This window comes from Mesoplodon bidens, assembly GCF_964165515.1.
Source record: "Mesoplodon bidens genome assembly, chromosome: 4".
Taxonomy (NCBI): Eukaryota; Metazoa; Chordata; class Mammalia; order Artiodactyla; family Ziphiidae; genus Mesoplodon; species Mesoplodon bidens.
The window spans coordinates 96,543,107-96,644,722 of NC_138160.1; the positions used below are offsets into that span (position 1 = coordinate 96,543,107).

Consider the following 101,616-nt stretch of genomic DNA (forward strand, 5'->3'; position numbering starts at 1 on the left):
AAGCTGTGACTTTGTTCTGACAGCTAACTTACTTGTCAAATCAGCTTGGAGCTTCTGAGGCTTGTTTTCAGGCTTAGGTGGGCCAGACCTCAGATAGCTTTTTCTTCTAGGACTAGTTTGGCCCTGAAACTAAGGAGTTTCCTTTCTGGAGTTTCTGATTAAATGCTCCGAAGTTCAGCAAGGACTCTCCACTCTGGCTGGCTGGAACATGAATATCCCCCAGCCTTTTGTGAACTGTGGAATTATTCATCTTATAGCTTCCTGTTTTTTGTTTTGTTTTCTGGCTAACTTTGTGACATTTTATCCTATGCATGTGCAGCTAAGTATGCAGTAACTGAGTCAAGGGACTCCTGTGCAAGTTTCTCTGTACAACTACCTCTCTGATACTCTGCCATATTCATACTAGACACCTCAGTCTCTTCAAACTCCAGGCTAGACAGCCGGGATAATTATAGGTGTTATGTCATTCATGTCCCTTCTCTCATAGAGGAATCACAAGCCTATACTGATTTTTGTTTAATATCTGAAAACAGTTGCTTCATAAACCTTACTCAGTTTTCTAGTTGATTACCATAAGAGGGCAGTTACCACAGGAGGGCAAGGCTGGTTCCGGTTGCTTTATCATTTTTGGAAGTGGAATCCCAGCACCAGCAACACCCTTAGACCTGGGCAAATAGAGCTCCCTCTCTGGCTTGTTCCTTAGAGGGTCCTGTGCTTTAGAAGACCTTTTTAGAAGTTTTCAAGTCCTGTCTGCCCCTGCTGCCTGAGACCAGCTGAGGCCACTAGCGCCATCCTGTGGGAGTGTCCCAAACCCAGACCAGGACCTTTGTGGGCTCTGGACCCTATTTCTCCCCTTCTGGATGCTCTCTAACCCTTACCTTGAGCATGGGCTTGACCGGCGCCCTGAGGAGCTCCAATGCAGGCGTGTGGCTTGACTGGTGCATTGTTTCCTGTGCCTGATGTGGTATTTCTTTTGCAAGATTACATGATATTGGGCTGCCAGAAAGTGCCGATATGCTGATTTTGGATGACTCTAACCCACACGAGACACAGTATAAGTTCAGTTCTCTGGTTTACCACTGCCCCACCAGTGACCCTTAGGCTTTATCCATGTATGTGGGCCGATGCATCGGTTCTCACATTTATATTCCAACTAGTCTACAACACCAAAGCGGACAGCAGGGGAAGAGCACATGTCCTTTATCCTTTGTGCCCGTGTTATGGGCACCCAGGGCAGTCTCCTCACCCCATCCCCAAGCTCTGTGCCATGTGCCAGGTAGTTTTCCATTGGTGGCTGCATCTATTTCCTCCAAGCACTTTTGAGACTATTGTTCTGCAGTGCCAATGGGCACTTTTCTGGATATGTTCAGGAGGTGGAAAAGTAAGTCATGCATAATAGATCCATTCCAATATTTCTATAAGCAGGAGCTTTTTGATTCCTTCCACTACAGCAGCAGTTCTCAACATTAAAATCACTTGGGAAATTTCAAAAAATACCAATGCTTTGGTCTGTCATACAGAGTGAAGTAAGTCAGAAAGAGAAAAACAAATACTGTATGCTAACGCATATATATGGAACCTAGAAAAAATGGTACTGATGAACCTAGTGGCAGGGCAGGAATAAAGACACAGATGTAGAGAATGGACTTGAGGACACAGGGAAGGAAGGAGAGTCTGGGATGAAGTGAGAGAGTGGCATGGACATATATACACTACCAAATGTAAAATAGATAGCTAGTGGGAAGATGCTGCGTAGCACAGGGAGATCAGCTTGGTGCTTTGTGACCACCTAGAGGGGTGGGATAGGGATTGTGGGAGGGAGGCTCAAGAGGGAGGGGATATGGGGATGTATGTATACATATAGCTGATTCACTTTGTTATACAGCAGAAACTAACACAACATTGTAAAGCAACTATACTCCAGTAAAGGTGTAAAAAAAACCCCAATGCTTTGGCCCCACCCCAGACTAATTACAACAAAACTTCTGGGCATGGGGCTTCAGCATGTTTGTTTGGAAAACTGAGGTGATTCTAATGTACAGCCAGGGCTGAATCTGCTGCTCTCATTCTGGCATATCAGGCTCATTGGCTCTAGGCTACTGCTGAGTTTAAGTTTCAATTAATTCTAATCCAGATCTTCAAGTAACATATTAAATATGAAGTTTTCGATGAGAGCATCAGTATCAATAAATTTAACCTGATTCAATCTTATATTTGATCTAACACCCTTAGAATCCATTCCCATATATGCTCCCCAGACTTTGGCTGATACAAAATAGAAAGATCCTACGTGTGTAAGCCCTCTTCCTGGAGAAGACCTGGCATCTCTTTGTCTGGGCTATTTTAGGATCTCATTTTGAGCCTGGAGGCAATGAGAAGTGGTTGGGTGAGGTCTGCAAATAAGTATCCCTTTTTAAGGCAAATGCTCCAGATGAGGCAGAAAGGTTTTTCTGAAGGAGAGATGGTTTCCTCAGAGTAGAGAGCTGCTTCTACTGGTAAAGGAGGTTCTACGAGAACTGTTGATTTGAAGTTCTCAGCTTTGTCTCTCCAAATAGCCCCATCCTATCTCAGCATCTCACTCCTTCCCAGTGTCTTTACCTTAGCATTAGAGACCTGGTAGGGTTACATATTTAACTGGCATTGCAACTCTGGGCCTAATCAAATCTATGTTGGTCTTGCAGCTAGATGAGATAAGGGCCTTCTTTAAGGTAGCCATAAGATTTTCTTACTGTCCACTTATACTTTGAGATGGGAGTTTAGATCCTTAATCTTTTTTTTTTTGAGGCATGGGGAAGGAGCTCTCTTTAGGACAGTCAGAAGAAGCCATAATAATCCACAATCCTCATAATCACCATTGTCACCATAATAGCTAACTCCTATAGCCACTCCATCTCCCAGTGCCTTGCTTCCTACCTGTAATTCATCCTATGCCACCTTCGATGAGAATTTGAGTAAGCATTGTCCCCTCAAGGAGGATATTCATGTGCTCTTCAAATATGTGAGCTGCCCAATCCCATAGTCACATCTTGAGAATCTATTTCCTGGAAAAATTCCTGAGAAGTATTGTATCAGGTCCCAAAACAAAACAGATCACACAATCCATGGATTTAACTGGCATTTAACAAAGGGGCTGTTTCTGGAGGTGTGGACAAGATTAAGGGAAGCAATAACGAATTATCACACATCCAAGAACTAGCAACGATGAGAAATCATTACCACACTTAGACCTGAAAGGACAAGAGGAAATGGTTTAGCCAGAGCCTAGGAAAGCTAGAGCTGTGGAAGAGAGCCACTCAACAGGAGCTGGGCTGTAGTGGAGCCCTTGCCAGACTCATAATGCTGAAGTACAGAAGGGGGAAGAAGAAATACTTCAACTTCTCTCTCTTTTTGCCTTTTGATCTCCTGATGAAGCCTCCCATTGGTCAAACCCAATTGTACTCAAAGGTCAAGAGAGGCTGGCTGATGCTATTAGTAGAGATCAGCTTCCCAGGGCAAAGATTGGATTAGATGATGAAGAACTGAGAATAATTAGCCCAAGATACCAATCTCTTGCCAAAAATCTGCTACAGGAGCAGACCTTTATGAAATCTCTGTTGATCTTAGCCTTTGCTACTTACGAATTTATCTTTGGCTACTGAGGGGATGCTCCCAGGATATGGAGATTAAAAAAAAACAACAACGTAGTATTCCTGATCTTATTTTGATATTGTCAGTCCATGGGAAAGCTTCTCAGTGAGGTAGTAATAGAACCAGGAAGGGAAGTGAAATTATCCAGCTCCTAGCCTGCTGTTCAGTTCTCTACCTGAATTCCAGAACTTGCCCTGTTTTTCTTTTGTATGGTTTTCCTGGTTTACACAAATGGTGAAGCTTCACCTAATGCCAATAAGGGTCTTCTGGCTGAGTGAGATGCCAGTTGTAGGTCAGTGCTCAGTAAAACTCCTGCCTCCTCAAGGCATAGGAAATGGGGTGGAGTGGTAATTTTAGAGAGGACGCTGGAAAATTGAAGGTGCAATTGGCAGGTCTGAGATCCTTTTTTTTTTTTTTTTTTTTTTAACATCTTTATTGGAGTATAATTGCTTTACAATGGTGTGTTAGTTTCTGCTTTATGACAAAGTGAATCAGCTATACGTATACATATATCCCCATATCTCTTCCCTCTTGTGTCTCCCTCCCTCCCACCCTCCCTATCCCACCCCTCTAGGTGGTCACAAAGCACCAAGCTGACTGAGATCCATTTTTGGGTGAACTTCATTTCTTTCCTACGGCTCATAAACTGTGTGACAAATAATAACCACTCTGGAGTGCTTTCTGTGCATCCTTAGATAAAAATAATGTTTGGCAATATGTAACATTTTCCCTGAGGTTTAGCTTTGTGATAGCTTCCTCCTTATAAGTATTTTATTTAAATCTTGAGGCAAGAATGACTATACTAAACTTTTTTTTTCAAGTATGGAAAAGACTGGTAATTGTCTTCCAATGTCCATTCTTTCTTTCTTCCTTTTAGTATTAGAAAGCATCCCATAGAATGTTAGAGACAAATCTAGTTTTCCTTAGAGCCAGATATGGCCATGTGATTTCCTTATCATTGGAATATGGACAAAAAAAGACATGTACAACACATCTGCATACATTTCCTAAATAAAAACACTTGCCCTCCACTTTCTGCCTTTTCTCTAACTGGGGCCAGGGTGCAGTTGAAGTGCTGGTGAGGCAGTTTTGAACATGTGGACAAAGACCATCTCCCTGGGGGATGGATGATGTCACAGAAGAGAACCACCTGCCCATCTTGGAACCTCCACTTACCACTGGGCTATCATGTGAAGAAATAAATTTCTGTTTTGCTGCAGCCACTGCTTTTTTGGATCCGTTTGTTACAGCAGCTTAGCCTAAACCTTAACTAATAATGCATCAAGGCTTATTTCAAAGTCACACATGACAATTGACTGTTTTGTGCAAATTTGTCTGAGAAGCTCTCCTGTAATCCCTAACTTCCCATCTAGATAAACAGGTGACCAAACAAAATATTTTATTGAAAATCAGGTTTTGTATTAATTTTATGTGCTTAAATGGATACTGAAAACATAAATGAACGTATATTTTAATATGTGTTTTTTGGTATTATTTCTAGGATGATTTTCTCATTCATGTGTTTTGCTTCCTCTTCTTTTTTTAAATCACTATTTTCCATACTTATGGTTCCCACACTGGTTGCACACCAGATTGTGTGCAAGATCCGACAGAGAAAACACTCATGACTTTATCCTCCTCTTCTTTACAGTTGTTCTCAATTATTCTATGTGAATTGTCAAAGTCAGGAAGTATATTTTCTAATTTAGGAAAGAGGGTCGGTTTATACACTGTTGATCTTCATTTTAAACACATTAACTTAGTGAATGTGATTAAAATATAATATGCAATATGACAGAGTAGGAGCAATAAAATTCTTGGAAACTAATCATTTGAACCCCATTACCCATTGTTCAAACACTTATTGAACATATAATGCTGTGAGGGTGTGGACTCAGTGTTTCATTAACACTCAAGCCATGGTTTCTAGGAGAAATGCCTTTAATGAATAGAAGGGAAGAGAGTGATTTGCACATTTCTTGTATAAAACGATAAGTGATGGAGTAAAGGCTTCTGTAAAACAGCATCTCAAGAGAGCTCCTGATGCATTCTCCCCCAGCCTGTCACTAAAATACCTAGTCGGCTTTGAAAAGGATTTTTAAAAACCACCAGAAATTAGGAGTAACAACTATTGATAGCATTGGAGGAGTTTCTAGTTACTACTAGTTCCATGCAGTCAGAAACAGGGCAAACCTGCCTGACTGGAAATACATAGGAAGCCCTCTGCCCTGCCCCTGCATGAATATCCCTGCAAAAAGAATGAAATTGGAATCTTGCACCATAAAAAAATAAAAGAACCCTCAAAATGAATCAAAGACCTAAACAGAAGAGCTAAAAACGTAAAACTCATTGAAGAAAACATTGGAGAAAGTCTTTATGACGTTGGATTTACCAGTGAGTTGAGGAGAGTATCCAGGGAATGACATGCTGCATCAGAGGTGGTATTATTGCCACAGATAAAGCATTTTAAGTGGGGATAGAGACATGAGGCAGCAAAGCCCTTGGGCATTAGAGTTTCCTGAATCGATATTCAGTGTCAGAGAACTGGATCATGGGGCTGGTGGTAGTAGGGGCAGGGAGTGGAGACTTCACTTCAGCCAGGTGGTTCCCTGTATTAGACCCACTCTCACCATCTACGGGTGTATAGGACTCTTGATTTCCCTCTCTATCTACTTGGACAAATTTCTTTCTCAGTACTAAGCCTGGATACTGTCCTTGTCCAAGTCCCAAGACTGGATAGATTTTTCCTTTTGTGCAGCTATATTGTGGGGGGAAACACTTGATAAATTCTCCAAGAACTAAAGAGAAAAATGACTTAAGATAAAAATGAAGAGAAAGAGCACAATAGATAAAGAAGAAAAAATGACAGTGATTCAAGCTAAGAATTATGGATGTTTCTGATGAAGGGAAAAAAAAAACAATTGAAACAAAAGAAACAAGAATTAAAAACGTAAGTCTATAAAACTTTCTTAAAGAGAAAAAACTGATTACAAATCTCAAAAGAATCACAATATTCTAAATTTTAAAAAACCTGTGAAAGAGGTTTGCTCTTAAGTATATCCTAGCAATAATTTTTGAATTATGAAGATAAAAAAATCCTGTATGTATCCTGACAGAAGCATAATAGAATTTCAAACAGGACATTTTCTATAGTGTGTTAGTTTGGGTCTTCCAAGAAGCAGACTCCAAGATGGAATTAGATATGGAAAGGATTTACTGGGGGAAATGACTGTAAGAAGAAAAGGGCAGGGAGCCAGAGGAGGTAGGGAGAGCCTTCAGACTGTGATGCTGGTCTGACCTCTTTGTAGGAGGGAGGAAAGAGAAGAGGGCTGGAGAAGAAGAGTCCCAGACTGCAGTGCCATGTTAAGAAAACTTCTGGCAGGCCGATGAGAAGCCCTCCAGCCAAAATTGCCTATCAGCAGAGTCCTTCACAAGACTCATTAACGTCCCTGCCATGCTTGTCATTCATTGGCTGGGAACAGCCTACAGGGTGCATGGCCTCAGTGTTAACCCTGTGGTAGACTCAGAGCAGCACCTGAGGCTGTCAGTCACTTGCACTCACTGAAGAGGGAGATGGAACTGATGCACATTTTCAGGGCCACCGAATGCAATCAGCCACAACCCTACACCTGAGGACCATAGATGATAAGTATCAATAATCTAAAAGTTTATTAGGCACATATAAGCAGGATTTAGTAAAGACAACAAAAGGAGTCTAGAGACTTCTACCCCAACCAGGCTCTAGAAGAGAAGGGTACAATTTGAAATTGAAAGTTGAAGTCACTTATTGATCCATGGGTTGCCTAATGGATGTTACATTAGCAGGCATGAAAACAACATGAATCGCGTCGTACACCTCCACCAAAGCTCTTGGTGTGACCAGGTGCATTGTCAATGAGCAGTCATACTTTGAAAGGAAACTTTTTTTCTGAGAAGTAGGTCTTTATTATAGTGGGCTTAAAATATTCAGTAAACCCTGGCTTTGTTGTTCCTGTGTTGCTGAGCACAAGCAGAGTAGACTCAGCATAATTCTTAAGGGCCCTAGGATTTTTGAAGTGGTTAATAAACATTAGCTTCAACTTCAAGTCACCAGCTGCAAGGGAGTCAGACTGTCCTTTGAAGCCAGGCATTGACTTCTCCTCTCTAGCTATGAAAGTCCTAGATGACAACTTCTTCCAACAGAAGCCTGTTTCATGTACATTGAAAATCTGTTGATAATGTGTAGCCACCTTCATTCATTATCTTATAGCTAGGTCTTCTGGATAACTTGCTTCAGCTTCTACATCAGCACATGCTGCTTAACCTTGCACTTTGATGTTATGGAGACAGCTTCTGTCCTTAAACCTCATGAACCAAACTCTGCTAGCTTCAAACTTTTCTTCCACAGCTGCCTCACCTCTGTCAGTTTTCATAGAATTAAAGAGAGTTAGAACCTTGCCCTGGATTGGGCTGTGGCTTGAGGGAATGTTGTGATCCTCTTTCCAGACCACTAAAACTTTCTCCATGTCAGCAATCAGGCTATTTCGCTTTCTAATCATTCATGTGTTCACTGGATTAGTACTTTTAATTTCCTTCAAGAACTTTTTCTTTGCATTCAGAGCTGGCTGTTTGGTGCAAGAGGTCTGGCTTTTGGCCTATCTTGGCTTTTGACATGCTTTCTTCACTAGGCTTAATCATTTCTAGCTTTTGATTTAAAGTGAGAGATGTGCAATTCTTCCTTTCACTTGAACACTTAGAGGCCATTGTAGGGTTATTAATTGGCCTAATTTCAATATTGTTGTGTCTCAGGGAACAGGGATTCCTGAGGGGCGGGAGAGAGATAGGGGAACGGCTAGTCAGTGGGGTGGTCAGAAGACACACAACATTTATTGGTTAAGTTCACCTTCTTATGTGTATGTGGTTCTTGGTGCCCCCAAACAATTAACAACCGTAACATCAAAGACAACTGATCACAGATCACCATAGCAAATATAATAATAATGTAAAAGTTTGAAATATTGAGAGAATTACCAAAATGTGACATAGAGACACAAAGTGAGCAAATACTGTTGGGAAAATGGCACCAATAGATTTGCTTGATGCAAGGTTGCCACAAAAATTCAATCTGTAAAAAATACAGTATCTGTGAAGTGTAATAAAGCAAAGTGCAATAAAACAAGGTATGCTTGTAGTCTTTTACTCCAGCATAATATTCATTTTTCAAAAGGATTCACATTTTTTCCCCAGCAGTTCATTTGTTAAATTTGCAAAGTAACAGGTATAATTACAAACACTCATGGACTAAAACACCCAGAGAGTGACAATAAGTTTTAAGCTAATGTTGCCTGCATAGTCTTGGATTTTAATAAGTAATAGCTCTTGATCACTATCAATAATAAAATCTTACTATTACGCTTAGCTTTATAGTACTATGTGTTTTTATTGTGGTGAGATATACAAAATGTTATCTTTATCTTTTTAACCATTTGTAAGTGGCATTAAATATATTCACAGTGTTATGTAACCATAACCATTATCTACACTTAAAACTTTTCATCATCCCTAGCAGAAGCTTTGTACCCAGTAAACAATGCCTCTTTTCCCCCTCACCCCAACCCCTGGTAACCTCTAATCTATTTTCTGTCTCTGTGTATTTGCCTCTTCCAGGTACCTCATATAACTTCATACCATCATACAACATTTATCCTTTTGTGTCTGACTTATTTCACTAAGCATGATGTTTTCCAAGTCCATTCATGTTGTAGCATACATCAAAATTTCAATCCTTTCTATGACAATAATATTCCATTGTATGTATATACCATGTTTTGTTTATATATTCATCTGTTGATGGACATTTGGGTTTTTTCCACCTTTTGGCTATTGTGAATATGTTGCTACAAACATTGGTATATGAGTGTCTTTTTGATTCCCTGTTTTCTCTTTTTATGGATATATACTTAGGAGTGGAATTTACTTGGTCATATGGTAGTTCTATGTCTATTCTTTTGAGAAACCACCAAAATGTTTTCTACAGAGCATCATTTTACATTCCCTCCAGCAATGCATGAGGGTTCCAATTTCTCCACATCCTTGTCCACACTTCTTGTTTTTCATTTTTGTTTTTGATTTTTATTATAGTTATCCTAGCAGGTATGAAGTAGTGTCTTATTTTGGTTTTGATTTGCATTTCCCTAATGACTAATGATGTTAAGCATCTTTTTAAGCTTATTGGCCTTTGTCTATCTTCTTTGGAGAAATGTCTATTCACGTCATTTGACTATTTTTTTTTCTTTTTATAAATAAACCTTTTAATATATATATATTTTTTGCTTTATAACAAATTTAATCAGTTATACATATACATATGTTTCCATATCCCCTCCCTTTTCCGTCTCCCTCCCACCCTCCCTATCCCACCCCTCCAGGCGGTCACAAAGCACCGAGCTGATCTCCCTGTGCTATGCGGCTGCTTCCCACTATCTATCTACCTTACGTTTGGTAGTGTATATATGTCCATGCTGCTCTTTCACTTTGTCACAGCTTACCCTTCCCCCTCCCCATATCCTCAGGCCCATTCTCTAGTAGGTCTGTGTCTTTATTCCTGTCTTACCCCTATGTTCTTCATGACATTTTTTTTTCTTAAATTCCATATATATGTGTTAGCATACAGTATTTGTCTTTCTCTTTCTGACTTACTTCACTCTGTATGACAGACTCTAGGTCTATCCACCTCATTACAAATAGCTCAATTTCATTTCTTTTTATGGCTGAGTAATATTCCATTGTATATATGTGCCACATCTTCTTTATCCATTCATCCGATGATGGACACTTAGGTTGTTTCCATCTCCGGGCTATTGTAAATAGGGCTGCTATGAACATTTTGGTACATGTCTCTTTTTGAATTATGGTTTTCTCAGGGTATATGCCCAGTAGTGGGATTGCTGGGTCATATGGTAGTTCTATTTGTAGTTTTTTAAGGAACCTCCATACCGTTCTCCATAGTGGCTGTACCAATTCACATTCCCACCAGCAGTGCAAGAGTGTTCCCTTTTTTCCACACCCTCTCCAGCATTTATTGTTTCTAGATTTTTTGATGATGGCCATTCTGACTGGTGTGAGATGATATCTCATTGTAGTTTTGATTTGCATTTCTCTAATGAGTAAAGATGTTGAGCATCCTTTCATGTGTTTGTTGGCAGTCTGTATATCTTCTGTGGAGAAATGTCTATTTAGGTCTTCTGCCCATTTTTGGATTGGGTTGTTTGTTTTTTTGTTATTGAGCTGCATGAGCTGCTTATAAATTTTGGAGATTAATCCTTTGTCAGTTGCTTCATTTGCAAATATTTTCTCCCACTCTGAGGGTTGTCTTTTGGTCTTGTTTATGGTTTCCTTTGCTGTGCAAAAGCTTTTAAGTTTCATTAGGTCCCATGTGTTTATTTTTGTCTTTATTTCCATTTCTCTAGGAGGTGGGTCAAAAAGGATCTTGCTGTGATTTATGCCCTAGAGTGTTCTGCCTATGTTTTCCTCTAAGAGTTTGATAGTTTCTGGCCTTACATTTAGGTCTTTAATCCATTTTGAGCTTATTTTTGTGTATGGTGTTAGGGAGTGATCTAATCTCATACTTTTACATGTCCCTGTCCAGTTTTCCCAGCACCACTTATTGAAGAGGCTGTCCTTTCTCCACTGTACATTCCTGCCTCCTTTATCAAAGATAAGGTGACCATATGTCCGTGGGTTTAACTCTGGGCTTTCTATCCTGTTCCATTGATCTATCTTTCTGTTTTTGTGCCAGTACCATACTGTCTTGATTACTGTAGCTTTGTAGTGGAGTCTGAAGTCAGGGAGCCTGATTCCTCCAGCTCCATTTTTCGTTCTCAAGATTGCTTTGGCTATTCGGGGTCTCTTGTGTTTCCATACAAATTGTGAAATTTTTTGTTCTAGTTCTGTGAAAAATGCCAGTGGTAGTTTGATAGGGATTGCATTGAATCTGTAGATTGCTTTGGGTAGTAGAGTCATTTTCACAATGTTGATTCTTCCAATCCAAGAACATGGTACATCTCTCCATCTATTTGTATCATCTTTAATTTCTTTCATCAGTGTCTTATAATTTTCTGCATACAGGTCTTTTGTCTCCTTAGGTAGGTTTATTCCTAGATATTTTATTCTTTTTGTTGCAATGGTAAATGGGAGTGTTTCCTTGATTTCACTTTCAGATTTTTCATCATTAGTATATAGGAATGCCAGAGATTTCTGTGCATTAATTTTGTATCCTGCAACTTTACCAAATTCATTGATTAACTCTAGTAGTTTTCTGGTAGCATCTTTAGGATTCTCTATGTATAGTATCATGTCATCTGCAAACAGTGACAGCTTTACTTCTTCTTTTCCAATTTGGATTCCTTTTATTTCCTTTTCTTCTCTGATTGCTGTGGCTAAAACTTCCAAAACTAGGTTGAATAAGAGTGGTGAGAGTGGGCAACCTTGTCTTGTTCCTGATCTTAGTGGAAATGGTTTCAGTTTTTCACCATTGAGGACGATGCTGGCTGTGGGTTTGTCATATATGGCCTTTATTATGTTGAGGAAAGTTCCCTCTATGCCTACTTTCTGCAGGGTTTTTATCAGAAATGGGTGTTGAATTTTGTCGAAAGCTTTCTCTGCATCTATTGAGATGATCATATGGTTTTTCTCCTTCAATTTGTTAATATGGTGTATCACGTTGATTGATTTGCGTATATTGAAGAATCCTTGCATTCCTGGAATAAACCCCACTTGATCATGCTGTATGATCCTTTTAATGTGCTGTTGGATTCTGTTTGCTAGTATTTTGTTGAGGATTTTTGCATCTATGTTCATCAGTGATATTGGCCTGTAGTTTTCTTTCTTTGTGACATCCTTGTCTGGTTTTGGTATCAAGGTGATGGTGGCCTCATAGAATGAGTTTGGGAGTGATCCTCCCTCTGCTATATTTTGGAAGAGTTTCAGAAGGATAGGTGTTAGCTCTTCTCTAAATGCTTGATAGAATTCGCCTGTGAAGCCATCTGGTCCTGGGCTTTTGTTTGTTGGAAGATTTTTTATCACAGTTTCAATTTCAGTGCTTGTGATTGGTCTGTTCATATTTTCTATTTCTTCCTGATTCAGTCTTGGCAGGTTGTGCATTTCTACATTTGACTATTTTTTTTTTTTTTTTTTTTTTTTTTTTTTTTTCCTTTTTGCGGTATGCGGGCCTCTCACTGTTGTGGCCTCTCCCGTTGCGGAGCACAGGCTCCGGATGCGCAGGCCCAGCGGCCATGGCTCACGGGCCCAGCCGCTCCGCGGCATATGGGATCCTCCCAGACCGGGGCACGAACCCGTATCCCCTGCATCGGCAGGCGGACTCTCAACCACTGCGCCACCAGGGAGGCCCTACATTTGACTATTTTTGAATTGGGTTGTTTGTTTCTCGTTGTTGAGTTCTTTATATATTCTTATATATATATATTTATATTTATTTAGATAATCCTTAATCAGATATATAATTTTCAAATAGCCTCATTCTGCAGGGTTTTTTTTTTACTATCTTGACAGTATCCTTTGATGTACAAAAATACTTAGTTTGTTGAAGTTCATTTTATTTTTCTTTTGTTGCCTGTGCTTTTGTTGTCATATCCATAAAGTCATTGCTAAACCCAACATTATAAAGACTTTCTCCAATGCTTTCTTCTATAAGTTTTATATTTTTAGCTCTTATGTCTACATCTTTGATCCATTTTGAGTTTTTTTTTTGTATGTGGTATAAGGTAAGGTTCCAATTTCATTCTTTTGCATGTGGATATCCAGTTTTCCCAGCACCATTTGTTGAAAGGCTGTTCTTTCCTATTGAATAGTCTTGGCACTCTTGTTGATGTGATGGTTCAACCATTATGGTGGTTTATTTCTGGGCTCTCTATTCTATTCTATTGGTCTATATGTCTATTGTTATGCAACTACCACACTGTTCTAATCACTTTAGCTTTGTAGTAAGTTTCAAAAGTGAGAAGTGTGAGTCCACCAGCTTTTTCTTTTTCAAAATTAGTTTGGGTATTTGGGGCCATTTGCAATTTAATATAAATTTGAGGACTGGCTTTTCCATTTCTGTGAAATAGGCTGTTGGAAGCTTAATAGGGATTGTGTTGTATGTATATCACTTTGGGTGACCTTGACATTTTAACAATTTTAAATCTTCCTATTCATGAACATGGAATGTCTTTCCATTTATGTAGATCTTCTTTAATTTCTTTCATCGGTGTTTTGTAATTTTCAGCATACAAGTCTTTCACCTCCTTGGTTAGATTTATTCCTAAGTATTGAATTCTTTCAGGTGCTATTGTAAATAGAATTACTTTCCTAATTTCATTTTCTGATTATTCATTGCTAGTGTACAGAAACACAACTGATTTTTGTGAGTTGATCTTATATCCTGCAATTTTGCTTTATTTATTTATTTATTTATTTATTTAACTCTAATAACTTTCTTGTAAATTCTTTGGGATTTTCTATATATAGGATTATGTCTCCTGCAAAAAGAGATAGGTTTATCTCTTCCTTTCCAATTTGCATTTCTCTTCTTTCTTTTTCTTGTCTAATAGCTCTGACTAGAGTTTCCAGTACAGTGTTGAAGAGCTGCAATGAAAGCAGGCATCCTTGTCTTGCTTCTGATCTCAGAGAGGAAAGCTTTCAGGTTTTCACCATTGAATATGATATTAGCTGTGGGTTTTTCATAAATACTCTTTATCATGTTGAGGATTTTTCCCCTTTATTCCTAGTTTTCTGAGAGCTTTTATCAATTAAAGGGTATCGAATTCTATCAAATGCCTTTTCTGCATTGTTTGAGTTGATCATGTAGTTTTTTTCTTTGTTCTATTCATGTTCCTCTGTTCTATTACATCAACAGATTTTCTTATGTTGAACTAGCCCTGCATTCTTGGGATAAATCCCACTTGGTCATGGTGAATAATCCTTTTAATACTCTGTTGGATTTTGTTTGCTAATATTTTGTTGACTATTTTGCATCTATATTCATAAAGATAGTGGTCTGTCATTTCCTTTTCTTGTGATGTCTTTATCTGGCTTTGTTATCAAAATAATGCTTTTATAAAGTGTTTCCTCCTTTTCAATTTGTTAGAAGGGTTAAGAAAGATTGGTTTCAATTCCTCTTTAAATATTTGGTAGAATTCACTGGTGAAGCCATCTGGTTCAGCACTTTTGTTTGGGGGGAGGTTTCTGATTATTTATTCAATCTCTATTTTCTATTTCTTTTTGACTCAGTTTAGGTAATTTGAGCATTTTGAAGAATTTGTCATTTCTTTTGGTTTAACTACCTTTGTATTATTCTGTTATAATACTTTTTTCCTCTGTAAGATGGATAGTAATGTCCCCACTTTCGTTTCTGATTTTAGTTATTTGCATCTTCTCTTTTTTCCTTGTAATTCTAGCTAAATGGTTGTAAATTTTGTCAATCTTTTCTAAGAACCAATTTTTGGTTCCATTGATTTTCTTTATTGTTTTCCTATTCTCTCTTTTGTTTACCTCCACTCTGATCTTTATTATTTCCTATCTTCAGGTTTAGTTTGCTCTTATTTTTGTAATCCCTTAAGGTATAAAGTTAGGTTATGGATTTGAGATTTTTCTTCTTTTTAAATATAGACATTTGTAGCTATAAATTTCCCTCTGAGCATTGTCTCATTGGTTGCCATAAGTTTTGGTATGTTGTATTTCTGTTTTCACTTAACTCTAAGTATTTTCTAATTTCCCTTTTCATTTATTTTTTGACTCATTAGTTGTTTGAGAGTGTGTTATTAATTTCCACATATTTGTGAATTTTTTAGTATTCCTTCTGTTATTGATTTCTAACTTCACCCCACTGTGTTCAGAAATGATGCTTTATATAATATCTATCTTTTAAAGCAATTGAAACTTCTTTTCTGGCCTAACATATGGTCTGTCCATGGAGCAGTCTCAGGTGTGCTTGAGACTGATGTTGTTTGGATGGAGTATTGTGTATATGTCTGTTAAGCCTAGTTGGTTTATTGTGTTGTCCAAGTCTTCTGTTTCCTTACTTATCATCTGTCTGGTTGATCTATCCATTATTGAAAGTAGGGTACTGAAGTCTTCAACTATTATTGTAGAACTGTCTAGTTCTCCCTTCAATTCTGTCAATTTTTGCTTTATGTATTTTGAGAATATGTTATAGATGTGTGAATGTTTATAATTATTGTATCTTCTTGCTGTAGAAAACCTTTTACTAATATAAAATCCATTTTTGTCTCTTGTAAACTTTTTTGATTTAAGTCTATTTGTCTGGTATTGGTATAGCTGCTTCAGCTCTTTTTTGGTTACTATTGGCATGGAATATCTTTTTTCCTCCTTTCACTTTCAACCTGTATCTTTAGATCTAAAGTGAGTCTCTTGTAGATAGCATATAGATAAATCATGTTTAAAAAAATGCATTCTGCTAATCTCTGTCTTTTGGTTGGAGAGTTTACTTCTTTTACATTTAAAGTAATTACTTATAAGAAGGGATTTTCTTTTGCCATTTTGCTATTTGTTTTCTATATGCCTTAATTTTTTTTCATTTCCCCCATTACTGCCTTCTTTTGTGTTTAATTGAGTTTTTTAAGTTAATTAATTTATTCATTTATTTATTTATTTATTTTTGGCTGTTTGGGTCTTTGTTGCTGCATGAGGGCTTCCTCTAGTTGCAGTGAGTGGGGGCTACTCTTTGTTGAGGTAGGCAGGCTTCTCCTTGCAGTGGCTTCCCTTGTTACGGAGCACAGGCTCTAGGTGCACAGGCTTCATTAGTTGTGACACACAGGCTCTAGAGCACAGGCTCAGTAGTTGTGGAGCATGGGCTTAGTTGCTCTGTGGCATGTAGGATCTTTCTGGACCAGGGCTCAAACCCGTGTCCCCTGCATTGGCAGGCAGATTCTTAACCACTGTGTCACCAGGGAAGCCTTTTAAATTGATTTTTGTATGAAACATTTTATTCCTTTCTCATGTATTTATGTATATGTTATAGATATTATCTTTGTGGTTTCCATAGGGATTACACTTAACATTCGAAAGTTATAGCAATCCAATTTGAATTCATACCCACTTAACTTCAATAACATATGAAGACTCTGTTCCTATACAGCTTGATTCTCCTCCCCCCACATTTCTATTATTGATGTCACGTCTTTATACATTGTGTGTTCAATAATGTAAATTAAGTTTTTTATGTATTTATTTTTTGAATCACATAGTAAATAAAAAGTGGAGTTACAAACCAAAATTACAATAATACCTGCTTTTGTAATTACCCATGTATTTACTTTTACCAGAGATCTTTATTTCTTCAAATGACCTTGAGTTACTGCCTGGTGTCCTTTCATCTTAACCTGGGCTCCTGTTAGCATTTCTTACAGGGCAGATGTAATGGTAACATACTCCTTCAGCTTTTGTTTATCTGGGAATGTCTTATTTCTTCCTCACTTTTGATGGACAGTTTTGCTTGATATAGAATTATAGGCTGACAGTTTTTTTTCTTTCAATACTTTGAATATGTCAACCTACTGCTTTCTAGTCTCCAAGCTTTCTGATGAGAAGTCAGCTGATAGTCCTATTGGAAATCTCTTGGATGTGACAAATCACTTTCTTCTCTTGCAGGATTCTCTCTTTGTCCTTGGCTGTTGTCAGTTTGATTATAATATGCCTTGGTGTGGATTTCTCTGAGTTTATCCTGGAATCTGTTGAGCTTGTTAGATTTGTAGATTTATATCTTGCAAAAGATTGGGGGAGTTTTTGTACATTATCTCTTCAAATAATCTCTATGCCCCTTTCCCTCTCTTCTCTTTTTGAGACTCTCACAATAAGTATGTTGGTCTTCTTTTTTTTCTTTTTTTTTTAAACATCTTTATTGGAGTATAATTGCTTTACAATGGCATGTTAGTTTCTGTTTTATAACAAAGTAAATCAGCTATACATATACATATATCCCCAAATCTCTTCCCTCCCACCCTCCCTATCCCACCCCTTTAGGTGGTCACAAAGCACCAAGCTGATCTCCCTGTGCTATGTGGCTGCTTCCCACTAGCTATCGATTTCACATTTAGTAGTGTACACATGTCCATGCGACTCTCACTTCATCCCAGCTTACCCTTCCCCCTCCCCATGTCCTCAAGTCCATTCTCTAGTAGGTCTGCATCTTTATTCCTGTCCTGCCCCTAGGTTCTTCATAAGCTTTTTTTTTTTTAGATTCCATATATATGGAATCTAAATACCATTTATATATGGAATATATATGGAATTCCATGTATATGGAATAAAATACCGTTAGCATACGGTATTTGTTTTTTCTCTTTCTGACTTACTTCGCTCTGTATGACAGACTCTAGGTCCATCCACCTCACTACAAATAACTCAATTTTGTTTCTTGTTATGTCTGAGTAATATTCCATTGTATATATGTGCCACATCTTCTTTATCCATTCATCTGTTGATGGACACTTAGGTTGCTTCCATGTCATGGCTATTGTAAATAGAGCTGCAATGAACATTGTGGTACATGACTCATTTTGAATTATGGTCTTCTCAGGGTATATGCCCAATAGTGGAATTGCTGGGTCATATGGTAGTTCTATTTTTAGTTTTTTAAGGAACCTCCATACTGTTCTCCATAGTGGCTGTATCAATTTACATTCCCATATATTGGTCTTCTTGATGGTATCCCACAGGGCTCTTAGGCCCTGTTCATTTTTCTTCTTCTTCTTTTTTGTTATTCAGACTGGATAATCTCATTTGACCTATCTTCAATTTCATTGATTCTTTCTTCTTCTTGGTTAAAAACTGCTCTTGAGCTCCTCCAGTGAAGTTTTTATCTTAGATATTGTACTGTCAACTTCAAAATTTCTATTTGGTGCTTTTTTTAGAATTTCTATCTCTTTATTGATATTCTCTATTTGATGACATATCATCCCCATACTTTCCTTTAGGTCTTCAGACATGCTTTCCTTTGGTTCTTTTAACATATTTAAAATAGCTAATTTTAAGTCTTTGTCTCATAAGGCCAAAGTTTAAAAGTCCTTAGGAACATTTTCTAAGGACTGTTTTTCCTGCTGTGTATGGGCATACTTTCTTGTTTCTTTTCATTTCTCATAATTTTCTTTCATTAGAAACATTTAAAATAATGTGACAACTCTGAAAAAAAATATTTTCTTGCTTCTTCAGGGTTTGTTGTTGTTGTCATTTGTTTGCTTAAAGACTTTTCTGGGGCTTCCCTGGTGGCGCAGTGGTTGAGAGTCCACCTGCCGATGCAGGGGACACAGGTTCGTGCCCCTGTCTGGGAAGATCCCACGTGCCACGGAGCGGCTAGGCCCGTGAGCCATGGCCGATGAGCCTGCGTGTCCGGAGCCTGTGCTCCACAACGGGAGAGGCCACAACAGTGAGAGGCCCACATACCGCAAAAAAAAAAAAAAAAAGACTTTTCTGAACTAATTCAGTAAGGTCTGTATTCTTTGCTATAGTAGCCACTGATGTCTATGTTCAGTTAGCTTATTGGTCAGCTAATGGTTAGACAGAGGTTTCCTTAAATACCTAGAATCAGTAAGTTTCCCAGTTTTTGCCAAGGGGTTCTCTGTGTGTGATGAGGCACCCCTTCAACACATCCAGGCAGTTGACGATTCTGCCATAGTCTTCACATCTGCCTTGAGCAGTGCCTCAAGATTAGCTAGATGTGAGAGTTTCGGGCCTTCTCAGTTCTTTTCTGAGCATGTGTACAGCCTTAGTCGTGTGCATAGCTGTATACATGAATGTGGCCTTCTAGATTTTTGGAATATGTCAGAGCTTTTTAAAGCCCCCTATAGATATCTAATTCCTGAATTTTTCCTTTTAAACTTTCTGTTGAGCTTAATGTTTGCCTCAATTGTTTGCCCACTCCAGGCAGTTGCAATGTTAAACAATTGCCTATGATTGTTTTCAACCAGTACCCCTGGGGAAAGACTGTTTGCACTGAGTCAACTCTGAATCTGGTCAATAAAGACAGCCATGAGAGTAGCATCTTCCAGGGAATCACCAGATAGTTCAAATAATGACAGTTCTCTCAGAATGAGGCTTTAAAGGAATTTAACACTTTTATGCTTCATTTAGTGCCTGCCAGACTGCTGGTTTTCACCACAGTACCAGGCTGTTGATTTTTAAGTCTACTGCAGAACTGAGGAGAGGAAAATGAGAATAAAGCAAGTTAAAATGCCATAAAGCTCACTGATTTTTTACAGAGATTTGGCTATTTTTCTTAAACAAACACTCTATTAATTGCTGCAAGATTTTGGTTACTTTCTTGAGTTCTGAAATAGTTAATTCCGACAATGTTTCCAGTGTTCACATTGGTTTCATTGAGGAGAAGATTTTCAGTGATCCTGGCTCTGCCTTCCTTCTGGATATCTGGTTTTTGACTCTTGATCAATTTATGATGTGCTGATTAAGGTCTGAAATTTCCCCTGGAGACCCCTAGGGTTAGTTTCTTTACTGATGGTTTACAACTGGATTTATGTGTCTGACTAACCTGGCTTGATTATTTAAAGAGCCTCCCTAAGAGTTTCTCCTTTGAGCTTTCTGTAAACAAGATTCCTTTCACAGACCTTGGTGGTTCAAGCTGGTGACATAGCATGGCTCACTCATGCAAATAAGGGCCCTTGGGGAGCTCGCACTTGGGATGTCTCTCTGACTTCCAATGCTTGCCTGTATTCTCTTTCTCTTGCTGCACCGTACTATTTTCCTTTAAATAAAAGCTTAAATGAAAATACTCTGTGAAAGCTGGTGAATCCTTTCAAATAACCAAACTGGGGAAATCTTTGCAATGGTATGTACATAAACAATATAATAGCATGCAGCTGCAGAAAAGAATGTGAAAGATATCTGTGGACTGATATGGAAAGACATCCAGGATATATTGTTAAATGAAAATGCAAGGGGCAGAATTGCATATTTAGTATACTATTTTTTTAAGTAGGAAAGAGATACATTATATACACAAAGGTATATAATTGTATTTGCTTGATTTGCATAAGGAAATACTGAAAGAATACAAAAAACTATGAAAATTATTAACTTTGGAAGTAGTGGAAGCAAGATATAATTTTTCATATTGTTTCAGTTTTTGAAACTTATGAATATGTTACCCATTCAAAAAAATTAAAATTTCAAAGTAAATGAAGAAAAAAGGAAAATAAAAATTAGGTCATGTGGCCCAAGGGCGATAATAAAGTGTTACAGAGGTTTATAATAAATACCAAGAAAATAAAAGATGGAAAAATAATAGACATGCCAAAGAATAAGCATAAATAACAAAAGTAAATAGCGACACAAGATACCAAGGAGAAGTTTCCCTTGGGTAGCATATAAAAGGCTTGGATTATTGTTTAGCTTAGGATTTCTGAAAGGCAGCACTGATGACATTTTGGGTGGGGTACTTCTTTGTTGGAGGAGGCTGTCCTGTGCATTGTAGGACATCTAGCAATACCCTGGCCTCCACTCACTAGGTACCAGTAGCACCACCCCTGCAACATTGTGACAACAAAATATGTCTCTAAACATTGCCAAATATCCAGAGAAGGGGGCACCAAAAGTGATTCTCCCCCGTTGAGCATCACTGCTTTAGCTGATCTGAAGAGTGAGTAGATTTTCTGAGCAGCTCATTAAAACTTTTTTTTCTTTTTAATTTTCTAGAGACGTTTTCCCGGCAACTGATCTGTGTCCCAGAACTACTCTTTCACTGAGATGTCAAATATTTCATATAAGAGTATTTTCTAGCTCTTTAAAAATTATTAACATAAGCATGACTCAACCAGTATGTTATTCTGCAACTTCTTTTGAGTGACATTAATGATCTATCAGAAATATTTTCCCTTTAATAAGTTATTTAAATCGTTCAACCATTTGATGTGGTTTTATTACTTTGAAACTTTTTGTGTGGTAGCCAATCTCTATTTCTTTAATGATATTGGAGAAATGGAATTAAATAATCAGATCCACGTATACACTTTTCAGTAGAGTTTTTAATTTAAAATTGAGGGGAGGGACACCTCTAGTAGTTTTGTTACCGAGTCCTTTTCTTTTCCTTCCTTTTCTTTCCATTTCCTTTCTTCTCTTTCCTTTGTTTTTTAACCTTTCCTTGGAAGTCTGGAATCCATCAAAATCCTTCAAGAAATTGTCCAGGGAGTGGTAAGGCCAATAATTAATTAGCTCCATATCTGTGGCAATCCCCATCTGGCAATGACCTACACCCAGAGGGCCCTGCTAGCTCAGTAGCTCACAATTCTGACAGTCTGACTGGTGGTAGGTCTCCCTCAGCTCTACCCAGAATCTTCTGAGAGTGATGCATGTGGTCATAATTGTTTTAAAATATGATTGTTCCATTTCTGAAGAAAGCAAACCAAACCTGTAATCAAAAGACTGGTCCACAGATTACAGCACAACCATCTGCATGAGCCTGATGTTAAGTCTCCTTTCTCCTCCCTGTCTTGTTCCAGAAGTCTTTTTGTTAATGTGATTAATTTCAGTTCGAAGAACTGGGAAGATCACATTTCCCAGGAGAATCACTTTCGTTTACCCTGTCTCTGACCTCAGGTGGAAGGCTTTCCTCATTGGAATGGAGATAACAGTTCCAAGCAGAAAAGCGAAGACCATTTTATGGCTGCGACGGAAAAATTCTCTTCATTCTGAAAAAAACTGAAAAAACTGAGTCTAAAGACAGGATACCCTCAAATAAATCATCGGCCAGCAGCAGGATCTTTAATCACCTCTCCTCCCTCTTCCCCAGCACCTCCTGAGTATTTGCAACGCCATTCTCAATTCACGCGAGTGCATGCTTGCAGACTGGGAACTCGGCTCACAGGACGCGGAACTCTCCCAGAAGTATCCGATAAATAGCAAACAGATGCCGAGGATGCCAAAGACCTCGCCGACTAGGGCACCGCCTGGGAGATGAATTCCAGCCGGCGGTTTCCTAGTGGAAAAGGCTGGCCACCGGACTGTATTATTCTCTATGCTTGAAACCAGTAGGTTTCGAAAGCAGGGCGTCCTCTTTCCCCGGGCAGGGGTGCGGAGAGCCAGACACTGCCCCGGGACTGGAAACCCCATCCCCGGCAGTTGCGGATCTAACAGACGGCTTCCCGCCGTGCCACTTCCCAAGGTAAAGTGGCCCTCCACTCTCCTTCATCTAGAGACGCAGACGCCACGCTCTCCGGTTTTTTATCGTCCCGTCTTCCAGCTCCACTTCTCAAGCTCAGAAAAGGCTCCGGGACACCCCTGACCCTGTTGCCAGCCTCGCACTTATTGCCTGGGCCGCGTGAGGCCCGAGCTTATGCAGGAGGCGAATTTAGGGCCAAAAATTTGGCTCCGGAAGTTAGTTAAGACAGCGCGGCTGTCCCTAGCAGGTTCATTTCAAAGCATGTGCCCCAAAGTCCCGGTTCGTAAGCCCTCACCCCAGCCCCTAGCGCACGAATCCCTAGGTAGTGGCCGGCAAGTGTGCAGCCCGCAGTTCATCACTACAGTCAAGGAGTTGAGGGTGCTCTGTACCTGTCTCTTTTCCGACAACACCCGAAACCGCACCGGGTCACGCCCAACAAATCCCGTGAATCGAAATACCCCCCGGTCGGAGGTGCCCAAATTCGAGTTTGGTCCGACCGTCCCCTCCCTGCGCCTACTCTGGAAGCTCCTCTGCGAGGTCTTTCCCTTCAGACCCAAAGGGGCGCGCGCTCAGTTGCGCCAGGTCCGCCTCTTCCCCAGGCCCTGGCAGGGGCGGGGGTGGGTAGGCAGGGACCTGGATCTGATTAGCTGGGAGGGGAAGCCGAGGTCCCAACAGCTCTCTCCTGTCTCCCAGGCTCCTCGAGGAGGAGGGAGGGACGGTACAAGAGAGGAGGGGCGGGGGTCCCATCACTGAGCACCCAGGCCGGGGGTCTGAGCCGCCGCCGCCGCCGCCGCCGCCGGGATCTCACCTCACCCCCAGCCCCGGGCTGCGGCCATGGGACCCCCTTCCAGCCCCGGCTTCTACGTGAGCCGCGTGGTAGCCCTGCTGTTGGCCGGGCTGGCTGCCTTGCTCCTGCTGGCGCTGGCCGTACTCGCCGCCCTGTACGGCCACTGCGCGCGCGTCCCGCCGTCGGAGCTTCGCGACCGCGGGGGCCCGCACGCCGCGCCCTCCCCGCCAGGCAGGCAGGAGCAGGCGCGGACCCCGAAGCCCGGTCCCACTCTGGAGACGGAGGTGGCGCCCACCCCGCGCAACTGGCGACCCCCGGGGCCCTGGGACCAGCTGCGCCTGCCGCCCTGGCTCGTGCCGCTGCACTATGAGCTGGAGCTGTGGCCCCGTCTGAGGCCAGAAGAGCTCTCGGCGCCGGCGTTGCGCTTCACTGGCCGCGTGAACATCACCGTGCGCTGCCTCGCGGTCACGGCGCGGCTGCTGCTTCACAGCCTCTTCCTGGACTGTGAAAGCGCCGAGGTGCGGGGACCACTGTCCCCGGACGCCGGAGACGCCACCGTGGGCCGCGTGCCGGTGGACGAGGTGTGGTTCGCGTTGGACATGCAGTACATGGTGCTAGAGCTCGGCGAAGCCCTGCAGCCCGGGAGCCGCTATGAGCTGCAGCTCAGCTTCTCCGGCCCGGTGTACCAGGACACCAGGGAGGGACTCTTCCTCAATCTCTACACGGACCAGGGTGAGCGCAGGTAAGGGCAGGCCGGCCCTGGCCTCCTCGGCCCCCGCCCCTCATTCCCCGCGCGCAGGCTGCGGGTTCAGGTGCTTAGGTGCGCGTCTCCTGCCCTTGGCAAAGAAACCCACCCCATCCTTCGCAACGTTTTCTTCTAGAGTCAGAGGGTGAGCGCCTCCTTCCTCCCTTTCCCTCTTCCTTTGGCCAGGTTTCAGCCCCATCCCTGCCCATCCAGTTCGTTTCTATCGTTGCCCCTTTTAAGATCGCTGCTACCCCAAAAGTTTATTGTCCTCTACAGAGAACCCCTTTGTCCTCTAACCCAGAATTTACTCAGGGCAACGAGCAAACCCCTCGCTACTCAAAGTTTGGTCAAAAACTTCGAGTTGCTGGTCTGCGGTCCCAACGTAACATCTGGGAGGTTGTTAGAAATGCAGACTCTTAAGCCCCGCCCTCGACCAAGGGGATCCGAATATGTGTTTACCGGAGCTCCTCGGGTGATTCACCCGCGTTAGGGTTGGATAAGCACGGGCTAGAGCACCGTTGCTGCTCTGCGGTTCCTCCCTCTGCGCTTTTCCTGCTCTGACTCTTTTGCCTGGGCGCTCCGTAACTGCTGCTCTTGCAACAAATAGACCCACGTCGCGGCTGTTCGTTTCCATAGTTTTTTTCTTTTTGCTAAGGTTCTCCAAAACTTCAGAATCCCCTTTCATTCCTGCCCTCCCCCCCACTGCCCGGGCCCCGCGTGTCGTTTTGCGGGTGAGCAGCGGCATCCCCTCCCCTCCCCGCTCTTTGACCGGCTATGTGCCAGAGTTTCGGGATTCAAAAAAAAAAAAGTAAAAGCGGTGACAAGGGACCTCCCCTCTGAGTCTGCAGGCTCACATAGTGTACATGTGTTCTCTTTACGCTCGTTTGCGATAGTGTCTCCCACACGGAATGTTTCCAGCCCAAGAATTGCCTCTTTCCACGCTCTGGGACCACATTACTGACCCCCGGCAAGCGCCAGGGAAATGGTCTTTTTTCAAACTGCTGAGCTCCTGCTTCGCTCATGCAGTGGTGGAGCCTTTGCGGTTTACACAACTGCATGTACTTTGCCCTTTATTATTAGAGAAAATGTTCTCAGATGTTCTCTGAGGGAAAGAAACCCACTAAATTACCCCCTAAATCTTCTCCTGCACTATTTTCAAAACTTCAGGGGTTTAAAATAAGTTTAATAAACTGGCCTAAGTGAAAGCGTAATCTGTAACTTTTGTTTTTAAGGACAGTATGCTTGATTTTTCTCTCAAAAATGCATCAATATCTGAGAAACAGTTTTGAAAAGTTTCTCATGAGGATAATGTGTTATGGACTTATGGGCTCTGGAAACCTTTTGAAATAACTGTGTATTGTTAAGGTGCAGGATTTTTCAGAGGGGGAGAAAGGATGCTTTTTTGCACACCTACCTGAAAGTGTTTTCTGCTGTCAGTTAGCAAATCTTCATCTCTTCACCATCTCTTCCTTCTTCCTGTCTTAATGGGGCTGTGGCCTGGACAAACTGCCCTAGCAAACACGGGAAAGGAAAGTCCCGTTCCATTTTTCTATTGTGCTGCCAACTCTAGTAGTAACTAGAAACCATATTTTGAGAGCTTTCAAATTCAAATAAGCAGAAAATTTAATAAAGTCCTACAGATGTTCATAGACCTAGGTGGAGCTCCAGAACTGTGGCATCTTGAGAGGAGCTGTCGCCTGGAAGTTGTTCTTCTGAGTCTCTGCTTCTGAAACCAGGAAGAAGAGAAACCTGCAGCTGAGCTTGAAGCCAAGGTCACAAAGAACCTGAACAAAATGATGACTTGTGATGAGGCAGATTTTGGAAGCCCAAAATTGAGCTGTGTGACTTGAGTCTCTTCACCTCTCTGAGTTTGTTGCCTCATTCATGGAATAGACATAATAACTGTCAACCTTTAGAATGTTGTGAGAATTAAGTGGGAAAGGGGGCACCGTGACTGGCATATAATCTGTGCAGTGATGGCTACTATCATTAGCTTGGGGTAAAATTATCCTGTTATCTAAACACGGAAGCTGCCACGTTCCTGGTAGATACGATTCTAAGAAGATTTCTATATGCAGAGAAATTGCCCACTGTTTTCACATTTTTCTTGGGGTGTCTGTAATTCCAGCTGCAGTGGTTGGAAGATGTTTACTTCTGTTCTTTGATGGTCTCTAATCACAGTCCAGACAGGCTAATGTTTTTAAATAATTGTACTCAACTCTAACGAAAGAGAGAAAGAAGGTCTATCCAGAAAATACAAAGAGCATCACTATTTGACACTTCTAAGGTCTAGGTTACGATTTGCTAGCTTCAGAGGTTGCTGTGGATGCTTTCTACCTGTGCTCAGCCTTTCTCTACCTGACAGGTGACTTCACATTTCTGCCCTATAGGAGCCATCTACTGGATACCTTGGACATGTGCATCTTCCATGTGTGAAAAGTTGAGAGCAAGATCCAAACGTTAATGTCCCTTTAAGCAGTATTTTCCAAACTTCATTCGCTGGCATATGACTATTTTCAGATTTTGCCGTATTCAATATCTCTGGCCATATTATTTGCTAAAAAAAGTTACTTGATTTAAACAAAAATGTTAAGTAGATGTACTGAAAAGCAACTCTATACCATTATTATAGATGGAAAACCATTTGAAATTTATAGAAAGGAATGGCACAGACTAATACAATGAAAACAAAGCATTGTTAATAAGTTCTAGCTATCATTATTGTCTGCTGAAGGCTTTGGATCTGAAGGCTGCTCTCTCTTTCTTAAAAAAGGGAAATTAGAATTAGATGTTCAAGATAAATAACACCAAAGCAATGCTTTCTCTTGACCTAATCAGAATGATTCATAAAACTGAAAGGACTGACTTTATCATGTGTGAGTCTAATCTATGTAATAGTCTGTCTGAGGACTACCAAAAATCCTTCTCCATCTATACTTTGGAAAATCCTGCATTAGAGTAGTGGTTCACACTTTAATGTGCATCAGAAACACCAAAGGAGCTTAGTAAACATGTAGATTCCAGGGGCACACCCTCAGAAATTCCAGATAAGTACACCGATATTCATAGCAACACTATTCACAATAGCTACAAGGTAGAAGCAACCCAAATGTCCACTGATGGATGAAGGGAAGACACAAAATGTGGTCTATACATACAATGGAATATTATTCAGCCTTAAAAAGGAAGGAAATTCTGACATATGCTACTACACAGATGAATCTCGGGGACATTATATAAGGGACCTAAAGTAGTCAAATTTATAGAGACATAAAGTAGAATTGTGGTTGCTAGGGGCTGGGGGAGTGAGGAGTTTTTTTGGCTGTATTGGGTCTTTATGTGTGCGGGCTTTAGTTGCGGCGAGCAGGGGCAACTCTTTGTTGCAGTGCGTGGGCTTCTCATTGTGCTGGCTTCTCTTGTTGTGGAACATGGGCTCTAGGCGCACAGGCTTCAGTAGTTGTGGCACATGGGCTCAGTAGTTGTGGCTTGCAGGCTCTAGAGTGCAGGCTCAGTAGTTGTGGCACACGGACTTAGTTGCTCCGTGGCATGTGGGATCCTCCCGGACCAGGGATCGAACCCATATCTCCCGCATTGGCAGGTGGATTCTCAACCACTGCGCCACCAGGGAAGTCCCAAGTGGGGAGTTTTTGTTTAATGAGTACAGAGTTTTAGTTTTGCAAGATAAAAAGAGTTCTGGAGACTGGTTGTACAACAATGTGAATGTACTTAACACCACTCAACGTTACTTAAAAATGGTTAAGATGATGAATTTTATGTTTTGTGTATTGGGTTGGTCAAAATTTTTGTTCAGGTTTTTCCATAAGATGTTACGGAAAAACCCAAAGGAACTCTTTGGCCAACCCAATATTTTCCACAATTAAAAAAATTTTTAAAGCTAAAACTTTCTAGAGCAGTGAGTTTTGAGTGGGGTTTGGAAACTTACGTATTTTAACAATTGCTGCGATAAACATCTTTTCATGCTTATTTGCCATCTGTATATCACTTCAATGAAATGTCTCTTCATGTCTTTTGTCCATTTTCTAATTGAATTGTTTTTTTATTTTATATTTATTTATTTGGCTGCATTGGGTTTTCATTGCTGTGAGCAGGCTTTCTCTAGTTGCGGCGAGTGGGGGCTACTCTTCGTTGTGGTGCTCAGGCTTCTCATTGCGGTGGCTTCTCTTTGCAGAGCATGGGCTCTAGGTGTGCAGGCTTCAGTAGCTGTGGCATGTGGGCTTCAGTAGTTGTGGCTTGCGGGCTCTAGAGCGCAGGCTCAGTAGTTGTGGCACACGGGCTTTAGCTGCTCTGTGGTGTGTGGGATCTTCCCAGACCAGGGCTCGAACCTGTGTCCCCTGCATTGGCAGGCGTATTCTTAACCACTGTGCCACCAGGGAAGCCCACTGAATTGTTTTTTTACTGTTGAGTCCTGGGACTTTTTTAGTATAATCTACATCTGAGTCCATTGTGAAATATACACAAATATCATTCTGCCAGTCTGTAACTTGTCTTTTAATCTTCTTAATAAGGTTTTCAGAGAGCAAAAGTTTTAATATTAAAGAAGTCCAATTTATTGGTATTTTTTATAGAACATACCTTTGGTGTAGTGTCTAAGAATTCTTTTTTTAAAGACTTTGTTGGGTTTTTTTTTGGAGACATTTTAGGTTTACAACAAAATTTAAGGGGAAGTAGAGAGATTCCTCATATATCCCCTGCCTCCACACATGCATAGCCTCCCCCATTATCAATATCACTCACTAGAATGGCACTTTTTTTTTTTTTAACTGAGGATGAATCTGTATCGGCACATCATAATCACCCCAAATTCATAGTTTACCTTAGGGTTTACTTTTGGTGGTGTACGTTCTGTCTGTTTGGACAAATATATACTGACTTATAGCCATCATTATAATACCATACAGAGTATTTTCACTGCTCTAAAAATCCTCTGCTATCTGCCTATTCATCTTCCCACCCACCCACTCTGCCCAGCAACCACTGATCTTTTTATTGTCTGCATAGTTTTGCCTTTTCCATATGTCGTATAGTTGGAATCATACAGTATATCACCTTTTCAGTGTGGCTTCTTTCACTTAGCAATATGCATTTAAGGTTCCTCCATGTCTTTTCATGTTGCAATAGCTCATTTCTTTTTAGTGCTGAATAATATTCTATTGTCTGGATGTACCACAGTTTATTTATCTAGTCACCTACAGAAGGACATCTTGTCTGCTTCCAAGTTTTGGCAATTATGAAAAAAGCTGTTATAAACTCTGTGCACAGGTTTTTGTGTAGACATACATTTTCAACTACTTTAGGTAAATACCAAGAAACATAATTGCTGGATCATATGGTAAGCTTATGTTTAGTTTTGTAAGATACTGCCAGACTGTCTTCCAGAGTGGATATACCATTTTGTATTCCCACCGGGAGTGAATGAGTGTTCCTTTTGCTCCATATTCTTGTCAGCATTTGATGTTGTCAGTGTTCTGGATTTTGGCCTATATTCTAATAAGTATCTCATTGTTTTAATTTTCATTTCCCTGATGACATACGATGTGAAGCATCCTTTCATATGCTTTTCTGTATAATTTCTTTGGTGAGGTATCTGTTGAGGTCTTTGGCCCATTTTTTAATTGAGTTGTTTTTTTTTTTAATTTATTTTATTCAAGTCTAGTTGATTTACAATGTTGTTAATTTCTGCTGTACAGCAAAGTGATTCAGTTAACATACATAGAATGGAGTTGTTTGTTTTCTTTTTTTAAAAGATTTATTATTTATTTATTTAATTTGTTTTTGGCTGCATCGGGTCTTAGTTACAGCATGCGGGCTCTTTGTTGTGGTGCGTGGGCTTCTCTCTAGTTGTGGCATGAGGGTTTTCTCTTCTCTAGTTGTGGCACACAGGCTCCAGAGTGCATGGGCTCTGTAGTTGGTGGCACACAGGCTCTAGCTGAGGCACGCAAGCTCAGTAGTTGTGGCATGCAGGCTTAGTTGCCCCTCAGCATGTGAGATCTTAGTTCCCTGACCAGGGATCGAACCCACGTCCCCTGCATTGTCACGTGGATTCTTTACCACTGGACCACCAGGGAAGTCCGTGTTTGTTTTCTTATTGTTGAACTTTAAGAGTTCTTTGTACATTTTGGATAACAGTCCTTTATCAGATGTGTCTTTTGCAAATATATTCTGCCAGTCTATGGCTTGTCCTCTTATTCTCTTTATATTATCTTTGACAGAGCAGAATTTTTTAATTTTAGTGAAATCCAGCTTATCAATTATTTCTTTTATTGATCATGTCTTTGGTGTATTATCTTAAAATACATCACCATACCCAAGATCATTTAGGTTTTCTCCTATGTTATCTTCTAGGAGTTTTATAATTTTACATTTTACATTTAGATCTATGATCCATTATGAGTTAATTTTTTTTTTTTATAAATTTATTTGTTTAGTTAGTTAGTTATTCTTTTGGCTGTGTTGGGTCTTCATTTCTGTGCGAGGGCTTTCTCTAGTTGCGTCGAGCGGGGGCCACTCTTCATCACGGTGCGCGGGCCTCTCACTGCCGCAGCCTCTCCTGCTGCGGAGCACAGGCTCCAGACACGCAGGCTCAGTAGCCGTGGCTCACGGGCCCAGTTGCTACGCGGCATGTGGGACCTTCCCAGACCAGGGCTCGAACCCGTGTCCCCTGCATTGGCAGGCAGATTCTCAACCACTGCGCCACCAGGGAAGCCCTATGAGTTAATTTTTATGAAGGGTGTAAGGTCTGGGTCTAGATTCAGGTTTTTTGCATGTGGGTGTCCAGTAAGAGATTTTCTTTGCTCCATGATATTGCCTTTGCTTCTTTGTCAAAGATTAGTTGACTATATTTTTATGGGTCTATTTCTTGGCTCTCTATTTTGTTCCCTTGATCCGTCTATTCTTTTGCCAATACCACACTGTCTTGATTATTTTAGCTTTATAGTAAGTCTTGAAGTTAGGTAGTGTAAATCTTCCAGCTTTGTCCTTCTCCTTTGATACTGTGTTAGGTATTCTGTTTTTTTTGCCTCTCACTATAAACCTTAGAATCAGTTTGTCCAAATCCATAAACTTAACTTGCTAGGATTTTAATTGGGATTGCACTGAATCAATGGATCAAGTTGGGAAGAAGTGATACGCTGATAATATTTAGTCTTCAGATCCATGAATATGGAATAACTCTCCATTTATTTAGTTCTTTTTAAAATTTCATTCATCAGAGTTTTCTATTTTTCCTTATCTAAACCTTGTACATATTTTGTTAGATTTATACCTAAGTATTTCATTTTTAGGGACACTAATGTAAATGGTATTATGTTTTTAATTTCAAATCCATTTGTTCACTGTTGGTATATACAAAATAAATTGACTTTTGTGTATTAACCTTGTATCCTGCAAATTTGCTATAATTGCTTATTAGTTCCAGGAGGTTTTTGTCAATTCTTTTGGATTTTGTAGAAAACACAGATGATCATCTTATCTGTGAATAAGAGTGTTTTAGTTCTTCCTTCCCAATGAATATATCTTTTATTTCCTTTTCTTGACTTACTGCATCTGGAAGGACTTCCAGTACAATGTTGAAAAGGAGTGGCAAGAGGGGACATCCTTGCCTTGTCCCTGATCTTAGTGGAAAGCTTCAAATTCTCACCATTTAGTATGATGTTAGCTGTAGATTTTCTTGTAGATGGCCTTTATTAAGATTAGGCAGTGCCCCTCCATTCTTACTTTACTGAGAATTTTAATTGTAAATGGGTGCTGGATCTTGGCAAATGCTTTCTTTGCATCTATTAATGGGTGATCATGTGAGTTTTCTTATCTAGTCTGTTGATGTGATGGATAACATTAATTGATTTTTGAATGTTGAACTAGTCTTGCATACCTGGGATAAATTCCACTTGGTCGGGATATGTAATTCTTTTTATGCGTTGTTGGATTTGATTTGCTAATATTTTGTTGAGGATTTTTGTGTCTCTGTTCAGGAGAGCTATTGGCCTGTAGTTTTCTTTTCTTATAATGTTTTGTTCTGATTTTGGTGTTAGGGTAATGCTGGCCTCATAGAATGAGTTAGGAAGTATTCCCTTTGCTTCTATCCTGTGAAAGTGATTGTAGAGAATTGGTATTCCTTAAATGTTTGGTAGAATTTACCAGTGAACCCATCTGGGCCTGGTGATTTCTGTTTTGAAAGGTTATTAGTTATTGATTCAATTTCTTTAATAGATATAGGCTTTTTCAGATTGTTCCTTCTTGTGTGAGTTCTGGCAGATTGTATCTTACAAGGATTGGTCCTTTTCATTTAGAGTATCAAATTTGTGGGCATAAATTAGTTCATAGTATTCCTTATTATCTTTTGAATGTCAATGGTATCTGTAGTGATGTCCCCTCTTTCATTTCTGATATTGATATTGATATAATGGATTAATATATACCATATCTGTTACTGTTTTCTATTTTTTTGCCCTTGCTCTTTTTCCCATTTTTGTCTTCTACTCTTTTTTTGCCTTTCTTTACTATGTTGAATTTTCCAGTCCATGAACACAGAATATCTGTTCATTTATTTAAATCTTTGATCTATTTCACCAGCATTTTATCATTTTTAACATACAAATCCTATACCTGTTTTATTAGATTTATGCCTAAGTATTTAATTTTATTTGAGCAATTGTAAATTGTATTGTATTTTTAATTTTGGTTTTTATGTATCTGTTTCTACTACAAAGAAATAGTGAGTTTTGTGTGCTTATCTTGTGTCCTAGGACTTGGTGATCTCACTTGCAAGATCTAGGAGTTTTTGTTTTGTTTTTATAGATTCCTTGGGATTTTCTGTGTAGATCATCGTGTTATCTGCATACAGAGACAGTTTTATTTCTACTATTCCAATCCATATGCCATTTCTTTTCTTACCTTACTTTGCTGGCTGAAATTTCCAGCACTATGTTGACTAAGAGTGGTAAGTGTGGACATTCTTTTTCCCTAATGTTAGGGAGAAAGTTTTTAGCCTTTCACTGTTCAGTATGATTTTAGGTGGAGGTTTTTTTGTGTATGTTCCTTATCAAGTTGAGGAAGTTGCCCTCTATTCACAGTATTTCTGAGTTGCTTTTTTTTTTGTTTTAATCACAAATGGGTGTTGGATCTTGTCAAACACTGACATTACCTGTTACTGGATAGAACATAATGGAAAATGGAGGATACAATAAAATTACCAAAAGAGTGCCTGAGGAAGATCTCAGAGCAAGACCCTTGTTCTTCCCTTTATGGTTAGCATGGTCTGCAACCAGTGTGGCTTCTAATTCATAGAGTAGAAATGGCTTAGGCCAGTGGGCCCTGGATTGTGCATGTTTTCCTTGTGATCTATTTGAGGTCAAAGGGGATCTAGAATTTTGCACATGGGATAAGAACATTGACTAGGGAGCTAAAGAAGGGCCACCATGCCAGGGATCGAAGTAAATGTGTTGCAGTGAATGCTGTGGAGTGGTTGTGCAAGGTATGGTCCAGAGGGAGTTGCAGCCAGACTCAGAGGACTGGCCATGTGAGCAAGAGCCCAGATGAGTGCCATGTTATCAGTGGAAACTACTGAGCCTTGACTGTTGTGAAGGAGTGGTTTACAAGTCATGCCAATCAAGAGGATGCAGTCACATCAATATGGCAAATCCAAGAAGTCCTCTCCTGTCAAGAGGTCTCCTCCTTCTCTGCCCTTCCCCAGTCTGGCATCTGGGTGTAGGAGAAAGCTTCTTAGTTCTCATGCCCTTAGGAAATAAAAGAGCCCTGAAAGGGAATTTGGATTTTAAATGACTATCCCCCCAAACAAGACTGTGTTAAAATCAGTAACGATGAGTAACCTGTAATTGGCAAGCTTGTGTCCTTTTCCTCTACCATCAGTGAGAATATGGGTTCCAGAGTATGAAGTTATAGGACAGATTGCTTTACACATCTGAGTTCTGGTAAGTAAATTTTGACAATTAATTCTCCTCATGTAAAATAAATGTTTCCTCCAACACTAATGACTAGAGCTTATAACATTCCAATTCATCCAAGCTTTCCAAACAACTATTACTAAGGACTCCATAAACCAGTGTAATCCAAAACTATATTTTGTACCAGTTGCTTCTGACCTTTGGAAACCATTGCAGAGAATACTTATGCTAAAGGGCAGTTTCTCAGCTCATCAAGGTCTGATTAGTCACCTGATAAAAGAGGTACTAGGAAAACTGAAATAAAAAACATCTTGTGTTCTTTCCTTTCCTGATAAGTACAAGTCACTCAGATGGCCCTAGACTGTACAGAATGGCTAATAGGTTGTCTTTGGCCATTTTAAAGATGTAAGGAGGCCTTTTCTGAAATATCTTCCTGAGGGTAAAATTGGTTACAGCAATACTGAGAATATTAGGGGACCATGTTCCACTAGTACATCTTGCAAGATGAACTTGGCCTTCCTTGAGACCCTTGTTCATAATCACTAACCCCAATTAATAAATACACACCTTTGGGGTCTCTTTCATTAGGGTGATATTATACCATTACTAGCTATGAGAATTTTTAAATATGCACCTCTTCATTTACTGTGTGCAAGATTTATGTACGGTATAAGATGGATGTGAGAAGTATGGGATCTAACTCCATGAAAAACAACTTAAAAACATGACAGTAATATCACTGTTTGCAGATGACATGATACTATAGATAGAGAATCCTAAAGATGCTACCAGAAAACTACTAGAGCTAATCAATAAATTTGATAAAGTAGCAGGATACAAAATTAACGCACAGAAATCTCTTGCATTCCTATACACTAACAACGAAAAATCTGAAAGAGAAATTAAGGAAACACTCCCATTTACCATTGCAACAAAAAGAATAAAATACGTAGGAATAAACCTACCTAAGGAAACAAAAGACCTGTATGTAGAAAACTATAAGACACTGATGAAAGAAATTAAAGACCATACAAACAGATGGAGAGATATACCGTGTTCTTGGATTGGAAGAATCAACATTGTGAAAATGGCTATACTACCTAAAGCAATCTACAGATCCAAAGCAATCCCTATCAAACTAGCAATGGCATTTTTCACAGAACTAGAGCAAAAAATTTCACAATTTGTATGGAAACACCACAGACCCCAAATAGCCAAAGCAATCTTGAGAAAGAAAAATGGAGCTGAAGGAATCAGACTCCCTGACTTCAGACTATACTACAAAGCTACAGTCATCAAGACAGTATGGTAGTGGCACAAAAACAGAAATATAGATCAACAGAACAGGATACAAAGCCCAGAGATAAATCCACATATATATGGTCACCTGATCTTTGATAAAGGAGGCAAGAATATACAATGGAGAAAAGACAGTCTCTTCAATAAGTGGTGCTGGAAAAACTGGACAGCTACATGTAAAAGAATGAAATTAGAAAACTTCCTAAAACCACACACAAAAATAAACTCAAAATGGATTAAACACCTAAATGTAAGGCCAGACACTATCAAACTCTTAGAGGAAAACATAGGCAGAACACTCTATGACATAAATCACAGCAAGATCCTTTTTGACCCACCTCCTAGATAAGTGGAAATAAAAACAAAAATAAACAAATGGGACCTAATGAAACTTAAAAGTTTTTTGCACAGCAAAGGAAACCACAAGCAAGATGAAAAGATGGCCCTCAGAATGTGAGAAAACATTTGTAAACAAAGCAACTGACAAAGGATTAATCTCCAAAATATACAAGCTGCTCATGCAGCTCAATATCAGAAAAATAAACAACCCAATCCAAAAATGGGCAGAAGATCTAAATAAACATTTCTCCAAAGAAGAGTTACAGATTGCCAACAAACACATGAAAGGATGCTCAACATCACTAATCATCAGAGAAATGTAAATCAAAACTCCAATGAGGGATCACCTCACACCAGTCAGAATGGCCATCATCAAAAAATCTACAAACAATAAATGCTGGAGAGGGTGTGGAGAAAAGGGAAACTTCTTGCACTGTTAGTGGGAATGTAAATTGATATAGCCACTATGGAGAACAGTATGGAGGTTCCTTAAAAAACTAAAAATAGAACTACCATATGACCCAGCAATCCCACTACATATCCCCTGAGAAAACCATAGTTCAAAAAGAGACATGTACCACAATGTTCATTGCAGCACTCTTTACAATAGCCAGGACATGGAAACAACCTAAGTGTCCATCGACAGATGAATGGATAAAGAATATGTGACACATATATACAATGGAATATTACTCAACCATAAGAAGAAACAAAATTGAGTTATTTGTAGTGAGGTGGATGGACCTAGAGTCTGTCATACAGAGTGAAATAAGTCAGAAAGAGAAAAACAAATACCGTATGCTAACATGTATATATGGAATCTTAAAAAAATAAATCGTTCTGATGAGCCTAGGGGCAGGACAGGAATAAAGACGCAGATGTAGAGAATGGACTTGAGGACATGGGGAGGGGGGAAGGGTAAGCTGGGATGAAGTGAAAGAGTAGCATTAATATATATACACTATGAAATGTAAAACAGATAGCTAGTGGGAAGCATCAGCATAGCACAAGGTGATCAGCTCCATGCTTTGTGACCACCTAGAGGAGTGGGAGAGGGAGGGTGGGAGGGAGATGCAAGAGGGAGGGGATATGGGGATATATGTATACATATAGCTGATTCACTTTGTTATATAGCAGAAAGTAACTCACCATTGTAAATCAATTATACTCCAATAAAGTTGTTAAAAAAAAAATGACAGTACTAGAGCCACCTCTTCTTCTTATTGGTGTAAGTCGATCAAGAGGGTTTAGACTGTGTTAAAAAAACAAAATTCAACTGAGTACATGTATTCAGTGATGCATAAGTCAGGCAGCATCCCATCTAGCAAATAGAAAGGTGCTCCCAGGAGCTGTACAAAATGAAAGACTTTTATAGGCAGAAGGGGGCAGGACAAGGAAGTCATACTAGCAAAGACTGATTGTTCAGGGCAAGGTCACCTTTCTTTAGGGGTGACTGTGATCTATCAGACATATAACCTTACTAGTGCTGACTAGGTAATTCCAGGTTGAGTGGGTTAAGATTCCATTCCTGGGAGAAGGGGAAACTGTAATTAAGTATCAAGTCTCGGTTTGGTGATGTGGGGCGTAGTACCAATGACTCCATTTTGGGCCTGTTGTCTTGTTTTTAACAAATGAGATCTTTTAAGTTCACTGTGAAGAAAATGTCTTCCCTTTGTTTGAAAAGTCTGAAGGTCAAATCTACATTAGAAATGGCAATACTTGCTTAACCTGCTCATAGCACTTTTGAGAGAATGTGCCCTACACAGGCCACACTCTATACCAGTGATCTTCTCTCCATATTCCTGTTCCAGCTTTCTTATGATTACTATTTACATGATGTATCTTTCTCTAAACTTTTACTTTTAGTCTATATGTGTCTTGATAATAAAAGTGGATTTCTTATTGAAACATAGTGTTAGGTCTTACAGTCTGACAATCTCTGCCCTTTAATTGGGGTGTTTAGACTACTTACATTTGATGTAGTTATTGAGTTGATTGGATTCAAATCTACCATCTTGCTATTTGCTCTCTATTGTCTAAACTGTTTTTTATTTTATTTTTCTCTTCTTTTGGATTGAGTAGTTTTTAATATTCCCTTTAATATTAACTTGGCTAACTAGCTATGTCTTTTTGTATGTGGTGATGTGAGAAGTAGAGCAGGAGGATTGCTCTAGGGTTTATAATATGTGTCCCAACTTATCACAGACTACATTCAAATGGAACTATACCCACTTTACATATAATATATAAATCTTAGAAGCACATGTTTCTGTTTTCCCCCTCCTATCCTTTGTGCTACAGCTGCTACACATCTTACTTTTACATAGGTTATTAACCCTACCATATACTGTTATTGTTTTTCCTTTAAACAATTAATTACTTTAAGATAAATTTTTACAAGAGAAAAAATTTTTATTTACTTACATATATACCATCTCCAGGGCTCTTTATTCCTTTGTGTACATCTAAGTTTCCATGTTATATTATTTTACTTTCACCTGAAAGACTTTAACATTTCTTCAAGTTCAGGTCTACTGGTGATAAATTCTCTCAGTTTTTGTCTGTCTGAAAATTTTTATTTTTCCTTCATTTTTGAAAGATATTTTTGCTCAGGATAGAATTCTAGATTAGTGTCTTTTTTTTAATTTCAGCAGTTTAAGGATGTTATTTCATTGACTTATGGCTTGAATAATTTCTGAAGAGAAGTCTAGGGATTTTAATTTTTGTTCCTCTGTATGAGATTTGCTCTTCTGTGATAATCATATGATTTTTCTTTTTTAATTTCTTACTATGGCAAATTATACTGATTGACTTCTAATATTAAACTAAGTTTGCATTGCCATGATAAATCCCACTTGGTCTTGATGTATTATCCTTTTATATTTTGTTGCATTCAATTCACTAAAATTTTGTTTATAATTTTTGCATCTATGTTCATGAGACATATAGACTTGTGGCTTTTTGTTTTGGTTTGCTTTTTATCTTGAAATGTCTTTGTCTGGTTTTGGTATCAGTAACACTGGCTTCAAATAATAAATTTGGAGGTATTCCTTCTTTAATTTTCTGGAAATATTTATGTATTTTCCTTAATGCTTAAGGAAGCCTTAAATGCTTGGTTGAGTTTCTTCCTTAAATGCTTGGTTGAGTTTCACCAATGAAACCACCTGGGCTTGGAGCTTCTTTGTGAGATGGTTTTTAACTACAAAATAAGCTTCCTTAATAGATATAGGACTATTCAGGTTATCTATTTCTTTATGAGTGAGCTTTGGTAGTTTAAGTCTTTCAAGGAATTTGTCCATTTAATCAAAGTTGCCAAATTTATAAGTATAAAGTTGTTCAAAATATTCTTTTCTTCTTATTATTTTAATATCTGTAGAATCTGTAGTGATGTCACCTCTTTCTTTCCTGATATTGGTCATTTGTGTCTTCTCTCTTTGGGGAGCTGGAGCCCTGGTTCTGTTACCACCCCTGTTACTACTAGTTGTCTAACCAGTTGCATAAACTCCCAGGGCTTCAGCTTTTCCATCTGTAAATTAAGAGAGTGGAGCTCTGTAAAGTCTCTTCCACTTCTGATAGTCAATAAGTTTGATCTGTCTGTCTAGAGATTTGTCTACTTTATCAATCTTCTTGTAGAACCAGTTTTTTATTTCATACATTTCCTCTATTGTGTTTCTGTTTTATATTTCAATACTTCATGCATTAATCTTTATTATTTCCTTTCTTTTTGCTTTGGGCTTCCTTTCCTTTTCTTATTCTGTTTTCTTAAGGTGGGTGCAAGGTCATTGATTTAAGATCTTTTTTCTCCTCCAATATAGACATTTAATGCTATAAATTTTCCACTAACTACTGCTTTAGTGACATGCCACAGATGATGTTATGTTGCTTTTTCATTTTCATTCAGTTGAAAATACTTTCTAATTTCCCTTTTGATTTCTTCTTTGACTCATGGGTTACTTAGAACTGTTCTATTTTGTTTCCAAATATTTGTGCATTTTCTCATTTTTTTAATTGAACCCCTGATATTTTAAATTTTATGTTGCTGAGTGCTGCATTTTGTTATATTGCTTTAACGAATGATGGCCTTTTTTTGAATAGGCACATAAATTACTTGATGATCCTTTTGATCCTCATTTGATCTCTTGAGGCTTGTGTTTAAGCACTTTGAGAGTGGATCTAAAGTCACCTTTACTCTAGGGCTAGTTTAGTTCACTACGCAGGCATTACCCTTCTGGTCTCTGTTGAAAAATCCAAATATTCTGGAGATGTCTATACTCTGATTTGTGGGAGCTTGAACAACTCCTAGCACTATGTGAGCTCTGGGAATTGTTCAGCTTTCCCTTCCCTGGTAGCTATTCTTTCCCTGACAGATTTTCTTTGCTTGACCTTCTGAAGTGCAGATTACTATTTGACCAAAGACTCGAGGGGGATTCTATGCAGATTTCTGGATGTCTTTCTCTGCATACCTACTCCTCCCTTATAGTCTACCCTGCATTTCTAGCTATCTAGGTCTCCCTGAGCATCCATCTCTGCCTTCTCAACTTAGTGAGACAATTGAACTCTGTTTCAGTTCTCTTTCCCTGTGCTGCAGTTTAGAAATCACTTCCAGATAGAAAGACAAGGTGATTGTAGAGTTCAACTTCTTGTTTCTCTTCTCTTGGGAATCACAGTCCTGTGCATCCTGTTATCCAATGTCTGAAAACAGTTGTTTCATATATTTCATCAGGTTTTTTAGTTGTTTTCAGCAGAAGGCTAATTCTAGCCTTTGCTGCTTCCTTATGCTGGAAATAGAAGTCTTATCATCTCTTGGTAATGCTATTAATTATGAAGTTAATCCTCAGTCATCTTCATGATATCTTACTTTAATTTAGTATTTGTGACATTATACACTTCAAGCAGGCAGAGCATGGAAAAGACCCTGGGCTTGGGAGCTGGAGCCCTGGTTCTGGTACCATCCCTACCACTTACTAGTTATCAAATCAGTTGCATAAATTTCCTGGGTGTCAGCTTCCCTATCTGTAAACTAAGATGGTGGAACTCTCCAAGGTCTCTTTGAATTTTGAAATTCTGTGAAAGAGAGAATGTATGAGAGAGCAGACAACAGAAGCAAGAAGAACTACAGTCCTTCAGCCTGTGGAATGAAAACCACATTCACAGAAAGATAGACAAAATGAAAAGGCAGAGGGCTGTGTACCAGATGAAGAAACAAGATAAGACCCCAGAAAATCAATTAAATGAAGTGGAGATAGGCAACCTTCCAGAAAAAGAATTCAGAGTAATGATAGTGAAGATGATCCAGGACCTTGGAAAAAGAATAGAGGCAAAGATCGAGAAGATGCAAGAAATGTTTAACAAAGACCTAAAGAATTAAAGAACAAACACCTAGAAGAATTAAAGAACAAACAAACAGAGATGAACAATACAATAACTGAAATGAAAAATACACTAGAAGGAATCAATAGCAGAATAACTGAGGCAGAAGAACAGATAAGTGACCTGGAAGACAGAATGGTGGAATTCACTACCATGGAACAGAATAAAGAAAAAAGAATGAAAAGAAATGAAGACAGCCTAAGAGACCTCTGGGACAATATTAAACGTAACAACATTCACATTATAGGGGTCCCAGAAGGAGAAGAGAGAAAAGACACAAGAAAATATTTGAAGAAATTATAGTCGAAAACTTCTCTAACATGGGAAAGGAAACAGCCACCCAAGTCGAGGAAAGGCAGAGAGTCCCAGGCAAGATAAACCCAAGGAGAAACACACTGAGACACATAGTAATCAAATTGACAAAAATTAAAGATGAAGAAAAATTATTAAAAGCAACAGGGAAGGGCCTCCCTGGTGGCGCAGTGGTTGAGAGTCCGCCTGCGGATGCAGGGGATACGGGTTCGTGCCCCGGTCTGGGAGGATCCCATATGCAGCGGAGCGGCTGGGCCCGTGAGCCATGGCCGCTGGGCCTGCGCGTCCGGAGCCTGTGCTCCACAACGGGAGAGGCCACAACAGTGAGAGGCCCGCATACCGCAAAAAGAAAAGAAAAAAAAAAAAAGCAACAGGGAAAAATAACAACAAATAACATACAAGGGAACTCCCATAAGGTTAACAGCTGATTCCTCAGCAAAAACTTTACAAGCCAGACGGGACTGGCATGATACATTTAAGGATGTATGTCCACTCATAAGGATGTCCACTCTAGCCACTCTTATTCTACATAGTTATGGAAGTCCTAGCCACAGCAATCAGAGAAGAAAAAGAAATAAAAGGAATCCAAATTGGAAAAGAAGAAGTAAAACTGGCACTGTTTGCTGATGACATGATACTATATAGAGAGAATCCTAAAGATGCCACCAGAAAACTACTAGAGCTTATCAATGAATTTGGTAAAGTTTCAGGATACAGAATTAATGCACAGAAATCTCTTGCATTCCTATACACTAACAGTGAAGGATCCGAAAGAGAAATTAAGGAAACAATCCCATTCACCATTGCAACAAAAAGAGTAAAATACCTAGGAATAAACCTACCTAAGGAGGTAAAAGACCTGTACTCAGAAAACTATAAGACACTGATGAAAGAAATCAAAGATGATACAAACAGATGGAGAGATATACCATGTTCTTGAATTGGAAGAATCAATATTGTGAAAATGACTATACTACCCAAAGCAATCTACAGATTCAATGCAATCCCTATCAAATTACCAGTGGCATTTTTTTACAGAACTAGAACAAAAAGTCTTAAATTTTGGGCTTCCCTGGTGGCGCAGTGGTTGGGAGTCCACCTGCCGATGCAGGGGATGTGTGTTCGTGCCCCGGTCCGGGAAGATCCCACATGCTGCGGAGCGGCTGGGCTTGTGAGCCATGGCCGCTGAGCCTGTGCGTCCGGAGCCTGTGCTCCAAAATGGGAGAGGCCACAACAGTGAAAGGCCCGCGTACCGAAAAAAAAAAAAAAAGTCTTAAATTTTGTATGGAGACACAAAAGGCCCCGTATAGCAAAAGAAATCTTCAGGGGAAGAAAACGGAGCTGGAGAAATCACACTCCCTGACTTCAGACTATACTACAAAGCTACAGTCATCAAGACAATATGGTACTGGCACCGAAACAGAAATATAAATCAATGGAATAGGATAGAAAGCCCAGAGATAAACCCATGCATCTATGGTCAACTAATCTATGACAAAGGAGGCAAGGATATACAATAGAGAAAAGACAGTCTCTTCAATAAGTGGTGCTGGGAAAACTGGACAGCCACATGTAAAAGAATGAAATTAGACACTTCCTAACACCACACACAAAAATAAACTCAAAATGGATTAAAGACCTAAATATAAGCCTGGACACTATAAAACTCTTAGAGTAAAACATAGGCAGAACACTCTTTGACATAAATCACAGCAAGATCTTTTCTGACCCACCTCCTAGAGTGATGGAAATAAAAACGAAAATAAACAAATGGGACCTAATGAAACTTAAAAGCTTTTGCACAGCAAAGGAAACCATAAACAAGATGAAAAGATAACTCTCAGAATGGGAGAGAATATTTGCAAATGAAGCAACTGACAAAGGATTAGTCTCCAAAATGTACAAGCACCTCATGCAGCTCAATATCAAAAAAACAAACAACCCAACCCAAAAATGGACAGAAGACCTAAATAGACATTTCTCCAAAGAAGACATACAGATGGCCAAGAGGCACATGAAAAGCTGCTCAACATCACTAATTATTAGAGAAATGCAAATGAAAACTACAATGAGGTATCACCTCACACCAGTTAGAATGGGCATCATCAGAATATTTACAAACAACAAATGCTGGAGAGGGTATGGAGAAAAGGGAACCCTCTTTCACTGTTGGTGGGAATGTAAGCTGATACAGCCACTATGGAGAACAGTATGGACATTCCTTAAAAAACTAAAAATAGAATTACCATATGATTGAGCAATCCCACTACTGGGCATATACCCAGAGAAAACCATAATTCAAAAAGACACATGTTGGGCTTCCCTGGTGGCGCAGTGGTTGAGAGTCCGCCTGCCGATGCAGGGGACACGGGTTCGTGCCCCGGTCTGGGAAGATCCCACATGCCGCGGAGCGGTTGGGCCCGTGAGCCATGGCCGATGGGCCTGCGCGTCCGGAGCCTGTGCTCCGCAGCGGGAGAGGCCACAACAGTGAGAGGCCCGCATACAGAAAAAAAAAAAAAAAAAAAAAGACACATGCACCCCAATGTTCATTGCAGCACAATTTACAATAGCCAGGTCATGGAAGCAACCTAAATGCCCATCGACAGATGAATGGATAAAGAAGAAGTGGTACATATATACAATGGAATATTACTCAGCCATAAAAAGGAGCAAAATTGGGTCATTTGCAGAGACGTGGATGGACCTAGAGACTGTCATACAGAGTGAAGTAAGTCAGAAAGAGAAAAACAAATATTGTATATTAACGCGTATATGTGGAATCTAGAAAAATGATGCAGATGAACCAGTTTGCAAGGCAGAAATAGAGACACAGATGTAGAGAACAAACGTATGGACACCAAGGGGGGAAAGTGGGGGGGGATGAATTGGGAGAGTGGGATTGACATATATACACTCACATGTATAAAACAGATAAGTAATTAGAACCTGCTGTGTAAAAACATAATTAAATTAAAATAAAATAAAAATCAACTGAAATTTAAGGAAAAAAAGAGAGGGCGAATGTATGAATCCTATTCTTGTTCAGTATCCTTTAGGAATACTTGCATTTCTGATCACTCCATTTCCTTTTTAAAAGATAAGAAAAAATATGGTAGTATTTAGAGAAATGAAAATAGAAAAATCAAGAGGTGGGAGTGGCTTGTTAGTGTCAAATGCCTGAAGAAAATTAAGATCTTTATTTGGGACAAATTAAGGTGAAAACAGCATGATCAAGGTCAATCATTTTGTGCAGGTGTCCAAGGAATGAACAGTGAATTGAAAAAGACTCCCTTCCAATTGCTGTTTATGCAGGAAATCTGGCATAGTCCTCAGGGTATGACACACAAGAGAGAAATTTGAGTAATATTAGGAAAGAATTTAGAAGTCTCAAAACAAGGTCAGTGAACTCAAGTGCCAAGCACATGATATTGCTGGTGTCACAGAGAAAAGAGGTCAGTTCGTTACCTTATAGAGCCGTTGAACCCACACATTTTATGTGGCTGAGCAGTTTTCTCTAGGAGATGGTTTGCTCATCAGAGGTTTAGATCCTGTATCTTTTGAAAACAAGTATAACTAGCATACTGAAATACCACACCTCATAATTCAGTAAAAATGCAATCATTTTTCTCCCACTGTCCTTTTACAATTTAGTCTCTGAGATAATAGCTCTTGCTCCTGCATGAATACTCTAGCAACCCATAATTTCCTGCTAATTCTTAGGTAATAGATGATCTATGGTCACTAAGTTACAAACATTATCCAGATGCAAAAAACTTAGGAAATCCAGTCCTGGGTGATACTCAAAACTTTGAACTTAAGTTGCTGTTAAATCTCCCTTTTTCTCTCTCCAACCTCACTTCTCCAAGCTTGGGCTGATTTCAGGATAGAAGCCTGCAGTGACATAGAGGGTAGTGGTCCTTCCATCTCTCTGCCTCCTATTTCTAGTCCTCCCCTTCCATCTTGAGCTGTTATTTAAACCCTACCAGGTCCAGTGGGACTAGTGGAGACAGGGAGAGGCAACACACAGGGCAGCTCTTATTTGAACCAGTACTCTCATCGCTTGGTCTCACTTTGGTCTAGCAGATGCCTTTTTCCCTTGAGATGTCATTTTCCTGGACTCCTCAGAGCTTTCTCACTGTTTCTCTTTCTCCTACAATTCTCTTGTCCCTGAAGGATGCTTCTCTTATTTCTCTGTTCTGATTGTCACTTGTGACCTTCCTCGGCCCCTAGACACACAGTAGTGCATCTCCAAGCTCCTCCGGGTGGCTCTATTGGACAGAATCTAAAATTCTGTCTCAGGGCCCATGGCTTTTCCAAGGAACACTCATACATCTCTTGCCTGGGACTGATGTGGGTCCCAAGGCAGCAGCACTCTCCTGGTTCTGGCTCCAAAACAGTCAATATAGATTCCCACCTGATAGGAGTTTGACTCCAGCCAGTGTCAATTTCAGCTTTCTCAGGAGTGAATTGGGTACCAGCCTCTAAGTCTCTCAGCCTTAGGAAACACTTCCACTGCTCTCTGAGGGATTTTCTCCCCCTGTCTCAGGTTTAGAGGGTTGCACCTCCTCCCAACTCCCTGAGTGCAGGAGGACATGGCAACATAATGTCCCTCCCCACCAAGGAATCTTTCCTCTGATCTCTTTTATCTATGTTCTCTGACCCTTCTTCTATGTCCTCGATGTAGCTGAGAAACCCAAGAGTGGCTTGAAGGTTCTTGAGGCCATTTACTTTCAAAATCTTCATAACATGGTTTGGCACCTTTTTTTGGAATTTTACGTCTATTATGTTTTGTCGTCTGGTGGAAATTTCAGTTTTAAGATCGTATTACTCAAGTAATAAACAAACATGATTCACGGGCCAATCCAGTGGTGTAACATCTGTCTTTACTAAACATTTTGATATCTGAGTGTTGTTACTGTGTTAAAAAAAATCAGGGGAGACAACTCTCCAAAGAGTCTTATTTAATCCTTGACCAGCTATGTTATTTAGCACTTCTTAACTAGAGCTGTAGGCGTATGGAGTTCATAAAATAATTTGGAATGAAATACTGTACTGAATGAATATTTTTTATGTGGTAGTAGATGGATCCCCAAGGGCATCACGTGTCTTGCCTGCTAAGACCTTTTCCAGCACAAGAAAGTGGTGAGCCCACCATTCTCTGGCTGTGCAAGAGGGCAGGAAAGTGGCTTTGCAATAGTGAACCACTAGGAGACAAATTCTCCCAAATTAACTCCCTCACCAGCTGACCACTCTAAACCCAGACTTCATAGGCATCATAATAACATGTTTCTGTGAGGTTTGAAGGGAGGAAGGATATCCTTACAGGGTTGCTTGAGTCCAAAGCAGAGAGAGAAGGGAAATAAATATCAGCCTTTGGTCCAGATGTGGCATAACCAGATTGTGTGTGCTGCCGGCTGGCCCTGACCTTTGGAGTTAAGATTGAGAGTCAGAAAGGCTGTGTGTTGTAGGGATTTTTCCCTTTTTGTTTGCTTGTATAACGCCAGGGAGGGAAATAGTTGAGTAAAATCCAAGCATTTCTTTTATTTCACTTCTCTGGAGACCTTAATCATGGAATTGGAAGGACTTGCTTGATGCTTCATTTGTTAAAGCAGTGACTCCCTAAGCTGGTGTCTCCTCGCCTTTTTAAACCTGCACCTTTGGTGAGCATGAAAGTTTCCCACCTCCTTGAAGAGGCTGATTTTCTCCCTCCTCCCCACCTTGCCACCTCCTTGAGATTCACATGCTTTGGTGAGTTATGGCAGCAGAGATGTCATCAAGCTATACTTTCTATAGTTTCCATTACAAAAACAATAGGCATGTGTTGGCTTTCCAAATATATAAGCATGTATTATATAGTTGAATGCACTTTTTCACTTTACATTGCACTTTTCATGCTAACAGATCACCATTTGTACAAAGTGTCCCTGCGATTTCAGAAGGCTCACAGATCTGCTGAAGGCCAGGTATGAAAACTCCCAAGGGGACTATTTCTCTTCATCCTAGATGACTCAGTCATGGCCACCTCAAGGGCTCTTTCCTCCATCCTGTTGGAGTCTTTATCTCTGTTGGAATCAGTTTTAGAGCTCTAAGTGGACTTAGAGATCATCTAGTCCCATCCTGCATTTTATAGAAACGGATGTCCAAAGAGTTTAAGCAACTTTCCCAAAGTTACACCACTATGCTTACACTGCAGATCCTGAGCAGCTACTCAGGTTGCTGAATTCCCTGCTCATCTTTCTTTTTACTGTATTGTCAATTGCTTGAATCTTCTGTACTTTATCCCATCCCTTTAAAAGTTATCAACCAATACTACAAAACAAACAAATGCCAATGTGGCAAACTCTGCAAAATACTTCATGTTCTTCTGTATATACTAACATCAAGCTTCCTTTACTTTATAGTGCCTCCACGGCTGAGAAAATACTTATTTGCCATGAACCCATATTTTAGCCAAGTATTTTAAATGATACAGAAGAAAAAATACATAACCCCTAATTTCTCATAATTTAAAATTAATTGGGGAGACAAATGTGGTTCATATTCAGCTTGTGGCCACCTGTGATCTCTGGAAACTTTTTTTTTGTTACAATGTTGTGTTTAATTTCTGCTGTACAACAAAGTGATGGAACCTTTTTAAATGCATTTGTAATTTCCAACCCTCCACCCTTACTCTGTAACTTATTCTTCCTTGAATTCTTCTGTAGTTCATCTATATCAAGAATAATCTGTGAGATTGGAAGGAATATAGGCGAATTCACAGGTCATTTATTGCTAAATGTAGTTACTAATAGTATAAAAGCTCATCCAGCGATGAAACATAGCTAGTGTCATTTTTTTCTTGATGGGGAAACAGGCTCAGCAAGACTACGTGACTAGTTCACGGTTGCTCAGCTAGCGGTAGATGGAGCAGAGTCTTGCAGCCAAAGTGGCTGCTTGTCAGAGCCCACAAGCCCCCTTTTTGCCAAGAAAGCAAGAGTAGAATAAAGTGGGCAAAAGCAAATAAAGCAAAATAGGCTTGTCACAGTGAGGTTATGAGCACATCAAACTAGCTGACTGTGAAAAGCTTTTGAACATGCCTCCTGTTCTGTGTGCTCTTCCTAAAGCTGTGTGAAGTTTTATGTGAGCAGGGCCCTTATCGTGGTGGAGAAGGGATTTACAGAGGTGAATAATGGATAGACAGTGCTCTCAAGATATCTGTGTTGAATTCTCCTTTTATTTATCTAAGGACTGGGCCTGAGCTGGGGTAAATGCATGAGAAACATTAAGTCTCAGCACCTTTGGAGAAAAAAAGGAATTTATCATACACAATTGTCATCTAAAAGCAGTTCCCAGGTCACAGAGTCTTGGAAAATGGGATAATGAGACTGCAGATTTCTTTGGAGGAGAAAGTTGTTTGATAGGACCCATGCTCTTGTCAGAATCATGCAGTGTTTACAGAGGATGAACCTGGAAACCTTCTTGTTTGCTCAGGGTACTCTTGTCCCTAAGCTTTTCCCTATAAATCACCAGTGCATTGTGGGCTTGTGTCACCTTTTGTATTTTTCCTTGGAGATGGAGGAAGGAGCAGTAGGGATTCGATAAATCCATCCATATGTAAATGAAAATTGTTTTGTTCAGTTGGGATGTGTCCATATTGTTTAGCCCCAAGGATATGCAAAATAAAACTTTTTAAAGTTTTCAACCAGGAAAAAGAGGAACATGTGAGAAAAAGATAAAAAACGTACATTCTTCTTTTGACTTGCACTTTGATGGGGGATGAAAGCAATAGCCCATCCCCAAAGAAGTAATCCTAGTTTTAAAAAATCCTTGGTTCTCAAAAGCCTGGCATTGCATGTTCGTTATATTTGTTCCTATTTTGTTTGTAAATGGTTTTAAAGGCATATGATATAATGAAGTAAATGTTATTTTGCAGTTGAAAATTAAAGAGTTCTTTTGTATTTTAGGTCTTACAGGAATTCTCAGGGACAGTGAGAACTGGAGTGTGTATGTATTATGGGGAGGGCAGTGAGGAAGATGAGGGGAAAACATTACAGCTCCTTCCTGAAGATAATTATAAGCCATAATCCCTCAATATATATATATTTTTGCTTCCTCTGGTTTGAAATAAAAATAGATTTTTCCCCAAAATGTATTTCAGGGCCCTCTTAGCATCTCAGATGGAACCAACCTTTGCCAGGAATGTTTTCCCTTGTTTTGATGAGCCAGCTCTGAAGGCAACTTTTAATATTACAGTTATCCATCATCCAAGTTACGTGGCCCTTTCCAACATGCCAAAGCTAGGTAAGTAATGTTTCCTATCGTTGTATATGTATACAGGTACATATATGTATATGTGTATATATATAAACATAATATATAATTATATATACACATATACATATGTATATATAATGTTATATATTATATAATTATATAGTATGTTTAATTACATATTTATATATTTGTATTTATATGTTTTTATATGAATTATATATGTGTATATATATATATATATATATATATATATATATTTTTTTTTTTTTTGCTGTACGCGGGCCTCTCACTGCTGTGGCCTCTCCCGTTGCGGAGCACAGGCTCCGGACACACAGGCCCCGCGGCCATGGCTCGCGGGCCCAGCCGCTCCACGGCATGTGGGATCTTCCGGGATAGGGGCACGAACCCGTGTCCCCTGCATCGGCAGGCGGACTCTCAACCACTGCGCCACCAGGGAAGCCCCGTGTATATATATTTAACTCTGTAATAGATTTTATATCAGTAGATTTTCTAGTCAATGTGTTGAGAGTGTGTTATGATTGTAGTATATTATAACCAGGGAGGGCAGTCACATGGGATATGCATCAGCACCCACATCTTGGTGATGGTAAATCCCGATTCTTTTTGTATTAGGAACTGAGGACACTACACTGATCTCATACATTGGCAACCTGTCTGCCCATTAATTTGGGCTTCAACTATTGATCATTAGTGATAACAAGCTAGTGAACTTGGTCTGAATCTGGTACATAGATGTGGGTTTTGTTTTGTTTTGGTTTTTGGTTTTGTTTTTTGGTTTTGTTTTTGGCTCACAGTAGTTTTTTCTTTTGATTGAATTGGCATCCAATTTCTCTCTCTTTTTTTTTTGGTATGCGGACCTCTCACTGTTGTGGCCTCTCCCGTTGTGGAGCACAGGCTCCGGACACGCAGGCTCAGCAGCCATGGCTCAGGGGCCCAGCCACTCCATGGCATGTGGGATCTTCCCGGACCGGGGCACGAACCCGTGTCCCTGGCATCGGCAGGCGGACTCTCAACCACTGCGCCACCAGGGAAGCCCCCAATTTCTTTTAATTCAGAGATTCCTCATAAAAATAAAAATTCTTACTTTTATTTTGAAACTCAGAACATCTAACAACACTGGCCCTGCACTTCCAATGTGCCAGTGATAGTTGCCGCTGAGAAGGGGCTACCTCCTTCAGGCCAAGCCCATGCCCCTGCCTGCCGTGGTCCCCACCACTCCCTGTTAGTGTACACCAGCCCGTTCACATCAAGTACCTGGCCCTCACAGGCGTTTGAGTTTGTGATTTCAGGTTTAAAACCCACAGTGTGACTCCACTGAGGACCTGCCCGAAACCTGAGAATGGCAGAATTGTACCTTGTTGACCTACTATGGGCCTGGGAAACTCTAGATTAAGTGCTGAGAGAGATGGGCTGGACTAGGAAACAGTCATGGATGGGAAAGAGAGGAGGTAGCTCATGGGCCTAGTTTACAGTGCCCATAGATTTGCCCTCCATCCAGACCATGTCATTCAAGGTGCTAATTCAGGACTGAGATACTGTCCTTAGGCCTTCCTAATATGGTTTTGATAGCTTGGGGGTAGACAAGTCCAAACTGCTGCACTCTGGGGAGGAGTTGGGAAGAACCAGCTGAGTGACAGTTGACTTGACAAATTATTTCAAAGGTAGATAATTGTGCTTATTATTGCTTATTTACAGTGATTTGGACTAAAATCAATTTCTCTAGGTCAGTCTGAGAAAGAAGACATGAATGGAAGCAAGTGGACTGTTACTACCTTTCACACCACGCCCCACATGCCCACTTATCTAGCCGCCTTTGCCATCTGTGACTACGAGCATGTCAGCAGGACTGAAAGGGGCAAGGAGGTGAGTGACGGAGACCCTCCAGGTCAGGGGACATTTGTACCAGCCGCAGACTGCTCAGGCACTCCTGCATCAGGGGCTACGCCTACAGACCCCACTGTCCCCTCCTGGTTCTCCCTCCGATCTCCCCCAAGCCCCGTTACCACTCTCAGCGCGGAGTTGCAGAATGCGATGCAACGGTTCCCACCGCGGTTCTGCGGACGGGTTTCTATGGAAAGGCTGCTCATTAAGCCCACTCGAGGCAGGTTCTGAGCCCCCCCACTTCCCGGGCTTTCGCTGCCTTTCAGAGTACAGGTGAGGACAGGGAAAGCGGGCACACTAGCATCTGGAAGCTCAGGTTTATCTGTTGTTGACTTCGCCTACATGCTACTGCAGCCTTGAAGCCAGGGTGCTGCCCAAAATGTCTAGCAGCCACTATGACACAGACACCAAACAACCCAAACTGACACCAGCTGGGACAGCTGCTCTGGCTGAAATGCTGCAGGCAGGTTAAGCATCATCCCTATCAAGGAGCAGGTCCGCTGGGTTCCTCACCTCCGGGGCATGAACACTTCCCTAGAGTCGTGTAAATAGGTGCTCTGTCCTGAAACACCCAGTTTTTCACCCAATTATACTCTCTTTACATAATAATCCTTTAGAGAAATATCAAGGTTATTGTAGCAGTACTTTATAGACTGGTTCACTCCCTACGCTAGAGTGTGGAGGTAAGTAGGGCCAGTGCCTTAGGCCCAGTTCTTCCTAGTCAGATGGACTTCACCGGGCTGAGGAGAGTCAGGCCCTACAGCAGGCGGAGGCTCTCTCCTGGGCCCATGAACTTCCAGGTTTGTGCCATTGACTTGTGGAGGCAAGGAAGCTGTGGATGAGCCAAGTCTGTCACCAGGGGGAGAATGGTTCAAAGCCCCTCCTCCTAAGGATGAATTCATAATACCGTGTTAGATGCAAACAACAGCTCGTTTTCCTCAGCTGTTGGATCCAGCCTGATTTCCCTTATTGAATAATCATGGGTAGATGCTTCGTATTCACAGATATAACATGAGCCAAGTCAGATGTTCATGGCATATATTGATAAATCTACTCAGGCGTGATGTGGAAGCCCATGGTTTGTACCTAGCATGAAGGAGTGGGCCTGGAGCTCACGAGTGACCCAAGGTGACTGCCAGCATCCTCATCTCCAGTGGCTTGTTGCTCTCAATGCTGCTGCCCAGTGAATAATTCTTATAAAGTATCATACCTGTTTCTTCATGAAAGATCACCCTGGAAAGAAAGCCAGCTGCCACAGAAAGCAAAGAGGAAATGGAACATGCCTAAGAAAGTCATGGTCTTAGCCAGAAACTTGAAATTTGGGATGAGTTTATCAGTGGAATGTTGCATTTGGCTCTGGCTCAGCTCTGGGAAGTGAAGGAGTCCACCATATACTCTACAGGGAACCAGACTGTACTCTTGGAATAGCATCCAGACTCTACAAAGATGACTCATTAAGTAAGAGATAAAAATTCAGTGAAGTTGAAAATGCGGTTCATGCGTGGCATGAGGATAAACATAAGAAGACATGCATAACTAAGGTTGGAAATAACATATTTTGAGTAGAATTTATCACACGTGGGCATGTGTAAAGATATTCCACTCTTAGATGTTGAGGTCTGCTGTGTCTAAGGAGGGCCACAAGGACACGCTGGTGGGCTAGGTGTGACTTCGAAGGAACCTTATGGCTGCGTTCCCGAAACGTTCTGCACCTGGTGTGATCCCAGCTGCCCTGCCTCTCCCCCCACAGCTCGGAATCATCATTTGCCTCCCTTTTGGCTTAAAGAGTGGTTGTTCACGGCAGGAGCTTTGTAACCTGGAAATTTACATGCAAACATTAGTTGTTAACTGCCTTTTGTCCCCCCAAGACTACAGTTCATTTGCACACATTATCCTGAACGTGGGGAAAGGCGACTGTTATTTCCACTCAGTAGCGTGGGCTCTGGTTTAGATGTCTTCCTGGCCTTGCCGTAGAGGTGAGAGCTTGAGAAGGGGCAAGTACGGGTAGCGTTAGGGGCAGGGCGGAGTCCTGGGCCCCTCTTTCCCAGGATAATGGGGCCTGGCGGGGAGGAGGCTGCAAGGAAGGAGGGGCTCCAGGCAGGAGGCTTCCAAAACAGGTGGTTGCATTTTGTGAAAGGGGAGCGTTCCTGAAACCCTCAGGTAATTCAAAAGTCACTTGATTCAAGACAAATTCTCCAGCAGAAGTACAAGCCAAGCCAGATGAACGTGGTCGTGGAGGGCAGCAATCTGCAGATGTTGTTGTGTTGCTTTTCGTTTTCTTTGCATTTTCTTTAATGTTTTGCAGAGAGCTCTTTCTCAAATTAACTGTATTCACATCAGTATAATTATCTAATTCCCTCCTCGCTAACTTTCATTCTAGGGTTATAAGTTTCATACGTGTTTTTTAGCTAACACTAACAACTCCATTTAAAAGTGCTCAGGTGGCATTGGGGATACCGTGACTTCATATTAAAATACCAATGAATGTGAAAACAACATCACATTAGTCACCAAAGTCACACAAACAAGTTCAAATGCCCAAACGACAGCACGGTTGTGTTAAAATAACAAAACACGGCAGGGATTTCTTTTCAGGTACTAATGTGGAAGTGTCATAAACAGAGAATATAATTCACTTGCTTCAACAACTATAAAGTCATAAGACTTTTGATGCACTTTTTCAAATTAAGGAAATTAACCTTATTTCAAATTTGGAAAATAAGATGGGACTATTAATGTTTTCTTTAACAAACCATTTTAAATTTGCATGATTCAAATTTGCTTAATATGTTCTATACTGTTTAACTCCTATTAACTGCCCAATTCTGGTTTGAATCGTTGGAAATATGTCCTGAAAAGGGAAGCAAGGATCCAAGGGACCCTTTTACTCCAGCATAGAATCGACATTTTCTGTGGGGGTAGATACCATTCCCAGGTTTATTTTTGAACTACAAAATTTTACATATTATTGCAAAAGAGTGAAATAACACACTTTCTGAGGAACCACTGTTCTCAACTTAGTGAATAGCCTTCTGGGCTTTTCTCATTGTGTGGACACATTCAAACGTTTTATTATGCAGCTTCCTCTGAAAAGGTAAGCCTTTGGCTCCAGAGCATCAGGGAACTGGAGCAAGCAGGCTGCCATTTTCCAAAAATCACTACTGCTTTTCCTAATCACTGCTTAATTGTTTCTGTTTAGATACGCATCTGGGCCCGGAAAGAAGCCATCGCAGCTGGAAATGCAGACTTTGCTTTGAACATCACAGGTCCCATCTTCTCTTTTCTGGAGGATTTATTCAATATTAGTTACCCTCTTCCAAAAACAGGTGAGGCATCTCCCCTTACAATGCATTTGATTTCCTATAATGGGGGCCCTGGGTTGAGATCAAAAGGTACCTAGACGGGCCTCCAAGGACCCATTGGCACTTTGCTATTTTTGCCGTTTCAGAGTTAGCCCCGCTGGCTTCCCATCATTATGTCTTACACCTTCCTAAACACACAGGGGCCTGTCTGTTCTTTCTCTGCATCGTTCCATGTGACCAGTAAGTTCTCGGAGAGCTCCCTGGCTTTAGATCCCTCCTAGGTACTCACTGGCAACTTACATCCTCCAGACCATGTCTTCTCTCTTGCATTCTCTCCTTTCCTCTCAAAACGTGAGTGTGCAATGCAGTGTTCTGCATCCTTTTAGCCGCTTCTGTGAGTTACTCCAGTTCACTTTAGTAAGGTTTTGTTGGTTTTTCAAGAAATATTCTTTAGCTGTGAGTCATTGGATTAGGACCTGGGGGTCCCATCTGTGAATTTTTGTCGTATGAAATTGGGATCATGTGTGAACATAACATGATCCTCGAAGGAATATGTAAACATTTTATTTCTCATAGATCTGTACGGAATGTCCTTAAAATTATGTGAGCCACTCAGCTCAGAAAGTTGTTCCATGTTTTTTCTATCAAAATTAAGGGTAACATGTAAGTGTGTTTTGTTCCTCTGACAGGTTAGTTAGTTGAAGTCTTGGGGAAAAGTATGTTTGGCCTTTACTGGCATATAGTAGAAGGAAAGTGGGGAGTAAAAATTGGGGAGCTCAAGACTCTTGAACACTGGAAAGCCAGGGGCTCTGCAGTTCAAGCCTTCTGGCTGAGGAGGGATGGGGAGTGAAGGAATGGGCACTAGCCTTGGCCCCCTCACGGATCCCAGAGGTGATACCCATCATTTAGAAAGTTGGAGGCAGCAGGAATCTGGGCATGGAGACCAAGTTCTGGCACTTCTGTGGCTGGAGGGTCTCAAGATAACCCTTGTCTAGGCAAGCAAATTTCCATTTGCCTTTATTTAGATAAGGAGAAGTCCAGAGTTATTCTTGATATCCTGTTCTGTCAAAGCATTTCCTCCATCCAATTAGTCACCTCCTTATTATCTCCACATCCATCCACTTCTTCCCATCCCCCTCATTCTACCTAGTTTACATCACCAACAGCTTGACCACAACATCTCTCACTTAGTTTCACCACCTTCGCTCTTGTCTCCTCCAATCCATCTTCCACACTGAGGCCAGAGGGATTTTTCCAAAGCAAAATCTGATCATGTTACTGTCCTCTAAAACCTCTCTGTGGCTTCCCATTTGAAGATAAAGTCCAAATTCCACACCCTGCCTTTGTAACAGTGCATCTTTTGCCAACCTCTTGGGGCTTTTAACAGTTTCTCAGAGTAGGAGGGATGCTCTAATACCATCTCTATCCTCTCCTTCACTTTCATCTTCCTCTCCTCTCCTCCAGGCTCTTGCACATGCAGTTTGCACATCCTGCCATACCTTTTACTCAACAGGTTGATTCTTATATTTCTCAACTCAGTGCCCCCTCCACCAGGAAGTTTTCCCTGACTCCACTTCTCATGCTTCCACAGCATCCTGTGTGCCCCTGCATTCAAGCTCTTGACCTACTAGATCTTAATCATCTCCCCCAGTAGGTTGAGGGCAAGTTGTGGGTCAGGATCTGGACTGTCCTTTTTTGAGCACTCTCAGAGCCTATGACAGTGCTTCTCTCAGAGTGGTAAACGGTAAACTTTTTTTTTTTTTTTTTGGTGGAGGAATAAATACATGCAGTGAGTTCAGTAATTCCATGTAAATTCTGGCTAGATTACCAACTCTTGGAAGTCAGGGTTATATTGGCACTTTTTTTGTATCTTTCATAGCATCTCAGCCAATGTTGCTCTATGAGCACACATGCAAGTGGTGCTTAGTCAAAACTGCATTTTGATAGATGATTAAAATAAGGAGTTTCTCTATTACTGGATCTTTAAGAGAAAGATAAACTAATGTTTCCTAATTACTTTAACTTTTGGTTGAGTCATTTAAAAACAAAAACAAGAACAAACAAACACACAAATAAAGCAAGAAAGCCAAACCTTCCCTATCAGCATTTCCCACATACGCCTTACCCTTTACTCTCAGTGAGTCAGGTGAAAAGCCTTTTTATTTATTTCTTCCATGGTGTTCTTTTAGCTTACCTTCTTGTAGCTTGCTCAGTTGAATTCTAAGCCTCAGAATCTAAACCATGTGTATATATCTATTACATAGAATAACACTTTTTTCTTTCTTTCTGCTTTTTTAATTTAACTATAGTTGATTTACAATGTTTCAGGTGTACAGCAAAGTGATTCAGTTAGATACATATCTATTCTTTTTCAGATTCTTTTCCATTATAGGTTATTACAAGATATTGAATAGAGTTCCCTGTGCTATACAGTAGGTCCTTGTTCTATATCTATTTTATATATAGCAGTGTGTATCTGTTTACCCCAAATTCCTAATTTACCCCTTTCCCCCTTACCCCTTTGGTAACCATAAGTTTGTTTTCTGTCTGTGAGTCTATTTCTGTTTTTTAAATAAGTTCATTTGTATCAATATTTTAGATTACACACATATGACAGTTGTCTTTCTCTGTCGGACTGACTTCACTTAGTATGACAATCTCTAGGTCCATCATATTGCTGCAAATGGCATTATTTCTTTTTTTTATGGATGAGTAATATTTCATTTTATATATATATATATATATATACACACACACACACATTCATCTGTTGATGGACATTTAGGTTGTATCCATGTCTTGACTATTGTGAATAGTGCTGCTATGAACATTGGGGTGCATGTATCTTTTCAAATTAGAGTTTTCGTATTTAGGGCAACATTTTTTTTTCTGGTGTAGCTATCATTTTAATTCACTCTGTTTAAAGTCAGAAGTGGACTGAAATATAAAAATATTACAGAGATGATAGAGTTGGCTGTTTGGGTTGTTGTAAGTTTTGAAAGAAAAAGTGGCATCATGATGCTTTTAGGAATAAATATGGGCATTTGAGATTTGCAAACTTTTAAAATGGCAACTTCCCTTTTAAGTTTTTATTTTACTCTTAACTTGTAACTATCAGGCTAATGATATGTATTGTACATTCCAGCATGGTCTGTATTTTTGTAGTAGTAAAACTCAAGTACAATATAAATCATAAAGCAATGAAATAATGACCATAATCAATTAGAAGCTACTGAGTAAATGAGAATCACCTATTACTTTCCTAGGTGCTCTGTGAATGCAGAAGAAGTAGTTGGCTGAGGCTCTGTTCAAATAGCTCAGTTAGGGAGATAGCTTCTACACGTTAAAAGCAAAAGCAACAAATTGCTAAGTATGAGATAATGTACTGGCTGAAAAAAAAACTCTTAAAAGAAAAAGGATTGATAACTGGTAATGGGAGTAACCCAATTATATAAAGAACACCTACAAATAAATAAGAAAAATACAATAGAAAAAAACAAGTAAAAGATATACGAATAGATGTTTTACAGAAAAGGAAACAGATGTGAATAATAAACTATGGAGCGATACTTAGCCTCATTAAGCAATCTGAGAAATGAATATCCAAGGCCACAGTGAGGCACCATTTCATACCACTCAGTTGTCAAAGAGTAGGCATTCTGACAAATGCCAATAGAAAGTGACGTTGTTGAAGGGAGTATCAGTTATTACAACTTTGAAATTTATTTGTTATCTTACAATGTTGATCATTAGAATACCTTAAAACTCAGTAATTCCATTGCTAGAAATACCCCAAGAGGAATTTGAGCACATATGTGCCAGAAGACACGTGCAAGAATGTTCATAGCCACACTTTTCATACTAGCCCCAAACTGAAAGCAACCAAAAAGGTCACCGATAGGAGAATGGATAGATACAGTGTGGTTCATTCACACGATGGGAAACTATCCAGCAATGAAAATGAAACACTCTTTCTAAAGTTTAAAAACAAAAGAAACCTAAACAATATAATATTTAGGTAATATTATATATAAATTAGCAACAATATGTATATTCCCTTGGTTTTTCTTAAACAATGGAATGATAAACACCAAGTGCAGGATAGTGGTGAATCTCTGGAAGAATAAGCTAAAGGATGAGTTGAGAAGGAGCACAGAGGAAGATGTAAGTCAGCTGTTCCCGAATGTTACCATGCACTGGAATCACTTGGAAGGCTGGTTAAACCACTCCTGACCCCAGAGTTTCTGATTCAGTAGGTCTGGGGTTGGTCCCAGAATTTTTATTTCTGATAAGCTCCCTGGTGGTGCTGATGCTGCCAGTCTGGAAATCAGAATACAAGTTATTAAAAATAATCTAAATTAGGCACAGGCAAGCAATCAAATCTGGCCCAACGCCTATTTTTGTATGGTCCATGAGCTTAGATTGGTTTTTACAATTTTAAATGGTTGAAAAAAACCAAAGGAAGAATAATATTTTGTAATACATAAGAATTTTATATAAAATTCATATTTCAGGGTCCATAGTTTTATTGCACCACAACGTGCTCATTTGCTTACATAGTGTGTGTGGCTACTTTTATACTGGTATGCCTGAGCTAAATGTGTTACAGAAAACATATAGCCCACAAAGCTGAAACTATCTACTAATCTGGCCCTTTACAGAAAAAAATTGCCAACCCCTGTTCTAAAGGGTAAGTGGTAGAGTTATGGGTTTTGTATTATTATTTTAAAATAATGAATTCATCATTAAAATAAAATAAAGCAGGGTCATGTGCAAAGAAACAAGAATTTTGCTTACTCCAGTTGCATACATCTGAAGTAAAGAAAAAAACAATTTTTTAAAAATAGTCATCAGGGTTAGTTAGAAATGGCTTCTTAAAGTTGGTTAGATTGGACCACAAGTATTGGTGGCATTCATAGACTGAGCAGAGGATTTCCTGGGATAGCAAACAGCCCCAGCAGAGAACGACTCAGTGGTTGTAGAGAACAAAAGGGATTGGCTTGAGCGGAGTAGAGCAATCTTTTGTGAGGAAAGTGGGTGGGTTGCTGGGTAGGATGGGTGCAGGTGCAGGAAAGGATAGGTAGAAGAATGGGAGACCTAGGCTGAGGCAACTAAGTATACCCAAAGATAAAAGAGCATTACCTGGTGGAGGCTATGTATCCACTACTTGGATACACTTTACTACGTATTGTCAACTTCAAGTGTAAAGTCAACTTAAATTACTGAACATAGCACAGCATAAAACATTCATTAGGCAAATGTAGCATGGACTATAGGAATGATATTTCTTACATTAGCAAAATAAAATTTTAAGACTTGTTCTAGTTTTAGAAGTAATAATGATCACACTGTCGAAAATGTGGAAAGATAGGGAAAAGCACAAAAAAGAGAAGCAAAATCTCCTGTTTTGCTACCATGCAGAGATAATCATGGGTAACATTTTGGTGTATATATTTCCAGTGTCTGTCTCTGTCTCAATCTCCACCTTTCTTTGTATTTGCTTCTTTGTTTTTAACAAAAATGATACCATGGAATTGATACTATTCTTGGGCCTTTTTTTTTTTTTTAAGTTAACAGTATATAGCAACGTGATCCAGATAACTATTCTTTTTTATTGTCATTTTAAGACATTGGATGCCTACATATCAGTTTGACAGAATAATTTATTTAATCCTCAGTGGTTGAACATTTGGACTGATTTTACCGTTTTGGCGGCAGATGCTGCTTTTAAAACACTAAAGAAAACATAAGGAAATGTTTACAAATATCCATGCTACTTGCCTTAGTAGAAATTCCAAAAGTGGAAAGGGTAGGAACATTTTTAAAGGTCATGAAGCATTTTGCTGGATTGCTCCAGAAAAATTGTACCAGTTCACACCCTTACCAAAAGGCTATGTGTCAGTTTTCCTATACTTAATTATTAATTCTAGCCAATACTAATTATTAATCTTCTCATACATTTGAAAGATTAAGTTATATCATTGTTTTAATTTTTGTTTTTGATACAAATGGAGCTGAACATTTTAAATAAGATTTCTGGCTGTTTGAATTATTTCCTTCGTGAGTTGTTCACATTTTTATTTTTTCTTTTTGATTCGTCAGAATTCTTTAAATATTGAAAAAATATTGTCTAGTTGTGATATATGCTGCAAATATTTTTCCCAGTCCATGTTTTGCCTTTCAAATTTGTTTGTGGTGTTTTTTTGTGAACTAAAATATTTGATTTTAGGGCTTCCCTGGTGGCGCAGTGGTTGAGAGTCTGCCTGCTGATACAAGGGACAGGGGTTCGTGCCCGGGTCTGGGAAGATCCCACATGCCGTGGAGCAGCTGGGCCCATGAGCCATGGCCACTGAGCCTGTGCATCTGGAGCCTGTGCTCCGCAACGGGAGAGGCCACAACAGTGAGAGGCCCGTGTACAGGAAAAAAAAAAAAAATTGATTTTAAATAGACTTTATTTTTTAGAGCAGTTTTAGGTTTACAGAAAAATTGTGCCCAAAGTGTAGAGAGTCCTCATATACCTCCTCTCTCTCCCCTTGTCCCCACCCAACCCCAGTTTCTCCTATTGTTAACGTCTTACATTGGTGTGGCTTTTTAAAAAATTACAATTGATGAACCTGTTTTGATACACTTTTACTAACTAAAGTCCATGGTTTACATTAGAGTTCACTCTTTGTGTTGTACAGTTCTGTGAGTTTTGACAACTGTATATAGTAATGACGTCTCTACCATTACAGTATCATACAGGTAGTTTCACTGTCATAAAAAATCCCCTGTGCTCTACCTATTCATTCTCCCTGTTTTCCCCAAGTGCCTGATAACTACTGATCTTTTTACTGTCTCTATAGTTTTTCCTTTTCCATACTGTTATATACTAACTGGAATCATACCATGTGTGGCTTTTTCAGACTGGCTCCTTTCACTTAGTGACATGCATTTAAATTTTCTCCGTGTCCTTTCATAGCTTGATAGCTCATTTCTTTTTATCACTAAATAGTACTCTGTTGATGGCTGTACTACAGTTTCTTTATCCATTCACCTATTAAAAGACATCTTGATTGCTTCCAAGTTTTGGCAGTTATGAATAAGACTGCCATAAATATTCATGTGCATGTTTCTGACATAAGTTTCTGACTCATTTGGGTAAATACCTAGGATCTCAGTTGCTAGACCGTATGGTCAGCCTATGTTTAGCTTTACAAGAAACTGCCAAATTGTCTTCTGAAGTGGCTGTACCATTTTGCATTCCCACCAGCAATGAATGAGAGTTTTTGTTGTTCCACATCTTCTCCAGCATTTGGTGTTTTGTTTTGAATTGGTGTGTCATGGTATCTCATTGTCATTTTAATTTGCAAATTCCTAATGACATATGTTGTTGAGCATGTTTTCATCTGCTTATTTGCCATTTATATCTCTTTAGTGAAGTGTCTATTTAGATCTTTTGCTAATTTTGTAAAGTTATTTTCTTATTGTTGAGTTTCAAGGGTTCTCTGTATATTTTGAATGTAGGTCCTTTATCAAAAGTATTTAATTTTCATATAGTCAAAACAGTTTATTTTCTGGCTCTGTCTTTGGTATATCTTTAAAGCCTTCTTTCCCCTTAAATTATAAATATTTACTTGTATTTTTCTTTCATTAATTTTATGATTTCATTTTGAGATGTTTGTATCTGGAAGTCTCAAATTTTGAGGAAGAGATGATCTCATTTTTCCCTGCATTTAAATCCACTTAGATATAATTGCTTTGCCTACTTTTGACAACCGTGCAATGGAAAACTGGGGACTGTTGATGTTTGATGAGTCATTATTGTTGCTGCAACCAAATGATAAACTAACAGAAAAAAAGACTGTGATCTCCTATATTGTCTCCCACGAGATTGGACATCAGGCATGTGGTAAAATGTTCTTTCTTATTTCACATGAAAATATTCTCCAGCTGCTATACCAAAAGTAGTGACACCCCCAAACCCTGCTGTACACTAAATTTTAAAAATTATTTGAAAAGTGGGTCACTGAAAGAAAACAAGGAAGGATCTGTGTAATCAGATCCTGGGTGGATTTGAACTATTGGTGATAAATCACAGTGATGAGAACTTAAAGAACATTCGCAGGTCATATATTTATATCCAAAGAGTAACTGTGTTCCACAAAGTTCTCTTCAGGAAAAGTAAGCCAAGCCGAGCTATGATTATTTGCTTTCCATTCCATCTTAAAATAGAGATATTCAAAAAATTCACTGGAAGATATCCACATTTCATCAGCAGATTGTTACAAACTTTTTTTTTTGAGAGAAGTTACAAGTTAAAGGATTATAGTCAATATACTAGTGTCAGTGAGGTGAGCAGTAATTAATCCTCAAGCTGCATCCCTGAAGGTGACGTAAACAGGATTTATTTCATTAGATTTATATGCTTTTATGCTGTGATTTTAGAAGTTTAGTTATTTGATTTGCTGGAGATTCTCATATCTGCATTTTGACCTTTATAAATCAAGTTTGTCAAGAAAGACGTCATCTAAACTATGATATTGTTATCTTTTTGTTATATGGACTCCTAAGAAGTTTTGGAGAAGAGTGATTTACTGGGATTGAATAACACCCTGTTACACAGTCAACACATACTTTCACAAGTTTTGATCAGTCACCCAAAGTGTCATTTTTTATTATAGCCTAAATGACACATTGTTTTGGAATACAGGCTGCTATTAGTACATCACAGCTGTTATACAAGAATTTGGTTAAATACCAGGATGTGGATTTGTTGGTTTTGGAAATTATTGTGTTTTTCTTTCCTGATTCTATTTATCATCTGTTTGACACTTTCTTTCTGTTAAGCTCAAATAGAAAATAATTATAGCTGTACCACTTTGCAGAACATATGAATACTTGAGTGATTTTTACATGGTGCAGATCAAATCATGTCCTGAAAACACAATCATTGCTTACAACAAGATCCTAATGTAGTCTGTTTAGAGGTATAAGATTCTGTAATTAGTAGGTGCTAAGTAAACTTTCAGGACTTCTGCTTTAACTTAACTTTGGGGCAAAGTGGACAATTTAAGAACTGCTACTCTAGTTTACCTTATTTTTTAACATCACAATTTTAAAACAAAAACTGCTTTCAATCATTGGATGTGAAATGATTATTTTAGAAGAAATACATGACTGACATCTCTTCAGGTTAAAACAACAACGTCATTTTGGAGTCCTGTTTTCAAGTTTATCACTGATAGCAAAATGCATTTAATTTTGTCTTTGACCTTACATTTATTTCACATGCAATTACAATAAATATTACTTAAGTTGAATTTAAGAATTTTTTTTTCTCAACTCCAAAAGTGGTTTGGAAACTTGGTTACCATGAATTGGTGGAACAATATCTGGCTCAATGAAGGTTTTGCATCTTATTTTGAGTTTGGAGTAATTAACTACTTCAATCCTAAACTCCCAAGGGTAAGTAGTTTGTTAATTATATTTTTTTCCCTTAATTATAAAAGTAATGCATGTTTATTGTTGAAAGTGTGTAAAATACAGAAAAATATAAGGAATATTAAATTATCTGTAATACCAGAGATGATCAATTTTATCTTTTTGGTATGTTTTGTTTTTCCAGACTTTTGTTAGTATAAATATTCCTAAAAGAGAATTACACAGAAATGTGTAATACCCTTTCTACTTCATACTATATCAAGAGCATTTTCACAAATCATTAAATCATTTTTGAAAACAAGATTTTTAAGGGTTGCCTAATATTTTATCATATCACCTTATAAGGTGTATATATGTAATATTTCCCTACTATTAGATTTTAGGTTATTTTCATTTATTTCTACCTAGACTAAATTTTAAAGCACTTGTAATCAGTAGTCTATGGCTTTAATGATAAGAATGTGCTATATTATATACTATAAATATTATATATTATGTTACATATAATATAGCTGATATTACATATAATGCTAATAGCTGATATTGTATCTATTATAGCTGATATTCTTTTGCTGTTTTGAGTAAATAGTAATATGGAAAAATAAACTTATGGATGTGCAAATCTGATTATTTCAACTGTAAGTTATGGTTCTAATATTTTATTTAGAGTAATTAGGTAATGCTTTCAGAATGGCATGATAAAGCCATGTTGATTTTATTTGATTTAGGTGTTTAAATGTTTAGATTTAATACCATCTTTTGACACAGACCTCACTTTTCACTCCAAGCCAGGGGTCCTTTCTCCCCCTCTGTTCCTGCCTCCTGCCATCCCTCTGATGCTCAGAGCTGCTGTTGCTGCTGCTCTTTGCTGGCCTCTCTCTCATCTCCCCTCCCAAGTGTTTCCAAGCCTCAATTGTTGGCCTCTTTCCTCCCTTCCCTACCCTCGCTCATTCAGAGTATATTGACATTTGAAATGCTGATCTCCACTGGCCAGATCTTCTTTACAGGCTAAATTTATTCACTTTGAAGGAGAGTCTAAGATTGTGTTCTTTCTATTATATTTGTTATAAATTTTCTCTCTTATGAAAGGAGGGAGATGGTAGGTAGATATTTGGTTTTTGTTGATTAAAAGATTGGCAGAATAAAAAGTTGACAGACCTCTCTTGGCACCACAGAAACTTGAAAAAAAAATCCTTTTTTACCTGTTTGTGAAATTGTAGTTTCTGGGAAGCACTGATGTAGCAGCCTCTTACTGCCCCAGTTCCAGACCACCCACTCTGCCCTTTGCAAACATCCTATAAAATGCCCACCATCACATAGTCCAGCCATTCTGCAGTACCTCTGCTCTTCCTCCCCTGGATTGGACATCATTATATAGATCAGCAGAATGACATATTGAAAAGTTAATTGACTCGCCCAAGGTCATTTGCCTGATTGAGGCAGAACTGTGATTACATTCCAGTTACCTGGGTCTAGTCTGAAGATGAGGATAATGATGATAATAACAATAATACTGTATTTACCATTCACTGAGTACTTAGGATTTATCTGCCTGGTAGTGTAAGTTCCATACATATATCATCTTACTCAATCTTCAAAGTAATCATATGAGTATAGTTGTTATTTTTTCTATTTTCTATTGAGGAAACTGAGGCATAGAATCATTAGGTAAGTTATTCAAGATTATTAAAGTTATTAAAGGTCAGAGATGAGAGTCAGTTCCAGGTTTCTCTAACCACAAAGCCCATGCCTTTAACCACTGTGCTCTGCGGAGAAAACACCTGGGAGTGTTCTAGTTCTCAAGGAGCTCATGGTGTGTGTGTATATGTTCATTATATGACTCTTTTCATATACATAAACTTTATACACATACAGTAAATCTCAGTTGTCTTCAATAGTCCTTTCCGTATACTCTATACCTACAAAATTGTTTATATCTCTCTTTTATAAAGTAACATCTACACATGGTTAGTGTCATCTATAACTGGTTTTGAAAGCATTTGGTTGTATTCCAAATTAACTCTGTGCTGAGTCAATATGGAAAGAAATTGCATTCCCATAAAACAATTAGATTCACCCTGTATGTCCTTAATTGAATAGACTATACTATCAACATCAATCAGTTACCTCTTAATGCAACTAAAACGGCTAAGATACTACCATATCTGGAAACAGTGATGAAAACATATTACTTATGTCTTTGAAGCTAAGATGGTAAGCTTATCCTCTCTTTTACCATTTAGTTATTTCTTTTTGTCATTGATTCTATTTTTGTTTGTTTTATTATTTTTTTATATAGCACATTCTTATTAGTTATCCATTTTATACATATTAGTGTATATATGTCAATCCCAATCTCCCAATTCATCCCACCACCGCCTCCACCCCCACCACTTTCCCCCCTGGGTGTTCATACGTTTGTTCTCTGCATTTCTGTCTCAGTTCCTGCCCTACAAACCAGTTCATCTGTACCATTTTTCTAGGTTCCACATATATACATTAATATACGATATTTGTTTTTCTCTTTCTGACTTACTCTGTATGACAGTCTCTAGATTCATCCACGTCTCTACAAATGACCCAATTTCATTCCTTTTTATGGCTGAGTAATATTCCATTGTATATATGTACCACAACTGCTTTATCCATTCGTCTGTCGATGGGCATTTAGGTTGCTTCCATGACCTGGCTATTGTAAATAGTGCTGTAATGAACATTGGGGTGCATGTGTCTTTTTCAACTGTGGTTTTCTCTGGGTATATACCCAGTAGTGGGATTGCTGGGTCATATGGAAATTCTATTTTTAGTTTTTTAAGGAATGTCCGTACTGTTCTCCATAGTGGCTGTATCAATTTACATTCCCACCAACAGTGCAAAAGAGTTCCCTTTTCTCTACACCCTCTCCATCATTTGTTGTTTGTAGATTTTCTGATGATGCCCATTCTAACTGGTGTGAGGTGATACCTCATTGTAGTTTTGATTTGCATTTTTCTAATAATTAGTGATGTTGAGCAGCTTTTCATGTGCTTCTTGGCCATCTGCTATGTCTTCTTTGGAGATATGTCTATTTAGGTCTTCTGCCCATTTTTGGATTGGGTTGTTTGTTTTTTTAATATTGAGCTGCATGAGCTATTTATATATTTTAGAAATTAATCCTTTGTCCATTGATTCGTTTGCAAATATTTTCTCCCATTCTGAGGGCTGTCTTTTCATCTTGTTTGTAGTTTCCTTTGCTGTGCAAAAGCTTTTAAGTTTCAGTAGGTCCCATTTGTTTATTTTTGTTTTTATTTCCATTACTCTAGGAGGTGGGTCAAAAAAGATCTTGCTGGAATTTATGTCAAAGTGTGTTATTCCTATGTTTTCCTCTAAGAGTTTTATAGTGTCCAGTCTTATATTTAAGTCTCTAATCCATTTTGAGTTTATTTTTGTGTGTGGTGTTAGGGAGTGTTCTAATTCCATACTTTTTTTTTTTTTTTTTTTTTTGCGGTACGCGGGCCTCTCACTGTTGTGGCCTCTCCCACTGCAGAGCACAGGCTCCAGATGCGCAGGCCCAGTGGCCATGGCTCATGGGCCCAGCCGCTCCACGGCACGTGGGATCCTCCCTGACCGGGGCACGAACCCGTGTCCCCTGCATCGGCAGGCGGACTCTCAACCACTGTGCCACCAGGGAAGCCCTGTTGGAAGATTTTAATCACAGTTTCAATTTCATTACTTGTGATTGGTCTGTTCATATTTTCTATTTCTTCCTGGTTCAGTCTTGGAAGGTTATACCTTTCTAAGAATTTGTCCATTTCTTCCAGGTTGTCCATTTTATTGGCATAGAGTAGCTTGTATTAGTCTCTTTTGGTGCTTTGTATTTCTGCGGTGTCTGTTGTAACTTCTCCTTTTTCATTTCTAACTTTATTGATTTGAGTCCTCTCCCCCTTTTTCTTGATGAGTCTGGCTATGGCTTATCAATTTTGTTTATCTTCTCAAAGAACCAGCTTTTTAGTTTTATTGATCTTTGCTCTTGTTTTCTTTTTTTCTATTTCATTTATTTCTGTTCTGATATTTATGATTTCTTTCCTTCTACTAACTTTGGGTTTTGCTTGTTCTTCTTTCTCTAGTTCCTTTTAGAAGTAAGGTTAGGTTGTTTATTTGAGATTTTTCTTGTTTCTTGAAGTAGGCTTGTATTGCTATAAACTTCCCTCTTAGAACTGCTTTTGCTGCATCCCATAGGTTTTGGGTCATTGTGTTTTCATTGTCATTTGTTTCTAGGTATTTTTTGATTTCCTCTTTGATTTCTTCAGTGATCTCTTGGTTATTAAGTAATGTATTTCTTAACCTCCATGTGTCTGTATTTTTTACAGATTTTTTCCTGTAATTGATATCTAGTCTCATAGTATTGTGGTCAGAAAAGAAACTTGATATAATTTCAATTTCTTAAATTTACCAAGGCTTGATTTGTGACCCAAGATGTGTTGTATCCTATAGAATGTTCCATTAAAGTGTAATCTGCTCTTTTTGAATGGAGTGTCCTATAAATATGAATTAAATCTATCTGGGCTATTGTCACTTAAAGGTTGTGTTTCCTTAGTAATTTTCTGTTTGGATGATCTATCCATTGGTGTAAGTGAGGTGTTAAAGTCCCCCACTATTATTGTGTTACTGTCAATTTCCTTTTTTATAGCTGTTAGCAGTTGCCTTATGTATTTAGGTGCTCCTTTGTTGGGAGCATATATATTTATAATTGTTACATCTTATTCTTGGGTTGATCCCTTGGTCATTACGTAGTGTCCTTCCTTGTCTCTTGTGACATTCTTTTAAAGTCTATTTTATCTGATATGAATACTGCTACTCCAGCTTTTGTTTGATTTCCATTTGCATGGAATATGTTTTTTTTAATCCCTCACTTTCAGTCTGTATGTGTCCCTAGGTCTGAAGTGGGTCTCTTGTAGACAGCATATATATGGGTCTTATTTTTGTATCCATTCAGTGAGCCTGTGGCCTTTGGTTGGAGCATTTAATCCATTCACGTTTAAGGTAATTATTGATATGTATGTTCCTATTACCATTTTCTTAATTGTTTTGGGTTTGTTTTTCTAGGTCCTTTTCTTCTCTTGTGTTTCCCACTTAGAGAAGTTCCTTTAGCATTTGTTTTACAGCTGCTTTGGTGGTGCTTAATTCTCTTAGTTTTTGCTTGTCTGTAAAACTTGATTTCTCCATCGAATCTGAATGAGATCCTTGCTGGGTAGAGTAATCTTTGTTGTAGGTTCTTCCCTTTCATCACTTTAAATGTGTCATGCCACTCCCTTCTGGCTTGTAGAGTTTCTGCTGAGAAATCAGCTGTTAACCTTATGGGAGTTCCCTTGTATGTTATTTGTCATTTTTCCCTTGCTGCTTTCAATAGTTTTCCTTTGTCTTTAGTTTTTGCCAATTTGATTACTATGTGTCTCGGTGTGTTTCTCCTAGGGTTTATCCTATATGGGACTCTCTGCACTTCCTGGACTTGGGTGGCTATTTCGTTTCCCATGTTAGGGAAGTTTTGGACTATAATCTATTCAAATATTTTCTTGGGTCCTTTCTGTCTCTCTTCTCCTTCTGGGACCCCTATAATGTGAATGTTGTTATGTTTAATGTTGTCCCAGAGGTCTCTTAGGCCGTCTTCATTTCTTTGCATTCTTTTTTCTTTGTTCTGTTCTGCAGCAGTGAATTCCACCATTCTGTCTTCCAGGTCACTTATCTGTTCTTCTGCCTCAGTTATTCTGTTGAATACTGATTCCTTCTAGTGTATTTTTCATTTCAGTTATTGTATTGTTTGTCTCTGTTTGCTTGTCCTTTAATCCTTCTAGGTCTTCGTTAAACATTTCTTGCATCTTCTCGATCCTTGCCTCCAATCTTTTTCTGAGGTCCTCGATCATCCTCACTCTCATTATTCTGAATTCTTTTTCTGGAAGGTTGCCTACCTCCACTTCATTTAGTGGTTTTTCTGGGGTTTTATCTTGTTCCTTCATCTGGTACATAGCTGTCTGCCTTTTCATCTTGTCTATCTTTCTGTGAATGCAGTTTTCGTTCCACAGGCTGCAGGATTGTAGTTCTTCTTGCTTCTGCTGTCTGCCCTCTGGTGGATGAGGCTATCTAAGAGGCTTGAGCAAGTTTCCTGATGGGAGGGACTGGTGGTGGGTAGAGCTGGCTGTTGCTCTGGTGGGAAGAGCTCAGTAAAACTTTAATCCACTTGTCTACTGATGGGTCAGGCTGGGTTCTCTCCCTGTTGGTTGTTTGGCCTGAGGCAACCCAATACTGGGGCCTACCCGGCTCTTTGGTGGGGCTGATGGCGGACTCTGGGAGGGCTCACACCAAGGAGTATTTCCCAGAATCTCTGTCACCAGCGTCCTTGTCCTCATGGTGAGACACAGCCACCCCCCGCCTTTGCAGGAGACCCTCCAACACTAGCAGGTAGGTCTGGTTCAGTCTCCTATGGGGTCACAGCTTCTTCCCCTGGGTCCCGGTATGCACACTACTTTGTGTGTGCCTTCCAAGAGTGGAGTCTCTGTTTCCCCTAGTCCTGTCAAAGTCCTGCAATCAAATTCTGCTAGGTTTCAAAGTCTGATTCTCTAGGAATTCCTCCTCCCGTTGCTGGACCCCCAGGTTGGGAAGCCTTACATGGGGCTCAGAACCTTCACTCCAGTGGGTGGACTTATGTGGTATAAGTGTTCTCCAGTTTGTGAGTCACCCACCCAGCAGTTATGGGATTTGATTTTATTGTGATTGCGCCCCTCCTACTGTCTTATTGTGGCTTCTCCTTTGTCTTTGGATGTGGGATATCTTTTTTGGTGAGTTCCAGTGTCTTCCTGTTGATGATTGTTCAGCAGGTAGTTGTGATTCTGGTGTTCTTGCAAGAGGGAGTGAGAGCACATCCTTCTACCCCGCCATCTTGAACCAATGTCCCCTTATCATTGATTCTTAATCACTCTTTTCTGAGTGTACATTTCTCAATCCCATGTAGAGATGAGTGAAATATAACCCTTGCCAGAGGAGTATCAGATCCTGGAGCTTGAGAAAATTGCCATGAGCTTTGTTTTTTCAAAGGCTTAAGGCCCTGTTTCAATGATCTTTGAGAGATCAAATCTTTGGCTTCCTTTTAATCTAGTCATTAGATTGAAATTGAGTAGAGAGCATCACAGAACCATATGCAGAAACAAATTTCCATTTTTTCTAACTGGTCTAATTTCAGCTGAAAATTATTACAGTATGAGATGAATGGGTCATGGTCAAGGATTCAGAACATTCCAATTGGTTTCTTGATCTCTGAAGCTCCAGCTCTGACATTGCTACTCACTGACGTTTTTCCACCCCTCTTCTGCCTGGTCTAAGGAAGCAGCAGTCATGGTGGAGGGAAAGGGCACACAAGGGCCTTGCAGCCTGTCAGATCTTGCTATGCTTTTATGATCATTGTAAGCTGAGGCAAGTAGCTGAACATTTCTGAGCTTTCATTCCTCATCTGTAAAATAAGTTTTTTACAGTCATTCAATAGATTATTGAGTATCTAACAGGCACTGTTGTGACAGCCACCATTTTACTAAGCACTCATTATGTGCTTATAGAGTATTGCGTACATTATCTAACTCAAGCCTCCAAACAACTCTGAAGAAAAAATAATAATAGTATAATCACAGTAGTGGTTGTGCCAGTCACAGTGCTAAAAATTTTATGTAAATTAATTTAGACCTGATAATAATCCAGTGAGGATAGTGTTGCTTCCTGCATTTTCAGAGGTGAAACTGAGTTTCAGAATGATGAAGTTGGTTGCCTTTTATGAGTCACACAACTCCTAAGAGGCTGCGGTAGGATTCAAACCCAGGCAGCTCACTCCAAAGCCTGTGCTTTTAACCACATTGATATTCCATACAAATTTATTATCATAAATACTGTTATATTTCTTAGGATAATAGTAGATTTAATAGAAACAGGTTTTGTTCTCTGGGATCTCACAGCTTGCAGGAAGAAAGTAATGGTGAGTGTCTAGAATCGCTTTATCCAATCACTGTATGCAGTAGCTAGATAATGTTTTTTAAAAAGCTGGTATTACTTTTTATGTAGAGTTTCCCTTCAGGGGTGGAACAGGCTGGGATGAGCATCACCTTATGGGAGCCCCAGAGTAGAAAAACCTGAGGGATGTTGAGGAAGAGGTGTTCGTCTCATTAGTCACAGTTATCTTGTGTGATTCTGATGAAACCAAGAAGATTATGTAAAACCTTATACCAGGCAGGCAGAAGAGAGACAGACAATCCATTCTGAGAGAGAAAACCCCCCCAAAATATGGAAAACGCTATATGTACAAAAGTGTTCATTAATACATTTTTATAACTGCAAAAATACAAAAACAAAAAACAAAACTGGAAGCAACTTAAATGCCTAACTAATAGGGAAATGGTTGTCAACTATGGTCCATCGACCTTATGGGGTATTTTACAGCTGTGTATTTATTTATTTTAATGTTTTGCTTTTGCAAAAGTTATATCTGCAGTACTTTGAAAAGAAGAAAATCATCTGTGATTTGACCACCCTGTGATAACCATGATTAAGGTTTGGTTTATTTCTTTCCAAGTTATATTTATTTCACTTACAATGCAGTGGCCATTATTAGGAATAGTTACAAAGATAAGACAGCAAAATTTCTCAATGAATAATATAATAAGTAAATAAAAAAGGTTGTTTTTACAAATATGAGAATAAATAAATAGATAGGAGAAAAGATTGGAAAGAGCTGGACTAACAACATCCTAATGGGAGTTATTGTAGGGTGTGGGCTTATGGGTGTTTTTTATTTTTGCTATTTTCTTCATTGTGTTATGGGTCAACAGTGCACACTCCCAAGAGCTCTTGGGTGTTAAATTAGTAAAATCTATACTTAATGAATAAGGTCAGACTTAGGCAGATGTCTCCTCTAAATCCTTGCTTCTCAAAGTGTGATTCTCAAACTAGCAACATCAGCATCACCTGGTAGTTTATTAGAAATACAGTCCCCAGCCCAGACCAACTGTTAGAATATGAGTTTGACAAAATTCCCAGGGGATCCTTATTGACATTAAAGTTTGACATGCATTGCTCTAAATGACAGGCTTTCTCATTTGGGGAAGAGCAGAGTTTGATGATCGCTTAACCAAAGTATTAATAAATCTAAACATAATGTTTAGGAGAGGGTTGATTGGAACATTTGCAAATGGAAGCGGGGCAGAGTTTGAAAATTTATCTGACACTGTTGAGGGGTTAGAGAGTCAACTTGGGGATCCTGGCAAGAGTCACTAGGGAGCTGAGACTTCATGTAGATTACCAAGTGCTCGCCCGGCTCTCCAGGGTATGAGTGAGCTGTCCCTGTAGTTTCTCCACTGCCCTTTCTTTGGCTCTGTATTCCCAGGTACCTCTTGACTATTCTTTGGTTTTCCTTCTAGCTTTCCTTCAGAAAGAAATGGCCCTTGTCATGAGTCTGAGAGATCTAGTCTTTTGGAGAGTTCTGTACTTATTAAAATATAAATAATTGCCATCTCTTAATGCATGGGTATCCAGTCTGTGGATTTATTTCTAATAACTAATATTACATCAGCATCATTGTGAATTTGTAAATCTGGCATCCTTTTGGTTTATAAATGTCCATGTAACAGAGACTGATAAATTTTAAGGGATTGCTAATAAAATTACCGATAAAATTCTAGAGGATTAAAACCACTTAGAGATGCTGTTGCCTGGAGGACCTGTCTGGGTGGCCAGGAACCTCCTTAGGGCAACGTAGATGTCTCTCTTGGAAACCACATTAACTTTTGTAATTTAATTTTTTTAAATTGAAATAAAAAAGCATACCAAATGGGAAGGAAAGTATCTTAGAGTTTTGTTATTCAAGGAATCCTAACTTATTTGGCCCATTGTAGCCCAAAGGGTACTTCTCAATTATTGATTTTTCCCTTCTTCAGTGTTAGTTTTTGAAAGTATTTTAGGAACATTGAACTTTGTGTTTCTGTTACACCTCAGAAGTTAACGTGGCTCAATGTTTTCCTTTTAGAATGAGATCTTTTTTTCTAACATTTTACATGGTGTCCTCAGAGAAGATCACGCCCTGGTATCTAGAGCTGTCTCCATGAAGTTGGAAAATTTCACAGAAACCAATGAAATAAACGAGCTCTTTGACCTATTTACTTACAACAAGGTAAAATCAGTTACACATCTACATTTGTTCTGTACTCTTGCAGAAAGCTACATAAAATGGATTCTAAGCATCCTAGACTAATGTGCTACTACACAACTTTGGTACAAAAACCTTAATATTATTCAGTAGATGGATTTCAGAAAACGTGGTTAAATCAGTTCTTATCTAGTAAATATTAATCAACTACAATATCATGCTCAGTATCATCTACCTTTATTAATATAGACTTAGCTTGCTACTTTTAAGGTGAACCCTTCTGCTTGGTGGAAATTTGTTCTTGTATCGACTGCAAGAAGAACACACAACATAAAAGTTGTGACTTAAGTTTTATTCAGGAATCTTACTGAGGACTATAGCCCAGGAGACAGCCTCTCAGAGTGCTCTGAGAAACTACTCCAAAGTGGTAAGGGAGGGGCCAGGATATATCTGAACTTTTTTTGCTGGGAAAAACATGCAGTCAAGCATAAAAAGATTACTGCTAATCACAAGGAACAGACATCTCAAGTTAATTTTAGTGCTTTTCTGTATACAGAAAAATGTAAAAATCTGGGGTCATTGAAATTTTTCCTTACATATACATCTTAACTGTCTAGGGGCCAGTATATTCAAAGCACAGAATGCTTCCTGTTTTTCTCCATCCTGAATTCCCCCCCAGGGTGCACTTTCAGTGGGCATCTGCAGTGGCTAATGGCTGATCCTTGTAGAACTGGTATGGCAGGCAACGTTTTTTTCTTTACACTTGCCGTATGAGTATCTCAGTTTAAAAACTGTTCTGTGCCCTGAACTCTTTATATGTAGGACATTTTCTCATCTTTTACCTGTTAATTAGTGACAGTCTCCTATTTTATTAGCACATTTGGGGACAACCCAGACATTCAACTAAAGTGCACAATGCAATCAGGAGCACAGCCCAGAATCTTGCTTATCAGAATGGAATGCATCAATATTTAGATACCGAATTTTGTTTAAATAATGGACAGCTTCTTATGTCTTAGGGAGCGTCTCTGGCCCGGATGCTTTCTAGTTTCTTGAATGAGAAAATATTTATCAGCGCACTTAAGGTGAGTTTACAAAATTGTTGTTACCTGGAAAACAGTAAACATAAATTGCTTTGGCATGTTATTTATCTTAACCTTAACTTTTCTATTTTGACAGTCATATTTGGAGACATTTTCTTACTCAAATGCTGAGCAAGATGATCTATGGAGGCATTTTCAAATGGTAATTCTCTCACTTCCTGCCATGTTTTTGTTGAGTTGTTTTGTAAGATCGGGAGGCCATGTGTGTATGGTAATGACACAGGAAAACCATCTTTCCTTGTTTGTGACACTCCTTTAAGTCAGGAGTTGCTTCTTTAGTCTTCACCACTATATTCCCAATGCCCAGAAGAGAGCCTGCATATGTTAGATCCATAAAAAATGTGTTCAGTGAATGAATGAATGAGTGAATGAATGCACTAAGGAACCATTCATATATAGAGAGTTGAACAGAATTAAATTTGGTCCAGAATATCACCCACTGGGAACTATTGTACCATGTAAATGAGGAAGAGAATAGCTATGTAGTTTCTTTTAGGAGATTGCTACCTCAAAAGATTTTGATGATAAATATCTGCTTTTGTGATGATTTTTTTAAAACAGGCCATAGATGACCAGAGTAAAATTCTTTTGCCAGCAACAGTAAAAAGTATCATGGACAGTTGGACACACCAGAGTGGTTTTCCAGTTATCACCTTAAATGTATCTACTGGCGTCATGAAACAGGAGCCATTTTATCTTGGAAAGGTTAAAAATCAGACCCTTCTAGCTCACAAGTAGGTAGATTTACTCCTCTGACTTCACCTTCCTTGGGATTGAGCTCTGATCAAATGGAAACCAGCCTGTGGGTGAGGAAGCATAACCCCTACTGGATACACACCCTTCCATGGGGTGATTCTGGGATGGTGACTGAGTGCTCCATGCAGGATGTCGCTGGCGTGCTGGGATGGGGCCGAGCCCCTCATGTGCTGAGCAAGGCCAGAGATCTGCATTTAGGGATTCAAGCACGGCCCCTCCCCTGTGATTTAGGGCCACACCCATGACCAAAGCTTTGGGTGTTATGCATTCTCTTCTCTCCTTTAGACAGAGGTCATGAATTACTTGGAATTCTGTGTGAAAGGCAGTAAAATAGAGCCTGAAATGCCTCCTGTTAGTTAAGAAGAAAGGGGATCCTGTTGCAATGTTGTCTTCCCTTCCCTAGAAACGGAACTGAATGGTGACTGTATCCTTGAGGAATAATTCTGTGCATGTCTGCCCATGCACTTATCTGTGCTTTTGTAGCCATACCTAAAATATTAGAATTATAGATCCCAAATTCAAACCTTAGGTAAGTCTTATTCAAAATCTCTGAGTTTCAGTTGACTTATCTATAAAGTAAATGTAATAACATATATACCAGAGGATTGTTGTAGAAGTGAAATGGAATAATAAGTATAAAGTGGCTTAGCATTCATCACTTTCTCCTTCCCTTTCCTTCTCCATCTTGTTAGATAATTTTCAACTGTTGTTTTAAAAATAAATTTATTTATTTATTTTTGGCTGTGTTGGGTCTTCGTTGCTGCGTGTGGGCTTTCTCTAGTTGTGGTGAGAGGGGGCTACTCTTTGTTGCAGTACACGGGCTTCTCATTGCGGTGGCTTCTCTTGTTGCAGAGCACAGGCTCTAGGCTCATGGGCTTCAGTAGTTGTGGCATGTGGGCTCCATAGCTGTGGCTCACAGGCTCTAGAGCGTAGACTCAATAGTTGTGGCACACGGCTTAGTTGTTCCATGGCATGTGGGATCTTCCTAGACCAGGGCTCAAACCCGTGTCCCCTGCATTGGCAGGTGGATTCTTAACCACTGCACCACCAGGGAAGCCCTTCCAACTGCTTTTGATAAAAGTTTTTATCCTCAGATCTCATTATATTAAGTATCAACACAAATGAGTGATTAATTTTCATATATCACCACCAAAATTTTCAAGTTATCCTACTCTTCCTTTAAAACCCCAGGGGCGGGAACAGGAGAACTGCAGGTCCCTTCTCCCTATATTTCATGACTTGTGAGAAGAGGTGGCCTTAGCTATCACATAAACAGAGACCCTCAGTTCAAAGTCCGAGAAACCAGACTTGTGAGCGTTTGAGCAAGATTGGAAATATTGCCCAAATTCCAAGTAGTGTGTCTCTTTAGATGACTTATGTCCTCCCTGTGGTCAGCGACTTCATCCAGGTCATGTCCACCAATGTGGGAAGAATGCCAGCATTCAGTTAATATGAGTAATCTGGCTGATTTTTGTTGAACACTTTTCAGATGAGGAGAAAGCTTGAGGTGGAGAAGCATTTTGAAATGTTTGTCAAGCATTTTCTTCTTAACTGATTATTCAACTCTCTTGGCACAGATGGCTTTGGGTCTGTCTGTAGCATTTGAATGACCCCTGAGTAAGGCCAGGTGGCTGTAATTTAATATAAACAGGCCTTGAAAAGTTCAGATACAGGAGAGTCTTAGTAGCTACCTTAAGTTATAAAAAGAAGCAAATCTCTAAGACACAACAAGAGAGTAAACAAATAGCCAAAGCAAAACTGACTTGTGAAACAACAGTGAATAATTCTAAGAGCAAAGTCCTGCATATCCACAAGGAATGACCAAAGAATTTGAGTTCTGTTATTTTATCATCTTATTTAATATTGGCTCAGAGCTGATATTTTTATGTGTGAACATTAACTGAATTTTTCATTTTTTTCCAAAAAGTGACACATGGATTGTACCTATTCTTTGGATAAAAAATGGAACTACACAGTCTTTAGTCTGGCTAGATAAAAACAGCAGTAAGTAACAAATTTTAAAAAATATCTTCACATATATATGCAAATATATATGTGTATGTATATATATATGTGTGTAAACATATATATATATATGAAGGCAGAGACTAAGATGTTGACATGTCTATCTTTTGAAAAGCTATCTTGTTTTTTTCTTTTTTTCTTTTGTGGTACGCGGGATTCTCACTGTTGTGGCCTCTCCTGTTGCGGAGCACAGGCTCCGGACGCTCAGGCTCAGCGGCCATGGCTCACAGGCCCAGCCGCTCCGCGGCATGTGGGATCTTCCTGGACCGGGGCATGAACCCGTGTCCCCTGCCTCGGCAGGCGAACTCTCAACCACTGCGCCACCAGGGAAGCCCCAGCTATCTTGTTTAAAACTAAAATATTGTATCATTCTTGTTGAACATAGAGCTTTAAAGAGAAGTTTCTAATCAAAAGCCATTATATGTGAAAAAATATCATTATGTGGTAAGATCAATACGTATTTTACAATATCTTTACTTTTTGTTTTATTGGACTTACTGTTTAGAATTAAGAGGGTGTAGTACAGACATGTAGTAAAATATTTTTTAAATGTACCATTTCAAACTTTCCACCTGTTTCTTTGTAGAAGTATTCCCTGAAATGCAAGTTTCAGATTCTGATCATGACTGGGTGATTTTAAATTTGAATATGACTGGATATTATAGAGTTAACTATGATAAATTTGGTTGGAAGAAATTAAATCAACAGCTTGAAAAAGATCCTAAGGTAAGGTTATTTTTTTACACCTTTTATTAAATATCATTAATATTACACTCTCTAGCCTTTAGAGGTTGAGCTTTCATTAACCTGTCTGGTGGGAACCTGACCCCTGTTGCCACCCCTCACCCCAAGGCATACTGGATTTTTTTTTCTTATTCTTAGAAAGGAGAGGTTTTGGTTGAATGCATTGTGTTTTTGAACATTAATCTCACTTTTCCACAATAATTTTACCTTTCTAGGTAAAAAATCAGAAAAATTTCCCATTAACCATTATTTTTGTGATCTTAGGCAAGTTAAATATTCTGCTTCAATTTCTTCACTTTAAAATAGGAATAATACCATATCTTTCTTATTCCTTATGAGGATTAGAGATGATGCAAGTAAACATATACTTAAAATTTCAAAGCCCATAATAGGTGCCTGTACATATATGCTAGAAAATGTTAATTTTCTAAAAACTGTATTTTCACCCCCGCTCAAAGGAGAGAATTTAATTCACAAGGTATCAGTAATAATCCAATATTGCTTTAAGTTGTAAAACAACTGTAAATTATTATGCAATATAGAAATATTAAAATATTGGCTAGCTCTTATCAGTCAGGATTTAATTGGTTGAATTAAACCAAATCTCCATTGGTGCAGATGGATGCTGGCTTAGAGGTCTATAGAGCTGGCTCTGCTGTGAAATCTTGGACTGTTCATTTAGTCTCTATTCATAAAACTAGAGAGTTGAACTAAAAGATATCTTAGGTGTCTCTCTCTTCAAAAGTTCTGTGAGTCACATAGCAGCCTCTCTGGCAGAAGAGGCAGTGCACGGCATACTGGTCCAGAGCTCAGGTTCTGGGTCAGGTAGACTTCTGTTCATATTTTTGTCCATCATTTACCAGATGTGTGACATTGGGCCTCTTGTTTGCTCAGTCATGCCTTGGGTTCCTTATCAGTGTAATAATGGGTGTAATAGACCTTAAAGGGTTGTTGTGAAGATTAAATAAGGTGATGTGTATATTATGTTTAACAGAGACCTGACACAATTTGGGCATTCAGAACATGATCAGTAATTTAAAAAAATTATCATTGATCTTTTGAATAAAGGTACAAAAAACAGTTATAATAATACTTTATTTAAAAATCTTTTTCAGAGTAGCTAAATTCTTTTTAATTTCTAAGGGCAGTCTTAGCCATGGAAGCACTAGGTCATGCCATGATAGCTATGATTTCTTGAAACCCTTGTAGATTCACTTATTGAAAAACTGGGGTCAATTATTCATACAACATAATTGCTGAGCAAATAAAACATTTCTATTATTAATATTAATCTAGAAAATGTAAGTGTTATTATTACTGCCAGAAAAGATATGCGGCTACAACAAAGGAAAGGATTAAGCTTGGCTTGTTCAGATGCTTAAAGGGATGTTGTGAAGATAAATTTTTTGGGACCACATATATGAACATGCTGGGAGGGGTATTGAAGGACTGCTGTAGGAAACTTTGGGCACCCTTAGGACACAAGCTGAGACAGAGTCCTGTGGCCTGACAACGCCAGGGAGCTCAAACCGAAGCCTGAGGAGTTAGGTTGGCAGTTGACTCCTGCCTTTTCATGATTCAAAGGGCTCTGTTGGTGGTATTGTGTCAAATTAGTAAACTCTTGAGAAGAAAGATACCATTGAAAAGAGTACCTCACTATTGCCAAAATAGTGCTAAGTAATATTCTCTAAGGCTTCCTATGCCAAAAAGTCCCCTGACAACAATTTGGACATTGTGATACAGTTTAATGTATACTTTCTGTTTTGGAGAGGCCCTTTAAACTTGGCTTCCTGTTTTATTTTTTAACATGCTGTTTTTCACAGAGTATTTTGGCAAAACTCTCAGCCATATTTAAGCCTTATGATTGATGTCCAGAGGGATCACTTATCAAAAGCAGATGTATAATAAATAAATTATGGGAACTAGCCTTAGAAATGATCATTTCTCTGTACATAATTCACATGAAAGTGCTTTGTAAGCAGCAATGATCTTTAATGTTGTTATTATTTTGAAAATTATTTTTTCACTAAAAATATTCTCATCTTTTCCTGAACATTTTTGGATCTCATTTGCAGGCTATTCCTGTTATTCACAGACTTCAGTTGGTTGATGATGCCTTTTCCTTGTCTAAGTGAGTATATTTTCCTCTGTCATCATTTTAGCGTGTACCTTGAGAAATTTATAAAAATAATAACCTCATCACTATGAACTTGGTTCTTTAGTATATACAGGCCCTAACTTATTAAGATTAGGATCAAATTCTGTGGTTATTATGGAATTTATGATATAAAAGTTGCTAGAATATGCAACAACATGGATGAACGTTGAGGACATTAAGCTACGTGAAATAAGCCAGGCACAGAAAGACAAATACTGTATGTTTCCATTTACATGAGGTACTTAGTAGTCAGAATCAGAGAGACGGAAAGACTGCTGGTTGCCAAGGGCTGGTGCAGGACGGTGGGAGGGGGGAATGGGGAGATATTGTTTAATGGGTACAGAGTTTCAGTTTCACAAGATGAAAAGAATTATGGAGATGGATAATGATGATGGTTGCACAACATTATGAATGTATTTTTTTTAATTTTTATTGGAGTACAGTTGATTTACAATGTTGTGTTAGTTTCTGCTGTACAGCAAATTGAATCAGTTATACATATGAATGTATTTAATACTAGCGAACCATACACTTTAAAACGGTTAAGAAGAAAAATGTTATGTGTATTTTGCAACAATAAAAAAAATTAGAAAAAAAGGCAATTCAAAAAAGTCATTATCAGGATAAGAGCAATAACATCTACTACTATTAGAAATGAAAGCCACAGAAAACAATGTTTTTTACAACAATTTGACAAGAAGGAATATGTTCTTTCTCAAGTCAAAACTTGGTAGTTAATTATATGAAAGTCGTATATTTTCAATCAAATTAACTTTGGTATAATAAGGTTTAAACTGATTATGGAGAAATTTTGAAAGACTCTTAAAGGAGCAGCAAAGAAAATTCAATGTTTTAAAAGGAAGCCCTGGGCTTCCCTGGTGGCGCAGTGGTTAAGAATCCGCCTGCCACTGCAGGGGACAGGGGTTCGATCCTGGTCCGGGAAGATCCCACATGCCGCGGAGCAACTAAGCCCGTGCTCCACAGCTGCTGAGCCTGCGCTGTAGAGCCCACGAGCCACAACTACTGAGCCCGTGTGCCACAATTACTGATCCCGCACACCTAGAGCCCGTGCTCTGCAACAAGAGAAGCCACCGCAATGAGAAGCCCGCACAACACAAGGAAGAGTAGCCCCCGCTCGCCACAACTAGAGAAAGCCTGCGCGCAGCAACAAAGACCCAACACAGCCAAAAATAAAATAAATAAATTTGTAAAAATAAATAAATAACAGGGCTTCCCTGGTGGCGCAGTGGTTGAGAGTCTGCCTGCTGATGCAGGGGACACGGGTTCGTGCCCTGGTCCGGGAAGATCCCACTTGCCGCGGAGCGGCTGGGCCTGTCAGCCATGGCCGCTGAGCCTGCGCATCCAGAGCCTGTGCTCCACAACGGGAGAGGCCACACAGTGAGAGACCCGCATACCACACATGCAAAAATAAATAAATAAAATAAAATGCCTTTCCATGAGGAAAAAAAAAAAAAAGGAAGCCCTTAAAGGAAAACCTTTAGAAGGATGCAGTAGAGATGATGTAAATAGAAAAAAGTAATAGTGTTTAAATATTTATAGGATTATTGCAAAATGTATAAGGATCATTATTTTTTAAATCTCGATCAAGAGTAAAAGCTTAGGTAAAATACAAGTGATTCAGACTTGCATTTGTAAAGACTGTTAAATGTTTAAATGGATAAATTTAGGAAGATTGTAGATGTGTTCATATTTTTCTAAGATACTGGAAGTTAAGGAAATAAAGTAATTGATGTATACAAAAAAAATGTTTCTGGAAATAAATAGACTATCAATTAAGATTTTGAAGTGATTTTTGTTACCCAATGATGATGACTGTAGGTATAATTTTAATGAGCCTGAATTTTAGTGTATTACAGAATTATTGATTTCATTTATATTGGATTTACTCAATATAAGCTCTGCTGATAAGTTTCTAACCAGGAAAATGAATATATGTTCAGAACTTAAATTCCAGACAGTAAAATTAAGGAGTACACATAATAAATGATGCAGTGTGTTCTCTCTTTCTTTGGCCTGTTGTATTTCTTGAATGAAGGTCTGCATATTTTATCCTTCGGTTTTTTACTACTTTTCCCCCATGTGATGTACAGCACATTTCCCCACCCACTACTTTTCTGAAACATTTCTCTAAGATGATCATGACTTTATACTGTTAACCACAACCTCCTGCAAACTTCTTTTTTGACTTCCTGAGGCTCCAATATGCAAACCTAGTTCTCCTCCAGGATCTGACTTCTCTTTTTCCTGCTGCCGTGAGCATTCTTAAGACCAATCACGGTTATGTTATTTTCTTTTATCTTTCCTCTGGATAATTCATGCCTTCTGATGGTTTCAGTGATCATTTTATTATGTACATGTACAGCGCCTAGCAGATATCAGGTACGCAATAAATGTTTATGAAAGGATATGTTGATGACTTCTAAATCTAGATGTCTATTTGTCTCCTCCTGTCTTCTGTTTATCCTGTGGTCATTTAAATTCAGTACCTTAAACACTGAACTTTATTACTGTCTCTAAATTGCTCCTGCCAGCAATTTCTCTCTGTCTGTCAAAGCTACTACTACTTTTCCCATCCCCACACTTGAAACATCAGAGATATCCTTGACTGCTCTCTCTCTCTCTCCATCTCCTATCAAGCCATCATATCTTATCTATTCATTCTGGGGTTCTGGGGAATGTCTTTTGGATTCTCACCTCACTTACCACCTTCACTGCTTCCATGCTAAGCCAAGCTTTCATCACCCTTTGCCTAGCCTATTGCATTAGCTTCCAGCCTTTAGTCCTTTAGAATTCTATTTATATTAGAATTCCATTCTGTTTTCTGCAGCATAGTTGCAACAAAATTTTAAGGTATTGATTTCATTATGTTACCCCGGTTGTTTAAACACCTTCCCACCACATGTAAACTCTTCATCCTGATACTCAAGGCTCTCCACACTTTTTTTTTTTTTTTTTTGCGGTACATGGGCCTCTCACTGTCGTGGCCTCTCCTGTTGAGGAGCACAGGCTCCGGATGCACAGGTTCAGAGGCCATGGCTCACGGGCCCAGCCGCTCTGCAGCACGTGGGACCCTCCCAGACCGGGGCACGAACCTGTGTCCCCTGCATCAGCAGGCGGACTCTTAACCACTGCGCCACCAGGGAAGCCCCTCTCCACACTTTTGATTCACCTTACCTATTAGCTCCCATCTTTCACTACACATAAAAGAAATTCCCTGCCTCGGTTAACTTGGTCTGCCCATCACACTAATTCTCACTTTATCTTCTTGCCCATCACACTAATTCCCACTTTAAACTGCCTTCCTCTATCTCTCTACTTATTCCAATCCTACCCTTCCTTCACTGCTTTTCTCAACTTCCTTCTCCAGAAGGCCTCCCTGCCTCTCCCATCACATGCGTATATTTTTCTTCTTTGCTACTTTATTGTATTTGTTGCCTCTGCTAGGGCCTTTCATTAACACCTTCTTATGTGCAAGTCTCAGCTCTTCACTAAGTTATAAGCTCCTCGCTGGTAAGCAACAGGAGTGTCCTGTTTGTGTTCACTTGTTTTGTGTTCCTACTAGTATCTGGCAGAGCATTAGATAGAGAATGACTTTTATTAATACTTGTTGAATGGAAATTATAGTCTCTTAAGAATGTATACTAAATGCACAAATATTCTAGTGCCTGACAATCAGCCCAATGTTTGGCCTGGATTTTCTACAACCTCCAAGAATTTGGGCACTTGAACCTATCAAACTGAAATTGAGGGTCTGTCCACATTGCTTGGGTTCCACTTCATCAATGAGATGGGACTTTTACCCTCTAGCTTCTTGATTTCATATACCTTATTGAAGGCAGGCACTGAAGCATGGGACAAATATGAGTTTTTGAGTCTGTGGGTTTTTTTTAAACCAAACAGAAACAGTTATATAGAGATTGAAACAGCACTTGATTTAACCAAGTACCTTGCTGAAGAAGATGAAATCATAGTGTGGCATGCAGTTTTGGTGAACCTAGTGACCAGGGATCTTGTTTCTGATGTGAACAACCATGATATATATCCACTATTAAAGGTAATTTCATTCTTTGTTAGATGGGTTTGTTTTTAATTTCTGTCTTCCTCCTTCCATATTTTAGATAGTGTCTGTGAAAGCAGTCTTTCCCAAAATAATAGTCTATTTGTTCTGTATATATTCATTTTCTTAGGAATGGTTGTTTACTCTTAGAAGAAAATACCTTAGTCATAGACCTGGTCTAGGAGGTGAGTATGAAAGAAGTTTGGACAGTTTCTTAATTCTAGGTGAGGTATAAATGTGTCTTAAGAAACCAGAAGTGGATGGAAATGGTATGCCTTTTTTTTTCTTATAAAAAAAGGATAGTATCTATTAACAGCTGTTTCCCTAAAAGACTGTTAGTCTAACAGAATGATTTTTCACAGTTGTATATCCATGATTTATATACTCGGATTTATAGGGCCGGCACTTAAAACCAGAGAGTTATATTCCAAAAAAGTAAACATTTTGAAGCTGCTTTTGATATTGGGAAGAGAGATGGGGCAATTAGAGTTAGTGAATGAAGAAATAACCATGCCATCTTGTCCTTATAAAAGGGGAAAATAACATCTATAAAAGGGGAAATTTCTGTTATTAGATCTTTAACAGTGATCATAAGAAAGATGGCACAGGTAAAACCAAAGCCAAAGTTTGGGTGCAGCCCCTCGGAGAGTTAAGGGCCGCAAACAAAACAGCAAGTGTGGGGCTTCTCTGGTGGCACAGTGGTTGAGAGTCCGCCTGCCGAGGCAGGGGACACGGGTTCGTGCCCCGGTCCGGGAAGATCCCACAGGCTGCGGAGCGGCTGGGCCCGTGAGCCATGGCCGCTGAGCCTGCGCACCTGGAGCCTGTGCTCCGCAACAGGAGAGGCCACAACAGTGAGAGGCCCATGTACCGCAAAAAAAAAAAAAACAAACAAAAAGACAAAACCAGCAAGTGTGTTAGGTGATGATTCCAAGTGAGAGTCTGGGACAGTCTGAAGGCGAGATCACAAGCACTTCGGGGTTCCAGACTTTCTTTTATCTAGTGTACAAAGTGCTGATGGGAACGTACTTGAATGTGGCATGGCGACCAGTAGGAGAAGACACTTGTTGGTGGGATCAAGGTGGCTCACTGATAACATCTGACCACTGGTTTTGAGTGAAGAAGTAAAAGCTAATGTTTGTTTTTAGAAATTTCAATGAATAACATTAATTTATTCTGAGGGATGTATTGGTAAGTGTAGGACTATTATAAGCTTATTATTTACCAGCCAATAGCTCAATTGAAGAAATTTTATTTTGGAGTCAGGGCTTAAATTAATCCAAGGCATAAATCAGTATTCCTTGTTTTCTTAGAGATATATATACTGAGCATGGAAGTTTCAAGGTAGAAAGTTTGTTTTATATTTCTCCATTTTTTCTCTATTTTAAAGACAACTAGAAATGTTTGGGTGATAGTAAATGATAAGAATGGTTAATATTTATTGAGTTCCTACTATGTGCCAAGCAGTGTGCTGACACACATCATATTGTTTATGTATTGCTTACGTTTGAGGAAACTGAACCTATAGAGGTTTAAAAAGTTATACATTTAGTGACAAAGATTATTTCTGAAGAAATATCTGTCACCTCTCTGTTAATGTCTTTTCAGACAAAGAGAAAAGCAGTGTAAACCGGATGTTGTGAGCAGAACTAACAGTATATTTTCTTTATTGTTTATAGAAGTATCTGTTAAAGAGACTTATCTCAATATGGAATACTTATTCAACTATAATTCGTGAAAATGTGGCAACATTGCAGGATGACTATTTAGCTCTGTAAGTACTTTTTGAGCAGTGATCATTGAATTAAATAATTCATATTAATGGATAGGCTCCCAGATTCATAAAATGAGATACTAATAGTTATGATTCACTGAGAGATTTGTGGGCCATTTGAGAATAGTAGATTTGGGATTGGTGAGCTACATGTATCCTAATAGGAAATAGTAGTTTGGGAATCTTAATTTACCTGCAAAGCACATACAAGTACACACAGGAATTTATAGCTTTATACTCTCAAATCTTAGGCTACTGGTTGAAATCTTAAGTATGTTGTACTATTGATGAAGGGTTGTGCTAAGCAAAACCAGCCTATACAAACAAATTGAAGGGTATGGGAAGGACACAGGGGGAGAAAAATCCCCCCTGTATATTCTTGATGACAGAAGGAAAAGTTCCATTATTTATGTCAAACAGAAATTCTAACATTATGCAGATATGATTAGGGAGGTTGACAGTGAACTGTACCAGTCATCTGTGTGTGAGCATGACCAAGTATTGCAAACGATTTCCCCATCATTGGTTTGGTTAGGGGACTATGCCTATTGTCATGCTGCTCTGGGAAGGGGGTGAAAGACAAAACATGACTTCAGTACCGCTGGCCTCCCTGTGACACAAAGTTTGTGTGTGTAGGCTGGGCTTCCAGATTTAGCGAGGGAATCTGTGACCAACAATGAATGGTACAGGGATTATATTTACAGGTCTAGTCAACATCAAGCCGAAACCAATTAGACCAAGTAAGAAATACAAAAGGTGGTTATTCTCTCTCACAAGTATCCTTCTGAGAAGGGAGAAATTTTAGAGCTAGGGCGTGTGAATGGATGAACATAGGGTTGGATTTACAGATGGATGGAAGACAGTGGGGATGAGCTAGGATGGAAAGTGGGTAGGCAAGTTGTATAGGCAAACAGAAAGGCCCAACCAGGCAGCACCTTTGTTAACCAGCCATGGCCTTGGCTCTCCTAAACTGGCCTGAAGTGACCTGCTTTTTGTAGCATCCCTGGGCCAGTTCTCTTCAGAGCAATCTCAGGGAGTTAGACTATGCTTCCAGAGAATTCCACTTGCTGCTGCCAGCTTGGGGTGGGTGGGGAGAGGAGTGCTCAGAACTGTCTCTCGGAAGGTCTCCCCACTGGAGATTCTACTTCTGCTTATCAGAAGGTCAGGCCAGGCTGGGATGAAACTGGAGGGAGGGTGGAGCAATGGAGATTTGGCTCTTGGCATTTTCCGGAAACTTCTGACCCATTTGAATTCCTTTACCTCTTACTCCAAACTGCAGCACCTCAAGGCACTGCTCATCTGGATTTATCATTGTTCTTCTCCACGTTCTTTTAAACTTATTTCGTTTGCAATCGTAATGTGTACATCTGCTCAGCTATAAAAACAAAGCAGAAACCTCCGTTCTTTTTCTGGAGACAAGCGTTAATAGCCAGGAGGAAGAAACAGAAGCTTAAGCCAGGAGAGGCTCGCTGTTGAAGGAGAGAAATAAACCATTCCCTCTGTTCTCATGTGTAGAGAAATAACTTTATTTTTAAGTGTGTTATATCAGATACTTAAAAGTCATTTTTTTTAAATCTGTAAGGGAGTTATTGTATAAGGGAGGAAAAATAAATTGATAACAGATGTGGTGTGTGTGTACACCCGTGTGTGTTTGAGGGAGATGAAGGAAGGCAGTAATTTATTTCTTACTTTCAAAAAGTACCAGTCTTGGAGCTTATTTGGTGCCTGAGAGCCTCTCGGCAAATATTTCCCTGAACCTTAAATACAGTTGCCATCCACAAAGGCTATTTTTTAACAAACCTGATGTTATTGGAAGGATGTTTTAAAATACCCATCTTTTTATGAAACACATATTCTTGGAGGCAGAAAAAATAATTGTAGTAATGAAAAATGCATGTTTTTCTTTGATATTTCCTTCAAGAATATCACTGGAAAAACTTTTTGGAACTGCGTGTTGGTTGGGTCTTGAGGACTGTCTTCAGCTGTCAAGAGACCTTTTCAGAAACTGGATGAACCATCCAGAGAATGAGTAAGTGTAATATTGTAATTGCCCTTCTTTTTGTCCTGTTTCAGCACCAACAATTTCTCTGCCTTTTGATGCTCTTACTCTGGGAATGAACATTTTGTTTTTACTTAGATAATCTCTCTCTCTTACTATTTTTTTCAAATGTTCTTTAAAAAACACACACACACAATTGTCTCATGGAGATCTCTGCATAGCAATAGATTAGAATTTATACACGGAATTCTCATCCAGGACCTCTCATTGCCAGTGCATTCCCTAATAAGCACCTGTGGTTATTTTGAGTCTTATTTAGGTTGTTCATTATAGTTATTTATTCACATATATAAAAGTGCATCAGTGCATCTCTTTCTGTGTAAGTTTGCAGTCTCACTGACACCTGAGACCAACACTGTCATTTTGGTGTTATTATATTACCTTTAAAATATGACTTCAGATGGACTCTTAGAAAATGTGATAATAAGATATGAAACCAAACTGAGTTATCAACATACACTGTTTGTACTGTTCTAATTTACTTCTCCCTCAAAACTCCTTAGTTTCTAAACTAATTTGATGATCTCAAGATGTTAATATGAATGACAGTTTTCACAATTGCTTCTCTAGATCCCTACTTTTGATATATATATCTGAGATCACAGACATTTTTTCTAGATTTATACTTCTAAATATATGACAACCTAGATTAACATATAACTTAACTACTATGAAAAGTATCATTGCATCTTATACCTTACAGAATACCTTATCCGATTAAAAATGTGATTTTATGTTATGGCATTGCCTTGGGAAATGATAAAGAATGGGATTTTTTGTTAAATATCTACAATAATAAAACAAAGGAAGAAGAAAGGATTCAACTTGCTTATGCAATGAGCTGCAGTAAAGATCCATGGATACTTAACAGGTGATTATTACAACTTACCTTGAAAGGGTTCTTGGTGGAGGAATGCAATTAATAAACCAAAGGGAGAAAAATAGAAATGAGCTAATATAAGAATTAATATGAAACATACTTATAATTCAGTAACTTAGAACCATATGGGATTTTAACTCCATTTATTTAAGTTTTTTTTTTTTGCGGTACGTGGGCCTCTCACTGCTGCGGCCTCTCCCGCTGCGGAGCACAGGCTCCGGATGCGCAGGCCCAGCGGCCACGGCCCACGGGCCCAGCCGCTCCACGGCATGCGGGATCCTCCCGGACCGGGGCACGAACCCGCGCCCCCTGCATTGGCAGGCGGACTCCCAACCACTGCGGCACCAGGGAAGCCCCTCCATTTATTTAAATTTACTCTTTCCATTGGATAATGTTTACGTATTTATTTTCTGCCACACGCGCTTTTACAGGTATATGGAGTATGCCATCACTACATCTCCATTCACTTTTAATGAAACAAATATAATCGAAGCTGTGGCAGCCTCTGAAGTTGGCCGATACGTTGCAAAGGACTTTTTAATCAACAATTGGCAAGCTGTGAGTGAAAGGTAAGGAGGAAATGTGAGACCTCTCTTTCATTTAGGTCATTGGTTTGGTGCTAGTGGTTCAACTTTAGTCTGGGCAGGTCACTAAAGTCCTTTGCATTGACTAGAAAACTGATAAATTTTCCTGCGTTTAGTCTCACCACAAACTAGCTGTGTGAGAGATAAGGTCACTTATCCTCAGTTTTGGCTTTTTTTGTTAATGTAGATTTGTGTGGAGTACTTATCTACCTCAATTTCCCACTGTGCCCACTAAGAATCTTGTCTTCAGAGACACAGATTAGAGCAAGTCATGTTTTTTGGTATGAGTGTACATCATCCATTCATTTCTTTTGTGAAGTATATCGCCATATCTTTAAGAAACAGCAATGTTCATTACTACGTAAGCTTGGATATTGCTTGTGCGTTTTGTCAGATTCCCTTTATGTATATGGCTTCCATGTTCTCGAACTTTTTATATTTCTCACCTTTTAAGATTAAATCTGCTTGCTACTTAGCCTGCCAGGTAAAATAGATGTTGAAATGCACAAGTCAGGCAGCATACCCTCGATAGCTGCTCTTTCTAGAACATGACTTAACCATATGTTTGTTTTGCGAGGGGTGGGAGGGTGGATCAAGCCATTTTATTAAGGGGCTTCAGGGGAGGGTCGAAGGGCTGGGAAGGCAAGGAGATCTGACAACATCCTTCTCCAGGCCAGGATCTCCCCAGCTTCACAGTCTCTGAAAGCCTGAACCATACATGCTTAAAAGCCTCGAATAACAGGTCCTACAACTATTCGCATACTGAAGAGTTGGCAGAGTAGACAACAGTTCAGGTACATACACAGCTATAAGGTTGGAAGGTACTTTTTGCAAATAAATTTAGGTCTTTGGAACAGAAGATATATTTAGAATATAAATGGTTAAGAATCTGAATATGGTTCTCTTATATAGCAAAATAATGGAATGTTTTTCTTTTATGGACATGTATTGAACACCTTTAAAATACACCAAAAATGTATTTTTAAATCAGAAATTTTAAACATGTAGATAAAAGCTCTTTTGCAGTACCGTTTTTCTGGCTCATCAGGGGGACATACATAGCGTACTCACATATTGAGAGAATTGTCCTTATCTCTTGTTTTAAATTATCATTCTAGGTTCATTGTTCAGAGAGCCTTATGACCTTGGGGGTAAATGATGTCTTCCATTTTTGTTTAAGTCATTAAAGGTAATGCCCTCCTTCCCAGGTCCTACTTCCCAGTGGGAATTTGGGAGTTGGGTATAAATCAGAAGTATTTACTCAGGTCGCCTTGTTCCGTGAGGTTTCAGAGGTTCCAGCCTCGTAGGGCTGTCTGTTACTTTCTGTTCTCTCTCCCTGGAGCTTGTATCGAAAGCTCTGACCCCCATCATGCCCCCTCTTCGGCTGACATGGCTAGCTTTGCCTAGACTGGAAGCCATCTGCCCTCTTGCTGCCGTGATCATTTTGCCCAAGATCATTCACTTCAGCTACAGTCCCTGACTGTTTTCTTCCAGAGCATCCTGAGGAACAATCTAGCAGCAATTTTGGAATTAAACTGCTGAGAGAACAGCTCCTTTAAAAAAATAAGTGATGATTTTCCTGAGGACCCAGCTTGTAATCACCACAGCCTATCACACTCTCCATGCCTTCGGATGCCCTGCCGGGCCCTGAGAAAGACGCAGCTTCACAGTTACTTCCCAGGCTCAGGGCTTAGTAGTGCCTGGCACTTAATGTGCACTTGTACATGTTGAGGATTGTTCATATTGTTGTTGTGGCTCAAGGTGACATGGTGCCTCTCAGTCCCGGGCCATATCCACACTCAGATGGGTGAGCCTAAGCACAAACCAGACACTTTCTAATGTTGCAGAGCTTCGTAATTACCTGGAGTGGTTCATACACCTAAAGACTCCCAAGCCCACCCTACCCCTTGAAAATCAGAATCTGCCAGAATAGGGCGCAAAATCTGTACCTTTCTCTAGCACTCCAGGTGACCCCGGTGTAGTTTAACATGGAACCAATTGACACTGGGTTAAAAAATTAACTAAGCCTGCATTGCTCAATATGGTAGCTACTAGCTAACATATGGCTATTTAAATTTAAATTAAGTACAATTAAATAAAATTTAAACTTCAACTCCTCAGGGAATTCCCTGGTGGTCCAATGGTTAGGACTCCACGCTTCCACTGCAGGGGGCACAGGTTCAATCCTCGACCCCTGGTTGGGGAACTGAGATCCCATAGGCCTCGTGGCACAGCCAAAAAAAAAAATGCAGTTCCTCAGTTGTACTAGCCTTGTTTTAAGTGCTCACTGTGGCCAGTAGCTACCATACTGGACAGCTCAGATAGAGAGCATTTCCATCCTCGAGAGAATTCAACTGGACAACATTGCTCTAAGGGGTAAAACAGCCTCTCAGTTTATTTCTCCTCTCTTTCTATACCATACATAGCACATGTAACTAGTTAAGCCCCCCAAATGGCTTTGAGCAACCCATGGGAAAGATTGCTGTTAATTTAAGTGTGTTTTAATTTTTATTCCTCAGAAGAACTTTTTTCTGCATTTGGAGAACAAAAACAGGTTTGCAACGCTCTCTAAAAAGTCCATTGTCTAGCAATTTATTTAAATGATTTAACTGTATTAAATACGAGTATAGAAGGGCTTCCTTTAAAAAAAAACAAACAAACTCTAAACAGGTATTTCATTATCCCTAGGAAGGTCTTAGAATTGTAAATGCATTCACTTTTAACCATGGCTTAAATGTTTTTATCTTTTATCAACAAAATGCCATGCTCATAAAATAGATGCCTTTCCTTTTCTGTTTATGATACATTAAGCTCAGTTCACTCCTCTTACACATTCTGCTACAAAAAGTCCTTGGGACTCAAATAAATTTGTCTTCTACATCTAAAACATTTATTTTTAGGATTCAATTTATAGTCACCAGTCTTGCTGAATTTTGCAAATGATTTTGAATAGACAGTAATATTAGATATGGATTGTTAAGAGGAAATAAAAGTTCAAATTAATAATTAAAATGTTATGTTCATTAAAACGGCACAGGAATGCTTACCTTATGCTTTGTACATCAGAATATTTACTTAGCACTTATTAAACAATTATATTTGACATGAATATTTGTATGTCGCCAGTCTTCATAAAATGATAAAGGTAGTATAAAAGTGTAAGTAAACAAATGCGATGACAAATTAAATTTTATGTTATTTAAGTGAAAAGGGTTTATTTTAAATTTGCTATAATGTGATCACTCGCAAATTGGCTTTGAAACTGGTATTTCTCCAGTGTGTTTCACTGAGCATTATTCGTGGAGACACTGACAAGCCTTCTGTGAACCAAGGAGACAGTGGCCCATCGGTTTGGAAACTGTCTGTTTTAACCTCCACAAATTCACAGTACGTGTTAGCATCATAAAGCTCCAAGAAGCCCATCAGAGGGAAATCTAGCATCTAGCCCAGCATCTTGTCACTGTAATTCTGCTATGTACTGTCTATGCTAATGTAAACAAAGTGTCATTCTGCCAGTAGATCAGTTGTTCCAAGCGAAAGACAGATGAGAAACTAAATTCTCTAACCCTCTCATCTGGAACTGTAACTAGAACAACATTTATTTATTGATGGCCTATTAGTTAACATTTAGGCCTTGGTTTCCTCTTGCATAAAATGAAAGATGTTGTATGTGATCAGCTGTAAAGTTCTTTCTGGTAATAAGAAGTTCTGGTTTTTCTATGCCAAGGCACAGTTAGTTCAAGCTGTTGTTGGGGGTTATAAAGTGATTAAGACACGGTCTCTGATGAATGTTACAGAGGACAGATGGAAGTGCTCTAGAGATTCAAAGAGAGGAAGGGGGATTTGAACAAGCAGGTGGGAAAACTCACCTTCCACGTGGAAGGGAGGACACCAGTAATTGCCTGGGGGCAAGGCTGAGAGTCCGACTTGGGACTGAACGTCATAACTGGCTGGAGCTTAGGGCCCTGGAAAGGAGGCAATAGGGCTGGTCAAGCATTAGAGTTGAGACACTTGAGACACTGCCAATAGCAGTCCAGGAACATCTGCTCCGCTTAGCCAGGCCCCAAATTCTTCCCAGGGAGCCTAATCTGAATATATATTTTGGAACACTTGCTTGAGTAAAACAACTTTGGTTTGATACTGCTTCTCAGTCCCACGTGCAGGGCACTGCACTGGTGGCTGTGGGGGTATTTAGTTAATTGTTAGATGAGAGGTGATCTTTCGGATACTGATCCCAGCGAGGGAGCTTCCACTAACCATAAAGACATCTTTCAGGTTACAGAGAAATCAGTATGCACCTGCACTTGTGCATAGCTCCTATGAAGAAATGTGTGAATAGACACGAAACAGTAGGGTTTTTGTGACTTTTTATTGGATGTGGTAGAAATGATGTTTGTTCCATGCTTGTTATGTTGCCTTTGGCTTTCATAAAATGATTCAGGCTTCACCGCCTACAGCAATACCCTAGCTTTATTTGAATATAGAATACGAGGTATCATCACTTTCAAACTCAACTGATCCAAAACGAATCTTACCCTCTTCCTCAGCAAACCCCTTATTTCTTCTCCAAATATGTGATACTAGCTAAAGTCCTATGCTTGAAAAACTTACATTCTTTTTTCTTTAACTTTTTATTTTAAGTTGGAGTATTGCCGATTAGCAATGTTGTGATAGTGTCAGGTGCGCAGCAAAGGGACTCAGCCATACATATGCATGTACCCATTCTCCCCCAGGTTCCCCTCCCATCCAGGCTGCCACATAACACTGAGCAGAGTTCCCTGTGCTATACAGTAGGTCCTTGTTGGTTATCCTTTTTAAATATAGCAGAAACTTACACTCATTTTTACTTCTACTCTGTTGTGTTTCATGATGGGGAATATAGAGTTGAAAGGGTTAAATTGGAGCAAACAGAGAATTAAGATGTTATCGGAGTGCTGTGTCCAAGCACTGGAGGGCCCATTTTCACTGCCTATCACTGGGTCAGGCGAGATACCTGGCTGCCTCCATGCTTGCCTAAGTGGCCAAGCTTGCTGCAGGAAATCAGACATGGCAGGGGAAGGGATGGGAGGGGAGGGCAAATGTGAGAAAGGAGAGAAGCGGAAAGTGAGATGGACTAGAGTCCCAAATCATGCTGACTAGCACTGAATGTTATCAATTTCTTGAAAGGGCAACTATCCTGACAAACGTTGGCTCCTGTCTTCATGTTAATACCTTTGACTACTGGTGGGCTAAGCTGTCTGTAATGTATATATTTTTGTTGAATACTATTTCAAAGAGATTGCTCTTTCAACCAGAAGGATAAATCATCTGTCTCAAAAATATCTCCTCTTGAAACTTTCAAGAACAGGAAGGAATGAAGTGTGCCAGGCAACCTGATAGGCACTTCAGTGTACATTATCTCATTTAATCTCCATACCAATGCTTCTAACTCTATGTTATTCCCCATTTTTACAATTTATAAGTTGCCCCAAAGTAACTTCAAACCCAGCCCTGCCTCTGGGGTAACCTTTCTCCTGTATTTGGTAGAAAAATCACACATTTAGCAACATAGGTAGTTTTCTTTTGTTTCCTACTTTTTTTTAAGTCTAGAACTCAGTTTCTTTGAAAATTTTGTCAAATGTCTTGAGTCATTTCACAGGCTTTTTAAACCTGGCCAACCAAAATGAAGAACTAAGAAATATTTCTTCTTTCCCCATAGAAACAGATTTGGTTGCCTGAATTATATGTAGACCGTCTCTTATCCTCCACTTTGCTGAAGTAGACTCAGCTTAAGTTATAGCTGGGAACTTAAAAAGGACAAAAGCACTGTTTTCTCTCACCTTTGTCTGCCTATCATGCCAATGTTAACTCTTACAATTTTTAATTTCAAGTATACATTTTTGAAGTAAATCAATTGTGTGTATTAACTATCAACTATCAAGACAGAATCCTGATTCAGCCCTTTCTTGTCCAGGCCATTATATTAACCTTTTTAATTTTCTTTCTTTTTTAATGCATCCAAAAGTCTTTCTTTACTTTTTTAACTACAGCAACACTTTGAGCAGGTATGTATCTGCTGTTTTTCTATAGCAACATTTCATGGCTGTTTTTCAGACAATTCTTGTCAGTTATTCAAGGTCACTAAACTAAAGGGGACGTTTCAGTTACCATACCTGTTTGAGGGAGCTTAAGGAAAGCCAGAGTACTTAGCCCTCAGGGATCACCAACATTTTGAGAATCTCTTTGCAAAAAGCATATACAAATACAGAAGTTTCAGTAAGCTTTCAGGGTATTTTAGTCAGAGTTTCTGAAACTGATTCTATACTAACTACACTTTTTAAGGGGTATACTTTGAGTATTTACCTATTCTTTTTTTTTTGCGGTACGCGGGCCTCTCACTGTTGTGGCCTCTCCTGTTGCGGAGCACAGGCTCCGGACACGCAGGCTCAGCGGCCATGGCTCACGGGCCCAGCCGCTCCGCGGCATGTGGGATCTTCCCGGAACGGGGCACGAACCTGTGTCCCCTGCATCGGCAGGCGGACTCTTAACCACTGCGCCACCAGGGAAGCCCTACCTATTCTCTTTTAAATTTTCTTAATTTGGGTATGTGACATCTGTTCTAACCACTTCATTTTGAAAGATAAAAACAGTTGTTGTTACTGTTTTTAAGAACAGCTTTTTATATTTAAATGAAACTTTTAAAACTATGTGTTACACAAATCAATATTAAACTATAATTACTTCTTTGTGCTAATAGACTTTTCTATAGCATGAATTTTCTATGAAAAGATGAAGCTAAACAAGTTCATATATGGTTTTGCTTAGATTTGGGAGTTAGGAATTAATAGGGGCTGTATACTTAGCATTTATCTGCTCTGTAGCTTTGTCTTGCCAAACATTTTCCACTCCTGATTAGCATCTTGTTGCTTTGTAGGTATGGAGCACAATCATTGGTTACTCTGTTATACGTAATAGGGAGAACCATAAGTACGGATTTACAGATCTTAGAGGTAAGTACTATAGATATTGTGCATTATAAAGACAATTTAGAAGCCATTTTCTGTGTAATTTGGAGTTGCTAAAATTAAAAATAATATGCTTTTCTGAATTGTTACATTCTATGCTCCATTGATGCTATTATCACTGTGCAGGAAATGTCCTTTTTTTTTTTTTCGGCTGCGTTGGGTCTTCATTGTGGTGCACGGGCTTCTCACTGCCGTGGCCTCTCCCGTTGCAGAGCACGGGCTCCAGGCATGTGGGCCTCAGCAGTTGTGGCGCACGGGGCTAGCCACTACATGGCATGTGGGATCCTCCCATACCAGGGCGCGAACCCATGTCCCCTGCATTGGCAGGCAGACTCCCAACCACTGTGCCACCAGGGAAGCCCAGGAAATGTCTTTTCATTCTGTCTTGCTCTTGAAATAGAGACCATTCTTGTTCATGGAGGGTTGTACTTCACCTGAATTATCGCAGTAGACTATGACCCGGGCTCCCTGGCACAGGCTATTCTTCCCTCCATCCCATCCATCACATCAATGCCGGTCATTGCCCTACTCCCGAAGTTTCAGTAGCTCATCACAGTTTTTAGAAGAAATTTTAAAATCTTTTCATTAGCACATGAAGCCCTTCACAATCTGGCCCCTGCGTTACTCCCTAGCTTCACTTTTGCCCACTTCACCAACCAGAGTCAGAGAATAAGAGGCATAGGTATCCCCGAACACTTTTCCTCTAGCTACACTGTACCACTTAACAGAATTTCTTAAATTATCATGTTGTTGCACATTTCCCAGATTTCAGAAACGCTCTACCTTCTGTCTGGGGTGCCCTCCTCATGCCTGTCCTTGCCTGGGTAATTCCTAATCCTCCTTTAAGACCCTGCTCCAACCACATATTCTAGGAAAATTTTTTTTTAATAAATTTATTTATTTATTTTTGGCTGCATTGGGTCTTCGTTGCTGCATGCAGGCTTCTCATTGCACTGTCTTCTCTTGTTGCAGAGCATGGGCTCTAGGTGCGCGGGCTTCAGTAGTTGTGCCTCACTGGCTTCAGCGGTTGTGGCTCACGGGCTCTAGAGTGCAGGCTCAGTAGCTGTGACGCAGGGGTCCAGTTGCTCCACTGCATGTGGGATCTTCCTGCACCAGGGATTGAACCCATGGTCCCCTGCATTGGCAGGCGGATGCTTAACCACTGCGCCACCAGGGAAGCCCTCTAGGAAATTTTTAACTAACTAATTTACACCCTCTCCTCCTCCATGCTCCCAAATCATCCTATATAGTTGTTACTATGAGAGAGAGAGGAAGAACTGGTAATTCCTGAAGGAATGATCTTTGTTTGGGTTTTGACCTGCCTGAAGCTGAGCTGTCAGGACCTGATTTATCAAGGATTCCCCAGACAAGAGAGTGAGGGGCACACCCAAAAATCCTGGAACGAAAGCTCCTAGAATCAAAACTGAGTTTGTGTTGATATCTTCAAAAGTGCCTCTGTTCATCTTTATCTCTACAAAACCCAGTAGTTTTGTTGTTGTTGAAAGAATGAATGAAGTTTGTATAACTTTAGCGATCCCCAAAGTTCCAAAATTCTATAATCACTGATAGTTCATTTAAAAAATGCAAAAATGGACTTAGCGGTAGTTAAATTATTGTAATTTTGAAAACAAGTGAGTTAGCTACCATGAATATCTTTGTCAAAAAGCTGTTAATGACCAACAGTCCTACTGCAATGTATTGGTTCACATGATAACATTGAAAATAATTACTAAAAAAAGGTAAATGAAAAGAAAGTCATATGAATGCCTTTTCCCTCCACACCAGCACAGTTTTTATACACTCTCCGAATCTCTTGCTCTGGTCTTTCTACTCCACTCTGCTGGAGCCTGTCCTCACTCGTGCTCTCAAGCACCCGTGAAGCCCCCCACACACAGTCCCACAGACCCACACTCCCCTCCTACCCACTGTAGGTGCTGGATCATGGGCGGTGCTGCTGGTGTGTGGCTCCCACTGCCTGGCAGGAATGCCCAGGTGTGGGAGAGAACGGGAGGTTTGCTCCTGGCCCCTTAATCTACTTTTTCCTAGAACCTTATTCATCTTTTGAATTGTAGTTAGGCTTGACAACCCTATTACTACCTAATTTCAAGTACATTAGGGTTTATGTGACCTTTTGTGAGCTGGTAGGGTACACTATCATTTTATGGCAATGTGTGTTCTGAGTTATAATCCAATGACACAGAAATAGACTTTTGGAATATGATTTATTCAATTCAATTATTATTATCCCAATTATTCAATTGGGATCTGTCTGGCTTGAATGTAATATTGCAACAAATGTTCCCATAACTGAATGCTTGATCTGACTCAATGAAGGAATTTAGCCAATGGATGAATCCACTATAAATATTCTTAAATAAAGGGTAACATTTGTAAAGACATGGATGTTGTGTACCAGTTTTGAACTTTGGAAGTTGCAAAGTTTCTTTTGAAATAAGGAAAGGCCTCATTGTGTCTCTGTCTACAAATCTTGTATAATATCCAATATGCATTCTGGAAATCTTTATTGAGCACCTACTATGTGCTTGGGGAATAGAGCAGTGAGTAGAATAGACAAAGTTCCTACTTCCTGGAGCTTCCAGTCTACATCGGATTCTTCAGGACAGGTGTGGTCTTCATCACATTTTCTCAGTCACAGTCTCCTCAGTCTCCTCCCTATATGTCCACCATATAGGGACAGACATTTCTACTCATTCCAACTGTCATCATCCATTCACAAGATCATGTCGCTACTTAACATGAACTTTGTCTTACTGTGCCTAAGTGAGAAATTCAATTGCACTGATGGACCAACCGTCTCTTTGTCCTTTCAGCTGCAGCAGTTTTGCAGTAACATGTTGGAGGAGCACCAGAGACTCACAGTTCAGGCCAAATTACAGACAATAAAGAATGAAAATCTGAAAAACAAGGAACGAAGTGCCAGGATAGCTGCGTGGCTACAGAAAAACACATAATTTAGTGGCAACTTTCGGCCCTTCTCTTGCATATTATAATGTGCTCACAGTTTTGTCTTCCAACATTCTGTGAGTCTGGAAAACCACACGTTTTGTTATTCGTATTTCAGTCACATTTACTACTCAGAGTCCTGTTCTTCCCCTATTGTCACGTTTGGCCCCGAGGCTCAGTGATTCTTGAGGATTTTGCCAATAATGCTGCATTTCTGGGGAAGATTTTGCTTCATGTTGGGCTATAAACCACATGATTTACTTTAAATGCCTTGGAAAAACAAATTTACTGTAGAAAGTTTTGCTTGTTCAGTTGTGAAGGCCAGTGGAATATCACATCATTGGGTAATGAGCACATTCTTTTCTGAGGGAAATACAGATTTGCAATACTCTAGGGTTTATTTAGTTCAATATTTTAAAGAGTAATGAGCAAATGACACAACAGTGTAAAGAAATAGAAACCAGAAAAATAATATTCACTAGAAGAGAGACAAGCCAAATAAATGCAAGTTTTAAAAAGAAGAAACAGACAATTTCGTGAGCCACGTTAAGTGCCCCAAAGGCAAGAAATGTGTCTCCTCCTGCTCATATCTCTCTCCCCAGTGCCTGCTGCATCACGCCACACTTCACTGGCTACTAACTTTATGGTGTCACAAAGAGACCTGGAATCGTAGGATATATGAAGTACCCTTAGGATTGCTGTTGTGGAGAGCAAATGGAAAGCAAGGCTCTGCCCTGAAGCTCTTGACTGTAATTCACCTGTGGGACAGGCACTCTTTCAGCCAAAGTTTAGCAGCAAAAATGATGATGTCAACAGACAATAGCAATTATGGGCTAATCTCCATCGCAAAGGATAATGGTCAGATCAAGAGTCATGGAACTAAAAGATTA

At 39.4% G+C, this 101,616-nt stretch overlaps 1 protein-coding gene across 1 annotated transcript; it reads left to right on the top strand.

Annotated features, from left to right (window-relative positions):
- Positions 1-23,626: 23,626 nt before the first annotated feature.
- On the top strand, positions 23,627-100,995 carry LVRN (laeverin; the record flags this gene model as incomplete). Its single annotated transcript, XM_081232047.1, has 20 exons — positions 23,627-24,321; positions 49,702-49,844; positions 51,562-51,701; positions 54,919-55,045; positions 62,751-62,905; positions 64,355-64,468; positions 74,481-74,624; positions 75,620-75,685; positions 75,780-75,845; positions 76,265-76,437; positions 78,387-78,463; positions 79,071-79,210; positions 81,304-81,359; positions 85,308-85,461; positions 87,141-87,235; positions 89,157-89,264; positions 89,998-90,165; positions 90,606-90,743; positions 97,672-97,747; positions 100,594-100,995. 20 exons carry the CDS (start codon positions 23,627-23,629, stop codon positions 100,732-100,734), a joined length of 2,976 nt encoding a protein of 991 aa, XP_081088173.1. The 3' UTR covers positions 100,735-100,995.
- Between the last annotated feature and the right edge of the window lie 621 nt (positions 100,996-101,616).